The sequence below is a fragment of the Chaetodon auriga genome, chromosome 6 (genome assembly GCF_051107435.1).
Source record: "Chaetodon auriga isolate fChaAug3 chromosome 6, fChaAug3.hap1, whole genome shotgun sequence".
NCBI lineage: Eukaryota > Metazoa > Chordata > Actinopteri > Chaetodontiformes > Chaetodontidae > Chaetodon > Chaetodon auriga.
The window spans coordinates 23,947,465-24,069,928 of NC_135079.1; the positions used below are offsets into that span (position 1 = coordinate 23,947,465).

At 40.5% G+C, this 122,464-nt stretch overlaps 2 protein-coding genes across 2 annotated transcripts; both read left to right on the forward strand.

Moving 5' to 3' along the window:
* Positions 1–38,623: 38,623 nt before the first annotated feature.
* Positions 38,624–43,630, forward strand: olfml1 (olfactomedin-like 1). Its single transcript, XM_076733386.1, has 8 exons — positions 38,624–39,348; positions 40,266–40,369; positions 40,515–40,705; positions 40,937–41,040; positions 41,675–41,866; positions 42,677–42,857; positions 42,946–43,105; positions 43,210–43,630. Exons 1-8 carry the CDS (start codon positions 39,220–39,222, stop codon positions 43,364–43,366), a joined length of 1,218 nt encoding a protein of 405 aa, XP_076589501.1. The 5' UTR covers positions 38,624–39,219; the 3' UTR covers positions 43,367–43,630.
* Positions 43,631–45,069: 1,439 nt separating this feature from the next.
* Positions 45,070–106,750, forward strand: LOC143322667 (uncharacterized). Its single transcript, XM_076734003.1, has 15 exons — positions 45,070–45,154; positions 45,931–46,018; positions 46,132–46,239; positions 48,098–48,290; positions 48,592–48,717; positions 49,869–49,992; positions 50,399–50,468; positions 52,152–52,266; positions 52,617–52,734; positions 58,229–58,341; positions 78,916–79,020; positions 80,599–80,789; positions 84,111–84,238; positions 90,610–90,879; positions 106,522–106,750. The coding sequence occupies exons 3-15, from the start codon at positions 46,150–46,152 to the stop codon at positions 106,586–106,588; spliced, it is 1,710 nt and encodes a 569-aa protein (XP_076590118.1). The 5' UTR covers positions 45,070–45,154; positions 45,931–46,018; positions 46,132–46,149; the 3' UTR covers positions 106,589–106,750.
* The last annotated feature ends 15,714 nt before the right edge of the window (positions 106,751–122,464 follow it).

A 122,464-nucleotide genomic window follows, 5' to 3' on the forward strand; every position in this document is an offset into this window, starting at 1 on the left:
CTTGTTGGATTAAGACTGTACAAGTGCAAACTGCTGGGCAGCTTGGCAGGTTAACATTAACTGTAGTCCAGGACCAGGGCTGGTGGGTAATGTAGGCTAGAGGAGGGCAAGCCTTCCCTAAATTTACTGGCAACAAAAATCATTAACCCTGTCTTTCTCTTTTACAGCCAGCTCTGTCGTCCTGTCATTTGGGATGCACATGATAACATGCTGTTTTGGGACTAGCCGCACTGGCCAATCTCAACAAAGCTTTTTTGGGACGGATAACACAATAGTTTTCATAAGCCACTGCATTTGGTAAAACATTCAGGTATTTTTTTTTTTTTTAAATGTGCAATAACTGATTTCTTTGGCCGTGTGGAGCAGCAGAAACAAGTTGTGAACACAACACTGATAATCATGACCTTTTTGGATGATATGGTGAACTTGTTAGCAAACGGCTGCTTATTTACACTTCCAGTGACAGAATCATTCATTTGGTAGCCATATTTGTGGCCACCTGGCAAATGTAAGTCCAATATTTATTCTTCTTTAGCTTTGTTTTGGTATCTACCAGCTCGAGGCAAATATCTGGCTCTGTGGTAAATGCACCACTATGTTCACCAGCTAGTCACCAATTTGATTGCGGTCTAATGTTGGACAGGTTGAGCCTGACAGCTAAATAATGAGCTGAAACTCACTATAAAGCCCAGTAAGCTAGGCTGCTGGTTCATCACTATGAGTGGCCCCTTTTATATTGTCTCATTGTTTTCATAATTTCATTTGATAAATTATTATCAAAAATTATTGATTGTAGCTGCTTTCCAAAAACCAACAAACAAAAAAAAAAATACTTATTATATTTATATAAAAATAATTATTTTTATCCAGTCAAAAATCCCCAGACACTATCTGAGAAATATCTTCAGGATTCTCTGCTTAGACCACTCTGGCTTGATTCAAATGATTGGGTGAGTTATTTTACAAGACTTACCTCACTGGAGTGTTCAGGGCATTTTCTGGCTTTCGCAGCTGATGTAATACCAAGGGCATAGAGGTCAAACACCACTGTTACATCAAACAAAGTACACAGAGCAGCTCTCCAGGAATATAGCTGACACTGCCAGCTAAATTCACTGATGTAATACTCATCTCAGACTCGTACAGGGCAGATCAGGGTCAGAGGTGAGCTCTGCTCCACTCCAGGTAACCATGACAACTACATGAAGTTGGTTTTTTGGTTTGTTTGTTTGTTTGTTTGTTTGTTTGTTTGATTTTTGAACAATCAGTCGACTTCAGCAAATGGATTTTTCTGACCGGGCCAAAACATTTCTTAATGTTCCAGATGCTGGAGGTCTCAGATGCTGACTGACCAGCAATCCATGCAATCTGTGCATCAAGCAATCGCTGAACCTGATTCGAGGACTTCGTTTTTGATTCATTCACAAAGTTCTCAGTTGATCACAGTGTTAAAATGTTCACCTCAGTCTCCTCCAGTTGTTACTGTGCATTCACAGCATTTCAGCTTTACAAGCAATAGGGAGTGATTTTCTGACTTTTCCTGTACTGAATTTTGCCTTTCAGGCAGCATGACAGCTGTTCTACCCTCTCATTGTTTGGGCTGCAGATTGAAAGGAAGACTGCAGACACTACTCTGTAAAGTATACATTTTTGTTAGACTATTATTGTGATGAAAAGCATGACAACCAATCTTATCATAACTTCTTATTTGCAAGATTAAAAAAAAAAAAAAAACATGGCATAATATGTCTATAAATACTAACACACACACACACACACACACACACACACACAGTTTTGAAACCAAGCCGACACCCTTGGCCTGACCTGATTTGGATTCAGTTGTCTGGTAATAATAGCATCAGTGAAATATGACTTCAGCATTTACCAGCTCACTTCTGCAGATCCACAAAAGATAAAACAGAATAGATGTGATTCATTCTCAGCTCTGAATGAAGGCTGACAGATGAGGAGGTCTTTATAATGAAAGAGAATTGCTTCATTTCTTTTACAGTTTGAAAGAAAAGTTGTTGTTGTTTTTCAAAAATCAATTGATCATGTTAAAAGGCATGATCAATTTATCATACTTTTTAACTTATGATGATGATGATGATGATGCAGACATATCATTGTAATAATGTTACATTAAGAGGTTTTATTTTTGACTCTTGATGTTCAGGTGACTAAAGTATGTAACCTTTTTCCAATTATCAGCCCATGACTGCTTCAGATAATAAACAACTCTCTTATTAATGGAACTGTGCCTGCATCGTTTAAAACAGGAGTTATCACCCCAAAAGAAACATAAACTGGACCCCAATTTGATCAACTACAGACCAATCACAAATTTGACACTCCTTTAAAAGTTCCTTGAAAAAGCAGTGACTCAGCAGCTCATAGATCACATTTTATCCAACAACCTGTATGAACGTCACCCGTCCAGCTTCAGAAAATTCCACAGCACATGAACTACTTTGACAAAAGTGGTAAATGGTTTACTACTATTCAGACTCAGTTTTAGTCAGTGGAGCTATCGATATGACTGATCACCACATTCTATTCCATGGCATAGAATGTTATATTTATCTCTCAGATGCTGCTCTGTCATGGTTTAGATCATACTCATCTGACAGATCTTTATTCAACACAACAACTGTTCATCAGACCCCAAGAAGGTCAGTTATGGTGTTCCACATGGATCTGTGCTCGGTCCTTTTCTTTTCTCTAGTTTTATGTAGCCCTTTTGAAAATTAATCAGTCGTTACGAACTTGATGCCCATTTCTATGCAGATGATCCTCAGCTTTACATACACATTATTACAAAGACTACACATTTCTACTGAAGATATATTGCCAGGATTTGTCTCTGATACTCAAACACTTGTTCATGCATTTGTCTACCTCTGAGGGACCACCACACAGTTTTAGAAGTGATTTAAGCTTTGTATGGTCAGGCTCTTGCCTACTGTATTTCTTATCAGAAGAAAAAATGTTAGGCCAAAATGAATAGAGCCTCAGATAACTGCACACAGCACAGTAGTGTTTTTGTTTGCCTTACTTGTGTACATTTAATTGCTTTTTTTTTTATGTGTTTGAAAATGCCCAGGTGCTGTTGATTTTAGGGGTTTCAAAGGTAGCCTGAGTGGAAGGCCCAATCAGTCCTAGTATTTATTTTGAACACAATGCAGTTGTTTTGTCAGTCATTATTGTACATCCGGATCTTTAGAAAAAGTCGCATCCATCTCATTTATAACTCCATCAGGCTTGTATTCGCATAGGGTGATGCCTTTTGGCTTGCGCAATGTCACAACATTCCATGATGGATGAATATGGTGGTGGTTTTGCGCATTTGTTCATTGTTTGAATGTTTGGCTGCTAAATGACTGACAGTTAATCTTGTGGCATACAAATATACCCTGGACATGTTGTGGGCCAGGGCCAAGTGCAGACAGTGCAGGCAAAGGAGCAAGCTGTAGAGCAGTTTCCTGTGCCAACCATAAAAATGGAGCTATTGCCCTTTTTGGGGATGGTAGGATATGACCACAGTTAGAAACCTTTCCTCCGCTGTTGCTTCCCTTATTGATATGTTAAAGGAAAATGCTAAATACATGTGGTCTCCTGTTTGTCAGCAGGCTTTCCAAAAGTCAAGGCCCTTCTGTGTAGTGCTTCGATGTTGGCCACTGCCTGTATGGACAAGCTGTTCATGCTGCAGGTGGACGGCAGTCACCTGGTGGCAGGTGCAGTGATGAAGCAGGCAGACAGTAAGGAGGAGGATCCTTTATGTTCTTTTCTAAGGAATTAAAAAAAGAAAAACATCAGCTTAACTACTTGCTGATCAAAAAGGAGACTTTGGTGTTTGTTTTGTGTTGTTTTGTGTTAATGTGCGTTCAAGGGCAGTTATGCAATTCTGAGGAGACACAATTGGAGCAGGGGGGTGTGGGGGTCTTTGCCTTGAAATAAAAGACAAGACTGACATCATTTTCTGCAATTTGACATGTGTTTTCAAAGATTTTTGGAAGGATTATTTTAAAAATTCAAATCAGTTTATGTAGGTCAGCAATCTCCCACTTTTCATTTTGGTAATTATTACTATTTGTGCTTTTATGGTTGTTGAAAATGACATTTATTCCCTCACTTTTACACTCGCTTCTATACTGCTGCCACAGAAATAGAGCTAAATCGTTGCTTCAGCCCAACATTTAAGGTTCCGACATTGAAATAAAAAGAGTATATCCACAATGAAAATTAATTTAGAGAACATTGAAAATAAAGCCACTGATGAAAGGGATCTGCCAGTATGGTCAAAGCTGTATTTTCAAACATAATGCAGGAAGGAAGCAGCATGAGTACAGATGGGACTGAGCTGAGTTCACACAGCAGTGTCTGCTCCATTATTATCATTATTATTATTATTATTATTATTATTATTATTATTATTATTATTATGTAGTGTGTCTGTGTGCGGCTCTCTCCTGGAACACAGTGTCTCCACCTAGTGGTGGCTGTACTTTTAAAGGCATTGGGAATTTTGAGTTTTGACCCTTTGAGGTTGCTGTAGATGGTCAGTCAGCGTGTAGTGTTTCAGCTGCAGAGTGGCAGATTGAGTTAGCAATGTGAAGTCAGCAGCAATTAGTTTATTTCAGAGAGTGAAGGAAATATATGCCTGTAAGTATGAGGAACAAATGTGAAATAGAATGACCACGGTTTTGAACTCCCTGTCGGGGGATCTTTGGCAGACAAACTGTCTTCTTTAAAATTTCTTTTTAAGACAAAATTTTAATGTATGGCTTTTTTGTTAGCCAACTATATTTTATTAAATTTTTAACATTTTAATTTTTTTTTTTTTTTTTTTTTGTATATAGGGGTCCCAGGAGTGAATCTGTTAGAACTCTATTGTATCTGTCAGGATTATTCTTTCTCTTCCTTCTTCTTCTCCGTCTTCCTTTCGTGCCCTGAAAATATCTGGGTCTCAGAAACCGTAACAACTGCTGCTCCCAAACTCGGCAGATTGGTTGGAAACCTGAGGCACTACTCAGTGATCAAAAAAGTGATCTTTATATTTTGGCCTATAACTTGTGAACCACAGTCTCACAAACCTTTTCTAGATTTTGTGGGTCCAGACAGGTCTCTCTAAATGCTACGAGATAGATTTTCTGACATTTTGACCAAATCTTTGTGTTGTTTTTTTTTTTTGTGTGTGTGTGTGTGTGTGTGTGTGTGTGTGTGTGTGTGTGTGCATGTGTTTTTTTGTTTGTTTGTTTGTTTGTTTTTGCTACTCCAAGAGATTTGGATAAATCTGCATCAAAATCAGCACATTTCATTTGTGGACCAATTCAGAAAAACATGTTTTCAGATTTCTGATATTACAGTTTGGAAACTAGATACTAGATATACATAAGGTACTACATATCAAATGTTTTGAATGGTGTTCATCTGTGTCAAACGATCCGCAGTGACATCCAGTTTCTTCATGTAATTACAACCCTGATTGCTAATCCTTTCAGACATATATCAAATTAAACACACTATAAAAACAATATATTTCATGTGTGACCTCATCACCTTCATTGATTTGTGTAAATATCTGCTTGTTCTGAATTTGATGCTGCAAAACATTTCAATCAAGTTGGGACAGGACAACTAAAGACTGGGAAAGATGTGGAATGCTCCAAAAACACCTGTTTGAAATATCCCACAGGTAAACAGGTTCATTGGTAACAGGTGATGGTATCATGATTGGGTATGAAAGGAGCATAGTGGAAAGGCTCAGTTGTTCACAGGCAAGGAGGTTCACCACTTTGTGAACACATGATACCAGCAAATGTGGCAGTTTGTACATGTGCATGTGTTGGGTTTGCTTGTATGCTTTTTGTCAATCAAGCAAGACACAGGCATCCAAATGCTCATAGTCTGCTCTGACCTCAATCACTGCTGCTTGTGGCTATGTTCTTATTGGTTTTATTGTAAAGCACCTTCTAATATGTTTTGAAAGGTGCCATATAGATTATTGTTGTCATAAAGATGCAATGAGAGTGCAGCTGCTTTTGAAACTGCTCCCATGTGACACCAATCAACCTTTGATTTTTTGCAGACAAATGTGTCATGGGGAGTTTTATCAATACTAAATACCACAGCATGAGAAGATTTTACTCCACTGCCAGCATACACACACACACACACACACACACACACACACACACACACACACACACACACTGACACTGCCAGTGAGATTTGGCCAGGCATAATGTGCAATAAAACTGCTCTCCCACTGAAGTGATCACTCAAGATGTTATCTGCTTATGACCCAGATGATGTAATACTGTCAGCTGTAATGGTCCAAAATCTCAGTACATCATCAAAGAGCAAGTGCTGTGTAAGACGATGTGGAGCTGCTGGTTCAAAACCAACTTCTGTTCAGCAGTTTGATTTGTGTGAGTGGGTGTGTGTGGGGGTGCCTCTGCTCTTGTGGGTTTTTTTTCGCATCTCTGTACACATGTGCATGTTTATTTGTTCATTTCCACGTGCATGTGACTGATGGTCTTTGTATTGAAGTGTGGACATGGCCACAGCAGTGAGTCTGTGTATGTGTCACCCTGGGGTGTGTCTGTGTGTCTTTTGAATGTGGGTGAGTTTGATTTAGTATTATTTGGGAGGACTGAGCCAGGCTCCTAGCCAGCCCAGCTGGCTCAGAGGAACAGAGGCCGTCTGTTCAGCCTCCACATGCTTCTCAGAGAGCAGCATCCACATATAAACTCCTAACTGAGGTTAAAGGGCTAATCACTATGATTTTCACTATGCTGTGGCTCAAACTGGAAATCATAATATATGCTTTTGGGGTTTTTTCCAATACCACTGACCGCTTGATTACGTTATGTATGCTGAGGATTTCTGGCTTTCAGTGCTTACATTGAAGGTAGTGCTTGAACAAAAAGTTGAAATGTCAGCAGCAACTACTGCTGTGGCAAATCAGAGATTGGTCAATGCGCCTTTAACATAACACAGAGATATTGTACATGTGCCAGTACATGTTTTCTAGATTTGTTCACCTTTGTCAACAGCCAGAGCCAGAAAAATTTCCAATTTTGACTAATGGGCTGGAACCTATAGACTGTATTGACATCTCCCTTAACTTTGTGGTAGTGGCAGGTGTGCAATAAAAGTGCCTATTTGTGTGACATATTGGAGGAAACTAATTGTGCCTAAGGGCCCATTAAAACTGTAAATGTGTGGAGGATTTTCCTAACTGAGGTCATCACTTTGCTCAAATAAGCCCTGCAGATGTCAGGAATGGCATTTAGTTTGATTTCTTTTTCTCAATAGGGTGGAAAGAATTTTATCATCGGTGCTGAAATAATTGAACAAAGGTCCCATTTTAAAACTGAAACTTTCAACGTATTTCCTCCATCCTCAGGAAAATCCACAGACCATACTGTGAACAAGCCTAAGTACCTTTCATTTCAAAGGCATTTCCCAACAGTCTACAGCTTAGATACCATAAAAAAGGGGAAACAAGGGGAAACAGTTTTGCTATGTTCAATGATAATAAAGATAAGTCTGCAGTAATTTCATGGCCTCTTTGCTGGTTGCCTGGCAGCTGCTCAAAGCCACAGCAAACATACACAGAGTATGTATTTCAAAAAACAAGTTGGAGATCTCTTCAAACCAGTTTGTATTAGCTGATGAAGTCCATTTGCTCTTTAAAGCTGCAGTAATGGATCTCTTTGGTCCACATGGGGGCATCAGAAAAAACTGAAAACAGAACACTAACACCTTATTGCCTTATAACATTGCAATGGTTCAGAGGTTAGCTAACAGTTAGATTGCATACACATCCAGCAGACATGGAGCTAAATTATTATTCATTACTCAATTGGACAGGGAGTCATGTTTCTGACTATCTGATAATTGCAAGTCCAATATTCAATCTCCTGTAGCTCTGCACTGGTCATCACCAATTCCTGAGGGAAATAGTGTTTGATGGTGTTTAGCAGCTAAATGCTGAGCAGGTGTTGTACAGTGAGTTTATCAGAGCTTTGTCACAAAAAACAACTGTCTGCTGCATCTGGAAACATCCGAAATAGACACAAACCTCTGTAGAGTGACAGGTTCATAAGATATAAAGATCACTCATAGAGAGTACGACCATGGGAATCTGTGGTGTGCCGACAACAACCTGACCCTCAACACCAAGAACACCAAGGAGCTCATGGTGGACTACAGGGAAACCGAAGGCTGCAGTCACACCCCCATTCACATCGACGGGGCTGATGTTGAACGTGTCTCCAGCTTCAAGTTCCTGGGCGTCCACATCTCTGAGGACCTCTCCTGGACCCTCAACTCCTCCACCTTGATAAAGAAGGCTCAACAGCGCCTCTACTTCCTGAGGAGACTGAGGAAAGTTAACCTGGCTCGTCAGATCCTAGTCAATTTCTACCGCTGCACCATTGAGAGCATCCTGACTAACTGCATCTCAGTATGGTACGGCAGCTGCACAGTCTCCGAGCAGAAGGCCCTGCAACGGGTGGTGAAAACCGCCCAGTACATCACCGATGCCCAGCTAACTGCCACCGAGGACCTCCAGCGCAAGCGGTGTCTAAGAAGGGCACGTAAAATCAGCAGTGACAGCTCCCACCCCAACCATGGACTGTTTGCCCCCTCTACCATTTGGTAGGAGGTTCAGGAGCCTCCATTCCCGCACCAGCAGGCACAGGAACAGCTTCTTCCCCAGACCTATTACCCTGCTAAACTCTGTCCACCAGTAGCCCCGCCTCCAACCTCCACCACCATCCCATTGTAACTGACACCCCTTCTACCACCTCATGCCCCCCCAACAACCCCCACCCCCCTCCCACTGATTGACACTGACACAGCCTCATGCCACTTGCACTACTTGCATGTATTAATATGTTGGATATTATGACTATTTACACTTTTTGTTAGATGCTAAACTGCATTTCGTTGTCTCTGTGTTGCATGATGACAATGACAATAAAGTTGAATCTAATCTAATCTAATCTCACCATGGTCTGGAGTCAGAACTGTTCCCAGAGCAGCAGGTCTTCACCCAGATGTTTGTGAACACACTCTCAATCAGATCAATTCAATAGCATGGAATGGTTTGAAAAAGTGCCAGTGCTGCATTGTGGGTGGGTGGAAAAAAATTATCTTCTGCATTTGGTTATTTATATGCCTTTTTCTTCAATTTATCTGTTCAACCTGTATGACAAGAATAGCAGAAAATTGAGCATAGGTCAAGGGAAGAGGAGAAAACAGGAAGAGGAGACAGCTGCTGTGGAAAGGAGGGGGGAAAAGGGATTCAAGAGGAGAACAGTGAGGTAGTATTAAGAGGAAGGCAGGGGTCGAGACACTCTGTGAACAAACAAGTGAGTCTTTGACGGCCTTGGCATTTGACAACAGGATGTGAGATAGAGGGAGACAGATGTGAGGGAAAAAGATAATTTGTTTCTTACAATAGAGATAGAGTAGATGAAGATGACCGTTAGACCTTTTCTAAGCATCCATGAGTTAGACATCAACAAACTCTTCTTTAAAATCATCCCTGCTGACTTTTTTCTCTGTCTAAAATAAACAACCCAACAGACCTCTAGAATAAAAGATTTTATTGTCATAGGGCCATGGCCACCCAAACTATTGACAACATGAATCACTCTCATATGTTTTCCCATTTCATATTGGCAACAAATATAAAGGAACAATGATTAAACCTTGGCAACTTAACACAACTGTAAATACAATGCTCTCTGAGGAAGCACTGGAGGTAGAGAAGCAGTAATTTTTGTAGCACAATTCAAGTATTGAACTTTCAGCAAGTTGGGCAACTCACAAAAGACAAAGAAAAAATTTGGAAGTTCCAAACACCCTGTCTCCCAGCTATTACATTTATCTGAAACTAATTCATGTAACGCTTAGATTACAGCGAGCAATGTACAGAGTAATTGCTGATGGCTAATGGTGGTCACATGTATGGATATGGGGGGGGAATTCAGGATCTCACAAAGAACCTTTTTAAAAGTATACAATATGTCAAACATACTTTAAATTAAGCATAAAAAGTAGAAGTGTACATGTAACGACTTTCCTATACTTAAATTATATTTCTAATACACTAAAGTAAACTATGTTTTGACTTGGAATAAGCTACAGCAGTCTTTTGGACAGTTATATAACTTTGATGAGAAACAAAAAGACTTCAGAATCAGAGCAATTCCTCACAGCAGCATCTGCATTTCCAAAAATTTGAAAGGCTGCATTGCAGAGACAGGGGTGTGCTCATGTCCAATAGGCAGGCTGTGTTGTCGTCTATTAAACATAACTTGGCACGGCAGTTTCTCACCAGGAACTCAGATGAACCGGGTTGAGACAGAGACAGAGCAGCCTGGTTTTTCTGGTTGTTATTGTTGTTGTTTTGTTTTGTTTTTAATGTCCATATGGGACTTGCTTGTCACTCTAACAACTTACGGGCATAAATAAGGATTTTTATATATATATATATATATATATATATATATTGTGTGTGTGTGTGTGTGTGAATATTGTAAACATTTACCTGCCAGAATGGCGGACAGCATAGTAAGTCTACTTTTTAATTTAATACAGAGCTTGGTGCTGTTTCATTTTAGAATTTAGGTATGAGGACTTCTGATCCAGCTTCTCTTCCTCCAGCAGATGAACGTAGATGATGCGTTATTTGTCCACAGTCAGCTGTCACGTGGAAAGACATTTTGGTCCTGTTGATAGGAGGCCTGTGATGCAAGTATACAGGTTGATAATATCTTCTCTCTCTTCAAGCTGCACTAATGGATTTGTTTTTGTTTTGGGGGCTTTTTTCCCATTGGAATTGCGTTGGAACAAGCTGTAAACAAAACATTGAGATCACTTCATACAGCTGCTATATGGTGAAATATTTACATATCCAGCAGAAGTGGAGCAGCATTAGCTGTCATGTTTCAGGTCACCTAATTGCAATGTTCACTCTGTGTTTGGTTCTGCTTTGGTCTTCACCAACACCTGAGGAAAATATCTGTGCCTTTAGCTATTAAAGGTGCCCAGTGGAGGTTTTTGTACACAAAGAAAGTTATATTTATATTCAATTTTGTCCACGACACAATGTGGGGATCCATGAGGCCTGGCAAATATGTTGAATACGTTTCCTTCCACATAAAATATTTGCAAAGCCATTCTTTTTTAACATTTTGATTCACATCCATCTTTACCAGCTGGTAGTTTTCTTCCCTGTCTTTAAAGGGATAATGTGAAACTGGCGAAAGGAATGTGTATCACGTCGCTCATGTGCTTGCATGTACACCCTCATGCATGCACTGTACAAATAAAATGAGAGCCCACTTGTGAAAACAACGTTCCATAGTGCAACTGGTGGTCGAAAACTCCACAGGTTCTACTCTGTCCTCCAGTAGTTGCTGACCTTGTTTGTCTGGCATTTGTTGCTGGGTAGGAAACATATAGTGTGATTTATCAGAGATTTTGTTGAAAATAGCTGCCTTCTGCGGTTGATAAACAGGTTCATGAGAGCAGTACATTTCCTTTAAACTCCATCTTTTTCTAAGTAGTTTTACAAAACCTATCATAACTCAGTGGAAGGGCCTCTATAACTCCATTGATAGAGGCCTGTTCAAGGCAAGAATGTCGCACTGTTAATGTGCCCTGCCATTCTGTATAAACATAATGTAAACACACAAACACGGGGGGCACTGATGTTCTGCTGTTAAACCAGCAGCACAGGAAGCAACATAGCTGAACCATCTTTTCCGTAAAATGGGAGTGTAGCACTTGTACCCACCAGTACAACACTATTTATGCTACTGGACCAGTTCCAGGTTCAACTGGAAAGGGGATAACAACATGAAATGAAGCTAAAGACTAGATATTTTAAATAAAAAAGCTGACAGAATCTTGCAAGAACCAAAAGGTCAGCAGAACTCACTTTCCACTTTTTTGTCTCTTTAACGTAGGTTAGAAATCTGTCAGAGTTGAATGGTTAATTACATATGATTCGCTGATAGATTGTATCTATTTTGGTTTCAATTTCACCATTTCCAAATCAAAGTGAACTGAACACTAAAATCATTATAATGGGAATGAAAGCAAAATACTGTATAAAACGTGAAAACCTTCAGTTCATTCAGTTCAATCTCAGTTCCACTTATGTACTCCAATTCAATTCAGTTCAAGGAAAAAATTTCCAACCCTCCTAATGCTCTGGCAGTGAGTTTATAAGCAGTCCAACCATACCCAGTGGATCCTGTCACTGGTGCGATAAAGCTGAGTTGTTGTCTTCAGGAACATAGTCCATAGATATGGCTTGCTATCTTGTGTTCCATGTCTGGGTGTCCTTCACAGAGTTACATTATCAGTTCTTTACAAGTATTCTTCAGTGCAAACATTACAAGAAAAGCTTCAATGACGTGAGTTCAAACTCACCAAAACTGCTGTGGTTTATTTGGATATGGTCTTCATGAATCACCAACAAGGTAGGTATTATTTTTCAGGCCCTAAATGAACTCTTCATTAAAGTATTTTGTCCACTGATTGCTCTGCTTCTCTTCTCTGCTTGTCTCCTCTGCTCTCAGTTCCATTCTGAGTTTTGGCTACTACATCTGAAGGATCTTCTCAAATCTCATCTCAAAAGGTTCTGGTTCAGTACTTTGTGGAAAGTGTTCCGTGGTTTTCAGAGGTATGGTTGACCCTAGGGTTTCTGTTCTTAGCTTCCTATAACCATCATGACATTCTCTCTTTGGGATTCATTCTCTTTACTTTCATCTGAGCTGTCGCTTTTTGGACATCATCGATTTCTTGGACACCTAGCTATTTTTCCCTTTCTATTGGCATCATAGAAGGAAACCACACGGCAACAGAAGACCTCAGTGAAGTGTTCTTTGTGGATCTTCTCCAGTCTCAGGTCTCACTACGTACACTTCAACACCGTCTCAGGACAACAAATATGTCTGGCTAGCACCTGTCACCTCCCAACTGTCGCACTGTTCTCTCAGGGTGGAATCAACAAACTTTCAAATCTTGCTTTATTGACATCTGCTGTTCTCTTAGTATTGTCTGCAGTACCACTGTAGCTTATTTCGTGATGGAATTTCAGGTAGGGAGAAAGTGATGCTGGTTGGTAGTGGACTAGTCAGCCAAAGGCCAGGTCCACTGGCAACCTAAGCCTTCACTCAAACGTTAATTCAAAAAATTCATAAAACCAGTCACCTCATCCTTAGTACATTTATTGGTGTGTGCTAATGGCTTGACATAATCACGCCAGTGACTCTTCTGATTCTCAAGGTTTCCTGGCATGTTACAGTTCCCTCTTTGGTGATAAGGGATGGTCCTTATTTTATTATTATTATTTTATTTTTGGAGTACCAAACTCAAGTCTTTCATCAAGACTCAAAGTCTGCATCATGATTGCTATGTAGCCTCTCTGGGATGGTATAGTGAACAAGGAAGTGTTCCTATAATCACTTAGCTACTGTTCGAGCCTTTTAGTTTTGGTTTGCGCTGGGGATGGCCACTGCATATTAAAATGGTCCATAATGACCAGAATATCTTCAGTGTTACTTGAGTTTGTTTTTAATGTAAGAAAATCCATGCATACCAGCACAAGTGGTCTTGTGATGTTAACAAGCAGTGCAGTTTCCTCTGGTAAGAAGCTATGCTGTATGCAGTTTTGACAAGTTTTGATTTTGATTTCCATGTCAGCTGACATTTTGGGCTAATAGAGCCATGCTCTGACATGTTCTAAGGTACACTCCACACCAATGTGGCATGTGACAAACCATTTTGTCACATGCCACTGACTCATAATTATAACATGTATGCATTTTAATGAATTAAACTTCCTTTATATCGTACTTTAATGGGGGTTACAGCAGATTAGACTGCAGATGCTGCTGCACACTGTTTGCTTGCTATCTAACATCACCAGTGGGACAGCATGATGTCAGCATTGTTTGGTTCAGTTTAAAAAGCAAAGCCAGCATGATGACGGGTCCTCTTTACAGCAGTAGCCTATTTCAGGATCTCTGTTTTAAAAGGGCTTGTGTCAGAGCTAGTTTTCCTCACAGTGTTACAGCTGGCCTTTGGTGAATGATGTGAACTGTGTGTTTGAAGCCTTAGATGAACTTTTCTTCAGACAATCCTCTAAATGTCAGGGACTAATTTCCTAAACTTTTGGGTGATTGCAGTTGGCAGAATAAATGGTCCTAGAACTTAGCAAAGGCCTTTCAAGACTTTTGTCTCAAGAAGTTTGTCAGACTCCAGTGTCCAAGGAGATGTCCTGTACAGTCACTGTCCCAGCAGAGGAACCTATGCAGCTTGAAGCTGTTGTCAGACAGGTGAGCAGCTTCAGCCTGACCCAGGTAATGGCCTGCCTAATCACCTGTTTGTGTTTGTTGCCAGGTTCTGCAATGGGCTCATGCGTCCCAGTTTGACTTTGACCCAGGTGCCCACAGGACGTTTGAGGTGCTCAAACGGCACTTCTGGTGGCCTGGGATGGGGGCTGTGCCCAGGGGAAGACCTCACATCAACCAAATGCTGGTCTCCTCAGACCATTGCCAGTCCCTGGCTGAGTCTGGTCACACATCACCCTGGATTTCATCACTGGACTGCCCTGATCCCAAGGTAGCACTGCTATTCTCACTGTTGAGGACCGTTTCTTTAAAGCAGCACATTCCATTGCCTTACCCAAACTTCTTTCTGCCAGAGAGACAGCTGATAAACTAGTCTGTCATGTGTATTGTCTCCATGGTATTTCTGCTGTTAATTATTTAATCAAGACCCATCTGCTGACTCATTATAAATTCGCTGGCCCTTCACCCAGTAGTCTCGAATCATCTGTTCACCTTTGTGTTCATACTTTGAATCTGAGATCAACTTGATATTTTGCCTTGTCTGCTTCCTGCCAGCCTTACTCCTGTTTTTTGTGTCCAGGTGCCTACCCTCGTGCTCAGCCCATGCTCTGTCAGTGTGTGTTGTCATGAGTAATCTGGAACTGGACTTTTACCTGGCCTGTAAACTCTCAGCTGACTCTCCAGCCTCTTTGTGTGGATCATCTAGGCTTGTCTGTTGCACATTCTGCTTGAATAATGCATTAAACTGTTGCCTTTTACATATCTATGTCTCTGCGTCTGAGTTTCAGCATTTGGGTCAGTTTACTTTAGCACAAAACCCTAACCTAAAGTTTAATTAAGTGCTCACTTGAGTTACTTGTTTTAGTGCTGTGACCCTCACAAAAGTGCTCTGCTGTTTTTTTTTTCTACAACCACAGTAGACAGGATATATAGAAGAACATAACATTGCAAGCAGATAGATCAGCCAGTGCTAAAGGTATCGGCTCTGCATGTCTTGCAATGCAGCAGCCAAACACACTTCCTAGAGCATAAATCATTGAGCTTTTGATCTCACTGACAAAGACGGTCAATACAATGCATACACAATACATACACATGGTTATTATATGCCATCCTCTTCAGTTCTTGGGTTAGTATTACAGTAAAGTGCTGTATACCACATTAATGTTCTTGGTCAGCACTGGAGCATTAAATTATTAAAGGTTAAAATGTCAAATGAGAGATCTGTTGCACTGCTCTATATGGATCAGGACTAGCATGTTGTGTTTTCTGTGTTTTCCGTGAAAGTCTTCTATTGGCTGTCAGTGGCAAAACACCTGCTGTGACATTGCTGATTGACAACCGTAACCCCAACTGCAAACTGGAAGTAAACTGCAGTGACAGAAAAATGTATGCAGAGACCTCCCTAGACCCTACTTAAATGAAATAAGAAGAGTGCAGAGAGCTATATTGTATCAGTTTTTGTTTGTTTGTTTGTTTGTTTGTTTGTTTGTTTGTTTGTTTGTTTGTTTTGTTTTTTTAACCCTCCTGACTTCTTACAGAGATTTAGTTCTAATCATTCACTTCAAAGACAAAGTATAGATGTCACCATATCCCTCAAGATGATTGTTGCCCATCTGGGAACGTCTTAGCTTGTGCTTTCTTCCTCAAATTTAAGCAAATGGAAATCAGCACGTAAAGGACTATATATATGTGCTGTCTCCATAACTACATATAAACTTACATTTTTGCTGTGACTGCTATGTAGTTTTAGGTTTTTGATTTTTTTTTTTTCTCTTTCTTTTTCCATTAATTTCTTCTCTGTGTGAAAATCAGTCAGTTTACACAAGATGTCTTAGTTGCCTAAAGGCTGCTACACGAGAGGCTTTTCAGCTAAATTTTCCAGTCCATGTCACTGAAGCTGGTGCTGCTTTGTTAAAGTGCTACGCAGCCTGTGAAGATGAAGATTTGATGTTCAGCGTGATAAATTAAACACAAGCATATACCAGACTTGCATTTTGAAAGTGTCTGCTTGTTGATTCTTTACAACTTTAACTCCACAAAAATGCTTCAAAAGCAATGCTTGAAGTCATTCTTCTGTTAGAACTGTGGGGCTCTTACTCTTGCAGGTACAGGGCCTGTGGTTTCAATGCCTAGAAGAAAAGCTAAACCACAGTCTTCTCTGAAGAGTACAATTTAGTGCGGAACTGTTACCTTTCATAGAAATCCTCCAAGAGGCTGATAGCCATTCTGTCCATATAAAGCTGACCTTCAATGTGATCAAAAGCCATTAATGCCTCCTTTTATCCCCTCAGCCTGCAGACTGATTTGGACAATAGCCAAAGTATATCCATTCAATAGCTATTGAACCACCGCTCTGTTTACGTCTTGTATGTGTGTGTGTGTGTGTGTGTGTGTGTGTGTGTGTGTGTGTGTGCCCATTTATTACTCATGTTGTGGGGACAAAAATCTGTTTATACAGTCACATGTGGGGACTCACCTTACTCGTGGGGACAAAATACAGGTCCCCACAATTTAAATCATTAATTTTAGGATAAGGACTGAGGATAGAGTTACAGGTTAGGTAAGGTTAGGTTAGGTACAGGGTTAGGAATAGGCAACTAGTGGTTAGGTTTGGTTAGGGTAAGTCTCAGGAAATGAACGTAAGTCTATGTAATCCCCACAAGTGATGAAAACATTGTGTGTGTGTGTGTGTGTGTGTGTGCGTGTGTGTGTGTGTGTGTGTGAGGGTGTGAAACATTTTTACCAAGCTTTGAATTTTTCTGTTGTTGCAGTGTAAATATGCAATCATAAAACTTAATTGTCACTTACACTTCAACCCGATAAACCAATATTACAGCATTCATTAGAATAAGCTGGCGTGCTTGTTATAATTTTAGCATTTCTGGGAAAAGCTTTGGCTCATCTGGACATTATCTCAACCGTCTGACACACCCTGCGAATTGAAAGGGTTTTTTTATGGCCTGGAGTGAATTTATAATGTAATCTGTGGAGGATTTGAATTAGATTTTCCTATTAGCCATTCCCTGGCTGAACAAAGACATCTGCTTTGAATCTCGCCTATTACAATAGAATTATCTTTTGGTCTGTTGAGTTGATGTCTTCCTGTCCTTTCTTTCTCACAAGCACAGCTCCCCTTCCCAATTTTCCAATCCTCCTCCTGCTATCTGCCTTCATGGGTTCTTGACAATGTACTGCACTCAATTTGATATCCACTTAATTGGTGGATAAGAAATGAGGTGGATATTATATTGCATTGAGTAAATTTTGTTAAGTGAGGATCACGAGAATGTTTGCATTTCAATGACACTTGTGTCACTGTGTCACACTGTGTTCAGTACTTAACTGTGCCCCAGTTCTATGGAAGTTCTATGGATTGTCTAATACCTCCTGAAGGACATTGTGCTATAACTTTTTTGTTGTTCTGTCAGTTTATCCAGCAAGGATCTGCACAAATACTCTCTCACATCATATATTTCATTGTTAAGTTATGGTAGACAGTCTGTGACGGGGGTTAGAGATGGCCCTGATGATGCTGCATGCCTTCTCTTCAGTAGTGGGAAATGGAGAACCAGTGATGAACTGGGCAGTTTTCATTACTCTCTGAGACAGAGAAGGATACTCTTGGTGGTGTAGTAGTTGAAGTGGATGGGTGTGTTTGTGCCAACTTTGTGTGCCTGAAGTCCACATTGATGTCTTTGGTCTTCTTAGTGTTGAGAGCCCGGTTGTTGTCGCTAGGTGCTGGACTTCCTCCGTGTTGGCCAACTTAACGTTGTTGCTGATAACACCAATAACTCTTGTGTCATCTACAAAATCTCATAATGGTATTAGAAGGCATGCAGTTGTACATGAAGGGGGAGAACACAGCCGTATGGGACACCAGTGGTCAGCATGAGGGTCGAGGAGGTGTGGTTGTCTAACCTAACAAACTGGGGTCTGTTAGTTAGGAAGTCTAGTATCCAGTTGCAGATGAAGGTGTTGATGCCCAAGTCACTGAGTTTGGTGATCAGTCTGGAGGGGTTGATTGTCAAACTGATGTAAATGAACACAAAGGTGCGACTGTTGTCACCTGATCTGAAAGTAGTGTTGCGTTCCTTCATCACAGGGCAAACCTCTCTTTTCATCTATGACTTCTTGTCCCTAATGATACACCTCTCATGTACAAACATGTGAGTGCAAGCCAAGAGCTTTCAAACCATTTTAATGTTTAAACATCCTACACAAGAATTTTAGGACTTTTCTTAGAGCATGTACACATTAGGTATGAAGACTTCCCTGCCTGATTATTCTAAATAGTGTGTTACCCTCCCTGACCATGTTTCTATTCTACTCTTTGCACAAACATTTCTTCAATCAGTATAAATTGTTTACGGACAAATAAGATAAGTTGTCTCCATTTACATAGACACCAAAATTGTAAGAATGGCTGAGTGACACATTACATCAATTCACAAGTCTTTACAATAATCCTGTTTCCAAACTCATTATGACTATTCATGGAGAATAGTGGGAAACATTGCGGTCTGTTTGAAAATGATAACATTCATTATGTTTTCTCTTATGCCAAGGCAACCTTGAGTGCCAACACAAACATGTTTAGTGTGAGATGAAGGAGTGGGGTGTGTATTTATGCAATTGAAACCAGATCATTCCATTACACGTATGCTGTTTTAAATGCATATTCTCATTAACATAATGTGAATATAGGCTCTACATTATCTAGTCTATAGACATAGTTTCTGTTTTATGAGCACTGGCAGTCAATGTGACCTCTGAGGCAGGTGAAGACTTGTATGCTGTATTGGTTTTCAATAATTACATAAACTTTGTTCCAGCAAACATATATTGTCTCTGTAGCTGCAGCATGAAAAAAAAAATCTTTGCTGCAGATCTCCATTATTCCATACCTATGAACTTGGGTGGGTGACATATTCCTTCACCATGAGCAGATCTAGCATAGTCCCCTGAGGTCTGCTGCTGAAAACAGCTGCCTTTTTTTCTAGAAATTAGTTTGAGGAGCCTGATAGCTGTGAGCTTGAACCAAAACAGAACACTGTGGGCCCTAGAGCCCAAACAAAATATGTTAGTACACCCACCTCCTTTGCCCTTCACAGTTCAAATTAAATGAGCTTTTAACTATTTTGGCAATGGGAGAGTGAGGTTCGAGATCTGTTTCTCAAATGTATTCAAAATGCAGAAGTGGTAGGAAGGACAAAGCTGATCATCTGATCATCATCTGCACCAGCAGTTCTATAGAAGATGAAGATTAGAGAACTGAAAACATTTCACCCATTACAGTGTGAAGTTCAAGAAATCCCATGTTTGCTAATGTTCCCATGAATGTTCTTTGGAGAAGCTGTTGCATTTTTTTTCATACATCTCTTTTGCAGGCGAAGAACTATGTCATAAAAAAACATTCCTATGTATTGCCAATTAGCATCAGATAGCTTCCCTGAACAATACAAGAAACAAGGTACACATTTGTAATCTATGTTTTTTGATTCTTTTATTAAAAACTAAAAGAACATCTGTTCTGAAATGTTCTCCCACTGAAGCTCTCTACAGGGATCAATGGATACACCTGGATGCACAGCACACTTCAGTGAGCTGCGTTCCCAGCTGATTGTGTGTTTGTTTGTCTTTGAATGAATAAGAGCATTTGCTCATTAGCAGGGTGTGGTTTCCTGCATATCCACAGTGGAAATGAGCTCCTAGCAGTAGCACTTAACTGGCAGTACTGTGATTGCCAAGATAGACTGTCATGCTCTATGTGTGCATTCAAGAAATTTCAGTGCATGGGGATGGCTCTGTTTGCTATTTATAAGATCGCTGGCCAATTAAGCCAACAGTCAGCAGATCACTAGGGACTGCAACTTGCCGTATAAGTTGATTATGTACACTTCAGTATAATGTTCAAGCTCTTAAATCAAGCACAAGCAAGTACAAGGGCAGGTTCAGTACATTATCTTTAAAAAAAAAAAAATGTTGATTTAATTAGTTTAACATATGACTGCAAGTGAATCGATGGAAAGGCTGCTGTATACCTGCCTGTAAGAGTCTGTGTGTCAGAAACCTTGACGGATAATTCAGGAATATTACAACCAGCACGTTCCCATTGATTATGTTAACAGTTTTCAACAGCTCTCCTTATTCATAAACACAGAGAACAAATTTACAGACAGAAACCCACAAAAGAAGCCAGAGTCAGTCATGCCTGCAAGGGCCCCAAAACAACATGCTGGACGACAAAGCCCTCAAGAAACAAAACATCAGACTTTGTTTCTGTTTGTTTCCTTTTTTAAACCGGCTGTCAAGATTGGATTTTTTAAGCATGACCGCAGTCATTTTCTAACCTTAACCAGGTGTTCATTATTATAACTATGGCAACAAAGGTCCCCTAGCCTTAACAAAGTAGTGATTTGTTGTCATTTTTGTGCATAAATGTAACCAAAACGTAACCATATTGGTGTCAGATAATAAAGCAATTCCATCTTTTAAGCAATAATTTGTAACAATTTTGGAACGCACTGACAAATGATGTCATTCACTGGCTTCTCTCAAAGGGAGGTAATCCCCACTATTGGTCATTTTATTCTATTATTTTCAATAGTTCTCTGACTTTTGATAATTTTCCAATTTATTTCAAACATGCAGTTATTACAGAAAAATGTCTTTCTTTTTCTAAAATGCTTGAGAAAGTCATTTCAACTCAGTTTCGTTTATGAAAAATAATTTTCATTCAGGTCTTAGAGCTCACCATAGCACAGAGACAGTCAGAGACAGTCATTGTGAAGTGTGATTGTCTCTAATGACTACTTTTAACAGATGATAGAGGTGACTGCTCAATCCTAGTGCACAATCCAATCAATCACTCTGTTCTCCTGCACTGTCTACAAACCTGGGTTTGTTTTAAGGGATCTTCTCTTCATCTGTTACATCTCTGTCGTTGTCGCAAATATTTGTCCTGTGTTGCTCAGTTTAATTGTGGTGTTCATCGAGGATCCATTCTTGTCCCACTGCTGTTTTCAGTGTACATGCTTCCTCTCCAGATCATTCAGAACCACAATGTCCCCCACCACTGTTCTTCATTTGATACAACTATATGTCCTTCTTCAGGGACTCGGATAATAATAAACCTGAGGTCATAGTCTTTGGTCCAAAAAACTCTACTAGCCTGTTACATAGTAAATTTGGCTCCCTGACCAAACATTTATTGACTCCCTACCAGTGTTAGCAAGTTACTTTCAAAATGTAATTCATTACATATTACTATTTGAACTTTACTTCAATATTTACACAAAATAACTGCAGAAGTACAGCAAGCATAATAATAGCACTATCACTACAGTAGCCTCAGCATAACCTAGTCTCTATGTCAGGAATTTTGATGACAAGCTTTATCAGACACATTTTTCTTACTTTGTCGTCTCACACAACTGATTCACTCTCATTTTAATCTATGCAGCTGTCTGCACCAGCTCCATGCAAGCTTGTGTTACAGCGGTGTCTGATGGGGTAACCATGACCTGAAGTGTTTATTTATGCTTTAAGTCTAATTTTTCCACAATAAAAGTATGCCAAATAAAGAGGCACTGAACAAATATATTTATCTACATGTTGCAACCTTGGCGGAGCAGAGTGTGTTGTCTGGACAGAGACACACACACACACACACACACACACACACACACACACACACACACACACACAGGGGTTTTCATCACTTGTGGAGACATTACATAGACTTACATTCATTTCCATTGCCTTAACCCTAACCATAACCACTATTTGCCTATTCCTAAGCCTATACCTAACCTAACCTTACCTAACCCATAACCCTATCCTCAGTCTTTACCCTAAAATGTAATGATTTAAATTGTGGGGACCTGTATTTTGTCCCCAGATGTGACTGTGTAAACAGATTTTTGTCTCCACTACCCAAGTAATACATGGGTACACACACACACACACACACACACACACACACACACACACACACACACACACACACACTTTTGCACCAAGTTTGCTGAAAACTGAAGCTAAAGAAACGGCTCATGCTTCCTATCATGGTCTGCTGGACTGAAAAGCTTGTTAAGTTAGTTGTTTTGTATTCCAAAATGTAACTTTGTAACATGAGCATTTATACAATAGTGTTTGTAATATCTGTGGTCAAAACAAACACTATTACCTAAATCTTATTAGTAAGGTGTTAAATTACTTTGTTACTGCAGAAAGTACTGTAATTTGTTACTGTAACGCGTTTGTTACTGTCAGTATTGCTGACCATTTGGCTTGATGTTCCCTTAGATCAGTGGATGGGGCTCCAGTAATGCATGTGGTTAGGTTTAGAAAAAAACACTATGGTTTTGATTAAAGACTTAACTGTTATATACTAACGTACATACTAACGTATGTTGTGTAAGTTAAAAACATATGTAACAATTAAGTGTGTTTGCTTGGCCCATCCATCTACCCCACCTCCTCCATTATACTATGTGCTACTTCCACTAGAGGCCACCATCTCACATCAACGTAAACATGGGTCGTAATAACATACAAACTACAGTCAACATTCTGTTTAAGGCTATTTTTCTGGTGAGGACAGAATAATGCTTAGTCCTGCTTCAGGTCCTGGGAGAAACTTGAAGGTTTTCAAGGCTGACACAGTGCTGTTGAGTATGGGATGGAGTTTTGAGTGGGTTTAACTGCAGGATTAGGTGTTCAACCAGCTCTAGGTGTGCACAACTATGATATAGGAGGCCAAAGTGGAATCAGAAAGTTGGTTTGCAAACTCAAATGAATGTTTTGGTAATACTTTTACATTTGTCTTGTTTTCTCTTCCAGATAAGTTTGCCTAACTGTGAGGTTTTATTGTTTAAAACCTTTATGACCATCTAACCACTTGTGTTTATTGACCCATCAGATTCCTTTTAGTGATGTTGGCATTTTCCAAGACCTCAGTGGTTAATTTAGTGAGTGCAAATTTATTATTACTGAGAGAAATAATGGTCACTATAAAAAAAAAAAAAGACACAAGTTTGAAAAAATCAAAAGTATCCTTTAAGGAGGAATTCTTCAGAGACATTTCACAATATTTTAGAGTAACAGAACAAAGTCAACGTGACAAGTCAGTGTTCTGTAAGGTCAGAAGAAAAGCTTTCCATCCCTAATTACATGTCAAATCCTGGAAGCAACATTTCTCTCAACAAAAGGTGTTATATCCTTCACAATCTGTTTCGCAGCTTGTGGAACTGCTGAAAAGGTCACCCAGTAAAGCTTCGGGTTGTGTGATGCTATTCATGCTCGTGGCTACTTTTGTGTGTTCTGGCCTTACCATTACATTCCTTCACCTGTTCACCTATACACCTCACTCTAGTCTCTATAGCAACTACTGTCCTTTACCACAGCAGGGACAGTGGACCTCTTTGTTCCTCAGAGCCCCTCCACTGCAGAACACAAATACCGCTCATTATACCAAACGTACTATCTGGACCCTGCAGTCATTTGCCTGCCGCTCAGTCTTCCATCACATTCCTCCCTGTGTTTCGAAGGGTCCACTTGGTGATTACACATCACTTCCCCCAGTGCTGTTTGTTCTCAGCACACTGCATTGTGCAGAAGCTTTCCAATATTAATAGCCGTATGGCGTAATCCTGTCCACTCCTAATGCATGTCTGATGTCTCTTGAGCTTTTAGAGCCTGCTCTCTATAGAGCCTGTGACTGGAGGTGTTGCTTCAAACCATGTCACATTTTGGGAAATGGAGTCCACGGATGGAGAAAAGAAGACAGGGATGACGAGTGAGGCATAGTAACATCGCTTTGGAAGGGATAATGCAAAAAGAAACTACTGACAGAAATAGACATGGTGGGGATTTCCTTGCTTTAAAGAATAATCAAATGCATTCAAACCGCCCCCTCCCATCTTTCTACGTACATCTTTTCTCTTATACAATAGTTTCTAAAAGTGCAGCCTGTAGGCCAGTGGTGGCCCTCAGAAAGATTTGTGTGGCCCCAAAAGTGACATGAAATGTACAGTATGTGTTTTATTTGCATCATCATACATCATACAGTACAATTCAATACTTTAACCCTCAATGGCCTACATTTAATACACTACTAATGCTACTGCATCACACTGCACCCCTCTATCATGCATCTGTAAGGTTAGGATTAACAGCTTGTAGAAAGCAACTGGTTGCATGGTTTTCCTGTGTGGCCTTCAATCACAGGCTGGCTCCCTCAGCTGGCACTCAGTAATCAAAACTTTGAGAGCCCCTGCTTTACACAAACTGCTTATGCCTCTGGACTGTTAAAATGACTTAGACAAACAGTGAAGTTGTGACCACTGGTGTCAGATGAGCTTCTTGTAAAGCCCCAGAAATTCCTGTGATTTTAGCTCCACAGGGGTTAGAGTTTACAGAAAGACATTATCTCTTGAGGGACAAAATGCCTTGTTAACGTGGAAAATGGTAAGGTTCTCACGAGAAAGGCCACAAGCATGCAAATAACAGGTCAGAACAATACTGTAGTGATTAATGACTTTTGAATGCGTTATAGGTCATTTCATTTCAGCACCGCAGACAGCACTGGAGGCAGCAAATCCCAAAGCTGTTAATGGGATACTTGATTTACCCTGAATTAGCCTGGCAGGCAGGGATTTTTCTTATGCACAGTACACATGACGCCTCCTTTTAGAGACACACATAACTGAAATACTTGAGTTGTAATCACAGGCAGTATCACCAGCAGTAGGACGCAGTGATCACAGTTTGACTGAAAGACAAGAAAGACTAAAATGGCCAAGTCTTGAGCTTAATTATTAATGACAGGTCATACAAAAGATTTAATGCAGACTTGTTTTTGAATGATGTGAAGGATTTGGTGGTCTGACGTGTGTCAAGAAAATGATGTAAACATGCCTTCGGAAAATTTCATGGATAAGTTGGTGGTGGACAGGCATGCTTCACTTAAAAAAGGTCTGTAAATGGCAGAAGAGAACCATGATTAGAGTTGAGATCTCTGATGCTTCAAAGATATCAGGGTGCCTATAGAAGCTTTTACAGCAAGTTGAGAAACAAAGTCACTAACGTAAATTACAAAGAAAAAGAAGAAAGAATATTTCAAACAAAAGAAGTGCAGCTCTGTATGCGTCGCTATCTCTGTTGAGGTTGATGTGCAAGCAGGGTAACAGGGATATAGAGAAAGGACCCAAATGCAAACGACTCAGGAAAATCTGGTGCAGTGCGGTGATTTAATAGTATAAACTGAGGTACAAAGGTTTACGGAGTAAGGCAGGCAAGGGTCAAAGCCAGAAAGTAGCCCAACACCAGCGAACAAATCCAATAAAGAACAGGCAGGAAGTCAAATAAACAGGCACAAGATTATGAATGCGGGCGGCACGGTGGCGCAGCAGGTAGTGGCACGGTGCTGTCTACAGCTTTGCTGTAGGCAGTAGTGCCCGCGAGCACTACTGTAGGCAGTAGTGCTCGCGGCACGGTGGCGCAGCAGGTAGTGCCCGTGCCTCACAGCAAGAAGGTTGCTGGTTCGTCGGGCAGTTTGCATGTTCTTCCCGTGCATGCGTGGGTTCTCTCCGGGCACTCTGGCTTCCTCCCACAGACCAAAAACATGCTCGTTAGGTTAAATGGTCTCTAAAATTGTCCGTAGGTGTGAGTGTGAGTGTGTGAGTTGTCTGTCTGTGTGTGTATGTAGCCCTGCGATCGGCTGGCGACCGGTTCAGGGTGTACCCCGCCTCTCGCCCATTGCTAGCTGGGATAGGCTCCAGCCCCCCGCAACCCCGAAATGGGATGCGCAACCCCGAAATGGGATGCGCGGGTAAAGAAGATGAATGAATGAATGAATGAAGATCATGAATGCAGGTAAGACAGGAACAGGCTCACAGGATAAATGGAATATGAGAACATAAGCTAGAGAGTGGCCATGTATTACTCACGTTGTGGGGATTTGTGTACTTGTGGGGACAAAATGCAGGTTCCCATAATGTAAATCATTCAATTTTAGGGTAAAGACTTGGTTTAGGGTTAGGATTAGACAAGTAGTGGTTATGGTTAGGGTTAGGGTAAGTCTCCAGGACATGAATGTAAAACTATGTGATGTGATATTCTAACGTGTGTGTGTGTGTGTGTGTGTGTGTGAGTGTGTGTACATATATAGTTTCCCCCATTAACTTTTATATGGATACATCAGAGATAGTAGATAAGGGTCTGTCAGTCAGCAAGAACATCTTTTACCTCTCATCTTGCCATTTCTGTTCTGTAACTTGTGAGGCTGATGAATATTGGGTATATGGGTTATACAATTTCAATTTCCCTGGAAAAAAAAAATGATTTGAAGTGTTCAAAACACAATAATCACAGTGTGGTTTATTAGATAATTATTTTACAATGAATAATATAAATGTATTCTGCCAGCAGGTTGTTATTCAGGCATTTGTTAACCAAGTATCAGGCTACAGAGAGAAAACACTGCTGCTCTGGCCCTGATAACTGTGTGCCTTTACGAGCATTAGTGCAGTGTACATGAGTACAGACATAAATTCATCAAAGGACCCTACAGCTGTTAAAGCTGACTGACAAGGGGCAGGAGCAGGTGGCCTGGCAGCTGAAGAATGCAGGGCAGGACAGAGGCAGAGCCAGAGACCTCAGGTGGATGGCCTGCGGACAGAACCGAAGGGTGGAGCAGGTCAGGAGGGCGACCAGGAGACAACCAGTGTTTTTACTGCAGCTTTTTGATGTCATTGACCACAGGATTCTAACTGCCATGTGGCTTTTCACCTTTAGCTCGTGCCTGGGTGAAGAGTGCTTTTCAGTGGCTGTTTTTCTGCCACTAAAGAAGGTTTTCCACAAGGGAGTTGTTTGAGGCTCCTTTCATTTTCAATCTTTAGAAATGATTTATCATATATTCTAAACAAAGCTGATGTACTTATGTATGCTGATGACTCTGCGTTGTTGTGTGTGCCACCAAATTTCGGGGAGCTAAGAGAGAATCCACAGGTTGAGTTACATACCATTACTAAATGGGTGAAAATTAACAAATTTGTATGAAACATTGTCCGATGTAAATGAATCCACTCCACTGCACTGAGTTGGGATATCAATGGAACAGGTTAAAATAGATTAATTACTAGTGTGATTAGATTGTCTCAAAGGGTGCTGCCCAGTCATCTGGCCAAGTGCTGCTGAAAAATATTGAAAAAAAAAAATCCTTAAATTCTATGGAACAGTAAGTTAATAAAGCTCTATTTATGTTGCAATTTATAAAACACATAGCTTCAAAGTGCTCCACACCCAGACAGATATAACGAATAAACAAACAAGGCAAAACTACAGAACAATATAAAACACAGCACAATGAGAGACAGACCAGACAAAACAAAGTCCAGAATGGAGATCCATTAAAAGGCTTGCCTATGAAAATGTGTTTTTAGGAACTGCTTGAAGCAGTCCAAAGGTTCAGCAAATCTGATTGATGGTAAGATGATTCCAGAGGGCTGGGGCAAAAACAGCAAAGACACGATCGCCTTTTGTTTTGCAGTGGAGGTGGGGATCAATAAATGACCAAGATAAGAGGATTGCAGTGGTCAAGAAGTGGAAAACAGAACAAGGACATCAAAATGTAACCTGGGGCAAAGTCATAAACAGTCTTATAAGTGCTCCATGGGATCTCGTAGTTTATTCAGAATTTTACAGGAAGCCAGTGGAGAAAGGCAAGATCAGGGCTGATGTGGGGCCATAGGGTCGCTCTAGTTAACGGCCTGGTGGCTGTGTTCTGAACTAACTGTTGGTTTAGAGCAGCTTCACTGAGACATGAGAGGGAATTACAATAATCAAGGCAGGAGAAAATGAAAATGTGAATGAATAGTTCAAGATCTGTAGAAGACTACTTACATCTGATTTGTGTGATATTCCTCAGGTGAAGAAGACACCACTGGACAAGCTTAGTAACATGTTTGTCAAATGTCACACACAGATCAAAGATGATACCAAGATTTTTAGTGGTAGATTTGACATTTGAGTGACATGGACCGATAAGCTGATCAAGTGCAGTGGAAAAGTTATTGGGACCAATTAAAAGAATTTCTGTTTCATCAGGGTTCAGGTTGATGTTTGATGATTGTTTTTGTCTCTATTAAGGCCTGTTGTTGGTTATCCAAGGAGGGTTAAATTAAGGGTAACCGGACTTGGTTGAACAAACTTGGAAACATTTCTCCTCTCATTCCAGGGGCTCCTTCAGTTCTCAGTGGCTGGTGGCGAAGCATGACCTGAGAATCTTCACAGACACTGTCGTTGGTTGTTTTAGATTAGATTAGGTTGGATTCAACTTTATTGTCATCATTGGAGTGAGTACAACAAAATGCTTTATGTGTGAAGTTATTTTATGTTTTTTGATCTGGCTTATGCTGTATATTATTGGTCCTATTCATATAGTGCAGTTTTGATCTGTATTTTTTGCTGTTGTATCAATGAGCACAGGGAGACTAGTAAACCATTGTGGAAGCTCATGGAGATCCAATAAAGACAAAAGAACAAGCTTCTCCATCTGTAATTTATAACAAAGGTGACACATAATTAAAAATCTTTCTGCCTGTTTCATTATTTACTCATAAATCATAACTTATGATTGCATGGAAATGTTACACCACAATGACAAATGATCTCATCGATGACTTCATTTAAAAAAAAAGTCCCAAATGACTCATATCTGAAACGAGGTTCAGGCCTTCTCTCTCCCCGGCCTGGTGTAAACAACTCTATTTCCTGACTGAGAAAGTGTTTGTGTATTTCTCAGTCTCTTCAGTTGAAACGCCTTGGGCAGGGATTATTCTGGAGATAAGCAGCTCACTCATAACACTCATTTTCACGTGTCACCTTATTTGTTCAAAGGTAACAGTGTATTTCTGAAAAAGTGTTCTTTAGATCTGCACGAATTGATTTTTGACGACTTGCAGGGAGTACAAGCTTTAGACAAAACTGACTTATCATCAACTTCGATTAGATTATATTCAGTTTCAATGTCATTGTCAGAGTGCAGCACAGAAACAACGAAATGCAGTTTAGCATATAACCAGAAGTGCTAATATTAATAAAATGTTAGCAAACAGTTGCTAATTTCCGAATCCAGCAGACACAGAGCAACATTAGTATTTATATGGAGTCAAATATTTTTTTTACCTGGTGAATATAGGGCTAATACTCACTGAAATTTTTTTTTGCTATGTTTTGGTCTCCACCGATTCCAGAGGAAGATACAGTATGTGTCTTCTAGCTGCTACATGCTGGTTGCTAACTGCATCTGTCTGCTGTTGTGCAGGTAGCATACAGTGACTTTTTTTTACTGAAAACTACAACCTGCAGCTACTGGAAACAAGGTAAATAACAGCTTTGACAGTGAGCCAAACAGATTCATTTGCAGGGAGTGAAAGCAAAAAAATTAGCTTCAAAATGCTGAAACTGCTGAAACAGAGAAGCTGTAGAGCCTCTCTGGGTTTCTCTGAGGCACACTGCACAGTCAATTTTATAAAACTAACATAAAAATGTTTATGAGTGCAGCTTTGAATATTAGCTCTTTTAAATATTTAAAGTGCATCTGAGTTGGAGTATCTTGGCTACAACAAGTGAAAAAATCAGCAGAGCAGATGCTGGCGATGCTTACAAGACAACCTCTGACTTTTACATTCTACTGCTAATAATGCTCCATAGTCAGGAGCTGTTAGCTTTTATAATCTTTCATAGTGAACCTCCAAGAAGCATAGCCATCTCTCAAACAAAACAAAGCTGAAAAACCATTTCTTTACGTTACAGATACTCATTTGATCCATTTTTGATTAGTGCCACTTAAAATTCTAAAAGTAACTCAACACCGATGATTAGAAAGTGCAGAAAAATGTGTAAAATCATTATAAAAAAATCTGGTACAAAACAATCTACACTATTTGAAAGCCATCTTTCTGAAGAGGCACCTCTTCATTCCATATGAAGTAAATGATTGTAGACTTGTTGCTTTCATTCACATTTCTACAGACAGTGTTTGAAATAATACAGTCTCCAGGGCCGAGCTGCCCTATTTGCTACAATTGTGTAGGGTCCCATGAATGCTTGAATGCATGAACATAGAAAGTTGCTGTGAGACATGAAGCCAATCAATGGCTCTGACGTAGCACGGCCTCCCTCCTCAATGAATAGAGCATATCAGTGGATGGATTTGATAGGCATATGTGGTGCAGCAACTGTCCAAACAGTCATTATGCCATTTAAGTACAACACGATGGAGCCTCCAAATGCATGTATTCCTCTGGCACTGCCAAAAAGAACAGAAAAGACAAGAAAACAAAGGCAAAGAGCAGAAATTGGGATTAAGGTATTATTAAGGTACAAATAATTTAGAATTTGCCATTGACAGCATTTCACAAAGTTGAGAAAGTTTTCCTTAACTCAACAGAGTCTAGGGACTTTATCCATGCACTGTAAGAAATTATTCTGTGGTCATGTAGATTTTAATTAATGTATTAGGTAAAATATATTCAATATAATTATGTCTTTGATTTTGTGGCAGTTATTTAATTAAATTTCAAATAAAAATGTTTACAATAAAATCCACTTATTATAGTTAAATAAAACATAGGCTTTCTGTTTAATTAATTCCAAATATGGAGAATTTTGAGTGAATTCAAATTAATGTAATTGAAGAGCACTTCCTGTCAGAGTGCACTTTTTTTTTTTCTTTTTTTTTTAATGCAGCAGGCTATCATCTAGCCACAAGACATTTGAAGAGAGTGCAGCCAGTGAATGCTCATCTTCTTCCATATTACTCATCTATTAGCTGGTTGACTAAGGTACGAAAACTTGTTTTGTTATCAATGAGCTAGTTGTTGCATTGTAATATGAACAGGGCATTATACATTTTGGAAGAATCCATGTTGACCGAAGCACTAACTTTTATTTGCTTTTACTTTTTAGTTAGCATTTCTGCTATCATGTTTCCCATGTCCCTTGTGTGTTGTTGATATATCCTCCTCACTATGTTCTTATGAAATTGCGTAAATAAGTACATTGGTTTTAATGTTAATGTTAGACACCTTTCCAAAAGTGAAATATTAGGGGTTATCGCTGCTCGTATAATGAGCCTCTTACATTTCGAACTGCACTTGCCTCACTTCCGTTTACTTGCCTTACTTCCTTTGTGTGGACTGGAGCTCGTCTTCCCGCCGGGCAGGTAATCTAACATTTCTGTAGTTTCACTGTTTTGTTACGACTTGCAAATGTGAAGGTAACTTCTCTAAAACACACGTGAAGTCAGTGTATTTAATTGTTGAGAGATTGTTGGCTGATGAAAATGAGCAGAGCTTGGAGAAAACAAGGGAAGAGCTGGTTGCCGAGTCAAAGAAGAAGAACAACAAAAAGATAATCAAGGACAAAATGAGCAAAACATTTGCCCTCAGACGACATGAAATCATCAATGAGTGTCCAAGTGTTCGAGCCATGAATGACAGCTGGCCTGCCCTGTTTGACCCTTCTCAAGTGAGTTGTAATTTGTAATTCCTGTTAAGAGATAAGAAATGAAAATGTAAAAACGACAACCCGTTAAGGGATTGCTTCCAAATAATTTTGGCAAATTAACTTGATCAAAGATCCCCTCTGGACTGGTTTTAAGATGTGTAGAAATACTCTTACAACGTGGCTAAGGACTGATGTGATACCTTTGTCTCTTGTGTCACCTTTGTGTTTCAGATCAATGCAGAATTTCAGAGGACAACCACTGTGCATCTGGAGCCGAAATTTATGTCTGCATTAGATCATCACACTCCCAAACTACTGACATCATTTTGTGCCAAAGGTGGAGCACTTGGAAGAAGACTGGAGATCATAATGGAACCACTGCGGGTACAATACTGTTCCAAATTAAAGGTAGCTTTGTTCTTCAAGATTTCCAAGTAACATGAATATGGTCATCAAAATGCATGATAGACAATTGTCTGCCAGAAATTAGCTGCTGCCCTAATACAATGAATAACTATTCAGTGGGGCAATGTTGCGTAAATTACATAAAAAGAAAAACTAATAACAGCTCATGCCTTTAAGATACTGTATTTTCTACACAGGGCCAATGTCACTTCTGTTTATTGTCATACGTTGCCAGTTGAAAAGTCACAAGGTGTGTGTATAAACTTCTGACAATGTGAGGAGAATGAGGTCCGGACATAGTCTGGTTGTAGTGCATTGTGATTAACACCACAAATAAAACGGCTTTTATTTTATGAGAAAATGCAGGAAGTCCTTTCTCCCATTAGCACTTGCTTCAGAGTGTTCAGTTCCAGTCAAAAGAAGATTTTTTCATTCCTCTCTAGGTGTCAGTGTAGTCTTCTGTTGAGAGGACCAGAGAGGTTGTCCTTCGGTGCCTTGTGGAATACCTTGGAGAACACGTGGAACATCTCATCAAAGAATTCAACGTAGGTGAACGTAATTTGCATTAACCTAATTCATGGACATAATTCTTTAATTCCTTGAGGAGATGATGTTGTCGAGTAGACTGACACAGATCTGAACTCAACTAGAGGGATGAACACTATTCTTCCACAGGATACTGTATAGAGAGGGATATTATAGTAGTAAACCCCTCATTACAGTTAAAGAACAATTGTAGACCATAAAAACATCAAAAAAAAAATAGAAGAAAACAAAAAAAGAACAAATTGAGACCAAGATCTGCTAAAAAACAAAAAGTAATAAAATAGATTTAAAAGCTATGAAAGCACATTTATTGTCTAGTGATGCCATATGCTTGTAATATATTTTCTGACAGTTTTATAGTAAGACACTTATAATTTCATGTTGCAGGACACTGAGAACTTAGAGGAACTTGAACAGCTCATAATGACAATTACTGTGATCACAAAGCCCGGACCTTCTACAAGCAACAGCCCAAAGGACATTGGAATTGTCATAGAGGGCGTGGAAATCATCACAGGACTTGGACATATTGCCAGGGCTTGCTCTGTGCTCCTGAACCGGTCGCCAGCCGATCGCAGGGCAACATAGATGGACACACAGACAGACAACCATTCACACTCACAGTCACCAATTAACCTAATTAATAGCGAGAGAACGCACGCATGCACGGGAAGAACTGCAAACTTCACACAGAAAGGCCCTGCCCGACCCGGGGATCGAACCAGCGACCTCCTTGCTGTGAGGCACGTGCACTATCCCACAATTGTCAGTGAAATTTCTATTGTGGTTAGATCAAAGTACAAATGTTTTTTTACTCCGTAAAATTTCACTTTATGATTTATTTTTGGCACATGCACTTCAGGAGGATCTTTAAAGAGAAAGTTTAACTGACTGAGGTGAGGAAGCATGGAAACAAGTGTTATGGGCATATCACCATCTTGTAATATGGAATTTATTTATTTTTCATTTATTCATTCATCTTCTATACCCGCGTATCCCTTTCGGGGTTGCGGGGGGCTGGAGCCTATCCCAGCTAGCAATGGGTGAGAGGTCGCCAGTCGATTGCAGGGCAACATATACAGACAGACAACCATTCACACTCACACCTATGGACAATTTAGAGTCACCAATCAACCTAATGAGCATGTTTTTGGTCTGTGGGAGGAAGCCGGAGTGCCCAGAGAGAACCCACGCATGCACGGGAAGAACATGCAAACTTCACACAGAAAGGCCCCAGGGATCGAACCAGCGACCTCCTCGCTGTGTGGCACGTGCACTACCTGCTGCGCCACCGTGCCGCCCTTATTTATTTCTGTTTTTACAAAATAGTTGAAGTCAGCATTCTGTCCTTTTTCAGAGTTCTGGTTGGAATGTGACTGTGGTTGCATTGTACAATGTTGTGCTATACATTGTGTAGAAAGCACAAAAATGAATGGTCAATAAAAAATTCAACACATAACATTCAAAGTCATAGTATTTTGAGTTCTGTACTTTCTGGGTCATAGACTAGTTATTCCTAAGAAATAAAAATATTTTGATTAAATTCACTGTATAGATTAAATTCAAATCAATGCACTGATTAAAGTATTTGATTATTACCCAATTATATATCATTGATATGTAGAATTAAATAAATTTTTATTAGTACTATTTACACATCAACAAGTTTATCTTTTTCAAATCAACTCAATAATTTTCTTTAGGTTTTAATTAATTTCTTATTGTTTTCGAATCTTCGAATCTACTCATATTAAATGATTAAGTATTAAGGGTCTCATTTAATTAATATTTACTCAATATTAAACATGGTGAAATTTAATTAATAACATTGCTTGTAATCTGTCACCTCATTTTTATTGAGTAGATATGCTGTATCTTTTCTTACAATGTGGGTGACGTTTTGTCACACCCCTCACATAAGTGAGGTCTCACATAAGTCAGCCTTTAGTGTTTGTAAGGGACTCATCGAGCTTCCAGCTAACACCAGTTAAACCCATCTGTGGCAATTTTAGATGCTCAGAACAAGTTGATATGGAATAAAGAGCAAAAAGGTCCCCGTAAGGAGAAGGTTGGTGTGGATGAAACACAACACAACACACACAAAAGTGAACTTCTGTAACATACCACAGTTATGTCACCTGTGCAAATGAACTTATTTTGATGAGCACATGCAACAAAACAATCTGTATGACATTAATCCCATTATTGCAGTAACACCTGTGTAATGCAGCTTTGCAATGTGTGTGAGAGTGAGAGAGACAGTCTGAAACGGTGCTAAAATACTCATCTGGACGGCTGTTTCAAAATGAAAACGTCTTAGTGTGGATGTAGCCAAAGCTGCTATATATATATTGAGAGCCGGGCCTGACAGTCTCTCAATGGAGTGCCTGTCAGAAAGAATCAGACCATATGCAAGCAGCAGAAAGAGAGTGAATCACAAAGATAATAGAAAATGTAATGTCATTTTCTAGCAGTTTCACTGGGAAATGAAGCAAAAGTGATTTTCACATTTACATGCATGGAATAAATAACAATAAAAGGGTCAGGGATGACAAGAAGTCAAAGCCTGATTTGAAGAGTGCACATTAAAACAGGAGAAGATGATATATTTTGCAAACCTCTGCTGATTTACTGGACAAATTAAACATGATATTCTTGCATGTAATTGCTCAGAAAGGGTCTCCCTTTGAAGGACTAACCTAGTTGTGGTCTCGTTATCTTTGCTCCAATTACATACTCACAATGCAGATCCTAACTAACAAATGCAAATGCAGACCAGGCTTTGAAATATAAAGAATGAAAAGGGTGAAGTTCCTGACAATAGAAATCCGACAGTGAAGTAACAATAAATTTTCCTTGAATTAAAACCTAATTAATTTCTGTACCTGGGGTTGACTTGGCATTCACCTTAGCTTGCTGCACCAGGGAGCGGCCTGGTAATTAAATTTTTAAGAGTGTAACCACGGGAAGTCAGACAACCCACAGAGAGAGAGAGAAACAGAAAGAGAGACACAGATGGAGAGAAAGAGTGAGAGAGAGAACAGAGAGGCGAGGTTAGAGAGCAGTTGTGAAACAATGTGGGGGGGGTGCATGTCATCATAGCCAATGGGAAGGATGAGGTGATCTAGACCGAATAGGAAATAGGAAAACAAGACTAAGAGACTATAGCTGTGCCAGCTGCTCGGGATTAGCAGGTATAATGTTAATCATGTTCACCATCTTAGCTTAGCCTGTTAGCATGCAAATATTCACTAACAAGTACTAAACACAAAGTCATGGTGGAGCTAGAGGAAAGGATAAAGCAGTATAGCAACCACTCTTGCCTGCATGTGTGATGTAAGGCTGGAGCCGGCAACCAGGTAACAATTTCAATAAGAGCTACGTGTGTGATATGGTGGACACATGTCTTCTTTTTACTTTCTGTGACAGCCTCTACAGCCTGGTCACCGTCTCCAGGTGGAACCTGGTATTAAAACCTTATCATCTGCCAAACACAAAGACTCTGGTAGAAAAGGTCAGTGATGATTTTAGCTTCCCAAGAGCGGTGGGAAGTTGACATCACTCACTCAATCACTCAAATACACACACACACACACACACACACACACACACACACACACACACACACACAGATTCAATCACATACACACACTAATACAGAGTCACAGTCACACACGTGCATTAACACACACAGACAAACATATACAGATGTACAGTATATGAAAAAACGGGTGCAAACGTATCTTTGTCAACAGATAAACACACTTGCAAAAGTGCATACAGTTGGAAACACATATCCATATCACATCCATATAAACACACACATGCACACATGGATACACAGACACATACACACATAGAGAAAAACATACAGGCATACAGTAAATATGAGCAAACAGATAAACATACTGTAAACATACTCATAAATACAGAATCAGGCACACACACACTCTCACACACAAAGGGGCTCCTTTGGATTACTCCTGTCAGTCCTGGATGATGTGAAGCCAGTTGGATGTCTTGCTGAGACTCTATGGATATTTTATAGGTCTCCTGCACAAAATGTAATGAATCTTTCATGAGGTTACATCTCATTGTGGGTGTGTGTGTGTGTGTGTGTGTGTGTGTGTGTGTGTGTGTGTGTGTGTAGGTGAGGTGTGTGTAGTGCACGGCCAGAACATCAGAAAGTGGTTAAGAGTAATCTGATCACCTAAAACAAGATAAATCCTTAGCTTTCTTCAGGTACCTGCTCCCTGGAAACAACCAGGTATTTGCTCATGAAAGATCCTTTAAACAACACACAGTTATACAGTACATCACGTTACAGCAGGAAGAGATTACACAATATTTTTCCTTTTTGAGATGATCACTCTGTCAGGTCTGGGCAACCGTAGCATCATAAATTTTTTGCCATGATTTATGGCAAGAATCTATATATATATTGTCTGTCATGTCTCTCGACATGACAGACAATAGGTGGCAGACCCCAACCAATCATAGCCTTGTGTCTTTCCTAACTTGCAAGGTCCGATAGGTAATGAGGGCACTCTTAACTGTAAATGTCAAGCCTTTGGAATTACATAGAGCTTGGGTTGTTTTAATGAGATGCAAGCCAAGACGTTAAGTAAAACAGCAGCAGAGTGCCTTTCTGATCATGAACTTGGTTCCTCGCTGTTCCTTCTTACTTTCCTGCTGCTTTATTATTACCAGTGCATCTCATAGAGAATTTAGCAGTAGGCTGTAATTACAGACAGGTGGTGTGGTTGGGAGAGTTGGTGGCTATGGTGTCATGGTAAGGCTCACTACATTCCACTGTAGTGTGTTGCAGTATACCAGTGGTACTGTCAATGGTATATCAAATGGGGTGTGGTGCCATCTCTTGGTAGAAACTTGGTATAACTGCAGAGGTCTCACAAGATATAAAATGCAAAAGAACTTAACAAAACTATGAGGATGAGATATATGTTGCATTTTTAGCATGTTAGTGTCTCATCCTCTATTACCTTTGCCTTGCTCACATATAGTCGCCTCTTCAAGGAAAGCTCTATGTTTAATATGCAGCAGATCTTGTACAGTGTTGGAAGCTGACAACCAGATGTTGTCTGTCATAACAAAAAGCCCAGGAAACAGACCCAGGTGGCTCTAAAAAGCACCAGATGGAGATAAAAGTCGTCAGGCAACAGCAGCAAACCAGGAATTATCCATAATGGCAGTGACAACTTTTGGACCTAAATCAGTCAGAATATCATCTGGATCTTCAGGGATGGAAATGGAAACTGCACTGCTATGATGTGAAAATCTTGGATTTAAAGCCAAATATCTGACTATTTTGTATATGAACCTATTTGTATTCTAACTTCTTAAGCCTCAGTCTCCTCAGTCAGAGTAACCATTGATATGGGAAGGTGTGACATTAGATAATAATATGTCTTTTACAGCGGAGTCCAGAATTAGGAGTAAATAAATTACAAGGCACCTATCTAATATTTGCTTTGGAGCTATATAATACAATGTCTAATATGAAACCTTTAATCCTGCCAGCGGAAACATCCTTTGTGTCTTGCAAGATAACAAAATACTTGTGCAGTCTTGTGAGGATTCAGTGTGTTTGTGTAGGTGTAGGTGTGGGTGTAGGTGTAGGAGAACAAAGATATTTTTATGTGAGTATTCTTAACCATATTTATTTTGCACACAGGGTGATGTGGGGTTGGTCCTGATACTGTATGTAGTCAACTTTTATTGCAGAGCTTCTGCTCTGTGTGAGAAGTGAAGACGTGTCAGCAGGCCATCTGGAGAGTATTACAATAAAAAACTGTAGGGTTGACCAAAAGGATATGAACTGTCTTAGCTGTTTCTAGCTCTCTTTCTGTCTCTCTCTCTCTTCCCCTTTGCTTTTGGTTTTCTCTCTCATACTTCAGATACACAAACTCTAGAGAGGGAAAGAGTGGGAGAGAGAAGAGCTGGGAGGGACCAGGGGTGAGGTTCACTTGGATCCAAATCCACTGGAGCAACAACTGACTCGAGACACAAGACGGAAAGTTCTGGAGCTACAACTCTAACGGACTGAAAAACTTGCAAGAGGAAAAAAGAATATCCAGCCATTTAAAGACCATCAAGAACTACTTTCAACACAGTGAGACTGTTGTAAACTCTGACTGAATCCATATGGATTGATCTTGTTTTCCCCTTTGGCTTTTTTCCAGTGTGGAAGACTGTTTTAGTGGATTTCACTGTGCAGGAGACGTGCAGAGATACAGGAAAAGGTGTCATAATCACTGGCACAGGATTTCAGACACAGACATAGCAACGTTGTTACTGCAGAAGCATTCGTTTCAGTGCTGAGTTGTTTACAGAAGTGCTAGAAATGTCAGGCAGAGTGCTTCCTGTCCTTCTCCTATCTCTCTATCTGACTGTGGGTTCAGTCCAGAGCCAGGGTTCACCCCAGGATGCCTTTATAATCCAATACATGGAGAGGAGATTGGCTCAGATGGAGGTAAGTGCCCGCTACACTGCTGTTTTACGTCAGGTACCTGCATCCCTAAGGAGATATCTGAGCACTATAACCTCAGTACTAGAAGCTCTTACCATTAACAACTGCTGGAAATGTTACTCATACATGACCTCACATATGTGGTATATTCTACTCTCTTGTACTGCTCTGTGTAAAATTTTCAACTTATGTAACAGACCTTAAAATGGGCAGAATGAAAAATACCACTTGTACTACGTTTGCATCATGCTGAGGTCATGGCTGCCAAAACTTTACATCATCTCAGCCTATGACTGATTTCCGTAATGTTGTGCTGAATTTTAAAGCTGGTGAATTTTCTCTAAATATGTATCCATTATACCAACTTAACATTTGCAAAAACTTGCTAACATTAGCCCCCATAAGCTACTCGTCATACCAGACCAAGTAACCTGTAGCAGCAAAAAACCCTGAGTGTATGAACTGAGCAATGGTGTGTTTTATTGCTTATAGGAGTTTAAGTTTTCATTTGTTAGAGGAAGAATATTTCTTGTTTCAGAAGTTGTTTGAAAAGTATTTCTTTGCTTAAAGTGATGTTACTTGCTGAACAACAGTCAAAGGCAATAATGCTAAAATGTAGCACAAGTATGGAAGAATTCATAGTCCATGCACTGACTATATAATAAAACATCTAACTAAAGTTTGCAAACATTAGCTAACAGTACAGCCACCATAACCTATTGGTCATGCAAGTATAGCAAATACAACAGGTACAGTAAGGCTTGAGAAGCAGAATTCTTGAGTGTATTGAAATGTGCCAGGGAGTGTTTTATTATTACTAAACTCAACAATTTTAAGAGGCAGAATGCATTTCTGATTTTTAAAGGCATGCAATCTGGTTTTAATTCTGCAACACTTTTCCCCTGCCTCAATGGCATCAGGAGCGTCTGAATCAATGCGAGCAAAACACAGTGTCTGTCACCCAGAAGACCTATGACCTGTCCTCTGAAATCAGGGGCTATCTGTCCTCTGTTGGTGTTCTAAGGTAGGACCGTCTGAAAAATGACTTTGGAACATTTGCCCCAAATGGACAATAATGACAGGAATGGTGATTAGCATGTGACCAACTGAATGAACTACAGTATTTACTCAAGGTACTTGAGAGCTGAGAGAACTGTTTTGCTCCATAGATCAGAGGTGAAGAGCCAGGTGGACAGCATGTCTGTGCGAGTTGACCGGATGGAGAGAGAGTTAGAATATCTTGAAAACAGGATTCCCATTCAGTCTGACATTGAGATGGAGGAGGCGCTGCTGGAGCAACAGATAAAAGCTGCAGAACTGGACCAGCTTAAAAAGAAAGCCAAGATCAAAGTGGAGAAAGGTGGGACGGTCATCTGTACAGTGTGTGTGTGTGCGTTGGGCGGGGGGGGGGCATCTATCTGTCTAGGGGGATTATGTAAAGAAAAAGCTGAAACTGAAGGACAAAGAAAGCAGCAAGATATTTTTATTACAGATAATTGGAGCCAGACAAATAGACACTGGCACAAAATGTACTGTGTCAGAGTTCAGTAAACATCCATTCATTCATTGGCCTTCTCTCCAACATCTCCAGACTGCAGCACAGCCCTGAGTCAAATCAAGTCCCTCAAGATTGTAAAGAGGACAGGAGACACCTCTGGTTCCTGGTTCAAGGACCCCTCTGAAGGATCAGCCCAGGTCTGTTCTTTGCAAAGATGATGTAATTACAGTAATAATAGAATGTGACTGCAGTGGGGAGACAGCTGTGTTTCTTTCTGAGCAGCAGACTCCGCTTATCTTCCTCTCAATGAGGACCATGACTTACCTTTTTCTCATAACAACCAGAATTAATTGTTCTTTTTTTTGATCGCCCTGGATCAGAAACACTCCTTAACAGTTACATTAGAAGGAAATGATTGCTGACATTGTGATTTTACCCTGTTTGATGTATCATTTACTGAAATAGATGAAAAATCCACTCTTCAGGGCCCATTATAGTTCTGTGGTGTATGTTTTCATATTCATGTGGGTATCTCAGAAATAGAAATAATACAGGTAGATGGAAGATCTATTTTTCTTTTAAATGAATCAATGATTAAATATCAGGGGTTTGTGTCAGTCCATCAGAATCAAAGAGTAATGTCTTCTTTGCAGACTTTGCATTTCACGGTGACATTCACCAGCGAGGAAGAAATCTAATGTGACAGAATCATTATTATATAAGGCATGAATACCACAGATTAAGAATATCATTATATTTAAACCAAGAATGGAATGTCAAGCTGAGCTAATATCATTTTCATTCACTTCTCATCTGGTTACAATCTTTCAGGTCTACCTCCTCAGTGGAATTCGTAACAACACTCTGCTGGAGTATGCTTCTCTGCAAAGTTTTGCAGAGAGGACCCCTGCTCCACCAGCTAAGGTGGTGCAGCTGCCTTTCCACTGGCAAGGGACAGGTCATGTGGTCTACAATGGATTCCTCTACTGCCACAAGGCAGACACGCCCAACCAGATTCTGAAGGTGTGTGACTGACATAAAGTAGTCAAAGCATAATATGGTATATTCATGTTCCCCATCAAGGCATTTCTTAGTTTGCGCTATGTTTCTAAAATATAAAAATGGGTGGAATAAAACAGTTTCTTTGTGAAGCAGTCAGGTTCACAGTGCCTGGAAACACTTACTTAGAACAATTACTGATTGAAAGTCACTGATTTCACTTCATACCAGTGTTGCGGTAGAACTGCAGAGAGGCTTTTGGCTGGAGACTGACACCAGATCACTTCAGAGGAGCTTAGACATCGGAGAGTTGATTTTTGTCCCGTTTCTTTTGCTGGTCCTCTTTAGCTGAGGTCAGTCAGCTAACAATGCCAAAAGAAACAAATTGTTCCAGTAAAATAAGCTTTCTCAAAATACTTTCAGTGTTTTGGAGCAGATGTAATTGCAACAGAACGTTTCAGGACAAAAAGTATGTTTCCAAAAATCTAATTAAATAAAGACAGGAAAACAAAACCTTACCTGCTATAATATTTATATCAGGATTGTTTGAAATATCTCATCAACTATATGATGGATTACCATCAAATTTTGGACAGACATGTATAATTACCAGACAATGAATCAATGATGATGGTGAACATGTCAGCCTGCTAAAATTAGCACTAAGCTTAGAGCCACATTGTGCCTATGCACAGCTTCACAGAGCCACTAGCATGGCTGTAGACTCTTAGTCTTGTCCAGTGGTTACATGTCTGACACCACTGAAAAGAAATCAAAACTACACTGATAGCATGTTTGAATCTGTTTCTTTTCATTTGTTTTCATCACATAAAGGTAGACCTGCTGAACGGTACAGTGGTGGACAGTACACTGCTACCAGGAGCAGGTCGTCTACCAGTCTACAGTCTGAACCCCAACACCTACCTGGACATGGCTGTGGATGAACTCGGCCTCTGGGTCATCCATGCTGACCCTGAGTACGGAGGAAACCTGGTCATTACCAAATTGGATAAAGGTAGAGCATACCTCCCCTACACACATACATATGTAACATAACCTGGTCTGCACTGAGCACATGTTTTGTTTTTTTGTTGCTATCTCAGCAACTTTGGCGGTAGAATACATCTGGGATACACAGTGCCGAAGCCGTGATGCTGAAGGAGCCTTCCTAATATGTGGGACTCTCTATGTGGTCTACAACACACGCTATGGAGGACGCTCCACCATTCAGTGTCTCTACGACATCCATGACACCATCCACAGGTAGGAACACACAGACAGACCAACAAGATAGAGATATTCCACAGCTGAAGTGATTTTTTAATTTGAATAAATGTTTGCCGTTTTTCTGTTCCATCCATCTGCAGTGATGAGAGTCCTGTGATGTTCTTCCCAAAGCGCTACACCAGCCACAGCAGCATTCACTACCACCCCGGAGACAAACAGCTGTATGCCTGGGACGATGGCTACCAGACGATATACAAAGTGGAGACACGCAGAAATGACCAAGTCACCGTAGAATGAAAAGGATGATCTACAGCATTCGCCCTTTAAAAAATAACCCAAAAGAATGCAATAAACAGCTCTTACAAAAGGAATTTTTTGATAGTATAATCATAATCAACTGTTGTTCAGTATAGTGATCCTTTGCTGGCAATGGATTCTGCCTTTATCACTTGATAATTGCTGACATGAAGATCATGCCCAACCAAAGGCATTTTTTTAATTTTTTTTACAATATGTAGGCTTTGTACTTTGTATCACCACAATAAAGAACATTTAAGCGTGCATTCTCTTTGATTTGCCCCCAGTGAATGATTAAAATTTTTATAGTAAGATTGGTCATGCATGCGGGTCCAGATGTGGCATACAGTTACATAACCTTAGAGAAAAGCTGATACAGATAAGTTGTTATCCCATTTTTAACATATCTGTAGTATATGACATCCTGTTGACCTGCTAAAACACCATCTGGATGACTCATATGTGTATGACCTATAATATACACATATACCTGGACACGTGCCTAACTGCACACACATGCACACACAGAGTATTTAACATTTTGCAAACAGGAACTGATGCTTTTCCTGTTAACTTAATGGTCACCAACTCCTAGAAGGTTCTCAGTGAACATGCAGCTTGGCGTGTGTGTGGGTGTGGGTGTGTGTCTGTGCCAGTGTAGCAAAGCTTTTCTTTAAATTTGACTCCTTCCACAAAGTTATTAACTTTACTTAATAATCTTAGATGAAGATCTCTTTTTTAAAGGTAGAACTAAGAGCAAGAAACATTTATTGTCAAATAAACACATTACCAACCATATGGCAAGAGTCATAAAGAATTAGGTGAATCTTTAAAATAGAATGGGGAACAAATAAATTCTGTCTTGAGAGCTGTTTGTATTCATTTACTTTAAAAGGTGCACTGTAGCCTGCTAGGATTAGTGCTTACAGACATAACTTGAGTGTGTGATTTAAAGAAGGTGAGAGATGTGAGGTGGTTTGAAAGCTTTAACAGTATATCTACTGTAAATGGATGATCGTAAGCAGGAATGATCATCCACTGTGTTGTGGTATAGAGAACAGCGATGATGGCGTAAGAAATTTGTCATCAGTGATAGCGTAACACACCACAATGATGAGGGGTTAACTGCAAAGTGATGATGGCACAGCATGACAGGACAGAATGTGTCTGTAATGTAAAGTACAGACAAATTCCTGTGCATTTCATTATATCAGCAAGAGTGATAAGTGCATCACTTAAGGTTTTAAAGGCAGCAGCCCGTAGTGAGAGACACGGGTATAGGAGGAGAGACAGAAGAGAAAAATAAGAGCTCCTTTAATCAACTTTCATAATATAATTGTTGGACCAGTGTCAGTCTGCGTGTCTCTGTCATATATTCTTGTTATTTAAATAATTACACTGACAGTTATGCTGTTATGACCATGTTGGAACTGTCCAAATGTCCCTGTGCCTAATGATGGACAGCTGAAACGCGCTCCTCTTTGTTTAAACGGCTCTGATTCATCCCGCCCATTTTCAGTTGGCGGTGACGTCAGAAAGGGGCGGGTCGAGGGTGACAGCAACGACTCAGCAGCCGGTTTATTGTTTGTAGCTGAGTGTTTTTAAAACGGGCCAAACTGCGCTCTGGCAACAGTGTTTTTTAAGCATGAGGAGGAGAAGCAGTAGCAACGCCAGCAGGAGAAGTTCAACGATTAGAAGACGCAGTGAGAACTTGCGTTTTGATGAATTCGGCTTTGCTCTCACTAAACGAAAGGACCAAAAACTTCATCACCGATGTCACGACTACAGGTGCGGAACAGGGTAACGTTAACGTTAACGTTAGCTCCTGAAAACTAGTTAGCTAACTTTTCGGTTGGTAGCGTTAATTAATTACAGAAAACGTCAGTAAACTTGTTTAAAAGTTAGCGGCATGCAAGCACTTTTATGCAAAGCCTGGTGAACAGGTTGACATTATATTCAGGTATTAGAAAAAAACATATTAGAAGGTACTGTGTCGCTTGAAGTGTCTCAACGCGATGTCTTAAGTTTGAGGACAACGTGATATTAACAATGTGACATAACGCTAACTAACTACGTGGGACCAGTGGTGACAGTAGGCCACTGTATAACTATGTAGAAGTCAATTTCTGTTCAAGAATAAGTTCCACCGTTGGGTGACCAATAAATAAAATAGAAATGAAAAAATACAGTAATAAATAGATAAAAATGATGCTCAGGTATACTTGCTTGTCAGAGTGGACAACCCTGTGAGACAGTATGTTGTCAGGGGTAAATACACTGTTCACCTGAAGCTGGAGCAAAGTGCCCACACCACACTGGAATGGTGACAGCAATCACGTGATAAAAAACAAAATGAAGTGGTATTCATGAACACTTTAGAGGAATCAATACTTAATCACACATTGAACTCAGACTGTTTGTGATCGCTGATAATCATCCTTCTTTGAATAAGAGGTTGAACACTCGATGGCCAGTATTTGTCTTTATAGAAAATGCCAATATCAGCCTGACTCCAAAAACTGATGAATCAGTCTAAACTCACCACGCTGTGTTATCTCTGTCAGCTACCCCCAGCTGAGCTCAGTGAGGGTGAAAGAGCTGTGTGAGCTGCTGAGCTACTGGAATGGAGCCAGCTTTATCTGCAAGAGCCAGGTGAGATTTGTCTCATCTGCAAAAAAAGGCATTGTTAATCATTTCCCCTCATGTTTTTTACCATGCAGTAATTGTAAACGTACATGTTGTTTTGCCTCCTGCTGTGTTTTCAGATTGAGAGATTTATCAGGATGGGTATTCCTCCAAGCCTTCGAGGTAGAGTGTGGAAGTGTCTTCTCACCATTGACAGTCTGAGAGAAACCAGTGATTTCAACTACCAGGTAAAATATAATGTGACGTGTGAGTAATGTTGCACACTGTAGTACTCACTTGCAAAATTACACTGTGAGGTAGCAAGTGGAAAGAAGAACGGTGCCACCAGATGTTTTTGATCAGACAAAACAAGATATTTAAAAACAATGAACAACTGATGAATAAATGACTGAATGCAGCATCCACCAACCACCACCAAATTTGTGAATGGGGACCATCAGACCAGATCAAGTGTGATATCTTTATCACATGCTCTAACTAACCGTAAAAAAAATAATGCTTAAGGCAGCATTCAGCAGCTGAGAGGGATGGGAAGCCAAAAGAAATTATTTCAGGCAATTATATATTGTAACTATGTTGATGGGAAATCCTAATTTAGATCTAAGGCTTCTTCAGTATTGCTTTTAATCAACCCAATATCACAGGAGAAGTGTTTTTTTCACCTGTTCACTGATGGCCAGCAGAAGAGGTCGCTCTGCAGGGAGGGGAGTAGAACACCTTTTTCATAAAGAAAATAATATAAAATAGCACAAACCTGTTCTTCTGATTGGTCCCTGTATGCAGCATACACATAGTGGTTCACCATGTCTGTGCATCATGGCAACTGCCAAGAAAACAAAAGTAGATGTGGAGTGTCTCGCTTTCCAAGAGAAGTGGAAAATTTTGAATTTATTTACTAAAATAAAAGGCAAACCAGTGTGTCTGAGCTGGTTTGTGGAGATGCACTTGCAGTGATGATTTCGCTACAACTTAAAAACATGCTAAACTGGATGAGCCACATATATATGTATATATATGTGTGTGTGTATGTAGACCTTCAATACATCCTTCTATCAAAGGAACATCTACTTTCTTTTCTCCGTCTCTGAAGAATGCAGAACAGGGGCAGCGCACACACATACACATGCACATGCACATGCATGCGCACACTCTTTAAGTGGCCTCTGAGTTCTGGCATCTCAGACTTACCTTCCCTTTTATTACAAGCTGTGAACAATTTTCTTGTTAAAAAAAAAAAAAAAAAAAAAAAAGGTGCGTGTAGAAGAAACTGTGTTTGCCAAATTGTCAACAATGTTACTGAAAAATAGATTTGTGCCAGCTACCAACAAAATGGTGATCTATGCTTTTCACAAAATCATACACTTCATTTCATCACATAAGGAAATAGTTCCTGTTAGTTCCTGCATCCAAAGTCAGCATATTGAACCTGAACTTTATACTTTCCTTGTAGATAGTAGATGAAGTATAATCTATCAAGTGAGTTACATTTAACTCTGCATCACACAGTCAGTTCTTTTGTCCTTTGTTCCCTGTGAGTCCTTGATGAAGTCCAGATATGGGGAACATTGGCTGTTAAAAAGCTCAGTGGCAGGGCAGTGCCAGGGTCGGTCTGTGAATGCAGGTCTTAAATTAGTTTATTTGTTCATTTATTATCAGCGATGTTTTGATGGTTTTGAATCTACCACAATGTTTAAAAGCAGAGCTGTAAACGTTTAAAAGTGGCCATTTTATATCATATAACTTTAATGGAACAAAATATCAATAAAGTTTTATTTTCTGGCTTACATTTTTGTCGTGTGTTGGTCGTGTGCATCAATCCTTCCTATAAATGCCACACCAGGAGTTGACAAGCTCATGCTGTTGTTTTGCTCAGTGTTTGAGAAAGCTTCATTTCCCCCGTCACTGCCCCTAACCATGATTTCATTGTAGTTTAACTAATCCGGGTTGACTGTTCATTTTATTTCCTGCCTGACCAAACCTGATTATGAGTCATGATCCCTCCCCTGCTCTGTCATTCATTCATAGTAGAAGTGTTATTGATTGATTGATTTCTAACAGTGGAATGTGCTGGGGTTTCTCCAACAGAAGTGCTTGTCAGAGGTGCGAGGGCCCCTGGTGGACTTGGGAGTCAGTGAGTATGGCATCCTGTCGGCAATCTCCACACTGAGCGACACCCAGAATGACCTGGGTTTGAGTCAGCAACAGCCCCCCAGCAGCCCTGAACCAAGATACTCTGTGGATGACATCACACTCTTCAGACAGATCGCCCTGGACCTACGTGAGCTCAAACAGTAGAATGAAGTTGTAGTCTTTGTGTATACATGTTGAATGTTGTTTTCTGTTGAGAACATGGATTGTATGTTGTGGAAATTATTTTGGCTAGTTTTCAGGATTGAATTTAAAACTGATTATTCAGAGGTTTTTAGGTGATTATGTAAGGTTTTATAGAGACCAGAACATAGCTTTAGAAATGAAAAAGAAAAAGAGAGAATCTGTGGGGATGCCGTATACAAGCAGATTTTAGGTCTATTGTTGGAGAAAAAGTAGTGTTCTTTATATCAATTTGATCTGTTCCACAGAGCGTTCCTTCCCGACCCACCGCTCTCTGATGGGGGAGAGCCCAGAAGCCATCGAGGGTCAGGCCAAACTCTTCAGGGTCCTCGTCGCCTATGCAAAATATTGCCCTCAAGTTGGATACAGCCAAGGTAATGGACCAAATAACTGAACTGATTTTACTGTATTTAGTAATATAACACAAGGAATTCTAAGAATACTATTTTAAAACAGTATAAAGTGCTCCTTCTGTCTTTGTCGGTCTTTGCTTCCCAGTAAAGACTGTTGATTTCTTTATAATCCACTTGTTGGCCCTGTTCTAAATCCTCATGGGGAGGACGTTTATTGTCATTTAAGCTGATCATTGTGTTCTCTCACTCATCATTGTTATTTCACACACCACCCACCTCTCTCCTTTGATGAGGATATCTGCAGTACATGAAAGGACCACTAGATGGAATCAGAGGACCATTATTAGAAAAAGTAACTGCAGCGTGCTCTTTTGCTCTGGAAGATTCTCAAATCTTTTTCACATTATTAGTTACATTTTCTATGTCAGAATGTATTTTGGGCTTTTCAATGACATTTATTTGAATTTATTTAAGTGAAGTGGAAATTTGATCATAAAATCATAAAAATCTGGATGAAAACTGTATGAAATTATGATATCAGTACAGGAGTTTAGTACTAATGTGTTGTTTTGACAGAACTTTTGATAATCAGCAGTTCTTTCTTGTTAATTCCCAGTTAAGATCAGGAATGTTCTTTTGATGTAAAGGGTTATAGAATTGAGCTGAAAATCATCCAGTCCTGAATACACTCAATATTTGACATATTTACATATTTGTGTTTTGTTTTTCGCATTATTTGCTTTGATTGTGACAGCATGGCATATCAGTAGGTGGAATAATCAAATGAATCTTCTCTTTTTGATTAATGCTCCATTCATGGTTTATTGTTTCCACTTTCCAGTGTTACCTCTCTGTATTACAGTATGTCCTACTCTGCATCCTGCTTCCACAGTAAACATATTGTGTTTTTGAGGAAAGATGCAATGTTTATAATGAGGGTAGATGTGCACAGTTCACTATACAAAGCACATTGAGGTTATGCTCTGCCATCCTGCCGATCAGTGTATTCTGATTCTCCTACAACTGAACAACTTTCATTGTCTCAGTCAATTAATAAAGAATTATCAGTCCTGTATCTTAAATGTTTTAAAGCAGTATATCAAACACTGATAACCTAAGCTGTAGGAAATTAAATATCTTAGTGTGTGTGTGTCTGTGTCTTTGTGTCACAGGGATGTCCTACATAGCTGCGGTCCTGTTGATGCAGTTGGCAGAGGAGGAGGCATTTTGGGCTCTGACAGCCTTGTTGGACAAACCGAAGTATCTGGCCGAACTTTTCGACCTCAGCCTCACCAAGTAAGAATGGGTGTAAAGTACATAATAAATACAAATATACATAGAAATGATAACCATAAAGTGACACCATTAGAAATACAAATATACTGTGAATAATCTGAACTGATTGTACAGAACCTTTAAGTACTTGAAAGTACTGTATACAATGTACTTCTAAATTAGCTTAAATACAGTAAACATTCAGGTACTTGTAGAAATTTAAATCAGAGAAAAGTTCAGAAACTGCAGAAAGTTATTCTTATTCGTCAAGAGTAACAGCAGCATGGCGTGTAGCAACAGAACTTTTGCCTGGATCCACTCAAATTGGTCCCTGAAACAAACTTTCAATGTCATTCCCAAAATCTGTAGCTGGGAATTGAATCTTTGGCACACTCAACTAAACAATGCTGTTATTTCATCCAATCAGGGTCCAGCATCAGGTGAAGGTGTTTGACCAGTTTCTGAAACACAGGAAGCCAAAGCTCTCTCAGCACATGGTGAGTGCTTTTGGATTGCCTGTTCAGGTCAGAGTTTCACTCACTGGGTTTGTACAGAGGAGGAGAATTTCAACATGGTGCTGATCATAAGTACTGAAAACTGGGAGGAAAGTGCAGTGCTGCTGCTTGTACTGGAATTTTTGAGACCTTTAAAGGGCAAATGTTGCTAAAAGCACGATGACAAGAAAGATCTTGAGTTGTGTGTGCGTGCATGTTTGTGTCCGTGTGCGAGTGCCTGTTTAAGGGCATATACTGAATAGCCAAGTGATGAGTAGTTCATCTGCAAGGGAGAGGCCACTGTAATGTATCCATCAGCAACTGGGCCTCTTCTGTCATTCAGTGTATTTGGCTCTAGGCTCATCATGTTTGGCAGTATTACTGGTTGCACACAGAGGTACAAGCCTACAGCTATGTCATTTTCTCCCTCCATCCCAACTGCTATTGAATACTGAAGTACATTTAGTGAACCAAAAGCACACACACAACACCTTTTTTGCAGCTGTGCAGGGAACTTCTTATGCATAAGGAGACATTATCACTTACATTATTATCTTCTTTTTTTTTAATAAATATAGAGAAAAAGTTCAAATACCATATCAGGGCTAAATGCATACAAACATGGGCAGAAGAAATCTGGCAAAAGCCAAAATTGAGGACTTGCAAATGTGAAGTGGTATATTGCCACAACGTGTTGAAACTGGAAGATCCAGAGGTGTGGTTGACAGTGAAAGAGTCGGTGAACTGAATGAGGTGGAAAATGAAAATGAAATTAATTTCATTTTCTGTTGACTCATTTGTGTTCCAAACTTAGATTTGCTCAGAGTTTAGCATGGAGCTTTAATTAATAAACATTTTTGAGAATGTTTTTATGTTTTCTGCAGACATTTAAGCATTGAGCATGGAAGAGAAACAAGTTACTGATTAAAGATGGCAAAGATTGGTAAAGATTATACTGTAGCTGCTTAACATCAGTATGTTAGCATTGTCATTGTGAGCATGTTAGAATGCTTATGTCAGCTTGAAGCTTAAGGCACCTTTTTCCGACGGTCAGTCAGCTTCCTAAACCACCTGTAGTCTTGTTAAAGAAGGACTTTCTCAATTATTGTTCTGAAACTTGGGAGCCTTCTGCTACCAATTGTGCTGCTCAAGTGTCTTTGAAGGGATTGTTATACTTCTCGTCGACTAAGCAGGTCTGAGAGGAAAACTGCCCTTTTAGAGCCAACACACACACACACACACACACACACGCACACACAATGCAGGCTTATCGAAGGCACAGTAGTTTTACCCCCTTACAGAATAAACCATTAGAAATCAGTGGTCAGCATTTCCTTTTGTAATAGAGCTGTTCAGCAAAATTAAGCCAGTTGAGGTGTAAAAAGACACAGTTGTGCTGGACCCACCAGACCTTAGCAAACAGAGACCTAATGTATTTTGAATGCCAGACCCATAATATTATATTCTTATTTTCAAGGCATATATTCACTCCTACAAGGAGTGAATATTATAAAGCAACATTTGGCATCCACACCAGATATTGGGAATCTAATAGTTATTAATTAGTGGATGGATGTTTCAGTTAGGAGGTCAGTAAAGCAGTATAATTGACAGAAATTGGCAGAGAAACAAGTCCTGTTGGGTTCTGCCAAATCAACCCTCCCTGTTTCCTGAATCTCCCTGCAGGAGTCAATAGGAGTCTTATCAGTCCACTTTGTGATGCCATGGTTCCTCACTCTCTTCTCTTCCCTGCCGTGCTGGGACTCTGTCCTAGCTGTCTGGGATCTCATCATTCTGCACGGTATGTACACACACACACACACACACACACGTACAAGCAAACACTAATGTTATTGCTCACATTCACTCAGTGGGGAGGGGGCAATAAAATGGTTCTAATAAATAATCTTCTAAGACAATAGTTACCACTTTACTCTGACTTTCTGTTATTAAAGTGAGCATCATTCAGTTTGGTTCAGTCTCATGGAAAAGATTAGCGGGCTAATTGGCATGGTTTCATGGGTTGATGACTCACAGCGTTAATTGCTTTTCATCCTCTCTGTCTTATCTATTTTACACCTACTTTGTATTGACAAAGCAATAATCTATGTCACAGCAGTCATTTTTGGAAATCCTGCTGTCTCCCCTCAGGCCTGTCAGCTGTTTTCCGCACTGCTCTGACTATCATTGAGCTCCTGGAGCCTCGACTGATGGACCTGAATGATGAGGGAGCAGTGTTACCCCTCCTGTTGAGAGTACCTGTTGATGTGTAAGTAAACTGATGTTGAACATGCGACAGCATTATGAATGAACCCTAGCTGGTTTGTAGACACTGTGTTGGTTCTGTGCTTACAAACACTTAAATATGTTATTTATATGCTGTATATTATGTCATATATTTTTTAGTGGCTTTTGACATTTATCATTTCATCATCATCATCCTCGCATTTGTTTTGTTCATAATCTGCATTTTGTTTCGCACAAAAAAGCATAAGATATGTTGTTTGAGACCCGCATCCATGAACGCTGGCCCAGACCACACTCATGAATGTGCTGAAAGTGGTGGGTCCTTCTGAAGAATGCACAGCACAGTTCTCAAAGCTGAGAGCTCAGTTTTTAGACTTACTCCTCAATAAAACCCCAGGCAGCTCATGAATATCAATCAGTTCATCAGGACTGGACATGTTTTGACACCAAGCATTCCAGGAAAAGCAGAGCGTCATTGTTTTGCTGTGGTTGTTTTTGTACATGTTTGGATTAAACATCCTTTATGCTAAATTAGTTTCATCAATGGCAGCCCACGCTGCTTTCAGTGGGACCTCTCTGTCTGTCTCTCACTATGTTGAATATAAACGTCACATGCCGACGGACATGTTTTGTTGACATGGAGCTGTAGTTATGGCAACTCAGCAGGGTCACTGGGTTTGTGTATACAGCCTGTCTGTGTGTGTGAGAGAGACCGAGTGGTGCACAGTGATTATTAAACTCCACTTTATCATATTTGTTTTAATAGATAAGCTCCCGTCCACTACTTAAATGTCACACTCATTTGCTTCTCATTGTAGAAAAGGTACCACTGTTTGGACCGAGGTTTGTTTACCTTGGACAAAGATCTGTGCAGTAGACACTGGATAAATGGAGGCTGCACGGCCAAATAGTTTCCATAAACATAGCTGTGTCACAGGCAGTGATAAAGCACTTTATCATGAGCTAGAGGTGGGAGAAGGCGTGCTAGGTACGCACCAGTGACTTGCAAAGTGGCTTATGAAGGACAAATCTTTAGGATTATTATGCAGAACAGCTAAACAACTGTTTAACTGACCATTTCTCAATGCTTTATTTGCAACATGCTATATGTAGCTTTCACAACCACTTAATAGCACAGATGTGTTCCTGCATTGATCCATGTGTGAACCTCTTCCTCTGTGTGTATATGCAAGCATCAAGGGCAGCACTGACAGTCCCATTTTGTTCTAGCTCTGGTGTTCAGTGGGCAGCCTGCCATCACGTCACATTGAGAAGTCCTTGTTGCCTGCTTGGCATCATTATGAAAGCCTGGTCAGAAGTCAACACTAAGTGGTTTGACTGTCTCCCAGGGCAGGATCCTTTACACTGGGAAGATACTGTTGAAGAAAGAGGGGAACGATGCGAATGGGCTAAAAGAGAAAGGAAGATGAATGGAGGGTAAGAGAGAGAAGGGGCCAGAGAAACAAGGTACCCTAATTGGGGAGGGAGAGTAGTGAGAGCAAGAAAGAGAGATGAGGGAAGGGAGTGAGGTGAGATCTTCAACCTCTCTTAATTTTTCTGAAGGGTCTCTGCTCTTTCACTCTCTCTGAGTGGTAGAAATAGGAGTTGCCATTCACCCATAAAGGCCATTCTGATTAATGGTTGGTTAAGAGGCTCATCCATCTCATGTGCCTGTCTGCCCACACTGGGCTGTCAATCAGCTGTCAGCCCGGTCATAGGTTGCAACAATGACTCCCAGCACACCCTACGTCACCAGTCAAAGAGGAGCTTCACACTCTGTGGATGATTTATTCAGTTTCTGTCTGTCTGTCACTTTGCTGGTGTTTCTTTCCCCTGCTCCCCATTTAAACGTTTGGCCTCAGTATAGATCAGTTGGCCAGTGCTTTTTAGTAATGTCTTATTACTTCTTTTCACTGCCCTCGCCTTCTTTTATTCAGTGATAATACCCGCTCTACCTCCCCCACTCTGTTTTTAGCCATGCTAGCTGTGTGGCTCTGGGGATGGTCATGTCGGTGTGTTGGTTGGCCCACCAATGTGGTCCAGATTGAAATATCTTGACGATATTTGGATGAATTGCCATAAAATTCGGTACACACATTCATGACCCCCTCAGAATGAATTGTAATCACTTTGGCAATCCCCAAACTTTTAATCGAGTGCCATCATCAGGTCATAATTTCAATTTGTCCAATACTTTACTCTACCTGCAGAACTAATGACATTCCTCTCAGCCTGTACTTTGCATTTCATGATAATTAGCAAATGCTTAAACATTAAACTGAAGTAGTGAACATGGTAAACATTATACCTGCTGAGCATGTTAGCATTGTCATTGTCACCATCCTCACATTAGCATTAAACTCAAAGCACTGCTGTACCTAAATATAGCCTCACAGAGCTTCCAACATGGCTCTCAGCTGTTACTTCTATTGTGTCATATTCGGCTCCCTCATTTTTTAATACTAACTACCTTTACAGCATTAGATCTCTGTTCTCTCATCCCCTCTCTTTTCTTAAATCTAATCTATAGTGACATGAGCAACTACATTAACAAACTTGTTATTCCGTCCATAACGTCCCTTTGTTTTAGGAAAGTGATACAATTAAATGAACAAAGTATTCTCTGACTGAAAATGAATCAAGAATGCAAAAGAAAAACATGACATTCCACATTATGCTGCACTTGCTATAAATGAGTCAGAGGTTATTGTTTGTCAGTTTGCCCTGCCATCTGGCTTGAATGCTTGTGGTGATGTCACTGAATCTGATGCCCTTGGTTTGTCTTGGAGGTTAAGAAATGATCGAAGTCAGTCATGAAATACAAATTTAAACCTACAATAGGGTCTATTTTGACTGGCAGATTATGTTGATTTTTATTGGCCATTAAAAATGCAAAGATAACCCTTGAAAATGCACATTACACCATACATTTTAAAGGGGATAATGAAGATACTAAAATAGAATAGAATTATTGTATTATGGTAGTGTAGTGGGATCTCTACCAGGTTGAGTGCACCTATGTCGTTCTCATGCTCGAACATGCAGGTTTAAGTTGTGGCTCATTTCGAAGGTTACATAACCACTGTTCCTATCATGGCAAGTTTACATACAAGAGTCACATATAGCTGACCACTCCATGCATAGCTGCAATTGCAGGTTTATTTTGCCCCTCAGTAACTACTATAACAGAAACAGATCAGAAAGCAGGGAGGCTTATTGCCAAAATAAAATATAAATGAAAAGAAATGACAGTCAAATGATAACCTCTGATAAATCTTTCAAATAGAGGCCTAATTTTCTCTTCAGTTAGGGAACATAAGGGTAACTGAAGATGGCAACATAGCTAGCAGTCCCACACTCCATTTATATCCCACTTTTATATTATCTTCCAAAACTTTGATAAGACTATCCAGGTGGGGAATGGACCTACCTCATTCTTGGCAAGCTATAAGGAATAAAGGCCAGATGTGTCTGTCAGTGTGACCACCAAACAAGTTATAAAAAGAGGTCAGAGGTCAGGGTCAGCTTCAGAACAGGAGCAGTGGAGCTGATTGAGATTTAGGGCTTAATGACTCAAAAACAGGGTAGATGGATGTGGTGTCACATAACTTTAAAGTAGGTCATTCAGTTGAAGAATACGCTTCTACCAACTTGCTAATATGACTTGATCAAACAGATGTCAGCTGTAGAAGTCATATCCAACTGATGTCTTTGCATTAGTTCTGAAAGTTTAGATTTAGATTGTATTTGAGTACTAAGGTATGAAGAAAGTGTGTGATTCAGATCCAAGCCATCATTGGAGGAACTTCAGTGGCCATCACTACTACTGAAAACCTGTCTAGTGTATGTGTACTATTAAATGAGTGAATTCCATCTTTGGAGTGCTTGCTGAGGTGGTTTTAAATGAGCTGACAGAAAATCTATACACATCATTCATTCTTCTTCTCCCATGAACGCTCTCATTTCATTTTCTCCATAGCACTGTATCTATTGCTGTCTACAACCATTTATCATTATATGCTGGCATAGATATTTTAACAACGTTATCTGTCTTCAATTACATAGCACTCTTTATATCACCTTCTCTTCTTTCTCAGTCTCTGTCTTCTCATCATTTTGTCTGATCCTCCATCATAATCACTTCTAATTAAACAGGTCATTTTATGCTCATTCTCAAGTTTATGCTTTTCTTTGGAGGTCGTCTTTTTTCATACTGTACATTGTTGCAGCACATTCATTCACCCTCTGTCTGAAATGTTCCATTTTTGCTCTTGTCTCTTTAAGGCTCCCCTCCCGAAAAGCCCAGTCTGCTTTGATTGGTTATCTCGTGCAGGCCTGAGCTCTGACAGTGTTTTACCATACCAGTGTGATGATCCCAGAGCAGAAAGTGCTTCCATATAACAAAAAAGCTAACATTCACACAGTTTCTCTTGACTGTCCCTCAATATTAAAGCATAGTCCAACATCGCTAAAGCCTGTGAGAGTAAGTTTGAAGTCACATCAGGGATAGCCAGTATCATTCCATCGTTGAACTTGTGCCATTACTGGTCCTTGTTGGGAAAGCAGGGTAACGTAGGTGGTGGGCTTTGCTTGTGCCGTCCATATCTGAATGCTATGGAGTCGGCGTCAAACTCTTCCTGGTCTCCACTCTACCTAGTTTTTTTTTTGAGGGTGTGACAAATTAGCTGCTAGGTGGGCATTATGCAAATACATAATGCAGCAATATACATAATGAGGCACACCAGAAATAAGAAAAGGCTGCACTGTAAAAGAGCCATTTCAGGGAGTTCAGGAGCAGTGCCTTCTGTGGGGGAGAGTAACTCCATTTGGTGTGGAGTTGGACTTAAAATTGTAAATTGTTACTGTAAAAACTGTAAATTTGCGGACCCTTTACATGCCCAAAAAAGCTATAGAAGACACTAAAGGAAAGAAAAAAACCCACAAAGCATGTTATGGCCTGGCCTGTTTAATGTTGCACTCTATGCACCTGCACATCCAAACTTTGGTTAATATAGAAACAGGGTCAGAAGTTTTCAGTGTCTTAAAACAGTAATTAGGCGCCCATATGAACACTGAACACTGAAGTTTTTTCTTGCCGTAACAATTCCTCCTGTTCAGATTGTACATTGAGAGGTCCCTCCCTTATGCCCGTTCAGTGTACAGTAAGCGATGGGGATTGACTGATCAAAAATACATTTCCAAAGTTTATGAGACATTAACGAGTTTTCAGCTGTCTGAAATCTAGGTGGGAATCCTGTGAACCAACAACAAAAGTTTTAAGCACATCATGCCCCAAAACATTTAATTAACAACTGTAGTTTAAACAACAATTCTTTCAGATCTTTAAATACAGTACCTGTCTGTTCAGTTACACAGCTACCACCCTCTTTTTGTTGTGACCTTACTCTTGTTCCAGGTAGAATTAGAAAGTTAATCAGCTCTTATTTTTAGATTGTGAAATTGACACCCAAATGATACCCCCCTCTTTGTTCTCCACACCTCACTTCCATCTACAGGGCCCAGTACACCGTGTTGGTCCCTGCCCTGTGGAATACTGAGGTCCAAGACTGGGAGCTGAAATGTATGAACAGTCTGGTGTTGGATGAGAGCCACCATAGACCAAAAGCAGGTAACACACATACACATGCACACTTGCACACACACACACACACACACACACACACACACACACACACACACACTGCACACACAAAGCAGTTGTTCTCAGGCAGAAGCTAATAATGCAAAAGGACACTGGAGACCACTCGGCACACAGTTGCTCAAACTCTGGTACCTCATTCAGCCCACATCACTTAACCTTCAGTGGCACACATGCTGATCTTATTTCACACATACACACACCGTTTTGTTCTCTAGTCTTGGTGTCAGTCCATCGAAGTTGGACCTTGGGGAAGATATCGCCAGCTTTTTCCTGAGACCACTCTTACAAAAGGAGGAAGTAGTCCCCCCTTGCTCACCTCCTACCCACTAAACAGTGTCAAACATGTTGAGTTTGTTCTATTTCACCCAGGCACAACAACAGTGGATGGCCCTTAAAGAAACTGGCTAACCTACCCCCACTGATGTGTGTGTATGTGTCTGTGCCTACTGTAACCTGTCAGATCAAAGGAGCTTCTGTCTTTTGAAGTTTGTTCAGATATCAGCTCCACGAGATCTGAAAGCCCCTCACCACTGGAGTCTCATCTTCACAAAAGACAGACAGATTGGAATGCAAACCTGATGAGCATGTATGTGTGTGTTCATGCCTGTAAGTTTGCACATAATACGCTTGTGTCTGTGCGAACATCCTGACAGACTCTGACAGAAAGGCTACAAGGATGAGTCACAGGTTGGTGGCTGCAGGGCTATGTTTTTCAATGCAGCTGGGAAGGCAGAAAGAAGAGGGCCAGGAAAAAGAGACTGTGCGTGTGTGTGGGAGGGAGGGAGAGAGAGAGAGAGAGAGAGAGAGAGAGAGAGAGAGAGAGAGAGAGAGAGAGAGAAAGAAAGAAAGAATGAGTTGTGTAAGGGATAGAGTATTTGCAAAAGGGCAGAAGAATCTGAGAAAGCATGAGAGGTTTCCTTTCAGGGCAATTGGAAGCTACAAAAGCATGTTTTACGGAGGTGATAATCCATCATCCTGTGTTTGTGTATGTGTACCCACCTGTGTGTGTGTGTGTGTGTGTGTGTGTTCGTGTGTGAGCCAGGATGAGTCATCCTTATTTTGCTGCCCTGTCAGACTGTCTAACCCTCAAGGCAGCAGGGGAAATGAGCTGATTCACTGGCTGCCTCTTCAACACGATCCAACATTACTATATTTTCTGTCTTACACACTTTCACTCACTCTCTCTGTTACTTACACCTAGCACTGTCATGATGTCATTAGAGATCTTGTGGCATGTTAACTGGAGCTATGTTCACCGTTCGAGCTGCTGTTGGAAAACATTTCTGTTTATGTGGCATGTAGAGATGCTCATAGATGACTGCTTCTAATGACAGAGGATGGTGTATGCTGTTACACTGCTGCTATTGTGAGATTTAGGCTCTGTAGGGAGATTTGGACAAGGCACCTTTCCCTTTTTCACAATTCATCAAGGACCTAATTCTTGTAATTAATATGCCTAACTTTCATTATGGGTGAGCAATATGAATAAAAGTTTATATCAGTGAAATATATAATTTTCTATCACAAGAATAGATTTTCTGGAAATCAGAAGTTCTAGTTCATGAAAAGCATTTTAACATATCACAGTACATAAGCATGAGGAGTAGTACTGCATATAAGTTCTATAAAGCCTTTTGTGGCGTCTGAGAGAACTGCCCGAAAATTTGCTAAATATCCTCAAATGATGTCACTTGAGTCAGGGTCTGCTGGAGCATAAGTTTGAAAGTGATAAAAATCAGGGGTTATGGAGTTAAACAGAAAAGAGGGTACCAGACCTCTGTAGCCCGCTCCTCTGCTTGTTACTGGGCCTCTTTTTGTAGACCAAATACTCATCTTCTGTTGAGTTTGAAACTTGGCTCACAAAAGTTTGTCGCTTGCTCGTTTGCTGAGGATTTCAGCCTGGATTCACAGCAGTCACTGCACAATGCATTCCTGACCCAGAGTCACAACAAAAACCATGTTCAGATCTTCTCAAACCACAGCTGCCACATTGATCTAACACATGTCTGACCACTCTCGCATTGCATGTTTTTTCCCTGCGGTTTGACTGTTAATCTACAACAGCTGATTCTGAAAAACTCATTTTGTAGAAAAGAATTTGGTTATTGAAATAGATATATTGCTTTGTGGGAACTATTTTTGTCCATACACACACTCAGATTTTTTTATTTATATTTTCTCTAAAAGAAACGTTCTCTTTATACTGGATGGAAGCTATCATTGTGGTACAGGTGACTAAAAGGGTTTCATGTGGTGCATTGTCCCAGCAAGAGAAGGTGTTGTGAATGATATTGTTGTAGAGTGTTTCAGCTGTGACAGTAGGGTCCCTGGTGCCCATCCAACATCAGGCTGAGTCAGCAATAAAATATAAAGTTATATAATATAAAGTGACTTCACGTTATGCTGAGTCAGGCTGAGAAGCTCTGCGAGCAGGTACATGTGTCCTTCTGTCCTTCTACGGGCTTCTTTGCTATTGTATTCCTCCTGTTTCCGCCTCCCCACCTCTTTTTCTCCTTTCCCCTCCTTTACTCTAACACCTCTCTCTCCCCTCTCGGTCCTCCCCCTCCTACCTTTTCTCCTTTTTATTCAGCTCCCCTTTGCCCTCTTTTCACCCTTTCTTCCTTTCCTATCCTCTATTGTTTCCTCCTCTTCTCCCTTCATTCTTTCCATTCCCTCTCCCGCTATCTCTCATGTCTCCTTTTTTCCGTGACTTCTCTGGTGTAGTAGCAGATGCCAGAGTCCTGTTCTCCTCAGCAGGCTCCCCTGATACCTACCTACTTCCTGTCCGCCTGCTGCTTGAGCTTTAGTGCAGTGACTCAGCATTCATTTTATTCAGTGCCCCCAAACAACCTCCTACAGCCAGTGCTGCATTCATACTTGCATAGCTTTTAACGTCATGATGATTTATGATAGAATATCATATGTATTCTTTATGTCAGGCCTGGTTTTGTAAGATTTTGTGCAATCTTCATTGGTATATTGAACCAACAGGATAACCAGGTGGGTAGTTAGGTTGTCCATCAGCTAGAGGCTCCATACTTGCATACATACATACAGTGTAAAATGGAATCACCCCCTGGGACTAATTTGACTTATTTAATACTCAAATGCTCCAAATCCTGTTAAAACCAAATTTTAGGAAATTGTCTCATTGCATGTTGTTTTTTGCTTGACGTACGTTACGCGTGTGCTTCCTTACTCTGCCCATCAGTGAAATCTATGCCCATCTGTTCTCTAAATCTCTCTGTTTTATCCCCTTGTTCACACCATTTTTGACCTCACTGTCCATCTGTTATTTGGCTCTAGCAGAGTCACTGCAGTAGTTTATGTATATTAATGTGTGTGTGTGTGTGTGTGTGTGTGTGTGCGTGCGTGCGTGCGTGCGCGCGCGTGTGTGTGTGCGTGTGTGCGTGTTTGTGTATGCGTGTGTGTGGCAGGACTGCATCAAAATCCATTCAATACTTTGTGAAAAAAAAAACAACAAAACTCTTTCCTCTCTCTCTTCTCTATCTTGGCTTATGATAAATGGATCAGACACAGAATACTTACAGTGCCTTGGTGTCCTGCATCTTTCATGATTTTGCTTCCGTGTCTGTTTTAGATAAGCACAACAACAAAGGTAGATATTATCAGAATGTAGGTTACTTGCACAAATCTTTGATAAAGACAAATGAGAACATGCACTGAGGGAAGAGGGACTTGAAAATGGAGCACTTGATCCATGTTGGAACAAGCAGGGTCAGGTTAATCAAGGGTCAAAATAAATTGGCCAAGGTTCAGAGCTGGGCTGACCGCACACACAAGTGTTAAAAGAGAGGTGACAAAGGGTGTTTCAAGGGTCAGAATGTGGTGTTTATGACCTACAGAAATTACAGAATTCGTCTAGCAGCTCTGCTGTTGGCACTCTAAGGGTCGGTCTGAGGGGTCATGAACACACACGGGTCACAGGTGACTGAGACAAAAACAGAGTATCCGAAACGAGAAGTTCTTTTAAGTTCAACTGAGGTTGTCAGAGCTTCCTAAGAGCCTCTTGATGAATGGCCTCAATATCAAATGAAAGTGTATTTTGGAAGATAGAGCAGAGTGTTCAGTGAAGTAAAGGCTTGATGAAATAAACAACATTCTGTTGAATTGAGTCTTGAATAATATTATGCTGATGACATATTTCAATATTCTTCATGTGAGATAGAGTTAAACAAATAGTATTTGCACACTATGCAGTGGCATAAATGCTCTTTCCAAAGAAAGTATGCTACCAGTGGTCGAAATAGTATGTTTCGTTAGTATGTCCTGACCAAAATAAAGGTTAAATGGCAGTAGTAGAAAATAATATCTGGGTTATCTTTATTGTGGTGTCATGGTCTGAGGCCAATGTTAGGGCTGGATTGCATCTATTAGTCCCACAAGAATGTCACCTTTCTAACCTGGATAAGGCGTCTTAGCCGTGGGCACTTAGCCTACCGACGACCCCTTAGTTGGGCCTGCTTTCTAGTAAGCTTTGCTCTTTGTAAAGGTCTGCTGTAATCCCCCCTCCCTCTCCATCTCCATTTGTTTCTCATGGTTGAAGTGGAATGCCACCTGCTTGTTCAGCCTTAGGCTAACCTACTCCCCTCATTAGACACCTCTCTTGTGAGTGGGATTTAACGGATTCCATTTCTATCACATATGTAATACCATACAAGGGTCTCCACCTCACTCTGTATACGCTGGACTTACCTTGATCAGACTTCCAACAGAAACAGGGTCAGGGTGCTTGTTTATATAGGTCTGTGATGGTAAATGAGCTTTTTCACTAACCGCTCAACCCCAACCACCCCCTCAACTCCTACAGGACAGAAGGGTCACGACTTGCACTGTTTGTGTACTCTCCACCAACAATGACCCAGATATTGATGTGTCGACCAATTATTGGCCAGGCCGATTATCAGATCTGACATTCAGTATTTTTTCTATTATCAGAATCTGCGTTATGTAAATCTGATTGCTGATAAAGTAAGTTAAAAATGCTCTGCTTTAGCTCTGACGCAGCCGCCTCTGTCTGTCTGTCTGTCGTCACCACTCTAATCGCACTCTATTCGCTTGCACGTCACAGCACTGAAGGCTGCTGTGCTACAGACAAGCACAGAGGAACACATTTGCAGACTGGAGTAGAGCAATGTTTCCAAGACAGCAGATATTTCTGACCTTAGAAACATCACACTCTTCTCCGCTGAATGCAAAAACACCACAATCCTATGATCTATTTCTATATAGTGACAAGCATGCTCAATTTCCAAGTTACACCGCTAAAAATGCCCAAATAACACACTTTGTTGGAGTGATAGCGTATACAGTTAACTAAAAGAGATAATTTAGTTATTTTACTTAGCGATAGCTAACGTTGTATCTCTGAGCTACTTGGGTACCAGTGCAACTGGAACTTATTTTAACTGCCGTATTGTGAGCATGACATTACTCGCCCATATGAGTTGGTGTTCTCAGGATAGTGTTGATAGAGACTTTAGATGTATTGGAACTGCATCTAAGGCCTATGTTAATCCCAGTGATGGAGTGCACTTTTTGTTTGAAGATAATGGTGAGAAGTTCTTTTAAATTAAACATGCATATGCTTAAAGGCATTTCAAAGAAGTTTTGTGTTGGAGTTTGTGACACAGCATTTTAATTTTTACTGCAAATGTACTGTATTTTGGTTTCACGTATCTGTTATCAGTCTCCTTGATCATTAATAATCTATATCAGTCCTGAAAAAACATCGGTCAACCCGAGTACCAATTTCTGTTGTTCATCTCCAAGTTGCAGAAAGTGGGTCACTGTCCTCAAAGCTTGTCTGGCTGCTCACGTGGACTGAGTAATAGTAGCTGTTGCCAACTGACACTTTCACTGTCAAATCAAACGTTAATGCCATATAAAACTATAAGACTGGGTTATGTGTCTGTCAGCTTTTTATTGTTATTTAATATCAGGTAAGCAGTTATTCATTTTTATTGGAATTTATTGCATAATGTCTTTTGTAATAAGAATTTACTGACTGTTGATTAATCTGACGGTCATTTTTGCAATTAATCATTTAGTCTTTAATGTAAGAAAAACATTTTAAAAATCTATCACTTTATAGACTATCACATGAAAGAAATACAGCAAATCCTCACTCTGGAGAAGCTGGAAACAGATACTGTTTTGTATTTTACTTGAAATATGAGTGAAACAATCATCTATCAAACTAGTTACATTTCAACTAATCATCTCAGCGCAAATTATTCTTTCTCAAGCAAGCATCATTTTTTGTGATACTGCAGAATGTATTTTGTAATGCACCTTTTTCGTGTAATTTCATGGTTGGTTTTATATGTGCTATAGTTACATTAGCATTTTGTGCCACGAATTTCTTTGGTTAAAGCAAGAGAACAGTTTGCATGTCTTCTTCTCGCCTCATTTAATTAGAACCAGGCAGCTGGTGAGGGATTCTGTGCTTGTTTGCATACGGTCCCTCATAAGATAAAATTAGGAGAAGAATGAATTATTTGTGATGTTTGTATACATACTGTCGATGATGGGATTAGAATGTGGAAGTAGAAGAGGAGATGAGAGGGTAAGACGAGTCTTTTTAAAGGAAAAGAAAGGAAAGCAGTGTTGGTAGGGATACTACCAAGGGCCTGAATCCTTGCCTCCAGTGTTGGACCCTGAAGGTTTTCCTGCCCGCTTGCTATCCTGTGTGCCTATGTGTGCATGTTCACACACTCCAGCTCGCCTTGCAAGATTCACAGCACTGCCACTACCACTGTGGAGGCCCTGTGGCTAACCTACAATGTGTGTGTATTGCTGTATAATTGAGGAAAGCGGAGAAGGGGTGTGTGTGTGTGTGTGTGTGTGTGTGTGTGTGTGTGTGTGTGTGTGTGTGTGTGTGTGTGTGTGTGTGTGAGACGAGAGAGAGGGTAACATGGTTTTGTGTTCATGCGTGTGAATAATGCAGCTTTGTTTGTATTCTGAAGTAGAGCTCAGCTCTCAAACTCAAGCATGGGAGCTGAGATTTTAATAATTAATAGATTTTCTTAATTATGTTTACTTCTTGTAAAATCTGGGGCATAATTTCTTAAAAGAGGTTATGATCATTTGCATATACTCAAATTTGGGTTGTCCTTTTCTTACCAAACAAGGCAAAAAGAGCATGTTGGCTGCACCTTTGATGTGAAAATACTGAAGAAATAAAAAGGATAAGAAAGAAGGCATTTTGTTAAATGTTTTAGAAAGGGTGTGCAAGGAGGACTGATAATGCCCGGTGCTCTCCTCTTCCTCACTTTGCCTTTGTCAGATGGGCACAGTGTTTGAGAATACTTTTGTGTGGGATTGTGAAATAAAAACAAAAGTAGAAACTGAAAATCAAAAAGAAGAAAATAACGGAGAAAAAGAAGGTGGGCAAGTTCCACGATAGGTGATTTATTAACTCATAGAAATTCAGAAGGGATTGATTACAGTCTGTCAAGCTCTGATAGGCAAATGCACACAGTCTGTTGGATTTCACACACACACACACACACACACACACACACTGACCCACAGAGAAATTGGAGGGCTGTTCTGACAGATGATCACAGAGGCAAAGAACTTAACTTCATTCAACTGTGTTTAGCCATCACCATAAAATGACACAATAAACTATTAAACTTATGGAGCTTAAATTAGAGGCCCCAGACTCTGTTTGGATTGCTCATCATTCTAGTTTAGACAGCTGTAATTACAAGTTAGAAAGAAAAAGATCTGGATATTTTACTTCCTTTCTTGTCCTCTGACTCTCAACCCCTCCTCCTCCTCCTTGGTTCACCTCTCAGTCTTCCTCCTCCTCTCCTCTTCTCTGTCCTTAAAGCTGCAGTAGGTAAGATCGAGAAGAGAGCAGACTGAGCCTGAAAATTTGAACCCACACAAGTTCCACGTCACTCCCCCTCCTTCTCTGCTGCACTCATGCCCTGCCTCCAAGCTCCTCCTCCCTGCGGCATCTGTGCAGCTGCCGTGACAACCAGTAACGTTAGCCTTAGCATCGGAAACAAGCTAACTCTGAGCAGCAGCTACATCACAGTTGCTAACATACCGTACGCGCTGTGGAGTGTTACTGTAACAATCACCATATTAGCTTTCTGGTTATTTGTTGTCTTAGCTGTATATGCTGTTGTTGGCAGCGGCGGTATGGGCAGTTTCTCCTTTGCAGGTGGCTGTTACTCCGCTATAGCTTTCACTAACCTCCTGATGCCGCTCACAGAACTGTTCGACTGAGCGGCAGCCGCCAGCATGAGTGGAGGGAGGGGGCGGTTTGCAGCGTGTGTGATTAGTGATTGACAGATGTCAGACACTCCCTCAGATGCTCTTCTGGCTCTGATTGGTTGTTTTGTATCGGGCGTGGTGGATTCTTTCAAAGCAGTAGGAGCAGTAGGTGGGACCAATGGAGCCATTTTTTTTTTTTTTTTTCACAGATTACATGTTTCATGTACTGCTGTCTGGGCATAGGGACAGTTTTAACAAATATGACAAAAAATTACTTTTATACAAGTTACCTGCAGCTTTAAGAGTATTAGATCCGTGGCTATGCTAACCTCCACCCTACCCTTCTTCTTCTCTTATGTGTTACTTTTTGCTCAGTGCCCAACCTCATGTACCCCAGCCTCTGGAGTCCTTGTTGGACCTTTGCCCTCTGGGTATGAACTTTGACCTTGCAGTAGGCCTTAAGACACATTAAGAGGCAGGTTCTGAATGACAGGGTGTGGCAGGGGTCAGAACTCACAGGTCAGTGGGGATCAGGGGCGAATGGGGCCCACTCCCTTCTATTATGCCTTTCTCCTCTGTGTCCTCTCTCTTTCTCCCACATCCCTCTCTTCATCGCCATCTATGGTATCTCCTTTACTTGATTTCTATAATGCACCAGGCAGTTCCTTTCACCTGCCACACGTTTATCTCCTTTATGGATTGTTGTTTTGTTTTTTACATTTATCTCTCCTAACTTCCTATGCATTTCATTAAAAAATTCAATCAAGTTTTTTTTTGATTGATTTCGGTCCTGAAGTGCGGATTAAGATGATGCGTTCCAGAATTCTGAACTAAATACTCCATCTGTTGGCCTTGTTCCATCATGCCATGAGCCACCACGATGTGATTTCATGCTGGGCCGTGAGTAGTTTTCCACAGTGAAAGGAGTCGGTTACCTTGCTGAGGTTTATGAGTCCTTCAACCTGTCATATGCAGCTCTTCATCTTCACCGTTGCTGCCCCTCCATCTCATTGCTTTATTCCCTACAATATTTAAGACTGATCTGCCTACAAAAAATGGAGAAAACTGCTGTCTGATGCATTTTTTGTACACTGTCAGTGCTTACCTCAGTGCCAAATACACTTAATTTCCTTTGACTGTTTGACTTTAAGCACCCGTGTTTTGCAAGTTGAATGCTTTTAATGTGAAGTATCACCAGGAGGATGCTGATGTTTGGTTTGCATTAGCAGTAACCTAATTAACAGTAAACAATGATTTCAATTAGACAAAATAACAAACTAATGCCAGAATACATGCTGCATTGTCCCCTGTGAATTCCTGTACATTTGAAGTTAATCTGAATACAATATGGAAGTGGCGGACTCTGCCTCTAACAGTGAAGACTGTTGCATGTCGAGGTCAGTACTGAATGTAAACACGTTGACTGGCAATTACTGAAAAAATGTCAACCATTGATAGGATGAAAAATGGAGTTTGATTATATGAACATCTTGGAGTTATAACTTTTTACATTGCGCAGATAACATAAATATGATTTTCAATGCAGTTTTGTGTTTGACAGTATGGCCAATGAGATTTCTGTTAGTTTCTGAACCTCAGCCCCCGCTTCCTCTTTCCCCTTTCCTCATCCATCGCTTTGCCTTTGTCTTTTCGTTGCTGTTATTTTTTTCTCCTGCCCTCTTCCCACACTCCCTCCCTGCTCCTTCTATTCTCCTATCCATGCCCTCTCATGGCCTCCACACTCTTAAGCCATTGATTTACCCACACAATAACTAAGACTTCTCATTTCTTTGAGCTTTCTGTGTGTTTGTGCAACCGAATCTGTGCGATCGTGTTCTTATTAAAAGCTCAGTGTTTTTCTCTTGATTGTCATCAGACATATTTTGACTGCTGTGTGTATTCCCAACCAGCGATTAAAACACACTCCTCAGGGAGCTTTTCCTGTCTTTCAGTTTCATGTGCACATGCAAAGCAGTAAACACGAAAACAAACAGCAGGAATAATTAAGCTGCTGCCTGCTGTCTGATTAATGAGGACATACAGTCTATGAGATGAGATGTTGATCTCCTTGGGTACCCAGCTGTTAAAACAAACCAAGACTACAGAGGCAAATATGAGCGTGGGTGTTGGTGTTTGACCGTAATAGTGTTTATGTGATTTGCTCTGAAAGACTGCCTGAGGACGTGGATATTTGCTAGAGGTCTAAACAAAATGAGTTTGAACTCTTTAACATAATGAGTGATGAGTGCTTTTGTGGGATGATGCTCATGAGGCTAGATTAAATACTGTAAACACCTGTTGCATTCAAGGGATTTAAAGCTAAACTCAGGAAATGGCTCGAGAGCTTGCTGTGACTTATGGACTTCCCCATTTATAGTGAGCCATTGAAAAATATCAAGTACTGATGAGGTTAAAAGTCACATTTCATCATATTTGATTTCAAGCACACGTTTTATTACCCAGTTGCTCTAACTCTGCATACTCAGTCATTAATATTAATATACAAGTTCTATTTTTCCAGTGCTTATGTTTACATGGAACTGTGTTTTTGAAGTAATTCTTTAACTTTTATGTCTGAGAATGTTTTAAATTTTGTCTGAAAACTGCTGGTAGACTGTTTCTTGTTAACGCTGTTCATTCTACCTCTGATGTCAGTTTTTTTACAGTTAACCTTGCTTTGTGTGTGTGTGTGTGTGTGTGTGTGTGTGCGAGTGTGTGTGTGTGTGTGTGTGTGTGTGCGTGTGTGTGTGTGTGTGTGTGTGTGTGTGTGTGTGCGAGTGTGTGTGTGTGTGTGTGTGTGTGTGTGTGTGTGTGTGTGTGTGTGCGTGTGCGTGTTGTGAACTTCTTGGCTCCATCCCTGGCTGTGCTGTATTGTGTTGTAGGTTATGTTTCTTTAACCTCCTTATCTACTTTCCTCCATCTGTTGGCCTCTCACGTTTCTCTGGCCTAATGCTACTTAATTTTACTGTACACATAGACCCATGAACACATGGACACACAAACACACACTGAAAAGAATGAAAAACCTAAAGACATGATATGTTCGTATGAAATACAGTTCAAGCTCAGACTGTTTTATCCAAGCTGGAACCAGTGTCAGATGTTGAATAGTTTTAATCAGGACCCTGTCATTGCGCCAGTGACATTTGTTAGAGTAAGTGAAGCAGAAGAGTTTTCTATTGTGACTTCTTTTTTAAGTTGGGTGTTTTTCTTTGTAAGTGGACTACAGTGTCTCTGTGGAAATCCCCTTTCTTTCACTCATAATCTTTCGCCTTTCTTGTCTTAATCCTCCCTACTGTTTTCTCATGTTTACTCTCTCTGTTGGTCTTTCTGTATTTATCAGCAGAGATATAATAAATCAGTAGTCGTTCAATGTAATCTGATTTGCCACTGTGCAGTCTAATGCAGCCTAAGAGATACGCAAGACCTAACATTAAACATTTGAAATCTTTAATGTCTCCGAGAAATATGTCTTACAGGTTAGAAGGATGGCTGCTGAGGGCTGTGAACAAGAAACAGTGATGAGCTAGACTGATAAAACAGCTACACGTCCACTCCTCTGGCCTGTATCTGTTCGTGCCTGGATGACACTTGTTAAGGCCAACTGAATAAGAAATAAATACCTTTGTTCAGTGTTTCAGTGCACCTAGCTCCCTGTGTGGCTCAGGAGGTAGAGCAGCCATCCAGTTATCAGAAGGTCGGTGGTTTGTTCCTTGGCCTCGGCAGTCTAAATCTTAAAGTATCCTCGGGCAAGACTTAACCCCGATGCTGTGCCATTGCTGTGTGAGTGTGTGTGAATAGGTAATGCTTGTAATGAGCAGCTGGCTTAGGCGCCGTACGAATAAGTGTGTGTGTGTGAGTGTGTGTGAATGCAAGCTTGTGTTGTAAAAGCTTTCTAAGTGGTCGTCAGACTGGAAAAGTACTGTATAAGTACTCTAAATTTATAAATCTCTATACTCTAAATTGGATTTCCAGAAATAGAATGAAAAGTGGAATAATAAACAGACCTAGAATCACATACTGACTAATCTCAATCCAAAACATTAAAGCCAATAGTGTGACAGCATTCATTGATCTATAACAGTGGTGTTTGGGGCCACATTATAGACATTTGTGCACTTTCATACTTCTGTTTGAGTACCTGTGTGCAGGTAATGCTATTGTCTCACAAAGAGCAGTCCTATTAATCTATGTTTTAATTTTTGTCAAGTTATCATCTTATCTCTAACTGCACAAGACATCTGGGTATTCCACCTTTTTCCTCTGTCCCTCTCTTCTGACTTACTGTTTTTCTTCCTTCCTGTCCCTCTCATTTCTCTGTGTCTCACCTTTTACTTGTCTGCCTTTACTATAATCCTTTCTTTTCCCCTACTTCTCTACCCAGTAGTAAAGGTTAAACAGTCCTTTGTGTTGCATGACCAAACGGTGTGCAGAGGAATGATGTTGCTGAGTCACATCCAGTCGGCTAAAATAACAAATAACTTGACTTGACTTTCATTGTCATCTGTTGCTCTGTGATAAGGAGCCAGCCAGGACAATATTGTCTCTAGGTTAATAGAGGTAAACTTCAGCAATAAGCTGATGAAGCCTCAGGCATGTTTCCACTCTGGTGGTGACAGAATCTGCCATCACTGTGGTTACTCAGATCTTTCCATTGACTCTACATTTTGGTTTGTGTTGTCTGAAACAAACTTCACACACAACATCGACACATTATCACTTAAAAAAGTAGCTGTGGTGAAAGTGTTAACAAACGGTTGCCTATTTACATTTCCAGCAGACACAAAGCAACATAAGTATTCATTTCTGGCCATCTTATGAATACAGGTCCAGTACTCATTGTCCTCTTAGCTCAGTATGGGTCTCCACTGACTCCTGAAGAAAATGTCTGTGTCTTTAGCTGCTGAATGCTCCACTGTTTTCACCAGAGAGCTGGTCACTTTACTGTTCGCAGCTGGGCAGGTCCCAGTTTTGCCAAACACAGCTCCTTGTTGATGATACACAATATTGGTGAGAGCTGTCAGGGTGAAACACAAAGGTTGTGAGTTGACTGACATTTTGAGCAGAAGTGACAGAAATTGCTTTCTGTGAATGTTAAATTTCATTTGGACATTGTGATTGCTGAATGGTAGACAGAAGATAGAAGCACAGCTCAGCTGATTCTCAGCACTGTTTCAAATGAATTGTCAATCAAATTTATGAAATGACAATTTATCATGCTTATTATTATTTTCAATTCCCATGCTTTTCATCACTTCCACTATTAATGTGTAAACATCTTTTCTTGCGACCACTTTCCTTAAATGATAAATGGCAATTTTTTTGTGGTGATTGATGAATGTAAGATGAGCAAAATAATGACACATGGCTCTGTTTTCACCATATCACATCTATTTTCATGAAATCAGCTGTAACAAATAAGTCACGTGATTGACGTAATCACTTCATTTTTCATTTCACATCCATTTTTATTTCACATGCATTTTCATGACCTCCAATTTAGGAATGAATTTGTGTTACCTCCACTGTTTGTGTATTAGTTCTTCTTCCTAGTCACCAAACTGGCAATAGACAAGCTTTTTGCTTCAGCGGATCATTATGAATTAAATGTTGATTGCACAATGTAACTGCTATAGCATAATGACGCCATGACACCTTTGCAGCTTAGTCTGCCACTGAGTACGATCTCGTGGGAAAATGAAGGCTGATTCATGATCTTGTCACCTGGCGCCATTTCTACCTTCTTTCATGTCTCCATTATAGACTAATTTAATGAATGAAGTTGAGTTTTTATTCTAATGTTTTCCACTACTCCCCCTCCATCCCGAACCCAACCTCTGTATGTTATTACTCCATATAAAATTATGGCAATTACACTTCACCTCTTCAGTGGACATGCTTCTTTCTTCTCTCTTGTTTCCAAAGTGATGTTTATCATTTCTTCACTGAAATTTGGAAACAGATGCAGTGTTTCCTGTATCTTTGGTTGTTGCTGGGCTCTGTGGAAAATGGAAAGTGGTCCAGTTGTCTTTGCGACAGCGGCGCCAACAACAATAATACCACTTGGAAATGTTAGGCAGTGTTGAAAAGTTGTTCATTTCCATATAACATACACTGATTGAGCCAGTTAGAACAGACTTTAAACTATCACCTCAGTGCAATCCCCACTGATTCAGCTGTTTGCTTCTACTATTCCAACACATAAACACTTTTTACATGCCAACACGCTGCTCTGATCAATTAGTGAACATATGATGCAATTGATCACTTTGTGAGCTGAGTCAGACAGATATTGACTAGATAAAAGGTAATGGTTATTAGATGAAGGTTTAAACAAATACCTCCAGGGATGCCAATTGCCTTGTTTTCCTTAATGAATTGATGGACATGTTAATTACCAAAAGATGGTCAATTGTTAAAAAGTGATGCAACAGCAGGCCCATGATTGGCACAAAATCCAAGTAAATTTGGTATTTGAGCAATAAATTGAATAGTTGTCAATAGTAATCTAAATGATGCCTTTACTTAACTGACTGTATCTTTACAGTCATAGCAGTTTCTCCATCTAGCATCTTTGGCTAAGGTGTCGTCTTTTTTGAGACCATGCCAGTGGCATAAAATAAATCTGATTCTGCACCATGTAACGCAAGCTCAGCATGATAGACTCTCCTCTACTGTTCATTACTGTGAATAACACATTGAACGCTCAATATGGACGTCAATCCAAACTGAACTTTGCCCTTCAGTCATTATGTTATGCAGGTTTTCCAGTCTTAAGAACTGCTGACTAACATTCTTCTCCTTACTTCCAACCTTATGTCTTCTGGCTTGTCTCTTTTGTTTTTAGATTCAATTTTCTATCTACATAAACTGTCCAACAGTTTTGTTGGGAGGGCAGAGAGACCACCATTTTCAGATGTCACAATTAAGTTAGAAAGAGATGTGGTACAAATTAAACCTATGTCTTATTTGATTTTTTTCCCTGTTCACTAGGTGTTAGAGTGGAACCTTTCAATTTGCATTCTTCCCTTAAAACATTTTCTGCCCATTACCTTGTCTAGTTTTCCCTCTCTGTAAATGATTAGCACTTCAAAGCTGCCATTGAACAGTGTCAGTGAGCTCCCAGGCCACAGGATCTGCTGAGCCCAGCCTTACATTAGAGCTTATTCAATCCCAGCTACAGGTGTGCTGCCCCGCCAACTCCCAGAGGACACCAGACACTTCAAACACACAAAAACACAACCTTCAGAATGTTGTGTGTCATCAGCATTAATTCCTGGACACTGAGGAATCAGCAGAGTACTCTGTCATCTGAAACTGACTTTGAGAAAGAGAGAGAGAGTGGGCAGTAAAACACACACTGTCATTCATACCTTCTCATTATATCCCTGAGTCATAGAGAAACCCAGGAGCTGAGCTCACCAACACTGACATTCTCAGCTGTTTATGTGTGTGTGTGTGAGTTGTGATTTGACCATATGTTTTAATTTAATAGTTACACATCACTGTGTGTGTTTGTGTTACATCATTTCTTCTCATATATTTGTCTGTGTGGTTGTGAGTGTACTGGGTATGCATGCTGTACCTGACACACTCGACCCTGACCCTCTTTTCTGCGTGTGTGTGTGTGTGTGTGTGTGTGTGTGTGTGTGTGTGTGTGTGTGTGTACACGCTTTTACTAACTAAATGCTAACAGTTGCAAGTAATTGGATCTTAATCCTAAGTATTGGATGATGGAAATGTTTTACAGACATTTTTATTATAAACCAGAGTTGTGACATATTTTAATTTTGGCCAAATGTCAGCACTAAACAAAAAGTCAGGGTATCCCAAAGGTGTAACAATCCATCTATCCAATTGTAGTGGAGACATTTCACTCTTAACCAAAAATGTCAATCCATCAGTGGCACCATAGGGAGAGTCATCGTGAAACCATGATTAGCACTTTTTTGTTCCGAACATTTGAGTTAATGATGACCTATTTCAGTAGATCACTAAAAGCTTTCACCTGCTGTTTGCAGTAGTGGACATAGGGGTGATGAACAAAGTCATTCGCATTCGTCCTCTGTGGACCATGAATGTCAATAAAACATTTCACGGCAATCCATGGAGATATCTCATTCTGGACCAAAGTGGTGGACCGACCGGCCTACTGACCAGCATTGCCGTTCCTAGAGCCCAGCCACTTCACTAAAAATGATGATACTCCATCTGATGTTTTATTGTCAATGGCTTTGCCAGCATGTCTTCTGCCCTGTCATTACTGTATGAGAATATATGTGTGTGTCTTTTGGAATGTATCATTATAGCATAAGTCTAAACCTTTATTTTGGCATCAGCTGTTTAAAGAGAGTGGCTGAGGCTCTTCTTTGGTAAACTTATTTGATTGTCTGACAGCTATCAGAGGCAAGCCTGTGATGTGTCATTCTGGTAATAATTCCAAAGAATTCATTCAGACCAAAACTCTCATACTTGTTATTTTTAGCTATTTGGCTGTAATATCAATTTAAAAGACTGTAATTAAAAAAAAATGTTTTGCCCTTGAATAAAGCTGTGGTACTCAGACTTTTCAGACCAGTAGTACACTTGAGTGTGACAGAACAACTTGTGCTACAAAAAGCTATTGTTTGTTTTGAAGCAGCAGTTAAAGGCCATGCTGGTTATGTTACAATGCTTGCAGTTAAGGCTGAACAGGATCCAGGATTAATTCATCTGGAGCATTTGCTTTGATCTTCAGCCAATATGTGCTGAATTGCAATGAGTTTAAACAACTTGTATTGTTAAAACTATGATTTTTCAAATTAAAGCAGTAGATGCAGTTTTCAGTTTGGCAAAAACTGTCAGTTTCAATTCTAAGCCCAAGTATTTAACCCTAAAGCAAGTAAAGTGGAGAAATGATAAAACACAAGGCCTACAGTATCCTTCCAGTGGAAACTATACACAACCTGCAGTAGCTTTCTCTGTCTCAGTCTTCTCCCTGTAACTATTCTCCAGCTCTTATCTGCACAGCTTTGGTGGTCTAAAAGACCCACCCCACTCGACTTAAATGCAGCTGTCCTTAAAATTCTTTTGCTACACAGGGTTTTGCACTGTTTCAGTCTTTTTTCTCACTTGTCTCTACTGTGCATCCACTCTGGACCAGAACACTTCTCTTGATTCTCTGCAGAGGCAATTCAGGCATAAATTAAGCCAGATATCTTGTATTATGCTAAAGCTGCTGGTGTATTCTGCCAAAAGCGCTTGTCAGGCAGTTGAACAGCTTTGGGAAAACCCCTCCACCCCAAACTTTTCTGACATTGTGTTCCGCAGGCCTGTGTCCGACCATTTCTGTGACTTTCCTAAGCCATCAAAGCAGAAGCTTCAGTCCTCCATCTGTGTCTGCACGTAATGTGTTCAGGCACATTACGTGCAGACACACTGAGCCCAGCATGCAGTCACTGTACGTATGTGTGAAAAACAGAAGAAAATGGATTGTAAGTAAAACAACTTGTGTTACGTTGATGTTGGCAGGACAGTAGGGCTGTCAACGAATATTTTGAATTTCAGTATGTATTCGTATATATTATATACTCTGAAACTCTGCCTTCTACCTCGTTCCTATCCCTAATCAGTGAATTAAGGGTTTATTTCAACCAAACCAGAGTTGTTTGTGACTGTTGTAACAGTGAAAAGACGAACAAGAAAGGTTTTGTTTTTATTTTTCAAATTTCAGCAATGGCCACAATAATTATTTCTAATCAGCATTCAAGGCTTCCAATATAACACAAAGACATATATCCTCTAAAAACTGAATTTTTGCACCATCAGTAGTTGCAACGAAACTGCCAATATGGAACTTCTCTTTTAGCCTGTGTCTGTAAAGCCAGCTCACCTGGAGCACTTCACTGGTAATTATATGTTCCATTTAAAGTTGTTATCACTGCAGTTTAATACTGTAGATGACTTGACACACAACTCCCCCGTCCTACTGCCAAACCTTTGATAAATTGAGCTATACTGCCATGAACCTGCAGATTTAAATAAAGGGTGGCATGGGGATTCAGTGGTTAGCACAGTGACCTCACAGCCAGAATGTGATGCATCCACATCTGGCCTGGTGTGTTCTTGGAGAGGCTGCAGCCCCCTGTGACCCTGCACTGGATAAGAGGCCAGACGAAATTCTTCGATGGACAGAATATTGTTATATGTAACAGAAAGTTATTACTGGTGGTGTTCTGTATTCTGTGCAGTGTTTCCCAAAAGCTCTTTTTCTTTCTCTGAAAGAGCTTTTGTACTGTGAGAATGAAACTGAGTGATGGGTGGTAGCTTCAGAAGGAGTAGTTGAACCTGCACAGGGCTGAGTGCCAGCTATAAATCTCTCTCTGTCTCACAGGCGCGCACAGACACACACAGTCACTCAGACCTTCTCATTACAGCTCTGAGTCATACAGAAACCGTGCAGGTGACCTCACCAGTGTTAATACATCCATAGTGTGTTTTTGTGTACACGTTTGACTATTTTGACTGTCTGAAAACATATTTACAACTATAATATGAAAGTCATAAGATGCTAAGTCGTGCAAGGGAAGAGTGGAGTTGCGAAAAGAAGTTTCAATTTGAACGTGTGCAGAGTCAACAGAGGTGAACATATTGTCAGACCTACAATGCTTGACTAATGTCCCCTCTTATTTCAAAATTCCATATGTTCTTATCCGGTTAGTCTTTGGGTGGCTAATGGGAGACAGGCTATGACACGTCAGTGTTTTGAGTTTGGCATTTAGCTGCAGAAGGGAACCTTTCCTTCACCAATGTCTGACAGTGACTGAGGTAGATCAGAGGGAGAGAAGGAGGGACAGACATAAGCAGAGGGAGAGAGCCATGGGCTATGGGGGGGGGGGGGGGGCTGTTACAACATCAAAGATAACACTACTCAGGACTCTGCAAAGACCATCCATCACGCTGGGAGACATTGGCCATTGCACTTTGTCATTGGCTCTTCCTGTTTGGCAGAAGTCTTATCCTTGAGGCTTGTGTTAAAATACTGATATACTGTTACAAATTAGAAGTGAACATCACCCCTGGCCTCCTGCATGACACTAACCCACACACTGATGTGCTCCTTCCCAGCGAGCAAAGGAAAATCAAAAACTGGACCCTGCTTTTCAAAGACCAGTAATGCTACGTTTGTAAGTTCTGATCCAGTGATTTAGTAATTAAGTCTGACGTTATTATCCTTTAGCTTCCAAAGTGGTCGGTAGTCATCCTGGGGTCCACACTAAAGTTGTGTGGGCTTGACAAACAAATATGGGAAAAACTTTAACAAAAGAGGACATTTTTTAACTGTGACCAATAAGTAGCTGACAACTGTACAATATTTATCAGTGACAGCAAGTCACCATTTTATTGTACATACTGCAGGACAGCAGAGGCTGCTGACCATTGTATGTAAGAACGGGTGAACAGGGTCAATTACCAATCTCCCGACTGCCATAAGACAGAAGAGAATGGCAATATCTTCATCTTTAGAAAGTGTTCCCAGCTCAATTAACCAATTGATTAGAGTTCAAGATGCATTTATTGATTCCTCTGGGCCTCTTGGGGGCAGCAAACAAGCTGAGAAACACAGCGTTGATATATGATGAACATGGAGCAACATTAGCTGCAATTGCAGTTCCCTTCTCTGCTCACTTACATTAGCAAGTATAATATTCATTGTCCTTTTAACTTTTTTGTCACCACCAGCAAAAATATCATTCTCTTTAGTTGCTGTATGTTGCACTGTGTTCACCAGCTTGTTACCTGTTTGTCTGTTTGCTGTGTGCTTCTGGACAGGTCACAGAGATTGGATTTAGAGTTTTTTTGTTGCTGCCTACTGTGCCTGGAAACAAGATTGATGACAGCGGAGTTGCTGATTGGGAAACCAAAAGAATGATCCAAAGTATACTAAAAGGCTCTATAGAGCTAAAGGGGACTCTAGAATTGAGTAGTATTTCTGTGTATTCGTCACCATGAGCGACTTCTTTCACATAGTAACTTGATCCTTTTTTATTGTGTGTCTTTAATCCATTAATTTAGTACTGTTCTTCTTCAGCATTGTCTGACTCAGTGGTCAGTTAAAGAATCAAAATTGATGCAGAATAAGCAGATATCATCTTTTTTATTCCATGCATTGTTCTTTCTTGTAAAGATGCAGCGCCTACATAGCCTCAATGCAACTTGACCTCCGACAGTTCGGTAGATCTGAGTGTGTTATGCTAGCAGCAGCCAGTGTAGCCTTTTATATTAAATTTGTGGTGGTTTCTTTTTCAGTCCAATGTGAAAAGCAGAAGGCCGCACTGCCAACCCAAGTTAGTGAAGGGAAAGAATCAGAGGGAGTATCAGCACCTTCAGAGGGAGAAAAGCCAACTGAGAAAGGTGAGTGTGTGGAAAGTTAACACGAGCATTTTGTTTGAAAGAGACTGGCGGTGACTTATAGGGCTTGAGGCACTGCTGGACGTGAAAGTAGGCTTGTAGCTTCCTTTGGCACTGTATATCTTAACATCTGCTTCAATCTATTTTTTGTGAGCGGGTGAGTACACCTTGCCTATGCAACAAGTACAGACCTACATTCATTTATCTTAGCCTGACTGGTGAATGGTCTCAACCAATACAGGTGAAAAGATGTCAGCGGTACTAAATCACTATCAAGTCAGCATGTTTAATATGGGACAGAGGTGCATACAAAAGGTTGACATGTACGCGCCTGCATAAAAGTGCATTAAATCACAATTGTGTTACAAAATAACTCTTGGTGATATTTTAACTGCTTGTCATTAGTTGACGAAAAGACTTAAGACCTTAAACAATAACATAACTGGAGGCTAGAGCGGCTCTATTGTAAGACGAGCGCGCGCTTTCAGTTTCACCGCGGCACCCTTTACCAAACAAACAGTATGTTTGTTCAAGTGATTCTTTTTTCCTCTCTTTTTCCTGTCGTCAGAACAGACTTTTGCTCTCTTATCACTCAAATTAAATTGTAAAATAAGTCTTTGTCACAAAAACAAAGTGCATTCAATAGTACCAGTGAACTCAGGTTTGACTTAGCCATAGCTGCCATGGTGGTTAATTTTTTTTTCATACTTAGTTCAAAATGTAGGAAATAGAGTTGTGATGCACAAGGTCATATACCAGCACATGCTGTGCTGGTATATGACATTGGTTTAAAAGAAATATGAAGAGGGAAGTTCTGTATGTTAAGTGATATGTTGATAATTTTGAAACACAGAACCCACAAGGTATAAGCAGTATTCTAATGAGTTTGTTTGATTTTAACAAAACATTATAAAGTAAGCTACTTACTTGTCCCCAAGGAGACATGAGTCCAGGACCACATTTAGATAGAAGCACTCAATACATTTCAATACACAATTCACAGTAAAATGATCACATACTGTTTTAATCTCATGCTTGTCTTATATAATGTGAGATACAGCTTCAGTATCTGTCTGTGATTGTATGCATGAGTTTGCTTTCACACAGACAGTACATTGTTTAAGTGGGTATTTGTGTTCACAGCTTGCCTAAGCAGGCAGATTCTGCCCCCTGAGTAAATATGGTGAGCCACTGATAACATTCATTTGTGTATAACAAGGACACATTCACACACCAAAACACACATACGCACACACAAAGGCAATTCTGCAGGGGTATGTCTGTAATGGAATGATAACTTATTTTGTAACTCCAGCATGCACTGCTCACAGTATCATCACAGGGTTGTCCCCAGGATTTTGTAAATGATGGTGCTCAGGTCCTGGATGTCTGCAAAATGTGATTATAATAATAAGAAGAAGAGTTTTTGCATTTTCGTACCACCTCAAATTGCAGGTTCTACTTTATACAGCCTTTACACACCAGAAGACAGCCTTGGATGATTTCTACTTGAGAGCCAGAAATCACAGAATTTAGGCCAAGCAGCATTTAAGATATTGAATCATTGTTTTTTACCTGCAGACTCAGTTACCAGGGCAAAAGGTGTGCTGACCCGGGTGATGCGTTTGGCCCAGCGGTACCTGTTGGACCCAATGGGTAGGCAGAGGTCTGAAGAGAAGGGTTCTCAAATGCAGACAATGCCCAGACAACGTAGTCCTGCACCTGGACGAGTATTCAGAAGTCGGACCTCATCTTCACTAACACAAGCTCAGGTAAAGCTCCGTTAGTGCAGAGACCATCTTAATAACCATGCAGCTTATTTCACTCTGGATCTCTGGAAAGTAAAACTGGACAGAACTCATTCTCTAAATTTCTTTTGGAAAATTCTGACTTCCGTGTTTCTCTTGCTGTCCGACTTATTTAGTAATGCTACCTTTCAGTTTTGGAGTTTTGAAAGCAACTTTAATCGCATTCACTTGATGCAGGAAAATTCTGATTGTAATAGTGTTGGATGTATGCAATGATATAAAAGACTGACGCATTTCTCTTTGTGTTATTCTTATATAGATCACTGTGTTGCTAAATAAAAATGGGCACCATTATACATGTTCGCTTAGACTGGTGTCGTACTATTTCTTGGCTAGAAGTAATAAGTTTTGTCATCACTGCTAGTTTAACACACAACAAGCGGCAACTCTAGGAAGTCCCTGCATATGGCCAAGAAATAGTCAGCCACTTAACACCCCATAAAACCACAACTACTAATTTTACACCTTGGTTTTTGCACAGTTTAAACAAGAAACAATGTCTTAATTAGTGAGCTTTTAAGGTGTATTTTTACTTTCGGACAGAGCTAGGCTAATTGTTCCCCCTTATCCCCTTAATGCTAAGGTAAGCCAACCAACTGCTGCCTGTAGCTTTATATTTACCAGACAGATATAAGAGAGGTGTCACTGTAAATATTGCAGGTGGGCTTTGTAACACTCTCGCTGTCCTTGTGCAGAAGACCCATGACTTTGTACTGGTAAAACTTAATGTTGATTCATAGTTAAAGAATTTATTTAATACAGCAATATGTTCTTACAATATGCTCTGTATGGTGTGACCTTTACGCTCAACTGCAATTTTCAGGAACATCAGTGTCTGCTTCCTATCATGTGGAGCATCTCTTAAACTCTCTCCCTTAAAGCGTACAGAGTTTTCTTTGGACACTAAAGAAATTAGGGTCCACTGAGAGCCAGCAGTCTGAAAGCCTCAAACAAAGGATCAAGTGTCTGACAACCAGTTTCAGCTGCTTAATTTAGATGCCAAATCCTGTGAAGACTAGACTGAGCAGCAATACTGACTGCATTGCCATCTGAAGTAAAACACAACAGGACTTACCTCTATTCTTGCTGCATTGAGTTTTTCTGAACATTTAATTTGAAGTGTTTTTGTTCTTACTGGCAGTGTAGTAGCAGTTACTTCACAAGGTGGAGATCAGTTGGACAGGGTTTAAGGGAGATAAGTTGAGTATATCCACAGGGTTCAAGCCAGAGTGCGCCATTGTGACAGTGTTCAACTGAAATCATAAAATGTCTCATCACTACAACTTCCTTGTCCCCAATTGTCCCCCATAAAATCAAGGGCAGAATCAAAGCTATAAGCAGGCCTTTCATTTAAATTTAGATTTAAAACTATAACACTTATTACATGAGCTAGTCAAACTACAAAATGACCTTTTGGATGTCACCAGATATAGTTTGTTGGAGAAAGAAATTCCACTCTGAACCCCTCTGAAAAATTTTCAGAAAGTTAGCGAATATTGGCACTTTATGCCAGCAGCAATCTTACATGGTCTGCACACATTATGTTCCAGTCCCATACGTTACATCTAGGCAGCAGCCGACCACTTAATGCTAACAGCTAACTCAGCACAAAGTAAATAATGATTGGAATCCCTCAGCTCTACTTTTAAGAAATGTCTTAATCACGAGTCACGACTGAGCAGCGGCTCATCGTGTAGGTGTGTGAAGTTATCTAATGTACTGTAAGCTCAACACCCAAAAGGAAGACTGCTTCAACAGATCAATTTAGATAATATCTTCATCTGTAATGATGTGACCAGAGGTCTGTCATTATAGTCCTGTATATTATAGCAGTCTAATTCCTTTAAAGATGATGAATAACTTAATAATTTCAGTACACCAAGTCATGAATATGTTCAGGAGCACAGACAAGTCACATAAATGACAAATCAGAAATATAAAATGGAAGGACTGCTTTGTAAGGGTCAGCTGAGTTCAGTCTTGTGGATCTTTGACACCAGCACTTTGACATCATAGCTCTGTACACAAAGTTTAATATCACAGTAATTAAAGGTCTCATATGACATCTGGGTTACACACATGCAAACTGTAGCTCTGATGGCCTGCTGGGAATCACCAAATTGTTGCTCACTGTGAGCAAGATTGAACCAAAAAAGAACTCATGTTGGAGAGACAGGCAGTTTGAAATGGGCACAAAATAAGGAAAGACAAAGCAAGAGAGAAGAAAGAGATGTAAAATGAAAGCAGGGGCTGCATTAGGGAACAGAGGAACCCGTGATAAAGTAAAGACAGTGAGAGAAAAACAGTAGGATTTAACTAATTCTGATGGATAACTCTTATGGGAGTTGATTAGCTTATTTGCTCAGTATGCCATGGATTACAGTAGGTTCAGGAAATGCAGTTCAGCTTCTTCGTCGGTTAGTAATTCAGCTATTTATATATATTTGAATACTCAGTTTTGACGGCATCTTCCCTCTGTAACAGAATTTGTAGTTTTTCTCCATATTTGCTTCCTTTGATCATTAGGGGAATGCTGCTCTTTAGAAATGTATGTGCTGTGACCCAGAATAGTTCTGCTTGTTACTGAAATGACAGAAAGTAGTTTCCTCTGCCTTGCCGTCTGTTGGGTCACATTGATACACAGCTCCAGGGACTGTCAGATTAAAATGATTTGAAGCTGTGATTGGAACATTGCTCAGGGGATTTTTTTTTTCTTGGGAAAGGAATAAAATCTTGTAGCATCTTGTCACAGTGACTCGAGCTAGCACTGTTTGACAGCCCTTGGGGTTTGGTTTTGGGTAAATATGGTCCACACTAGTCCAAATATTTCTTCCTCTTTCATCCTCTTCCCCTTTGTCACGCTCTTTAACTCATTCTTCCTCCCATCATCCTATTCCGAGATCTCTTTTTGGTGTCTTTGCACAAAATCCTCTGACTTTAGCTGCCTAAGTTCTTTCTAAGCTTATGTGATGAGCATGTTTGTTTTTAGTGACCTGGCCTGAGATTTTTTTGTCCACCACTTAAGAACTATTGAATGGATTGTCGTTTAATTTTGTATAGACATTCATGGTCCCGTGAGGATGAAGCCTACTGACTTAAGACAGACTACTTTTCCCTTTTGTGCCATTGTCAGGTCAAACTTTTAACTTGTTGTTGACGACACAGACTAAGGAGTGTCCATGATGGAGCACCCACTCATCTGCTTTATGGTCTCATAGATATCTGCTGAACTTTTTCTCCACTCTTACTCCAGCTCCCTCACTTTCACCTTGTTTCCTCTTTCAGATCAGATCCAGGAGGCAAAGCCAGCACAGAGGTGGGGCACAGCGGTCAGTAGTGCAGGGGAGCAGTGGTGATGTCACCGTGGCCCCTGTCACTGTGACAGATACAGCTGGTTACATGAAAACTGACAGGTGAGGCTAAAGGTTAAACACTGCAAGCAAAACACGACATGCCTGCACTCACTCATGTCAGCCCTTTCCTCAACTGTTTGTTTTTCCACATTTCATGGTGTATTCAGATTCTGCCTACATGCACACATGAATGGCATCTGTGGACCTCTTAATGGAAAGTGTAACATGTCCCTGCTAGTAGTCTATTCCAAGTAAATAACAGTATGTGCTAGGGCTACTCGATGGTGTCAAAAATTGTAATCACATTTTTGCTCAATATTGAGATTGTGATTATTTAGCTTTTTTTTATTTAGCTTTTCAATGGTGGATTTCCTTAAACTTTAACTATAATTCGACTCAAAAACAAATAAATAAATAAACATGTACAGTGGCATCATGGGCTTCACCATGTCCTTTTGTTCTGTAAGACATGTCTGACTTTTCTTTAACTCAGGCAATCAGCGACACATTTTCAATTCTGGACGCGTCATGAATTGGTGTATTGAGCCAATACATATCATATGCTGTCATATGCTTCGGCTGTCTTCTGACCTAGCTGTATGAGGTTTTGGGACTGCCACAGTGGCAGTCTGACTGGCAGTCTGGCAGTCTGACTTCTAGCATATGGTCATTGTCAGTGAGTGTGGGTGTGTACATGCACTTGGTGTCATGTCATGGGATATGTTCCTGTCTGAATTGGTTTTACCTTCCTCATTGACCAAAGGCTCTCTTTCCGTCATCTTGGCTCAAGCTGAACTGAACATGCCACAGCCTGCCTGAGCGTGAGTTTGGACTTTAGGGAGGGGTGAAAGTGCACAGCAAGAGCAAGGAAAGGGGAGCAATTTATAATACAAGGCAGAGCGAGAGCATCATTACAGGATGACATGCAGCACAATGATCGTTTTATCTCAATTATCTTGCCTTTATAATTTTTGGAAGCCAAAAACATAATGGAAAATTAAATTTGAGTGATTGCCCAGCTGTAGTTGACCCACAGTATGCATTCTTTTTCTGTATATTTTCTATTTCTTTCTGTGCCATTGCCCAAATTCTTATGTTAGGGCCCCATTTTCATGGCCATGCAACAACCAGCACAAACTGTGCTCTGACAGTTTGGTGGATTCCTGACCATGAAACTTGCCCATCTGTGTGGTATTTAGTGCAAAGTGTAGAGCACACACAGGTAGCAGGAGAGTTGTAGGAGAGGAACAGGTTGTTGGGGTTTTGGTGGGAATTGGGTTTTAGACTTTGCCCTGAGAATAGAGGCGTCAGAACTGCGGCGACCTGATGGTGACAAGAGCAAACAAAATACTTTGAGCAAATATGCCATAACAGCAGAGTAATGCTACAAATGTAAAAAAAAAAAAAAACTAATTTAACACTCCCTTGCAAGTAGATGCATTCTGCATTGATCTGTACAATGTAAATGAATACAACTGATTCTTAGAGTATCTGTAGTCCACTGCTTCTTCATACTGGATGAAATGTTCCTCTTTCAGTTCATGAAGCCACCTGAAGGGAGCAGCACAGTTTGTACATTCTTGATTTTATGATGAGAAATATTTTATACTTCTACTCCACAACTTCTCAGAGGCAGACAATTTTTGGTATCCCTCATGTCCAGTGAAAGCCATCTGTCATCCAAATTTGGTGATTTTCAATTTGAATGTTTATGATAAACTGAAGAATAAAATGAGGATTAAGTCAGGTAAACTCTCCTACTTCTTAAGATAACTATACTATTAAAAAAAAACAAAAAAACAAAGCTTGGATTAGCTGGAAAATGCACAATGTAGTATTTTTGCTTTTATTCAAGTTGAAGATCTGAATATTTCTTCCATCTCTAGAACTATAGTTCACCAATGTGCACATACGTGCATTAACGGCATTAAGGGTGCTTAGAGACATCCACACAGGGCCCCCAAGACCTACCACCTTGCACTTGTTGTTGCGCTTGCACAATTAAAATAGGGTGCTTAGTCTCTCTTTTCATCATCTCCCTTTCTTTTGTGCTTGCTCAAGTGAAACACACAAAACCACTGGATAGCCTCTTTGATTCCCACAATCATTTGATCCCTTAATATTTCCCCTGCAGCAAGTCACTGGGCTCCAAGTTACTCTTTGTGCGTGATTGAAAAACAGATTTGAATGTGAGATCATTATGTAGTCCTCAGGGTTTCTGTCAATCAGCAGGCTACTCCTCGTCAGTCACTCTGTCAGAGCTTGAGATTTTTATAGCTAGGTGTTCACAAGCTGATATTCCTCTTCTTGTCTGTCTTTCATATTTTTTGGAAAAGGCTCCTAGCGTATTAGAGATTTTCCCATAGCTACTTAAAATGTGTGTGCAGACAAATGAGCTCACACATGCATACAATAAATGAACAGTTTGATTTATTTGCCACACACACATTTGAATGTACATACATGCTGTTTTGGTCGCTCACAAGACTCACCTTACTGGTTTCTATGTGCGCACGTCTATTTCACTCCAGACGGCTGCATTCTGTACACTGTACCTGCATCTTTTGTGGAACTCAATTCATTTATTTTCCAGTTGAAAGTTCTACCATTCCATGATGTCTTCAGGTTTTGTTTCGTTGTAATAAAAGCAGATGGTGCCTCGGCAGCACTGAGAATTTCACAATAGCCTTCTAATCCTCTCATTGTACTGTTGTTTTTTCCCCAGAGAGCCACACTGCTCAAAACAAAGGCCTGTCACTCTCGTGTTAGTGGTGTGTGTGCGTGTGTGAGGACACATTCATTCATTCATTCATTCATGCATGTGTGGGTGGGTGTGGTTGTGGGCGTGTGTGCGTGTGTCTGGGTACGCCCTTTCCACCATGCATATGCATACTCATGTATGTGCTTGTGTTTCAAGCATAGCTGTCATTCCTCACAGGTTTAGTCTTTGTGCTTAGTGGTTTAGGTTGTTTTAAGCAGGCTGTTAGGTCACCAGAGGTCATGTGAGCTCACAAAAACTATTATTGGAATTGGGTGGCAAGTTATTGGCGGAGGATGGAACTTAACAAAGCTCTCTGCCAGGCGTTGAAGACACACGTCATCTTACAGGAGTAAAATCAAACATGACGCTCATTAAAGCAAGTTGAGTTAGTTGGATTACCAGAGGAAGGCAGAGGGAGAAATACATCACTCTGTTCAGGAGTGAAGACATTTTCTCATCAGTTTCATCAGAGGCTATTGCAGTGTTTCCTCTGCATGCTACAGCTTAGCTGGACTCGACTCTACTTGCTTTTTTCTTCTTTTTCATTTGTGGATAGTACCTGGTACACAGCACTTTTTTTGGTATGGCCTCATCAAGTTCCAGTTGAGCTGCATGAATACTGGAGACCACTGATTCATCAGAGAAAATGATCAACCATGTGACACCAGCAGGAACATCCTGCACAAACCACGCCATTTTTTAAAAAAGCCAAGCTACCATCAATGGCGGCCACAATGTTTTCAACCACTTGACCCAAATTTTAAAAAAATGGCTGACTGTGGCAGGCATATCGACACGTAATCTCTTTGATATTGTCTGTTATAAGAGTGTTGTAAGTGTGTGTGTGGGTCTCTCTCTGTGTGTGTGTGTGTGTGTGCGGGTGGGTGTGTGTAGCATGTGTGTGGTTGAGCAAGAGATGGAGAGAGTGACAGTGAGTGTGAGCAGAGGAAAAGGTCAGCAGTGAAGTTGTCAGTCTAGCAGTAAATGTACAGTGTAGGTTGCAGTTTGTCACTGAATAAAGGCTGCATCTTCTCAACAACTCAGTAAAGCTCCTGTCTGTTGTTTCCCAACTCCTGGAAAAGTGAAGGCAGTGCAGCGTCGGCATTGAGGCAGTATGATCTGGTGCCCAAAGTGAGTTTAGTAAAGTGGAGCTGTACCGTGCAATGGAAATAGGCTCAATATCCAACAATGCACTATCACTGAATGACAAGATATTATGTTGGGACTCTCTTTTGATTCCTGTTTTCTGCTGTGCTATATGTAAAATTGTGAGTTTTGCTGGATATTAATCTTTTTGACATTCTTTTAAATGTCTTTAGTCCTGCATTGTGAGAGAACAATTTGTTTTTGACTGCTCTGAAATGAGAAGATTCTCCTTGACATCTTAAAATTGGTTCATGTAGTTTTTTGTGGTTTAATAAAATGATTTTCTTTGTGCATAAAAGAGAATAGTTAGTCATCTATTTGTTACAGTGATTTTAGGAGGTGGAACAAGACTTTAATCTCAGCATTTAATCTCTGTGCATTAACTCTGTGCTGCTGAAACCTTTACATTAATGTGTTGTATTAAATTCTTTACAGAAATGTTAGTAAGATAGTAAGATTGCGGTCATGACTGTCATGTGACTTGGGGTCTTGCTTCCATGTGACACCAACAAGATTTCATTTATGACATTTATGTAATGAGGGACAGATTATTTCTGGTCAGAGGTCAGTAAGATGGACTTGAAACATTTCATTTCACTCCCCAGTGTGAAAATGGAAGCGTTCAGAGGCAAAGACAGTGAGGAAAATCCCCTCTCAACTACACCCACTGCAGAATTTTGCATAATTTAAACCTGATCCAGTTTTTGTTTGTCCTTTCCCTTCCTACTTTCTCTCTAGGTTTTAATGTCAGTCATGGAAAAAAAATGTAATGGTTTGCTGGTATACAGATAGGATTACGTTGAGCTCTGCCTGACTAGGTAGAAAGGTAAAGGAAAAGGTAAAGTCAACTGAGTTTAACAAAACAATTTCAAAACTTCTTTTTATTTGCCATCGACTGGAGATGCTGTGTTGCTTGTAAATGCAGAAATATTGGCTTCTATATAGCTTTCCCAGAATTGGTAAGTTGGAGCAGAACTTGAGTACTAACATGGCCGCCACTTCAAACATCAAAGAAAAAAATCATCCGCTGAGGACTTGGATCATATCAGACATGAGAAGTGGGTCCTACTTCAGAGAGGTCAAAGTTCAGGGGTTGTGCCCTGACTTAGCCTGAAGGGTCACCCTGCTTTGAATACCACGGTCACTTGACATTATACCATGACCATGTGACATGTCTCTCACTGTACTGTATTGTCTCTATCTTTGTCTCTAAGGAATCCTGCCAGAACTAATGTCAGACATGTTGAATTTGTTAAGAAACTGGTAGAACAAAACATGAAATGAGCTGCAGGAGGAGAGCATTCAAACAATAGTATGCTCTGCGTTCCTTTGTAGCATTCACCTCTCAGAATCCCCTTGCTGTCCCGCCTGCCTCAGCAGGATTACATGGGCATGCATCCTTTACACTTGGATAGCTTGTGTCTTCAGACCCAGAACCTGTCTTGGGATGTTCTTTATGGCATGTGTCTTTGAAATCCCGGGATTAGCATCATTTCAGCATAGAGACATGCACTGCTCTTTCATGTTTTAACTCCAGATATTAGGTTACAAACTTAGTTATTACATACATATTTGCCATGTGATAGAACATGAATGTATGTCTCCACTCAGAATCTTTGAGTCTCACCTCTCCACCTTCCCAAACATGTCTGGACCTCAGCACACTGCTCTGTTCCCAGTCCAGTTAGTCGACTGTTGTGTGTAAAGTTTACTAACAAAGCAGCCAAATTCACAGAAAAAGTCAACTTCATTTGTTTTGAATGTGCATGCATTGTCAGACTGCTTTATTCAAAGGACATATTCAGAGTCATTGCAAGTTCGTCATTTACTGCTTTGAATTCTTGCATAATTAGCAGCACCCTTCCTGCAGTGTATCTCACTGGGTATCACTGCGCCCACACCCCGCCTCTGTAGTGAGGCAACCACTATACAGGTGTTTCCTGTGCTATAATAGTGCTGTACGCCTGCACCTGAGGATAAAGGGCATGTTGGAACACTGTGGAAATAAAGTTGTAATCTCATCAGAGAGTTGGGGGAGGTGATGAAAGATAACACGGTCATCTCTTCTGGTTGTGTTGGTTTAGTTTTGGGTTCTCATTGTTAAGGTTGTTTTAAATTTTAGAAACCTTTAAGATGACAAATTTGAGGTAATCACCAGTTTAGTTTTCATTTACATCCAGTAGTGAATGAGGAACATTTTGGACTTTTGTCAGACCAAATCCAGGCCTCCTAAATGACAATAGAAAAATGAACACTGAGTGTAAAAGTCATTTCTTAATCTAAATGGACTGTTTAGGAGCCGGATTGTACAAATGACCTGTGAATTAAACTGCTGTGAGTTTTAGTGTTGATCATATTATTTGGGAACTGCTATGAGTGGTGCATCTATTGATCCTATGGCCATATATAGAGATGGATTTACGAATGGATTGAAATATGTAAACTGCCCATTTACGTGTTAATTAATGAACAACCACGACAAAAGCCATTTAAACCTCCTATAACTCTATGATTGGGTTTCCAGATCAGAACAAACCTTCAAGAGGACAGGTACAGGACCTGTTGGCCGGCTGGCCCAACGTCATACCAACCACAACCCTGTCCAGCCTGTCAGAGTCAAGACCCTCCGTCTTCTACGAAATGGCAAGCACCCACTGAGCCAGACCCCTCCCTCCTCCTCTATACTCCCCTCATCCCTCAATTCCTCCACCCATCCTCCATCTCCATCATCCAGCGCTCTTCAAAGCGAGGATCAGCAAACGCAGCGAGACACAACCAGGACAGCTTTCATCAAGTAAGAACCTCATGAATTTTATCTGTCAAGTAGTTTGAAATAGTTAGAGCTTTTTCACAGAGGATGGAAATGAGGTCTGGAAGCAAACCTGTGACTGCTCAACCTGTCCACATCGCTCACCCCACCTCATCATCGTCTTGTATCTTACTGATTGTGTGAACACCAGGTGATTATTCCCCTCTGTGTCAAAAGCTCTTTCATCTGACATCACAGATGTGCAGAGCAGAATATGAGGTTCTGTGGTGGCAGTGGTTGATGTTTAGTACGACACCCACACAGCCCAGGGGAAGAAAATCAACAGATTAATTCAAACACTAATTTGGTATTTTCATTTAAATATCGCTGCTGGGATTGAATCATTTATCCTACCTAACACTTGAAGTGATTTTCACTCCATGCATCACTCAACCTCAAATAATTGTGCTGCACACTGATGTTTGCATTTCTTGAAAGCCCAGCTAACATTGTTATTAAAAGTGAAGATGTTTTAAAGTGCTCTTAAGTATTGAGTATAAAAGCACGTCAAACAGATGGATCTCAGCCCATATCCCAGTGACTTTAATTTGACCCCATCTGTGTTTGCTTTAAAACTGGCTGACAGCTTAGCCAGATTTGGAACTAGCTGTGTTCTTGTCAACGTGATGAATGGAGAGATCTCAGCTGAATAATCTCAACACTAATAGTTGACTAGGGGAAGGAAGTTTATGATTGCTAGGGAATGAGATGCACACTTTTCCATGGCTAGTCACTCTGACAACACCGAGAAGCATCTTTAAAGTTAAAATCACTAGAAAGTTCGGTCACTTTGTTTGGAGTTTTCAGTGGTTTAGATGGTCATGTTTAAAAGAGGCCTTTTTTAGTTAGTTACACATTATTCAAAACGGCCATTTCAACACATGGAAATTTGACAAAACAGTCCGCAGTGACTGGTATTAATCATTGACACCATATTCAGGATGGAGCGTTTGTGGGTGGAGTTGTCACAGTAAGATGGCAGAACCTTTCTGGTAATTAACAAGCTGAAACTCGCCAAACAAGCCCTTTTATTGGCAGATGTCAGATGTCAAAGAAAGCTGTGGTCAAGCTCAAAGTGAGTGTGGTAAGCAGGACAAACCACATCACGTAGCATATCAAGTTTCACTCTATCAAATGAGCCACTTGTAAACCATGTTAATCTGGTTTGAGGCTCTGCTTGCAGGAAGTGTGCTTGTTTTCGTGACACCCCCATGAATCATCACATTCCAAGAAAGCTGATTGGGGTCTGTTGTGTCAGTCAGTAAGAATGGTTACTTATTTAGTTGTTACTTCCATGTAATGCCTGACGTTTGGTCCATCCCCATTCCACATCCACAAGACACCGCTGTACTATATCAAGCCGAAAAAATTTAACAGGGCGTCCTGTGATCCAACATTAAACTGGTAATAAGGCTGTATCTCCATGTACTAGGTAGGATGTACTGCAAGAGCTGTTACAACAGCGTGCCTGAGACCACAGTGAGAATTGGTGTCATGACTTTAGTTCATGTTCAAATTGTAGATTACATCAGTAAATCCATGACAGCAAGTGAAGTAACCGAACATACAGACAGTACACAATTATACCACTGTGCAGTACTGTCTGTATCCACCATGTCCTTGTTGATTAGTGTTGATGTAGAGCGTAGAGAATGTCATTGTTAATATATCAGTTTTTTTATTATTTGCACAGAGCATTTTGACTTTTGAAACCTGCATACTCGAGTGCTGATTGCCAAACCTTTTATATAGCTGACAAACTGTGACGAAAGTATTTAAAATGCCTTATTGTTTTGGGTATGCCTTGTGCCTTGGTTGACATAAACATTATACACAGATAACTGTGTCACATTGGCACTGTGTGTTATTAGCAAACACATAAGTAGGGCACTTAGAACCAAACATTCCTTTGTGTATTTGTACTTTTGAAAACCAACCTTTTAATGTGTCATCACATTAATGTGGATGGAAGAAGACTGCTGAATAATTAACAACTGATATTTGTTGCCTAGTCATAATATTGTTACTCTGATGAATGTTTAATGTCATATTTTTACCACAAAAGCAACAACTTGTATCCAACTTTTGACCACAGTGCCCCACCAACATGCTGAGAACCACATGTTCCCAGGTGATTATCAGGCTCATTGGCTTGTGTCACACCTTGGTGTAAACACTAATGGTGAATGGATCACACTGATGTGTTTATGGTCTTCCTAATGGGTTTATGAGATGAGTATGTGTGAGTGACTGGGAGACAGAAAGAATTAACCCATCCTGTTGTGTTTTCCAGAGCATTTTACAGCAGGGCAGGGTGGGGACACCACAGCACTAAAATAGGCATGTAGTTTCCTGTTTAGTAGCTTACGCACCTTCTGTACAGTATGTCCCTCTGCAGAATCTAATGGGAGGTACACATATCTGCACTGTTGACACAACAACTCTTTTAACAAGTGTGTGTGTCCATCCCTGTTGGGGACCTACATTAATAGAGCAGTTTTTTGACTGCGTGACTGGCGTGCAGCTGGTCTCTGTGGGAAACAAAGAGATACAGCTAAGCACAGGAAGATGAGCTAAGACGTCCCATCCTCACCACCTCAGTGATGGACAGTATCTGCCTCCCAGAGGCCCCACACACACCAGAAATTACTTTTCCACTTCTTGTCACTTCCCTTATGCAGGAGGTCAGATCAGGGGACAAGATTTAAAAAAAGAATGGGCGTTAGAGAGAGAACATTACATAATGGAAATGCATGGAATTCATTATATCATTGATCCACTTCTTTATGAGGAAGTCATTGCATAATTGCTGTCGAGGACAAGTTGACAGCAAAGGAAAACTAAAAGCTGGATACTAGTACGGCTTTTTAACCATTCTTTTTTGATTATTTACTGAATACTACACTAAATAGCACAAATTTGAGCCAATACAAATTCTAAGAATTTGATCCCCAGCTCTTTCTCTCCACATGTTCAAGTTGAAGCCTTGGATGGTGGATGACTTCCAGCAGTGTATGAGTGTGTGTTTGTGGGAATTAATGAGAGATTTTAGGATAAAAGCACTATGTAAATGCATCCATTCATCATTCATTTTTAGAAGAATGGAATTATTTTTTACTGTGACCATTTGACTAATATGAACTGATGTCTGACTGTCCTCTTTTTCTCTCTGTTGTCTCATCTCTGCTGTACAATCATACACACATGCTAACAGTATTGTGACAGGTTAGCAGGCAGGAAAACAAATTTTCCATGTGACAACCACAGCACTAATTATGATTGACGCAGTGCCAGGTAACAAGCTCAACCAGTATTCCAACAGTCGGAGACACACACCCACAGTCTTCCACCCCGGTACACACACTTGTCCTTAACCTTACACTTCTCTGTACTGCACGCAGTGCTCTATGTTGCATGCACTTTCTATCTTGTTTATTAAGGTGCTGGTGTTGAACTTTTTTTCCTTTTACGAGATGTACACTGACAAACAGAAACACACACCATCTCTCTTGGCATCTTTTCAGAGAAATAAGGTGTGTAAGGGGTATTTTATGGAAAGATGGTCTTGTCATAGAACTGGGCTGTCTGTCTGGGTGTGAGGGTGGACTCTGCAGTAATTTGCAATAATTCATCTCTTGTGTTTGTTATCAAACTTTTTTTTCTGTATTTCTTACTTTACTACAGTACTTCAGTATAATAGCACTCTGGCTATTATAGCAAATTCTAATGATGCAGGTGGAGAGTGAATCTATGGCAGCAATAGCTGTGTGCAAAGGGAATCCATAGCGAGACGCACAAACCTTATATTTGCTGCTGTTTTGACATCTCAACAGCATGTCCTCACTAATGAATGTGGCATACAGTAACAACAAACTACAAACAATACATATTGTATTAGCAACCTTCTACTGCACACAGCAGTGATTCTGTATGCTGAACGATGTTATGATCCTGGCTCCTGGAAAAAAAAACTGTAAACATAAAAAACCAGTTCAAAGTCACGGTTCATCTTGTGCATCTGTTGTTTCTTTGAATACATGATACTGGCAGGTGTCAGATCATGGAAACGTTGCTGAATTTGGTCATTTGGGCATTGTTCTTTCATGTTCAGCCATGTTTCATGCTCTCCGGAGACAAACATTATGAAGATGAAGACTGTTTTGGGAATATCTGGGAAGATAATGACAGTGGAAACAGCTTCTTCTTCTTTGGGTTCAGCAGAAACAGCTGACCAGTCATGCCAGTTTTGTTTGCTAAGTAGAAATGTATTCAGCAAAGGTATTTCCATCTCCCATTTAGCACATTAAGACTTTTTCGAAAAGGCAAAACCACCTCAAGCAAGCATAAAAACATGGCTGCTGTTGCCATTGCACTTACTCTATGCTCAGGCATCCAACATCCAACTTCAAATTTGTTGCAGCACAGCAACTCCACTTCTGTTACCATCAGCACACATTTACCACTGCAGCACCAACAGCTGTCCTGAGCATAGGGCTGCTCTGCATCACAGTGTTCATCAGCTGGTGGTGCTTGACTTGCTGCTTGACGGCTTCTTACTTCTCCATACACCACAATTGCTCCACATTGTACTCTGGCAGATGTAAGTAACCCCAAATATCAGATCTCAGTGTTATACTATTAAGGGAGAAATTTGCCACTATTTAATAGGATAACCAATGCGAGCAAGACAAAAAGGTTCTTCCAAGAGCCAGTGACATCGCTGGTTTGTGAAAGAATAGCACAAAAAAAAAACTGCTGTTGTTGTCACACTATATCACTAAATTGGAATTTCATTTGAATACAACTGAGATGAAGTTGAAAAAGGGCAAGGTGTCCATTTAATTGAATCTTACCATGACTGCCTCACTTATCAAGGTATGTTAAGGATTTATTTTTAATCTCTCACATATTACATTACAGCACTCATTTGGTGTCGTAGTGTGTCACTGAGATTTCTGCTTTGGGAATTATCTGGTAAAGTGCTGGCTTAGCACCTCGTCTCCAAAGGTTGTGCTGTCTTTTAAACCTTACATATGTTTGTACCTGAGCAATGCCGCAATACTAAATAGCTGTTTTGCCCCTGTGCATGAGGACACTGATAAGAGTTGATTATTGTGTGCAGGTGTGCAGGATAAAGTCACAGGCACAGAGTTGTAGTTTTTCCCATGTTAGAGCAGCAGAACATATGTGACCCACGCAGCCTGCCAGGAGTGTATGGGCTAATTGAGTCCGTGTGTGTGTGTTTAGGAGTGTGTGTAGGCTGAAGCTTGTCATTTGATCCTCTGCGGTTGTTCTCTGTATGGTCAGCGGTGTGGGAGCCACTCTCTGCTCCTGTACTCATCACTAATCTCCTCTCCCTGGGGAAATGTTTGCACACATGTTTACGTACGTGTGCAAAGTTACACACATCCGTGATATCAGTCCACATGAACATTAGAGACATTCAATATGATCATGTGTTTTTCATAACCTGGTTGCTAGTGTGCATGTACTGATGGGCCTTGGGTTGTGTATGCTTCATGTGATGAAACACGATGCAAAATAAATCCAGGTTATGGCCATATGCATGAAAAATTCTAAATCAGTCAGGCAAGCTGAAGCTCATGCATCGATGTACTACACACATGCACACACGCACGCACACACACATACACACACACACGCGTGCACACCCCACCACCTCCACCACCACCACTGCCATTGTTAAGGGAATTGCAGATATGCAGGTGTAGTGGTGTTATGTAACTGGGTACTGAGGCTACAGGATGGATGAGTGATCAACCACACACACACACACACACACACACATCTGTTCCTATTTAAGGAAACAAAGGGACAGTGGCCTTACTGCAATGTTCGGAGCTTAAACCAGCTACGTGACACCTTCATTCCCCTGACTACCACAAACAAATCAAACACTGCTTCAATTGCTGTTTAATGTACAGTAGTTGAACAGAGGAAGTAATAAAAATGAATTGCTCTAAGATGTACAATATGTTGTCTTTGTGATATGATCTTTATAAGTCCCTTTTACTCTGTATATTACCAACTTATTGTTCCAAATAATGTAACTACACAAAGATGGATAAACACTTAACACAATATATATGACATACCATAGATTTCAGACTTATCAAAAGAAAAGCAGTACAGAGTCCAGAGAGTACAGAGTGATCAGCTACCACTGATTACATATCACACATGTTCAACCCCCAATTTAAAATAGTGGCACCTGTTTGGCTGTATTGCCTGCCTCTTTCTCTCAGCATTTGTCAGCAATTAAATTTTAGTTACGGTGGATGCTAAACATATTTGAAGAAAGGTATAATACATTAAAGTGAAATTCTGGTAATTTTCAACATGGGTCCTACTGTATTCTCATAATTGGTCGTTCTGACTGTGCATCATTAAGGTCTAACTTGGCAAATTATTTCTGGTGTAGAGATTCAGGAAACACAACACCAGCAAAAAAAATCTCACACTCAAAAAGAATAAATAGATAATGAAAATATTACCTTATATTCTGAGCAGTATAGTATCAGTGTCTTTCCTCCTTGAAGCTGCCTAGCTAGTTTTGATAACTCATAGCAAGTGGCTTCCTTTGTTCATCTTTGCAGAATGAAGTGTGTAGACCTTATGCTGGTGCCTCTCACCTTGTCAGAGCTTTTATTCTTTTATTTTTTTTTTCTGTGAACATTGATACAGTAGAAACAGAATAGAATTGCAGCTCATGGACTTCTTATTCAATACTTAGACTTTTAGAGAGCAGCTCTCATCTCAGCTGCACCTCCTGTTAAATGACAGAGGCTTTATCATAAGATATGCGATGTTGATTGAAACAGAAGCTGCTGCTTTCTTTATGACTTGGAATTGTTTCTGCCTCATTGGCAATTTAATTAGATTAAGCAGTGATATTTGGTACAGCCTGTTCTTAAAAGTTGTTGCGTAATGTGACAGGCAGCTACGTACCTTCATAAAAACATGCTTTATGTGTGGTCTCAGCATGCTTGTCATTCTGTGACAATAAACAAGTAAGCAGTAATCATGTCATGCTCCGCTGCTATGAAATGCCACTGGTTTAAATGATAATGACGGTCTGTCTCATCACTGCCCCAGTTTGTCTCAGTGTTCAGTTTTGTTTTGTTTTGTTTTTTTTGTTGTTCTTTTTTCAGATTTCCGCAAATACACACTCTGCTCTCCACTTCGTGTTGAGCATTGTTCCCTTCACACGCTACACCACTTCAATCATAATCATTCATTACATCACTCCAGATTTCCCAGGCATGCCCGTGTGTGTGTGTGTGTGTGTGTGTGTGTGTGTGTGTGTGTGTGTGCGTGTGTGTGTGTGTGTGTGTGACTGTGGCATGCTTTACCCATGTGAATGATAGCATTCTTCAGGTCACACAGGAGTGGAAAAAAGCAAGACTCACACTGATACCCCACACTGCAGTGTTTGTTTGATCAAAGACTCAGCCTCAAGCCTCACAGAAACACACACATTCTACTTCTTTAAGCAAGTGTCAACTCTAAGCCTGAAAGATTTGAAAGAAAAATCCAATAGCAGAGGGGGATTAACTGTTAAAACTGTGGCTGGATTAATTTACCCTTTAGTTTCCGCACCTACATCAGCTGCACAGCGTGTAGTCTAGATGGACAAGTCGTCTTTTTGTGTTTTTATTTCTCAGTCCAATACTAAGGTAACTTCTTGTTATACTGCAGTTCTTCTGATAAGTCATCATTATACTTATTATATAGCTTACTGTGATGTCTTAAGGCCCAGTTTAAACCTGAGGATTTCTGCTTGAATTCAAACGTGACTGCTTTGCGTAAACCCTTGTTATGCTTACCACATAATTATAGTAAAACTTGTACATGCACAAGCAGAGTTCCAAGGGTTAAGTTTTACACTGAGAGGGGGTCGGCCTCAACGCAGAGGTACAGCATGAGTGAATGTCAGCTTTGGCCCACGCCTTGCTGTTTATCTAGAAAGCTGAACAAAAGCTAACAGGTATAAATGTAAAAGTGAGTGAACCATGAATGGACCACACCTCGCTGTTTTTCCAAGAGCTGAATGGAAAGTGTTCCCCCCATGCCTGCCGTGAAGGGAAGTGATAAATTGAATAGATTAGAAATAAATTGCTATGTGACGTACACTCTTTGTTTTTTGTCCAGTATAACAAAGGGAACTGTCATTCCTAATAGAAAAATGGAAAAAGTATAGGTGTTGAGATTTCGCTAAGACATATGTCATGAATTGTTGTTTATGTACAGTCTTAATGAAAGGAGCAGTTTGAATGCTAGTGAATGGAAAAGGTCAAAGTTAATGACTGTCAGAGAAAAGGCTTTCCAGGTTACAAGTATAAAAGTGAATAGTGCCAGGATAAAAGAACAATGCAGATTCTAAGTCCACTGGTGCAAAGGGAATATGGATGTCTTGTGTGTAGATATTCATTCAAGGTTCAAGGATTTATTTGTCACAGACTCCTATTTCTCAATCTGTGCAGTGAACTAAAGAATGGCATGCTCTGTAGAGTTTGCTAAAAGGTCAGTTTGCAATAATAATAATTAGAATAGAGGACGTTTAGTAACTTTGATCACATATCAAAGCCGTGTATTCCTTTTCTCTGATAGCAAGTCCTGAGCTGTCAGCAGGAGCACGGACGCCCAAAGCAACACAGCTGATTGATCATCCATTGGTATGAGGCTTGTCATTACTTCTGCAGACTCACTGATGTCAGAGCTGAATTGGAACAAATCCCAGTTGACATCACTCAGTGCACCCAGCAGCATAGCTTCTGATTGAGCATCCAATGCCTGACCTCTTTAGTCACCGCAATTACCCATATCAGCCTTTGTTTGTGTTCTAATATGAGGACAATGATAGTGTGATCTGACTTTCCAAATGGTGGGAGAGAATTAGATTTGTGACCCTCCTTGTATGGAGAATCACAATGGACCAGAGCTTCATCAGCAGCAAGGATGTTTTAAGGAGAGAAGCGAACTGTAGATTTAACAACAGTGGCCACAGTGACTGAACCAAACACAGGAATCATCAAGTGCAGAAATTCAACACCATCAATGGAACATACAAAGAATGAAATGATTAAGAATGAAACAAGCAAAACTGAACAGCAAAGTATGATAATACAGGAATTCCCCTCAGACCTCTGGAGTTAATGCAGTAGAGGAAGTGGGAAAAGTGAACGTGAATGAGAGGTGTAGTATTGGAACAGTGCTAAAAGTAGAATTATCTGTGATCACAGAGATCTTGTTAAAGGAACAGTGGAGTTAAAGCTGTCCACTCACTATGTGCCTACCCTGATGCTGTCAATGAGCCGTCATGCATTAAGTCTTTAGTAACTTCCCAGTACTGCCTTTAGCCCACATATAAGATTGTATCTGATATCTGCTGTGTCTTAATCTGAACACCTGCTGTAGACAGGATGAGGGAAATGGGGCTGTAAAAGATGGTGGTGAATGAATAGTCTATTGTCTCCATGTGTGAAAGGTGGAGCTCGACACTGAGTTGTCAAATGAACGTATCCAGGCTAAATAAAAAGAACACAGGCCCGGTAAAAAAAAAATCTCTGACAGAACATCAAAAAGATAGAGCCTCAGTGTGTTGTCTGTCTGACTTATAAGTACCTTCAAAGAATATATGTCAAACTCCCACCAATACAGCTCTCCTACTCTTTCTTCACCTACTAGGTTACCTGTTGAGCTGCCTCCCCCCTCTCACAGAGGATGTTTCAGTGCACCATGGGTCATTTTCTCTTCAGTCATTTGTTGTAACACGTGCTTCACAGTAGCTGAATTGAAGTAGCTAATTTACAATTCCACCTTCTGATTTTAAGAAACCATCTACAATAAATACATGCATTACCGTTTGTGAAAAAAAAGGGAAAAAAAGAAATAAATTTAGTCAAATTACAAACTGCCATTGAAAATAAAACCAATAACAGTGCTGAAATGATCAGCCAATTTAGCGATTAGCTAATTGACAGCACTTTAATCACCAACAATTTTGATAATTGATTGTTTTAGTCAGTCATAAAGGAAAATCACCAAATGTGTGCTTCCAGCTGTGACCAATGTGAGACCTTGCTGATTTTTAGTCACACTAGCATTGGGACTCTATGGCTGTCAGTGTTGGTTGGTTAGTTCTGGTCCAGATTAAAATATCTCAACATCTAGTGGTGGATTGGGACTAAATTTTGTACAAACATTCATGCTTCCCAGACGATGCATCCTAATGACTTAAATGATGACCGACCTTTCTTCTAGTGCCACCTTGACATTGTGTAGTCTCGAGTGAAATATCTCAGCAGCTGTTGGTTGGCTTGTCATAAAATTTAGTACAGACATTCATGTCCTCTTCAGGGTCAATTGTGAAAACTTTGGCGATACTCTTCCTCTAGCACCGCCATCAACAAAAAATTGTAATTCGTCCTTTTTTCCTTTATGGGCAGGCTTACACTGAACATTATCATACTGCAGTTACACATTGTTCCTTTGTCATGAATTGTCTGCTGGTGTCAGGTGTCATTACATCTCTGTGCTAAGAACTTAGTTAGGGTCCAGAGAGCTGGAGAACTCAGCCTAGGTTGTGTGACTTGCTCGGACACCGCAAAGAAAATGGTTTTACTGGTGCAGCATATTATAGCTGCTGTTTTGTGTCTCTCCAGTTTCCTTCTCCTTACAGTGTAATTGAATTTAAATTATGTATGCTGCATGTCTGCTGGAGCAGAGAGGTAATAATCTCTCTGTTTAGGTCTGTGTGCATGTGTGTATCACCCACACGTGTGTCTCTGTAAGTGTGATGCAAATATGTAATGTATATGCTGCACTGACATATGCCCTGACTGAGTGTGTGCGCGCACGCACAGCCTCTACAAAACAGAAGCAACCTGAGCTCAATTCAACTGACTGAAATTACCTCGCTAACACTTTCCCAGTACTGTACCAGAATACCAGAACACAATAGACTTGTGTGTGTGTGTGTGTGTGTGTGTGTGTGTGTGTGTGTGTGTGTGTGTGTCTGTGTGTCTGTCTGTGTCTGTGTCTGTGTGTCTGTGTGTTTTTGAGTGTTTGTGTGTGTGTGTGTGTGTGTGAGAGAGAGAGAGAGAGAGAGAGAGCGAGAGCTCTGTTCACCTGACCTGATGTTACTCAGCCACCTTTTGTCTAAATTATTCCCACCAGACTGTAGCATGGTCCCAACTCGACACCCAGTCTAAATGTTTTAGCAGTTCCATTGTGGCTCCTCATGACTGGAAACCATATTAACTCAGCAATTTTGTATGACAGGGGAACTCAATCTGTCAGGTCTCAACATGTCAAGCAAGCTCATTGTGCTCAGTGTAGTTCAGCATCCCCTGATAGACATGAATGATATCACCTTCATTGTTTTCATATGGTCTCTGGCTTGGGGGATGTTTTTAACAGATGCATAGCAGATATGAACTATGACTCTGACCTCAGTCGATGTAAAGCTGAACCATATCTCTGGTCGATGATCATTATCAAACGTTGTCACTGCCCAGAAACTAATCAGTGGACAATATCTTCAAGCTGAAATTTGTATGAATGATTTTTTTTTTTTTTTTTTTGGTAAACAAGAGTGTCAGACTCTTTTGGGAGTTCCTCTCTTTATCTGATGCATACTGTATATGCATATGTGTAGTCAAAATAGTGAGCCCTGCAATATTGTGCTGAAGCTGAACTTTGACAAAAGTCATCATGGTTCGTCCTCTAGCCACTAGAGATATCTGTACCAAATTATATGACTACTACTCAGTAGTTGCACAGATATTTCACCACCAAAGGGGCTGACTGACCAACTTTGCTATACTTCGAATCGTGCGGTTAGCATGGCTGAAAACAACTATTTGGTTTTACAGATTTATGTGCAGGTTAGGTGCAGTGACTTCCCAGGGTCAAGCAGTGGAGACACTGCACAGAAGTACATGAACCGGATGGATAAGTGTTTTTCATGGAGAAATAGTTCACAATTAAATTCAATTCTAAGATAAGCTAATTGTCTCTCAGCTCCATATTCAGCTACATACAGGCGTGAGAGTGGTGTCAATCTTCTCATGCATGCAACACTGCCAGATTACAACCAGTATTGTTTTTCAGTTAAGTGCCCTGTTCATGCATTAGTGTGGGGTAACATGAGTGTGATGGATGTGATAGCAGGAATGAAGAGAATGAAAGGAGATGGAAGGTAGATGTTGCGAGGGGGATGGTTACTGCTTTCAAGTCTAGATTTTCCCCTCAACTGAAGGAAGCTGCACCTGCATCACCCCAGTATGTATAGAGGTGCATGTGTGTGAGCATTTCCATGTGCTGGTGGCAAGAGTGTCTTTTGATTGCTCGTGTCTAACAGTGCTTGTGTGTGGGTGGCAGGGGGTGTATTGTTCCCCAGCTGGTCTGTGTTGGTTTTTAGCTTGAGCCATATGTTGTCATACTTTGGTGCCATTCTGGTTCCTCAGAGAATATCCATTATAATAGGTGCACCTTAGATTCTTCATGGACTTTCTTTGGGTGATTGGGGGGAAATGTGATTATTCAAGGCCATTTAAAGGCTGTGAACTAAATAATGGGGGGCCCGAACTCACTGCTTGCTCCACAGGCTTGTGCTGCTCAGTGGCAATGAGTGGCTTAGCCATACGCTTGGATAGCGTGGGGCCAGTGTCACGATGCCCCATGACCATTGTGTCAATTCTTCCATTGAATTACCTCCATAGACTTGCATTGTAGGAAGACCAGACTGAAGGCTGGCCACACTGAATGTTCTGTTTACCGTCAAGTTGGGTCTGTCTCCAACCACCTGCAGCTAAAGCCACCGTAGCTAACCTGCTCAGGGTAATCGCTGCACACTCACACTGACTCAAACACGCAATGAAAATCAGGTCAAACAACACTGACTCAATCACACACTCAAGAAGGAACATACTCCCACAGACACACTCAAAGCTCTCTTTGAGGCACATGTGCACCCTCATACAACCTCACACCACAGTCTCAAATCAGATATTTTAATCCAAGGAACAGAAGTTGGGTCTTTATGTCATGTGGAGTCAAGTTACACTGGACTTTAAGTGGTGATGTTATGGACAATTTTTGCTCCATGGTAAAATAATTTCAGAGGCCTGCTTCTTAAATAGTGCTTTTAAACAGTTATCAAGTATTTGTGTCATATCCAGGAGGAGGAATTGTGGCTGTTTTTGAAAGTTTTGTCTGGTCTGATAACTGGGCGTAAAAGTGCCACCTTAACTTTTCGAGTGTGGCTGTGCTGCCTCAGTTTTCCTGGCTGGTGAATTAGCAGATTTTGCACTCAGCCACTGCAAAACTGTTAATGATTTTCTAGGGATTTGTAACGTTTAAACTCATGCGAAGCGTATGCACTCACACAAAAGACAGTTTACAGTGTCTGGGTATGTGACTGGAGGTAGTGCATCAGCGTCTGTCATTCAATTTCAGGATGCAAAATATGAATCTATGTTGTTTATCGTGCTTAGTTCGTTCAAATATCGTTAATACCCATATGCTCGCATTTATCTGAAAATTAAACAATTAAAATCCGGAATCTGGAAATACACCGCAGACATGCAGCAGCTGACAGAAAGAGGTCATATTATACAGAGAAATAATCATTTTTCCCGAGTTGAATAAATGTTGAACTTAAATGTAAGGTATGAAAAAAGAACAAGAACCGCAATCAGGGGTCAACACCATCAGGCCCACCATGTTAAGGAAAGTAGTTTATAAACACGCACACAAAGCACAAACATTTACTGCCTACTGCTGTTAGAAACAGTACAATAAACTGATAATCAGCCTGATCAGCCATCGTCAGTAATCAAAACAAACACACGTTAATCAATACAAATAAAGCAGTAACTAACCACAGTCAATGAATGTCAGACAGCCTTATCGTACTACAGTATTTCCTTACAAACTTTACAGATTTGGGATTTTGTCGCATCAACTCCTAACCAGCAGAGGTTAGTTAGCTGTGCTACTTTAGTGGAAGACGCACATCTGTGAAAGCACCATTAACGCTGAAAGATACATACAGGTTTTGGAGTAACAGATGCCGCCATACAGACGACATTTTTAAGGCATGTTTATTCCAGCAAGATGATTCCAAGACACATTCTGCATTCTGTGGTCCAGCAGTGTGGTTTTGTAGTAAAAGAGTACCGTTACAGTTCCCAAGCACTTACTGAGTGTTGTTGAAAGAAAAGGTGATGTCACACAGTGCAGAACATGTCTCCTGCCCCAACTTTTTTGAAACATATTGCAGGCGCCAAATTCAGTATTAGTGTATATTTACAAAAACAATCGAGTTTATCGGTTTGAACATTAGATATCTTTACTTTCTACTCTACGATTTGCAAATCATTGCATTCTGTTTTTCTTTATATTTTACACTGCTTTTTTGGATTTGGGGCTGTATGTGTGTCCCCTTTCAAATTGTTTGTGTATCATTCCACATTGCTGGTTTTCTACTGATGGAATTGGTTAGATAGCTTTAGGGTGTGTTCCCAAATGTTTGTGGTTTACAGGGTTTTGAAAACATCTGACTGCATTGGCTGGGTTTGGCAGATTAGCAGAATGTTATTGGAGCCTCTGAAAATGGGAATCTTGGTTCAGTTTTCAGAGGGACTGTGTTATGTTAGAAGTGAGGATATTATCTGAAACAAATAGAGGAAACCATTGCCAATAATTCAGTGAACCCAGGGAAATGTACAGTGGTTTGAAATGGTTTGAACGCCTGAAAAGGGAAATTACTAAAATAACTTCCATAGGCCTAATTCCTTTGCTGTGTGCAGTACAATGAACCACATTAAATATGCAGTCAAGTCAATCAAATTACAGAAACTGGTGCAGCTGAGATTACTCCTCTATCAAAAATCAGTTCTAAGAGGAACCCACTCCACAATATGTTAAACTAAGGATTTAACCATGTTTTTTGATTTTGACCTTTTAGCCCAAAGGAAACACTAAATCGACATCCTTTTTTTCTGACTGAAAATATATATTTGTTTTATTGCAAGTCAAAATGGACGAAATCTAAACTCTGTCGAACCATATGTGGACGTAGGTTCATTTTCTGAGACATCCAGGCTGTAAACTGTTTAACAAGTTAATTCAAATCACTGGATCATTAACAATCAACAAGACTTTTGTTGTTAAAAGTGGCAGGAAGTGATACACACAGTCACATGATCAGCACATGACCTGTGTGGAGTGGCCCTCTCTAAACAGAGGGTGGGGTTTGAGACACCGCTTGTCCCAGCATGCAGTGCAGTGCTCTGAACCAGCTTTCCCAACATCACAAGGAGATGGAGGGGCACCACCATAACCTGCTGGAATACCCTCTCTTCTGACAAGCACACTTCAGTGACAGGTCAAGTGCTGATCATGTGACTTCTTTGTGTGTATTTGTTGCCAGAGTTACTTCCTGTTTCTTTTTAAACCTAATAATGGTATTTGGATGAACACTGGATTTTAATACAGTAGTTTTGGTAAACCTTTTAACGTTGTAACTCACCACTTTTTTTTGTTTTTCATGTCTGAAGCTGTTAATTTATTTATCCCCTACCTGTCTTTCTCTCTCAGGGAGTTGTCCTCCAGACATCAGACCAGTGTCCCATTCAGCACCACCAGAGAGTCCAAGCTGATCTGAAGGGAGAGAAACATGACAGAATGAGTGAAGTGATAAAATGTAGTATATGGTTGCATTAAATATGAAACCACAATTGTTAGTTGCATAAATCAGGTGATCTTGTTAGGTCTGGGTCCTCGATGAGTGACTGACTCACACGAAGACCCAAATTAAATTGCTGCAGATGTCATGTGGGGACTCGTGTGCAGGGTCCGTACCAGCAGGAAGCTAACCTGCAGATCATCTGAAGTTTCTATAAAACCAGATTTCTGCCTTAGTATTAACTCTAATGAACAGAGAGTATCTTTATACTACTCATGTTTTGAATATATTAGGACTGTGTGCATGCATGCACGTGTGCATGGAGCCCAGATCTGTTTTGATACACCTTTACTGCATGGATGCTGTTTATTTTTCAAGTTGAGCCATAAATGCTGAACCATGACTCTGTTTTTATTGTCTTACATAGTTGCCACTAATAAAATATTGATATTGTTTTTAATGGTGACTTGTTATTTATTTAGGAGACTGTCCTGGATTGTGGGGCAGCTGTGCAGCTCTTAAAGTGGGAGTGTGGTGACATCTCTGTGTGTATGTGTGTTTGTGTTTCTACACAATGAGTCAGTCTTTCATCGTGCTTCCACAACCACACTCACATCATGTTATTATCTTGAGTCGAGGTTGGAACTTCTTACATTCTCAATTCCAACAGCGCTTGGACGCAGAATACAATTATTTGTAAGTGAACTGTGTTTGCCAACAGTTTAACAAAGTGTTCCTGAGCTCATGCAGTAATATCCTTCATCCAATCATGTGTTCACAAAGTGGCGAACCTCTCTCCATCCTCACTTGTGAACCTACCTTTCCAGGATGCTCCTTTCATACCCAATCATGATACTATCACCTGTTACCAATCAACCTGTTTACCTGTGGAATGTTCCAAACAGGTGTTTGTGGAGCATTCCACATCTTTCCCAGTCTTTAGTTGCTCCTGTCCCAACTTGTTTGAATGTTGTTGCTGCGTCAAGTTCAGAATAAGCAGATAATTACGAAAATCAATGAAGTTAATGAGGTCGCACATGAAATATATTGTCTTTGTCCTGTTTTCAATTGAGTAAATGTCAACGAGAATTAGCAAATAATCACACTCGGGAATCAGGGTGGTATATCAAATCAGTCACAGCCAGATAGTGTTCTGACAGTCTGCTGTGCTTATTACATTTTAAGTGAGTGCAAATGTTTTATGTCATTGAAATTCAAAGGCCAGTTGGGTTTTATCTTGGAGCAGTTATGCGGTGGCCTCTGCACAAATCTTTGGAATATGCCAGTAGTGACTATCGCCTCTGGAAAGAAGGACAGAAGTAGTTCTATCACTGCAAAACATATAATTGAAGACTTGGTCAGGGTGGATAGTTGGGTGTTTAGTCTGGGACTCTGACATTGGAGACTGAGGTTCACGTCCAATCTATGACAAACAGCCAATGTATTTTTAATATGGCAACATTCCTTCCCTGATCCTAAAGAAGGAATCGCAGATATTCAGATTTTAGTTTTAACTGAGCACTTTAAGAATGTCATGGCATGTCATGCCCATGTTCTTGCTGAGAGTTAGATAAGATCAATGCCACTTATGTCTGTATACTAAACTTCATTATATGAAGCTAGTTTAGCTTAGCATAAAGAGTGGAAACAAGAAAACATCTACTGTAGCCTGGCTCTGTCCAAAGGTAACAAAATCTGCCCACCAGCACCTTTAAAGCTTACTAATTAACATGTTAAATCGCATTTGTGTGATTTATACAATAACTAAGGAGTGAAAATGATCATTTGTCATTTTAGAGTCAGTTAAGCATAAGATTATTGCTTGACCGGACACTTCCTGGAGTCTTGTCATCACCTTTAGGTTGCCAGACAACCAGCAGTCAATGTGCCTTTAAAGCAAAGAAACTACAGGTCAGAAAACTCCCTAAATTCACTGTCCTGTCCTGTGCTTAAACACACCTTCAGGGCAGTCATATGGATCATTTTAGAAGACAGTTCCGCTATTTTGTGAAGATTACATCCGTGTGTGTTAGTTTTCATCATCTTGCTGATGTGTTAGTGTTTACGTCAGTTTAGATAAGACACACTTAATTGTCGTTGCTGGTGCTGAAACCGTCACATTGACTGTTCCCACTGTTTGTTTATTACCTGGAAGTCAGAGTGTTCAGAAAAAACTTGCAGTGGCACGACAGGAGAGCTTGATTCAGTGCCAGCATTAATCTGTAATGGCAGGAGAGAAAGCAGTTAGCTGGATTTGCGGTGTTGGGTGAAATAAGCACACACTGATACTTGGCTCAGTGATACTAAAACTCGTTAAAGGAAAAAGCAGGTGAACACATGGCAGTGGTTTCTTCCTCCTGAAATTAACAGTTTTGTTAATCCCATTTCTCCCTTTTCCAGTGTTAAGTATTCTGTAGTGACCTATTAAAAGCTGTGGAATTTGCAGAGTGGCCCCTCTGACCTTGCAATGGTTTGACCCGGTAGTTCAGGATCAAAGACAAAATGCACAACCTGCCCAGAAATGCGGGGGTGGACAGAGGGGTCACATACCTCTGCTCACTTAGCCTGCATGGTTTCAGTGCGTCAGATTATGAAATCAGCACTGTGTGAGAGAAACATTAAGCTTTAACCTGCTTAGAGATTTAAATTTGGTAAACTGTCTGGTAAAGTGTATCTATTGTAGCTGGCTTTACAGGAAACAAAATCTATTTTTAGGTGAGGCTAACTATGAAACAAACCGATCACGTCTCAGTCAAACATTAACATTCATGTTTTACTCACAATTTCCTGAAGGCCCTTGAAATATTGTTGTTCTGCTTTCAGGATGCATTGATTTTAGGAGGACTTAACACTAGAAAAGCACACCAGACAAATCAAGCAGACCTGCCTATTTGTAGTATCCGCTGAGGCATAACGATTATCAAGGGTGTATTTTCAGTGCTGTTCATGATAAGTCTTTTCCAGGGGGATTTGTCATCATGAGAAATGTTTTGCCCTTCTGATGTTTCACATGAGGAATCCAGAAAATTGCTGTTTGGGACATCCTGGGAGCTGAAGGATACAAGGCACACAGCATGTTATTACCTCTGCCATGGAGGTTACTTTTTTGTACCTGTTATGGCTGTTTCCATGCTTGTCTTGACGTCTCAAGACGTAGTTAACAGGTTTCAGTGAATTTGCAGTAGCACATGTGGAAAGGACATTTTCGGTACAGATATCACCACCGTGAGCATCCGTTTACTAAATACATCAGATCTGAGAGGCATAGATGCATTGCCTTGGTCCAGCATTTGTCTTTACATATTGGCCACCTCGACTGAATTGCATTAGCTGGGGACAAACTTTTGTTTTCTGATATTCTGTTATTTTAATTCTATTTCCTTACAGCCAGTGGGCAAATTCTGATGCCTGTTTTGATATTTGCCCATAATCACAATTCCTGATCACATTGTGGAATTCATCAATATGACACATGCACCTATCAAATTGAAGTGATCCTCCAAAATTTGGTAGTCTTTCCATTTTTAAGTTGCTCTGGTTAAATTTAAATAGCATTAACCTGGTAGACATCAGTCTCAAAATTATGCACCGTTAATCCTAGAAAAACTGCCTTAAGATTGACAGTATTTAAGTGCAAATGAACACTTAATTGTTAAATGAAATCTCAGCTATTTACTTCATGTTGAAATTTAAATAATATATAACAATAAAACATTTACCATTTTATTTTAAATGTCTGAATTTATGATTTTTTTATGAATTGGGGTTGTAGATCCCCTTCTGCACCATCCTCTTACTATGTTTACAGTATCATGAGCTGCCATTGTTAATCTGTATGTATACAGAATATTCCTTATGATATGTTTAATGTTGAAGCACTAAAAAAAAATAGAGAAAGACAGCAAGTAGAGACATGTAAATGTTAGAAACTGTATAACCATTCTGAAAGAGAGAGGGAAAATTTATGTGACAGGAATTCAGAGTTTGAAATCCATAGCTGGATAGGAACCGGAGGTTAATGATTGCCTCCTGTTTCCTAACATCCTCCCTGTCGAGCTAATCTACAATCACATTCTTTCATTCTAGAGGAAAGTGGAGGAGAGTCCCTCTGAACCTGATATCCCTGAGCTACACTGGAGGAGCAATATGGTGAAATAACCTGGGAGTGTTTCAGTTTCAGTCCTGGCAAGGACTGCAGCTTCATACCCAACGATAACAGCATAAACGATCACTTCAAATGCATGTACATAATTAGTTCAAGTGCTGGCGTGACGAGACACAGAAATACATTTTTGACAGTGTTTGTCGGAGGCTACAAGAGTGAGAAGAGAAACTCACTGGAATTAAAGTACATACAAGAAGAACTGAATTCTACCAAAGTGATTTTAAATGACAACTCTGGCTTTGGATACTATCTGAGCTGCTTCTCCCTCCATACACATAAACATCATAACTGGCTCAGAATAACCTAGACAAGCTTTGATTGTGAGAGACACTGTTAAGATGCCTCATTTGAAGCTATACTATGACATCTTCCACTATGTGTGTGTGTAAAGTCCTTCCTAAGTTCTAAGGTCTACTAACTAGTTTCAAACTAGTGATTTACTAAATTGGGTTGCACCACTAAAACGTAAAGCAGCTAATCAGTTTAATATTACCAAATGAATTACAATGTGAAAAGCTTCACTCATAGTGATGGACCTTCAGAATATCATCTGAATCTGCAGCTCTGCAGTTATAGTGAGTTTCAGCTCAGTCTCACTGTCACGCTGTCAACTGTCAATTTACTGTTGTGGTTCACTTGTATTGTTGTTTTCAGCCACAGCAAGCTGCTGTTTTCAATGAAAGAGTTCTTAAAACCCAACACCACCTTCCCTCCACCAGACAGCAGACAGATGCACAGATTAGCTGTTGAAAATAGTGGAACAGTTAGCAGATAAAGCCAGACATTTCCCAAGCAGGAGTCAAAAACAGAGCTAAAAGAGAGTGAATACTGGAATTCAATTCATCAAGTGGATATAAGCAGAGGAATAAGCAACTGTTTGCTCACAGTTCATCATATCAACATGGCAAGCAAGTTTGTCACAAGGAAAATTCAGTTATGATGATCTGATATGTAAATCAGTCTTTCAGTGATGTGTTCATTCATATTGCAACAATGATGAAAATACAATTTGTTGGTCAACACTAGTAAATCTCCAATTAGCAAACACTTATGTTATAATTAGGCAAAGAACATTAGTTATGTATTGGAACTTGAGAGTCTAGACAGACAGTCCTCATGTACAGTACAGAACACTATCAGGACCTGAGCTCTCCTCCAGCCTTTTCTTTTGCTAATGCCCGCAGAGCAGTATCAATATGTAACTAACCTTCTATTTCGTATAGGCTATGTCCTCTAAGAACTGTCACTATCAGGTTAAGGGCAAAGCCGATGTGGTCGGTGCTCACTGTGACATCAAGGTCCGTAAGCAGATAACATAGACAAGTTCCAAGGTCCTAAATGCAAAGCATAATTAGACAGGGGGGGCACTGGCTATGCCATGAGTAATGCCATATCATCCGTGTCTGGAAAAAAGTGGCCAGGTGATATGACCCTCCCTCCTCCACACAGCACTGCCGCTGCAGAGGGGTGGGACATTGATTACATACCATAATGGTCCCCATGCAGCCCACTAATCCAAAATGATGGGATTAGAGGTGCAGCGTTTGACATCTGCGTAAAAGCACCAGATCTGACAAAGCACCATCTGCCATCTAGCACATTTAAAACTGAATGAGTCAGGGTGGACGCACAGGACATGAATGAAAGGGCATGGAGAAGCCCAAAATGCCACTGCACAGATATCTGCCACTGTCATCCCTCCAAGAAGGGCCGTGGATGAGGATAAGGCTCTCGTGGATTGTGCCTGGACGCCCTGCGGAGGCTCCGCTCCTGCTGCACTCTGGGCCTGTGTGATAGCATCACACACCCAGTGAGACAGACGCTGTTTTGACAGAACCACGCCTTGTGAGTGCCCTCTGTAATGAATGAACAGCTGCTGTGTCTGCCTGATGTTTGCTATGCCAAAACATACTGAGACAAAGCATGCACAGAGCAGAGCCGGTGAGACGTGAGGTGGAGGGGGGGCCGCTCAGGGAAAACAATTCCGGACCGAAAGAAGGTTTTTGGACTTGAGGGATTTGACTGAAAAGTTGCTGCGCTTCTGTCCAATAGAGAGCCAGAGCGGTGAGACCTACAGCATGCATAGGTCATTCACACTCTCAGCCGACTTCAGGGCTATGAGGAGTGCTGTACCGGAGTGCCGGACATCATCTTGAGAGACTTTTGCTCAGCTCAAAGGGGGACCCCCCACAGAGCACCAGGAGTAAATCCCACTGTGGTGCTAGAGAACGCCCAACTGGCTGCAGCATACGCTTTAATATAATTTAAATTAATTTTACTGCAGCTTTTGATGTCATTGACATTATTCTAATTGCCAAGCTCAAATGTAAAGGTTTTTCACACGTATCTCTTGCCTGGATGGAGTTACATCTCTGGCCAGTGTTCTTCAATGGCAGTTTTTCTGAAAATGAGAAATATCTTGTAGTGTTCCACAAGGTCATTGCTTGAGGCCACATTTATTTTCCATTTTTATTAAAGATTTAGCATATGTTGTTCGAAAAACAAACAAACAAAAAAAAACGCTGATATAGTTATGATGACCCTTCAATTTTGAACATATTAGTTCTTAGTGCCTCAACCCAATGTATTGTGTTTGGCAGCAAGAATGTTCTTGCTAATGCCACTGTGCTGAACTTATCTGTAGATGGGGTATCGCTTGAGCAGGTCACTAAAATCAAATCACTGGGTGTTAAATTAGATAACTTTTTTGTCTTGGTCTGACTAGATTGATTACGTTGTCTACAAGATGGGAAAGGGCATCGCTATGTCACAGAAATGTTCTCTATATGTTCCATCTTTTATTAAGACTGATGTTGTTAAGTCACGTGCTCTGTCATGCCTGGAGTGCTTCCCAGTCATCTGGTCAAGTGCTCCTGAAGAATATCAAAAACAAAAAACTTCAAATTAAACAGAACAGAGCAGCTAAATTAGCGACTCATTGTTCTTTCTGTACTAACGTGTGTGATATGCACCCAAGACTATCTTGGCTAGTTGTGGAGGCTAATTTGAAATGAAGTGTTCTTGCAGAGTGTTTTGCCGAATTGTACAGCACACTTCTTCAGTGATAAGCTAGAATATACTGGTTTTTGTGATGGGTATGAGATGTGTCACGTGAGTACTGGTCCTCTGTTAGTGCCAAGTCCTCAAACGAATTGCATGATGGTCTTTATAGAGGGTCTTATGCCTGGAATATGTTCCCAGACAGTTAAAAACAGATCCTCATTCAAAGGCACTGCAGAAGGAGTTGCTGACAGTTCTGTTCTTGTTTCTACTGTCGTTTGCTGCTGTTTGCAGTTTCATGTGTAAATTTGGTTCACTTGTTTTCTGATTTTTGTATTTGGCTTGTATTGGGCTTTTTTGTTTATGTGACTTTGATTGTTGTCTTTTTACTGCTCTTGTTTTGTACAGATCCCAGGTAAACTAATGACCACTTTGTGGAAGTTAATGGGGATCCCAATAAAGAATAAAGATCTGCTGCCTTCCTGCTGATGTTCGGTGAGTCCTGGAAAAGACCTCTGGTGGCCGGCATGTGGTTGGTAGACTGAAGCAGAGAAGGAGATAGCTGCTGTGGTGGAGCTCCTAGCCATGATTAGAACACGGAGAGCCGCAGATGCGTATTCCCATCCTTGTAATCACACTCCAGGTCTCACAATGTGGAGAGCCTGAGAAAAGAGGGAGCCAATTTGGGTCCCTTTCCAGTATGCCTGGGAAATTGCAGCTGAAGATTACCATGTCTGCCTTGTCCTCCAGAGGTCAGCCCTGCTGCCATCACCACTGCCCTCTACCCAGAGTGCCATGAAGGTGTCTGCACACCACTTGAGCTCGTCCGCAGGCAGGTGTGTACAGTCCTGACAAGAAGCCTATGCAGTTAGCCCTCACTCAGTGTGCTCAGTACTGAGGCAAGCCTTACAGCGGGGGCGAAGGTCTGCTGGCAGGATGTGTCCAATTTGAAAATCAATTAAGATTTGAAAATCCTCGAGTGCGCACCACTCAAAAGTGATTTTCACAAAAATGGTAATCATTGTACAACTGCTGAGTTAAGTGATGTCAGGTTTAAATGTAAGTCATATTTTACCAAGCAGGTCACACCAACATCATCACACACATTCATTTAGCTCAGCTGATTAACTGGAGAACAGAACACTGAAACTGTAAAACAGGGTCTTTCTTACCCTCTCTGACACACACCAACATTTCCAGCTGTGCTGACGGGAGCAGAAATGGAAAGTTAAAATGCATTGCACACTCACACATGACTTGAGCGAACACACATGCTGCAGAGGCAATGGGAAGTGGCAGACAGGAAAGCGAAAGGCAGCATCTGTTTCCATCTATTCATGTGTTGGTGACGATGATGAAGCTGGAGTCAGAGTGAACATCCTGCATGATGCTCACCCTGTCATCTGGTCTCTCTCACACACACACCATTCCTCTTCAGATGCACAGCCTTGCCATCATCTGTAAAATCACTCATGGTGCAGTGCGTCATTTGTCCAGAGATGACCACCATGTAATAATACTGGATGTCTGATTAGTTCAGTGGAAACAAGCATGTGACTGAAACTGCATTTGAGCCAGATATATGTATGCATCAGAATCAGAATTTGTTTATTGCCAAGCAGGTATTCACATGCGAAGAATATGGAATTTTTATGTTTTGGTGCATAACAACAAACACAGCAAGCAGAAAAATTTAAAGATAGATAGCAAGTACAGCAAATCATGAAGCATAAATAGAAACTTTGCAATACAATCTGAAGAAATATTGTAAAAACAATAAAAATAAATGATATATTTACAATGTGAACATTATTGAAATGAAGGAACTGTTCAGTGTTGTGCAGAACAGTTGGTTTCTTTGGATGTAATCAGTCCACAAACGCTAATAGCTAATCATTTTTAAAATATGCGTATTCACATTCTTGCCAAGAGTTACATGTTTAAATTGATATCGCTCTCATCTCTGCATGGTAAATATGAAAATACAGCCTGTTAGCTTAGCTTAGCATATATACTGAAACTGCACCTTTTTTTATTATTGTTTAGAAAATGATGAACCATTCCCTTCAGTGTATTTGTACCCTTGTATCTGATTTCTTCATGTTCACAAAGTCCAAATTTCCAAGGCTCAGGGCTCGTAAACACACATCCTGTGGACTCGCAGATAACTCTTTTGTTGGACATAGTTTAGGAAGTGGGAAGCAATAGGCTCAGTGCTGAGAGGAAGGTGTGGAAGGTGCTGAGAGATGGACTAACATTTCCCATTTGGAGTATAAGTCAAATGATTTTATGATTTGTTTATTTATTTTGGTAACTCAGCTAATTTGAATTGCTTTCTTTTTTCACTTTGGGGTGGGCAAGCCTGTGTGTGACAATCAGACCTGGAATCACTTGTTGCAGACCTGCCACCACAGCCTGTCCCTTGCCTTTCTAAATGATAAATGCTGTCATTATGTAATTAGCCGCCAAAATTTGAGGCTACAGTCTAATATTGTTACACCATACAGCCCTGACCCCTCTGTAATGAGGACCCACCCTGTCAGCATGATAGTTAAAGGGTGGGCTGGTGTTGTTGTCCACAGCAGTCTGTTTTATGGCACCTGGACGCCACCGTTTCAAAGTAAAGGTAGTTCTTCTCTAAGTATATCATTAAAATTGCAATTTCAAATGAGCAGAGGCAGCTGCAGTTTTTCTTCTTCCTTGAGGTTTATTAATCTCAAAGCCTGAGCTTTGCATTCTGTAAACCCTATGTTGCTTCATATCAACTTCCTCATTTATCTCACAATACACTGTGGCGTGACCACATAAATCTATACAGTAAGAAGGGATTTACACAAGTGTCCCTGAGCCCTTCATGTCCTTTTTCCTTTCATGTCGAAGTAAGTGTGTGTGTGTGTGTGTGTGTGTGTGTGTGTGTGTGTGTGTGTGTGTGTATTACCATGTTGTGGGGACATAAATCTGTTTACACAGTCACATTGTGGGGACTTGCCTTTCCTATGGGGACATAATGTAAATTGTTGAAAGACTTGGGTTAAGATTAGGGTAAGGTTAAATGTGTGTGGGTCTTATTGTTTGTGTATTTCACAAAGTGTAAGCCATCATCATTACTTGTCTCTAATTCCTGTGAAAGATGATTGATGAGATGGAGCTCAGCTCTGATACCACCCACCTGTGGGGAGTCGTTTTTGTGTTCACACTCAACACACACACACACACTCACACAATGCTGCAACTTGTCAGCTCTTTTGTTTCTGGGACTATTTTAAGTCTGGTGAGAAAAGGATGTGAGGACACTCAGTATCAGGTAAATGTCATATCCTTCACTGTTTAAAAAAACGTGACACAGGAAGGCATGTTTGCCTTTGACAGGTGTGAGGAACGTGAGGTCAAGGCAGCTTCAGCCAGTGTGTGTTGACTCCTGGTTGATGTTTAATCCAGAGTTTACATTATTGCAATGGGTGGAGTGTGGTCCCCATACCTACCATCACAACCCTGACCAGTGCAGGAACACCCTCATGCAACTTCTTGTATAAACACGGCTGGAAATAGATTGAAACACCGTTCATTCTCCAACCAATTAAATCAGAGCCACAAATATTGAAATAACTGTCGGACTGAATTACAAAGCAGATATCAGTATGTCTCATTGATATTTCAGTCTATTCTACAGTTTAAATCATTAGATGATGACAAAAAATGCTGGTCGATATCACAAAGTTTGATTGAAAGCCAATGCCAAACTACTGTCAAGAAATATTCACAGATTAAGTCAGATATCTCAAGCCTCTAAGTCTATAAAACCAAAACTTTCAGCATGACTGAATACCTGTAGGTGAGGAAATGTGTTTTTGTGTGATGTGGGTGAACTGACCCTTTAAAAGATACAGAGGTAACCTATCCATGTAGGAGATTTATTTCATTAATTCTAGCGGATTAGATTTTTGGCATCACAAATCTGTTCCTTTCTATTAGCCGGATGGTGATGTCTACTGTTCCACTCTGTTTGACCCAGCCCTGCCCATCTGGAAAACTAATGACTAAAATAGATGAGTGCACTTCCTCTTTGATGGCAGTGATGTCAGGACAACGCCAGATAAACTGTTCTGATGTTTGATGCCAGTTTTACAATATGTGTCTTTGTCTTTCATCTCATTTTTCCAACAGATGATGTGCCAACACGTCAGCCAAATGTGTCCTCCTCTACCTCTGAACGTCCGTCCTCAACACACATGACTGACTGTTCTGAAGCAGTGAATCCTCACTTGACATTTTTTGTCACCAAACTCGGCCCCCACAGTTAGGGTTCAGGTCAAAGGTTGATTCTGTTTGTGCCAGTTTATTATTATTGTGATCATATTTCACTGGCTCAAATGCCCTGAGCTGTAATCGGCTACACCCATGAAACTCAGTAGCTGCAAATGAAGTGCATGTGCAATTGGCCAGATGGTGGTGTTGTAATGAAGGTCGAAAAATGCAATGTTGGAAGGACCAAGCCCCTCACACCATCAGTCCAATTGACTTGAAATTGGACACACAAGTCCAGTTTAGGGTTCTACACAAAAATAAGCCTCCTATGGTCTATCATGATGAATTTCCACCATTTGAATTTTTTTTTTTTTTTTTTTTTTTTAAACTGTAATATGAATAGAACTTGCTGGATTTAGGTTTACAGCACTGCAGGACTGAGATGCAAATTTCTATTATAAATGAGCAAGATTGATTGACGATTTCTCCAATCATCATAAATCTGGGTAAATATTTTCACTCTGAGCGGGACCCATAGGGAGCGCCACAAATACCAAAAAAAACTCAAAACCCGGAGGACAGAAATTCACCAATTTAGGTCTACATACTCTGGCAGCAAGTATTGAAATCTGAAGTGACAGATTGATTGGTTCAAGTGAGCATGATCTATCACATATTTACTCATAACTCAAGATGCCTTTGAACAATCTTGATTAAACTCACTGGAGACATATTGCGCTCTCCTGAACGTACACTCAGAGTTTCGTTCAAATCTGGTGAAGAGAAGGCAAATCACAGAACTTTCAGTTGGGCTCTATGATGCTGAAACAAGTGTGTGACTGGTCTCAGTCCTTGTTTAAACAGAATTAAACTCACTGAAGTGACTTCACTTACTCACTTCTGTAAAGCCTGGAGGCCACTCGTTGCTGTTTGCACCTTTAATTTTGGCTCATTGAGCAGCTCACAAAACACAGTATTGAACAAATTAAAACGTTAACCTGATGATAGCATTAGAGGAAATGTCAAGTTATTTCAGTCCATCCTGAGTGATATCTTCAAACATCATGACAATCCATCCAATAGTTGCCAATATTTCACTCAAAGCCACAAATGTGAACCTCCTCGTGGCATGCATCACTTAAGTTGTAGGATTCATCAAAGAAGAAGAACAACAACAACTAGGGTATCGCCAAAGTCATTGGGATTCATCCCATGGGACCATTAAAACAGTATCTTTGCAAAGTTTTGTGGCTTTCCATCCAGTAGTTAGAGACATTTTAGTCTGAACCAAAGTGGTGGACCAACCAACCGACAGACAGACCACCATCACCATCCCTCAAGCCATGCCGCTTGCATGGCCACATGTCAATGAGTCATTATCAACCAAAGTATAGCTGTGTCACATCGTCAGTGTGGTAGTTCCATTCCTCTATGGTTGTATAATCTAAATTCCTGATTTCTCACAAATCGAAAATCTGGAGTACAGTTTTTTTTTTAAATTACTTAAAGGACCGGTGAGTAGGATTTAGTGCCATCTAGTGGTGAGGTTGCAGATTGCCACCAACTGAATACCCCTCACCTCACCCCTCCTTTTCCAAGCATGTAGGACCTATGGTGGCCGTGAAACATACGAAAAACACAAAAAGTGCTCTCTAAAATCAGTGTTTGATTGGTCCTTTCTGGGCTACTGCAGAAACATGGCAGACTCTGTGGAAGGGGACCGCTCCTTCTGTAGATATAAAGAGCTTATTCTATGGTGACGAAAACATGAGTTTAGTATTTTCAGAAGATTACACACTAATGAAAACATGCTTCTGAATATTAGATTCCATTTCTGCCATATTCTGCCAATAGATCCCCTAGATCTTACACACTGCTCCTTTAAAGGCAGTTGTACTCTTATTCAAGTACAATAACAGCAGCAATAACTACTGACTCAACAACTTTGATACAACTTTTCAGGCTGCAAAGGACTTCAAAGAACCAGCAGCTTAAGTTGATAAATCTAATATAACTACGGATCTTTAAATCCCCTCGTTTTTATTCGCACACATTGACAGATCTCAGATGTGGAACAGATGTTCTTTGTTGAGCTCTGGAGCTTTCTAGTCTGTGTCTGTGTCTCTGACGTCACCATCGCCACTCTGTCTGTCTGGCTCAGCTGCTTTCGTAAAATATTGATCATCTTTCCGCCCTCCCTGCTGGCGTTTGCTTTAATTGACTGGCAGACGAGTGCAGGAGCGGAGCCGGAGAGATGATTGAAGTGACAGAATAAAACATAGACAAGAAAAGAACAGAACCAGCTCATCAAGTTCATAAATGCCAAGGCCTGACTCCCTCCCCCTTCCTCTATAAATCACAGTGTCTCATTTTGCTTGTTTATCATCTGCTCTCACACTCTCTCTGTCTGTCTGTCTGTCTGTCTGTCTGTCTCTCTCTCTCTCTCTCTCTCTCTCTCTCTCTCTCTCTCCCTCATTCTCTCTGCAGTTCAGGCTCACTCTCTTATTTTGAACTCACTCCATCCATCTCTGCTTTCTGGGTAATGAGAGACTAAATCTGACAGGGCATTTTCAAGGCAACACACTGGAACTATCCACTGCAAAGGCAATTGTGTTGAATTATATGATATGGATGGGTGTGTGTACTTAAAGCTGCATTTGGCAGATTGTTTATGTCTGAGATTGACAGATTTTACCAGCCTGAATTACAACGTAGCACTGCAGGAAAAGTGTCTCATCCCCAATGTTTACCTAAGTGGGGTTTCCTGTGCAGTCAGGAGGTGACAAATCAAATCTCAAAGGAATGGTTCAACATTTTGGGAAATACTCTTAGTTGCTGTCTTTCTGAGAGTGAGACGAGAATTTTCACAGTGACAGTGCTAACATGCTGCTTAATTATGGCATTTACCACAGTCACCTTGTTTGTTTGGAATGTTAGCATGCTAACATTTGCTGAGGCTGATGGGAGTGTGATTAATGATGCAGGTATTTGGTCATAAACCAAATTGTTGGGCAGAGACGGGCAGCCAACTCTCACACACTGACCTTGAGACTCACACAATTGATACTTTTCACACTTTCTCACGCCCAACATCCAATTTCTCACACAGTGAAAAGCAAATTCATTACTGATAACGCCGCAGCGCCTAAAGAGGATACAGACAGACCAGACAGAGCAACACAGTGCAGTGCATCAGCAGCAGCAAGTTATTCAGCCTGTCAGGAGGACAGTGAGAAATGTGCACAAATCTGTTAGACTGTCATTTACTCCCATGCATGCTGTTATCTCAGTCAGTGGCTCTTTTGGCTGCAGCGTCTCTCCTCTCACAGGCCGGAGTGACAGTGAGTTAGTATTGATACAAGGACATGCTGTGTCTCCGTCACGCTAAATCATGAGTGTAATTGTACCTCAATACTGAAATCTCATCTCAAACAAGAGGCTGTGTTAAAGTCACTCCTTCACGAAAAAGAATGTCATGTTAAACAGGCTTTCTGTGCACACAGGACATCATGTGAACATTTTGCCGGGGTCCTAAGCACACAGTTTGTGTGGACTTAGCAGACCAAGGTGCACACACACTGCTCCAACATCAAAGCCTTTCATATATAGAGAGTTTTTCCTCTCTTTGCTCTTCAATTCCACGTTTATGAACAAAGGAAATGTTCATGAAAAAATACAACTGCAATTAAGACAGCTTAGGGTAGATTAATTAGACTCACCAATAATGTGACGCTTGGACTGTCGTTAGAGGTGAGTAGAGTCTACTACAAATCTGAAAATCGAATCATCATCATCCATTGCTGTTTTTTCCAACTCTTGTTTATCAGACAGCACCGTTGGTTAACAGCTTCATAGCTGCTAAGGTGTCAGAAGATGGCTTGTGACCTGTGTTTTGAAAATCCAAACAAAATAGTTCAGCTAAGAACTCTTTCCATCTCCTCTATTTCTAGGCCGGCTTCCTATTTTAATACAATCCAGCTTGTTTGTTTTCAAAATGATCCTGTAGGATCCACTGTCTCTGAACATTGTGTTCTCCTCCTTCATTTACTTTTCATACAAACTTACTGTTTGTAGATGTATGTACTTGCCAACCCTCCACATTCTCCTCAGAGTAACTCCATAAATTCACTAGAATGCAGGAAAACAGCTTCTGTAATGAGCAGTTTGCCGAGGGGACGATCCCCTGATACCCTGGTTCAGTGGGTAATGCCACAGAAGACCATGCTCATAAATGACTTTACCAATACCAAATCTCACTCCAACCACACTGAAGAGCTGGCACTCCATCCAGGTGGTGTTCACATCTGGACCAAAGTGGTTACCATTCATGGAGCCATGCCGCTACCATAGCTAAAAATAGCCCAAAGCTAATTGACGCAATGTGTCTCGTTTGTTTCACCCATACACAAAGAGAAATGTGAAAGCAATAATCTGGGTTTGAAGCA

What these genes read in the sequence shown, in the direction of transcription:
- olfml1 (XM_076733386.1), top strand. Translation starts at nt 39,220, where the DNA reads ATGTCAGGCAGAGTGCTTCCTGTCCTTCTCCTATCTCTCTATCTGACT. An exon ending in GGAGATTGGCTCAGATGGAG is followed by an intron (nt 39,349 to 40,265) that starts GTAAGTGCCCGC and finishes CAATGGCATCAG; the next exon opens with GAGCGTCTGAATCAATGCGA. An exon ending in ATCCATGACACCATCCACAG is followed by an intron (nt 43,106 to 43,209) that starts GTAGGAACACAC and finishes ATCCATCTGCAG; the next exon opens with TGATGAGAGTCCTGTGATGT.
- LOC143322667 (XM_076734003.1), top strand. Translation starts at nt 46,150, where the DNA reads ATGGGTATTCCTCCAAGCCTTCGAGGTAGAGTGTGGAAGTGTCTTCTC. An exon ending in GGATCTCATCATTCTGCACG is followed by an intron (nt 52,267 to 52,616) that starts GTATGTACACAC and finishes GTCTCCCCTCAG; the next exon opens with GCCTGTCAGCTGTTTTCCGC. An exon ending in AGAAAAGCCAACTGAGAAAG is followed by an intron (nt 79,021 to 80,598) that starts GTGAGTGTGTGG and finishes TTTTACCTGCAG; the next exon opens with ACTCAGTTACCAGGGCAAAA.